The 144,179-nt window shown below is 40.8% G+C and overlaps 5 protein-coding genes across 13 annotated transcripts; 3 read left to right on the top strand and 2 right to left on the bottom strand.

The window, feature by feature from the left end:
- Positions 1-1,795: 1,795 nt before the first annotated feature.
- Positions 1,796-15,928, top strand: CCT8 (chaperonin containing TCP1 subunit 8). Of its 3 annotated transcripts, none has more exons than XM_083611298.1 (16): positions 1,796-3,870; positions 5,879-5,969; positions 6,245-6,324; positions 6,787-6,936; positions 7,312-7,492; positions 8,073-8,134; positions 8,832-8,969; positions 9,921-10,099; positions 11,859-11,925; positions 12,004-12,091; positions 12,197-12,312; positions 13,533-13,604; positions 13,681-13,845; positions 14,383-14,502; positions 14,777-14,875; positions 15,734-15,928. In XM_083611298.1, exons 1-15 carry the CDS (start codon positions 3,811-3,813, stop codon positions 14,867-14,869), a joined length of 1,662 nt encoding a protein of 553 aa, XP_083467424.1. In that variant the 5' UTR covers positions 1,796-3,810; the 3' UTR covers positions 14,870-14,875; positions 15,734-15,928. The 3 variants fall into 3 exon arrangements, with proteins under 3 accessions (XP_083467424.1, XP_083467425.1, XP_083467426.1); XM_083611300.1 differs by lacking the exon at positions 1,796-3,870 and adding an exon at positions 4,614-4,636; XM_083611299.1 differs by lacking the exon at positions 14,777-14,875.
- Positions 15,929-16,825: 897 nt separating this feature from the next.
- On the bottom strand, positions 16,826-34,604 carry USP16 (ubiquitin specific peptidase 16). Of its 2 annotated transcripts, none has more exons than XM_083611289.1 (18): positions 34,457-34,604; positions 30,406-30,508; positions 28,910-29,091; positions 28,613-28,716; positions 27,523-27,626; positions 27,099-27,286; positions 26,570-26,665; positions 25,828-25,958; positions 25,046-25,133; positions 24,521-24,599; positions 23,806-23,897; positions 23,218-23,271; positions 21,599-21,775; positions 19,893-20,553; positions 19,185-19,279; positions 18,859-18,945; positions 17,236-17,392; positions 16,826-17,136 (listed from the first exon to the last, which is right to left on the bottom strand). In XM_083611289.1, exons 2-18 carry the CDS (start codon positions 30,464-30,466, stop codon positions 17,012-17,014), a joined length of 2,481 nt encoding a protein of 826 aa, XP_083467415.1. In that variant the 5' UTR covers positions 30,467-30,508; positions 34,457-34,604; the 3' UTR covers positions 16,826-17,011. The 2 variants fall into 2 exon arrangements, with proteins under 2 accessions (XP_083467415.1, XP_083467416.1); XM_083611290.1 differs by lacking the exon at positions 34,457-34,604 and adding an exon at positions 32,480-32,605.
- A 250-nt stretch (positions 34,605-34,854) lies between these two features.
- Positions 34,855-40,308, top strand: RWDD2B (RWD domain containing 2B). Of its 6 annotated transcripts, none has more exons than XR_014547491.1 (5): positions 34,855-34,980; positions 36,693-36,921; positions 37,004-37,071; positions 37,408-38,775; positions 39,393-40,308. XR_014547491.1 is itself a non-coding variant. In XM_083611320.1 (5 exons), exons 2-5 carry the CDS (start codon positions 36,715-36,717, stop codon positions 40,046-40,048), a joined length of 873 nt encoding a protein of 290 aa, XP_083467446.1. In that variant the 5' UTR covers positions 34,855-34,980; positions 36,693-36,714; the 3' UTR covers positions 40,049-40,308. The 6 variants fall into 6 exon arrangements, 4 of the variants coding, with proteins under 4 accessions (XP_083467446.1, XP_083467448.1, XP_083467447.1 ...); XM_083611320.1 differs by having other exon boundaries at positions 37,408-37,770; positions 39,814-40,308; XM_083611322.1 differs by lacking the exon at positions 34,855-34,980 and adding an exon at positions 35,141-35,267 and having other exon boundaries at positions 37,408-37,770; positions 39,814-40,308.
- Positions 40,309-42,343: 2,035 nt separating this feature from the next.
- Positions 42,344-71,831, top strand: LTN1 (listerin E3 ubiquitin protein ligase 1). Its single transcript, XM_083611221.1, has 30 exons — positions 42,344-42,577; positions 44,950-45,153; positions 46,286-46,384; positions 47,127-47,357; positions 48,385-48,437; positions 49,095-49,275; positions 49,489-49,662; positions 50,541-50,731; positions 51,266-51,413; positions 53,259-54,026; positions 55,403-55,444; positions 55,735-55,927; positions 56,834-57,073; positions 57,937-58,090; positions 58,313-58,463; positions 58,818-59,019; positions 60,585-60,744; positions 60,981-61,085; positions 63,008-63,150; positions 63,570-63,705; positions 64,040-64,181; positions 64,902-65,115; positions 65,819-66,056; positions 67,086-67,160; positions 67,982-68,168; positions 69,017-69,188; positions 69,308-69,528; positions 70,137-70,331; positions 70,956-71,123; positions 71,638-71,831. Exons 1-30 carry the CDS (start codon positions 42,536-42,538, stop codon positions 71,698-71,700), a joined length of 5,292 nt encoding a protein of 1,763 aa, XP_083467347.1. The 5' UTR covers positions 42,344-42,535; the 3' UTR covers positions 71,701-71,831.
- HEMK2 (HemK methyltransferase 2, ETF1 glutamine and histone H4 lysine) lies at positions 71,477-82,130 on the bottom strand. The gene is made up of 6 exons (XM_083611335.1): positions 81,487-82,130; positions 77,745-77,831; positions 76,777-76,867; positions 74,911-74,994; positions 74,276-74,417; positions 71,477-72,313 (listed from the first exon to the last, which is right to left on the bottom strand). Exons 1-6 carry the CDS (start codon positions 81,615-81,617, stop codon positions 72,207-72,209), a joined length of 642 nt encoding a protein of 213 aa, XP_083467461.1. The 5' UTR covers positions 81,618-82,130; the 3' UTR covers positions 71,477-72,206.
- Between the last annotated feature and the right edge of the window lie 62,049 nt (positions 82,131-144,179).

The following is a 144,179-nucleotide window of genomic DNA, read 5'->3' on the forward strand; positions in this document are numbered from 1 at the left end:
TTTGCAAGTGGCTCCCTGCATTTTCATCCCTGCTAATTTTCACTATTACTTTCAGGCACATTTGACAGGGGAGGAAGGGACAATTTTTTTCAAAAATAAAATAAAATACAGAAACAGTTGGAGGAGCAAGTCTACACTGATTATCTGCTCTAACCACCAACACTGTTCATATGAATACTGTGTGCTCAAAGCTGCTTTAGTTTCATAGTCTTGCTCCTCAGAATATGAAAGTATTCACCTGCTGTCTTTCTTTGCTTTTAGTTTTTATTATGTAATGAAAGGGGAAATGAACGTATGTGCAAATATAAAACCAACTCTTAACCTAAAGGATTATCAGGGCTCAACCATGGAGCCTCCATGCGGCCAGTTATTCAGAGTCATTTTTTTGGCTCTCATCCAGCCCACCACTGAGTCCAGGCACCAGTCCATGGCTTGCATAGCCTCCCCTGATTCAGATGTTACAGAGAAATAGAGCTGGATATCACCAGCCGACTTGATGACACCTTGCCCCAAATCTCAGAAAGACCAGCTGAAGCAAGGCTCCAAAACCCAACATATCTCACTCGGTCTGAGACTGTTCTCCCCAACACACGTTTTCCTTGTAGAGTCACTTTTCTGTCATTGACCAGGCTCATTTTCAGGCCATTTCTCTCCCCAAAGATCTTTTCAATCTGCTACTTTCTGGGAGCCCCATTCCCCACCCCTACCACAACAAAAGTAGAAATTGCCAATATTTCAAACAGTTGCACTTCAAGAAGTAGGGGAGGGTTTTTCTGTGGCATAAAAGTAGGAATGGGGAGAAAGGCCTCAGAGTGCTGGGTTGGGAAGTCTGTTTAGAAACAATGTATGATAGGAAAACATGAAGTGTCATCAGAACCCTGGAAAAGCATATATATTTTTTTAAAAAGGAAGTAGGAATGGGGAGAAATTTGGCAACCTTACCTAATTTGCACTTTTCAAAAAACAATACAGGATCCAAAATACAGCTCTACTTTTTATTACTTATTTATTAAATTTGTATACTGCTCTTCATCTGTAGATCTCAGGGTAGTTCACAACATAAAAATACGAGACCTTGTATGTTTCTTTATGGGCACTGGGAAAAAAGAATATGTACAGGTTAAACTTTTTTGCTTAACTTGTACATATTCTTCCCCACCTCTTCTCCTTCCTAAGAGGAAATCATGTTCTCTCCACCACCATTCTTCTGCTCAGATGCAGCCTGCCAAGGTTGCTTCAAGTTTTGTTTTGTCTTTTAATGTAGAAGGAAGAATCATATTCTCATGTAGCATAAACTTCACTCTGGGCTGATCCACACTAATTTCCCTCCACATTTACTAGTCACAGGTCCCTGCTTTTCCAGGAAATCACAGACCTGTGCCTAGAAAGCATGGTGCAAAAGATAAGTGTGAGTCCATTATTTCCTTCTACTGCACTTTATGATGCTGCTGCCCCAACATGGTAATGCAGAAAGGCCTATATACAGTATAAATAAAGGGAAGTTTGCCCCCTTGTGGCTGCTTGAGTATCAATTTATTTTATATTACTGTACCTGTACTGGCAAAAACCTTGGCTGGATGCAGGGTTAAAAAGACACTGGATAATTTAAATGGCAAATTGATCCTTCTATGGTGGCCATTTTTTTATTTTGTTTCGACTACGGCAGACCAACACCTACCTGTAACTAAACCCATCAACTCAGTTCAATGTCCATTTCCTTACTCTATTCTTTCCATGCACCTGGGATGAATCCAGTGCAGTTAGATGGCAATAGTTCCATCAGTGCAAGCTTTTCTTTTCATCTTGCTGGACAAAACAATCTTCGCTCTCATTCCTTTTTCCTCCCCTCATATGCCATACCTTGCAAGGCTGAGGGCAGGGGCCTTCTTAAGTAATGACATCCTGTAAGTTATTCTGATATCCTTTTTGGCTAAAGGACAGTGTATAAATGACATGAAATAAATGATAAAGGGACACAAATTTTTATCTAGTCCCAAGAAGCTACAGGGCTGGATCCCAGCTAACAGTATCTATTTAGAAGTCCCACTGAATTCAATAGCACTTACTTCCAAGTGAACCATTCACAGTGGGATCAGGTGTTAAACAGGGTTGTGTTATTGCCTCAACTCTATTCATTATTTTCATTGCCATGATCCTACACTTTGTTGAAGGGAAACTCCCCACTGGAGTAGAAATCATATATCGAACAGATGGAAAGCTCTTCAATCTGAGCAGGCTGAAAGCAAAGAGTAAGGTTACAATAACTTCCGTCATAGCACTTCAGTATGCTGATGACAATGTAGTGTGCACATGCTCAGAGGATGACCTCCAAATCCTCCTAATTATCTTTGCAGAAGCTTACGAAAAGCTTGGCCTAGCACTCAACATCCCAAAAACCAAAGTGCTGCACCAACAAGTACAAAATAAACCCTCTCAGTGCCACAAATCCAATCCAATGGTGTAACGTTGGAAAATGTTGATCACTTCTCCTACCTAGGCAGTTATCTTTCCACAAGGGCCAACACTGATGCCGAAATCCAGCATCGCCTGAGCTCTGCGAGTGTGGCTTTATCCCGATTGAAGTGCAGAGTGTTTGAAGACCGGGACGTTCACAGGGAAACCAAAATGCTTGTTTACAAAGCTATTGTACTACCAACCTTACTATATGCTTGTGAAACATGGACCACTTATAAACGCCATCTCCAACTCCTTGAAAGATTCCATCAACAGTGTCTCCAAAAAATTTTACACATCACTTGGGAAGACAGGTGAACTAATACCAGTGTACTGGATGAAGCAAAGATCACCAGTGTTGAAGCAATGATTCTTCAACATCAACTTCTTTGGACTGGTCATGTTGTGCGGATGCCTGATGATAGTCTCCCAAAGCAACTACCCTATTCCGAACTTAAAAATGGAAAGTGTAATGCTGGTGGTCAACAAAAGGTTTAAAGACTGTCTCAAGGCAAATCTAAAAAAATGTAGTATAAGCACTGAAAACTGGGAAACACTGGCCTGTGAGCACTCCAGTTAGAGAACAGCCTTTACCAAAGGTGTCAGGGGCTTTGAAGACACTCGAACTCAGGACGCAAGGAAAAAACTTGCTAAGAGGAAGGCACACTTGGCAAATCCACACCGTGATCAACTCCCGCCAGGAAACCAATGTCCCCACTGTAGAATGATATGTGGATCCAAAATTGGCCTCCACAGTCACTTATGGACTCATTGTTAAAACCGTGTTCATGGAAGACAATCTTACTCGGTTACGAGTGATCACCAAAGAAGAGAGAGAAGACGACTTCCAAGTAAGTGGGGTCGGAATTGCAGCCTAAGCCCCACTGAAATCAATGAGAACTAAATCATGACTCATTCCTATTTATTTCATTGGGACATGAGTGCAAGCCACGTAGTTTGGAGTCAAGCCCCCCCCCCCCATCAAATCTGGTTCAGAAACGATTTAAGATTTAAGCGTTTCAGATTAGGGAGCCGAAAACATTCCAAGCGACAAGTCTGGAGTGGAAACGGCAAAGGCAAGGAGGGAGAGGAACAAGCGGGCCTTTGGTGCCGCTCTACGGCAATGCAGGGGGAAAAGCGCCTTCGGAGTCGGGCAGGGAAACCGACGCGAACCTCCGGCTGCGCATGCTCAATCCCTCCCGCCTTCTGCTCCCAGCAGCCATTTCCTTGAGTCTCCTCCCCTCCTTCTTCTGCGCTTGCGTGTGAAGCGGGAGCTGCGCGCGCCGCCACTCTTCCTCGGCGTCTCTCTTCCTTTTCTTGTGTGCACGGCCGCGTGTGGCTCGAGAGCTCGCAGAGATGGCGATGCACGTTCCGAAGGCCCCGGGCTTCGCCCAAATGCTGAAAGACGGAGCGAAGGTGGGTGATTGTATGTATGTGTGAGATAGAGAAGCTCGCGAGCGTGGCGGGGAAAGAACGCGGAAGGTTCCAGAAGCGACGCCTCAGCCCGGCGCTTCCAAGGAGGCGGGGCTACTGGGCCCCATCGCCCGTGGACTGGAAGCCCGTTAGCTTGGCGCGCGCTCACTGGCGGTTAACAGTCGCCTGAAGAATTAACGCGCTTTCCCCTCCAACCCCCGCTTTCCGAAGGGGGGCCAAACGGACACGCCCTAAGATTTCATTCAGGCCCCTTCCATGTCACCTGACGTCTCTCTCGCCGCACCCATTGGCGCGCCCGCTGCCTAGCAACTCGAGGGCTCGCGCGCCGGAGAGGGGTGGGCGACGGTGACGTCTTTTCGCGTTTGCTGACGTCATGGGCACACGCTAAGTTCGCGGTCGGCGGCGGACTTTTTCGTTGAAGGGAGTTGCTAGGTTCCGATTCTGAAGCAGAACCGGCCCAGAGCTAAGGCAGCCGCTGCTTTGCTGCTTGGCTTGCCACTTTCCTTTCAAATTCGTGTCAGGGATGCTTTGTGCCGCTTCCTGTGTTCACTCTTCTGAGCTGGAATGCCCACACGTTGTTCTTCCACCTCCATGGCCGTAGGCTCAGAGTACAACAGGATGCTGCATTTCCTCCTGCCACCCTGAACTTAGCAGCCCTGGTGATGGAGGAGTGGGAATGGTTGGCTTAAGACACCCGTGCAGCTCAACTGTACATAACTGGTGACTGCATGGTCCATGTACTTCCATTGTAGGGCACGTATGTGGAAAGGATCCAGGAGCTTTCACATCCTGTACAGTGGTACCTTGGGTTACAAACGTAACTTGCTCCGGAGGTCCGTTCTTAACCTGAAACAGTTCTTAACCTGAGGCGCGCTTTTGCTAATGGGGCCTCCCGCACTGCAGGCGCACAATTTCCATTCTCATCCTGGGGGAAGTTTGTAACCCGAGATACTACTTTGGGTTAGCAGAGTTTGTAACCTGAACCATCTGTAACCCGAGGTACCACTGTACTTGGTGTTTTACTTGTGTTTATAGTAAGAGTTTTATAGTACAGTATATGAGTTTTATGACTGAGTGAATCTTTGAAGCTGGGGCCTAGTTTGACATGTTGACAGTGACAATGATGTTTCCATCTATTTCTATTTGGAGATGCTTGCACCTATAGTGGGTAGCCACTGGGATTAACTTTGCAATGCTTTTAGATTCACTCTTGACTGCTATAGGGCTAGGTGGCCAAGCTATTCTTTTACCTCCCCTTGATAACAAATGACACTTCAACCAATCAAACAAACAAAAATAAGCCGCCAACTGTACAGTGGCATTCTTGAAATGTTTGACTGTTCAGTTGGCCTGTGTGCCAGTTCAGGATTACAGCTTGGTGGGCAGTAGTTTGTAGGCACAGTGGAGGACTGGCTTAACTCAGTGTTCATTGCCTTTTCTTAAAGATGGCAAGTAACCTTCTGCAAACCTGTATTTGATATAGAACATGGATAGACAAACTAAGGCCCGGGGGCCGGTTCTGGCCCAATCACCTTCTGAATCTGGCCTGCAGACGGTCCAGGAATCAGCATGTTTTTACAGGAGTAGAATATGTGCTTTTATTTAAAATGCACCTCTGGGTTATTTGTAGGGCATAGGAATTCGTTCATCCACCCCCCCAAATATAGTCTGGCTCCCCACAAGTCTAAGGGACAGTGGACCGACCCCCTGCTGAAAAAGTTTGCTGCTGATAAAGAATCATGAGTCTTTGTTTTTATATCTCACTTGTATGATTCTAGACCTGCAATTTTTAAATGCACAGCCAATGTCTGCAAATAGCCCTGGAGTCCTGGGGGCTGTGGCCCTGGCATCTACTCCTTCACATAGTCACCAACATTTTTTACATGGTCATGCAATTATTTTCTATTATGTGCCCATATATTTCTCTCACTACTATATTATACTTATTCATGTACGGTACTTTAATTTAAAATACTTTTTGTGTCTGTAGCATTATTCAGGATTAGAAGAAGCTGTGTTTCGAAATATTCAGGCATGTAAAGAGCTTGCTCAAACAACTCGCACAGCCTATGGACCAAATGGTAAGACTTTTTAAGGTTATAATTTATGAATATTTTAAAAAGAGGAATTTAGGGTGACTATGTAGTATGTATTAAGAAATACAGCTTATGATGCTTTTGTTTGTTGATAAACCCAGGAACAGTGTCATGATTTGTTTGGAGAATTAGATGGAATTAAATCCTGAAACTAATTCACATTTTATAGAAGTATGTTATTATAGACCCTATAATGACCCACACTGTCTAGTTATATTCAATTGTCATTCACATACTTGGTGTTCTTTGTTTTTTTTTAGGGATGAACAAAATGGTTATCAATCATTTGGAGAAGCTTTTTGTTACTAATGATGCTGCTACCATCCTAAGAGAGTTGGAGGTAGATTCCTTCCTTCATTCATAGTCTGCCAGGGATATATTGACTTGTACATGAGGATTATTTATGGAGAAACATTGTGTATGCTATCTGTTATAAGCGAAGCTTTTCTAGGCTTGTGTTGTTTCCCTGTGAAGGGGTCCAAAGACACCTTTGGGGTGGGGTGTATGGGATGGGTAGAAATTTGTGGTACAAGCAGCTGTGTGTACATCAGGGTTGAATTAGAATGATTGTAAGAAATGTGTGTTGCTAAGATTGTTTGAAGAACTTGTTAATTACGCCAAAGTTTTGCTATTTCACATATGTGTTTTAATGACTGTTGCCACATAATAAGATTTAGGTGCACTGAATTAGTTAAATGTTTTGAATTTGTAATGCAGCGTAATACATATTGAAGCATTCTATTAGTTACTGAATATACACAAGTGTGCTTAATAGTGTTCTCTGATATAAAATCTTGAACAGGTTCAACATCCAGCTGCAAAAATGATTGTCTTGGCTTCTCACATGCAAGAGCAAGAAGTTGGTGATGGAACAAATTTTGTTCTTGTGTTTGCTGGAGCCCTCCTAGAACATGCAGAGGAGCTTCTAAGAATGGGACTTTCTGTTTCAGAGGTAATCTTTTATTTTGTTCAGATTATTGCAATTCAAATTAGCATTCTAGGATCTTTGAATAATTGTGTATGAAACTTAGTCTCTTGTTTATCCTCTTAATTTTTCCATTCCTAATTGTGTCCTATTTTGCCTTGTGGAGATTGGGTTGGATCCAGATGTGCCTGTCTAAATAAAATGGCTCTTTTTGTGTGGAATGGAGCTCCAGGGAAAACTGGTCACTTTCCCTGCTTCTGCTAATGGAAGAGTCCAGTTGGCAGAGTTTTATTCCTGGGAAGTCTGAATCCAACCCTTTGTGAGGTTAAGATATCAGACTGACTTTGAACTTCTAACAACTTATGCATTACAGTACAGACATGCTAGTGTCTTTAATTTTAGGTAATTGAAGGCTATGAAAAAGCTTTGAAGAAAGCCTTAGAGATACTTCCTGATCTAGTGTGCTGCTCTGCAAAAAATCTTCGGGATGTTGAAGAAGTGGCATCTTTGCTGCAAACTTCAGTAATGAGTAAACAATGTGGCAGTGAAATATTTCTTACTAAGCTTATTGCTCAGGCATGTGGTAAGTATATGTCATTTTTTAAAATCTAAACATAGTATTTTGCTTTTGCTACCTAAAATATTTTCATGTTAGTTTCAAGCTTGTTATCTGTAGTGAAAGTCACTTGTCTTAATTTCTTGTTGGATGTCGTTTTTCAGTTGAGTACAGTGGTGCCTCTGTTTATGAACTTAATCCGTTCTGGAGGCCCATTTTTAAACCGAAACTGTTCTTAAACTGAGGTACGCTTTCCCTAACGAGGCCTCCCACCGCCGGTGCCCTTCCACCATTAGACCGGGGTAAAGTTCGCAAACCGGGACACTACTTGGGGTTTTGCAGAGTTCATAAACTGAATAGTTCGTAAACAGGGCTGTTCTTAAACCGAGGTACCACTGTATTTTCCTGAGCTGCTCTTGTCAAGCTGCAGCAGTGTCTAAAATAGAGTAACACTTACTTGTTCATCTTATAAAGCATAATATTGTCACTGGCGCCATTCCCACAGATTCTGTGGCATGTAATTAATAAAATAACTAAATTAGATGACTAGCTATCTTAACAATGCTTCCTAAAAACATGTTACTTTTCATTTTTCCCACTCTCACAGTCTCTATTTTCCCCGAGTCGGGTCACTTTAATGTTGACAACATCAGAGTGTGCAAGATCATAGTAAGTCATTCTTTCTTTTCCTTCAGTACTGTAATACTCAACATTGAAGGCACTTCGTTTCACTGGAACTTGCCTTCTGGTCACTATGCTTGAGGGTTGTAGCTTTAGTTATGGTAACCTTGAAGAAAAGCAGTTCTGTCTGAACTTTGGTTGGGGCCAAAAACAGGAGAGGGTGTAAAAAACATACCATCTGTGGATTTTTAGTAGACTGTTCCTATATCGTTTTCCTGGGAGATTAGAGACTTCATATGTAGGTATGTATACATACTGATTCTGAAATTCGAAAGTAGATTTCGCAGAAAAGAAAGAGTTCTGGCTTTCAGTCAATAAGATAATGAATTTCTCTTCAATTAGATAATTAGCATTTCTCTTCAAATATCAGTGGGGAAGATTGGGAAGATCTAGAGTAGGGAATCATTTGCTGTGTTGAAATAGAAACATAAAAATGATAAAACAAATGCTTTAAAATGTAGCAATTTAACTGTTCCTAAGCAGATACAATCAGAGTTCAGGTATGCTTTCACTTTAAATAGCACATTAATTTAATTAAAGTAAAAAATTAGTTGTATTCAGACTTTGCAGTAGGTCTCTTAAAATCAATGAAATCTACTCCCAAGTATGACAGTCTAGATCTAACTCAGTGTGATTTCAGTGGCCTAACTTGGATGGAATGGTAATTATAATCTGTTCTTTTCAGGGTTCTGGCATTTGTGCTTCTACAGTATTGCATGGCATGGTTTTTAAAAAAGAAACTGAAGGTGATGTTACTTCTGTCAAAGATGCCAAAATAGCTGTGTATTCTTGCCCTTTTGATGGTATGATAACAGAAACTAAGGTATGGTTTCCCAACCTTTGGAAGTATTAAATAGGTATGAAGCAGCAGCATGTCTATACATATATAGAGTAGTTGCTTATTTTCTCAAGGTGATACTTTTCGTGTCTGCATTTGCATGGTGAACCAGGCCGAGAGCTACCTTCCTTTGTGCAGTTCTGCTCACAGGGGCCGATATGGCGAAACCTTGGTTAGCACAGAGAGGGACAGTCCTATTATCGTGACTGTAAAAAGTGGTGCTGCAACTAGATAAATAGCTGCAGCCCTTTTAAAAATGCAATCTGTTCTGTGTTAAGGCAGGGATCCACAAAACTGTCAGTGGGAAGCAGTCACAACTTTGCAGTGACTTTTTGCCCCTGGGTGCCCAGCACAATGTGAGGGATCCCTTTCTTGCCTTCCATGGAAAACTTGGGCAAATGGAGGGATCTCTTGTTGCATATTTTCCAGTTATGCCACAAGAATGGTGCATGCGTGTAAGTAAGTTAGTAAAATGACTACAAATTTTTGACTGATTTTATCTGGGCTGGGATTTCAGCAGGCAGTCCTTTCATGGATTGTCTGTCCTATATTTCCATGATTCAGTAAACTTTTGTTCGGTGGTACTAGGGTCTTAAGTGTCTGAAGTCCTTTCATGTTAGGCTCTTTAGATGAACATACCTGACAATGGTTCATTTGGAATGCTCCCCAAAAAACCCTTGTGCAAAAACACCATATCCATGATTCATAAATCACTTTTTCTAGCTTCTTCAGCAGCTCGGTCCTTGTACTTGAAGTTTGCTAAACACTTTAGAAATCCTGGAGACACATGTTGCTGTTGATCTTTATGTGTATTACTTAGAACATGGTTCTATGATAGCTGTCACTTCTGGAATTGCCTGTTTTTCAGGTTATTTGTATTAAAACATACTAGGAATTGAAGATGAGACTGATGGGGAAAATGCTTTATAATTGCAGGGAACTGTACTCATCAAGAATGCCGCTGAGCTGACAAATTTTAGCAGAGGAGAGGAAAACTTACTGGAGTTACAAGTCAAGAGCATTGCTGATGCTGGTGTAAATGTTGTAGTTACAGGAGGAAAAGTGGCAGACATGGCACTTCATTATGCTAACAAATATAATATTATGTTACTCAGGTAAGTTGTGCAAAGATGTAAATTGTTTACATTTCTTGGCTCATTTAACTGAAATACATAGCATATTTGTTTCCTGAAGTGTAAATTAGTACATATGTTTCATCCCCTTATGACTTCAACCAAGATTATCCCTGTGTGTGTGTTTTCCTCTCTTTCTGAACAGCCACAGATGGGGGTGAATGGGTGGAAAGTACTCAGTGCAGGTCAGGATCATGGCACAGAACAGTTCATCATTCTATTTTGTGCTATTTTTGCCCTTAAATTGTCCCCTCTTCAATTTGTGGCAAATTTTCTTTAGAATTATAGAAATGTCACTTTTCTGATGATGGAAGGGATTTCATTTAAGTCCAGTGTGCAGTTAATATGGTTTTGGTTTTCAGGTAGTTTGGATGATGATGATAAGGTGTACATATGTACGATTATTTGTCAATTTTTTTGTCAATAATGAAATGCACTTTAATGCTTCTGTTACCAATCAAGACATGATGGAGGGGCACTGTCCCTGAACCATTACCAGAGTCCCTGCTTGTTCCTAAACAGGACAGTGGTGAGAGGCAGATGGTAAATTGCAGTCTGTTGGTAGACTGCTAGTACCTGCTGGGATATTGCAGACTGCTGGGCTTGGTATACTTTGGTCTCATCCTGCAGGCACTACTTACATTCTTAGGAAAGAATGTGTGTTCTGGATTGCTTAAGAGAGACTGGTGCTTTCAGTGTTTATACAAGACAAATTCCCATTTTCTAGATAGAGAGCTCATCTATTATTATTATTATTAATTATTATTATTATTATTATTATTATTATTATTTATTTAAAAAGGCCCTAGAACAGGGTCTTTGCAGGAAGTAAAATGTTGATAGGGAACATTCCTGGAAAAATTAGTTTGGTACTGTCAGAGCTACCCTAGGTCCCAGCTCACAAAGGACCAACGCTGCTTCGTTGTTAAGTATAAAAGTCTTTATTGAAGTTCAGATTCACTTCCAGAGCCGCAGCGCGCAGCTCCACGTCTTAAGTGTCAGACCACTGATGCTCCGTCTGAGTCTCCTCCCCCTTGACACCAATTTAAGATTCTAGCCTTGCTCCACCTTCTCCGCTGCTCCTTCCTCCTCTGGGTCCGCCTGCCTGCCGGGGTTCCGCCCTTTCTAGCCTCTTCTCCCGCTGATTCCCCTGAGCCTTCTCCCTCCCTCCGGCGGGCTTTAGGAGCTGGTTCCCCATCCGGGTCTCCTGCTGTTCCGCGCGCCTGCACATTTGAACTTGGCGCGCGCGCCCAGCCAGCAGCTTTCCTCCTGACCGTTCCACTGCTGCTGTCACTGCTTCCCCCTTCGGGGGGGCTAGCTGCAACTGACCTCCCCTCCGTTGGAGGCGTGGTCAGCCCTGACTCCCTCTCTGGAGGAGGCACTGCCCCTGACACATGTGACTCTTCCCCCCCACTACGCTCTGGTGGGGAAACTGGTCCCGATCCTCCACTGCTGCTTTGGGGTTCCCCTCTGGCTCCTTGTTTCTGGTGCGTCCCCCCTGGGACCCCCCTTGCCCTGACCATCGGCGCCCCCTTCTGGGAATCTTCTGATTCACTGGAGAAGCTCATGGAATCTCTCGGGCCACTGTCATACTCCCCAACGCTGCCCTCGGATTCTTCCCCTTCGCTCTCCCAATCCTCTCTCCCCAGTGCTCCTGCTCCTGATTCCCTGACAGGTACTAACAAGAATTTCTAGATTATGAAAATTACACCTGAACACTATTTTATCTCCTTTCTTAAAGGCTGAATTCTAAGTGGGATCTCAGGAGACTATGTAAAACTGTTGGTGCCACAGCCCTCCCCAGACTGGTATGTAGCGAGAACAGCAGAGGTTTTTTTTAAAACCTACTCCTTTGCATAGACATAATCTTCCTTTTTCCTTCCCAGACACCACCTAATCTAGAAGAAATTGGTTACTGTGACAGTGTGTGTTTGTCAGAAGTTGGGGAAACACAAGTAGTTGTGTTTAAACATGGTATGTTTATTATTTTAGTCTACTCGTTATCTTTAATACATTGCATATAGAAACTTTGCATTTAGTCAGATTTCACAAGTAAAACATTGATATATTTTCCTGCAGAAAAGGAAGATGGTGCCATTTCTACAATAGTAATTCGTGGCTCTACAGAGAATCTTATGGATGATGTAGAAAGAGCAATTGATGATGGTGTCAACACTTTCAAAGTACTCACACGGGTGAGTAAACTGCTACGCAGAATCATAGAATTGTAGAGTTGGAAGGGACCCCGAGGTTCATATAAGTCCAGCCCACGGCAATGCAGGAATGTAGAGGAGCATTATTTTATTGGCTTGTTAAAATGCGAAGTTAATCATGTGCAGTTGCAGAAATGCTACCATACTGGAATATACAATAGTATATACTACCCCCAGTAGAGCAGAGTGCCACTCTCTGGTTCAGGGTGAGAGAAGTTAAGGTTTTAAGTGATACATGTGTCAGTAAGTCAGGTGGGCCAAATTTGGGGTGGGGATGGTATGTGAAATTGAGTGGCCCAATTGACATGAGAACACCCTTTCCCCCCAAAAGGGGGCAAATAAAGTAGTCATTGTCATCTTCTCTGGCTTGGCAGTTCCCTACCCTGAGCCATTTACCTCCCAACTCTGAGGGAACAATTCCAGGTGTGCAAAGGCAATAGGTGAGGATAATGCCACTCACCAGCTCCTCATCCAGCTGTGCTGTTCATCCCCTCACAAGGTCATTACCATCTGCTACCCTGTAAGAAGGATATGCTAACTTACTATGATGTTACCGTCTTTCCAGGGAGGCTCAATTTTCTAGAAAGGGAGGATATAAATAATAAAATAATGCAATCCGTTGCATCCAGATAACAGTCCATTTTATATAAGCAACCTTTTGAAACAAACTTCTCTAAAGCCTTCATGCTTAACCTAGGCTCAACTGTTAATTTGTCTGTAAGCCTGCCTTCTCCAATATGTATCTACTCAAACTTTAGCTTCCTCTTTGGAGCTCTTGCTCTTAGTGTTGCCAAAAAAATGAAGTGAATTGGGTAACCACCCTGGGAAAGGGCCTTTTTGGTATTGACTCTCTTGCTGTGGAATATCCTGCCCAGTGAGGCTCACCTAGCACCTGCTTGTAGTTCTTTTGGAGCCCAGTAGACCATTCTGTTCACCAGGGCCTTATTTATTCATAAAAAAATATTTATGTACTGCTATAAAAAAGCAGTTTACAATAATTGTTTACTGCTTACTTACAATAAAAATGGGTTGCAATACACTCTTTTTTTTTTTTAGTTTGTTTGGTGCAGTATGTTGTCTCCTCCCCCTGTCTTAGTTGGGACGGGGATATGAGACAGTATACTGATAAAATAAATATAAAGGAAGAGAGTGAGATAAATTTAAAAAAAAAACTTGAAATAGTTGCTTGAACTCTTTTGCAGGATAAGCGTCTTGTTCCAGGTGGTGGTGCAACAGAGATAGAGCTGGCTAAGCAGATAACGTCATATGGAGAGGTAAGCTACAAACTTAATATCTTTACTAAATTTAACTTTCCATATAATGCAACTTAAAATCCAATTCTGTCTTTAGACTTGTCCAGGTCTTGATCAGTATGCTATCAAGAAATTTGCTGAGGCATTTGAAGCTATACCCCGAGCCCTGGCTGAAAATTCTGGAGTTAAGGCTAATGAACTTATTTCTAAGCTCTACGCCGTACATCAAGAAGGCAACAAAAATGTTGGGTTTGATATTGAGGTAAGGCTAATGCCCAGCATAACATGCTTGTGGTGGTAGCAGTGTTAGTGCCCAGGATTTTTTGAGGAGGGAAATGTTCTTTAAAGGCATAGTGTGTATGCAGTTAGAGCATACTCCAGTTTCTTCTGTTTGAATTTGGCTGTGCTGTAGCTTTACCTGTCCTGCACCTGACAAATTAGGTGGATGACTGGCTAGGTTTGGCCAGAACTGCTTCATGGGCCAATTGGGGAGGCTTAAGCGGGGGAAACTCCACTTGTTTTGTTAATCCTTTTACAGTTATTTTAGTGACCTTTCTATTCTAGCTGTTTTGTGATGTAAGGCTTACAGATTTTTTTGAATAGGGAAATACTGTTTTCTTTCAAAGCAAAATACTATGGGCTTGATTATCAATATTAATGCCCGCTAGCTGTCCATTTTGTTCCATGGGCAGATTCTTAGCACCTTTAACTCTTTTACTGACATCAGTGGAACTCTCATTGTAATCCTGTATCTGCTCAGAAAGTTGAGGCGCTGAACTCTTTTTCTAACATTTGACAGGCTGAACCTGCAGCTGTGAAAGACATGTTGGAAGCTGGTGTATTAGACACATACCTTGGGAAGTTCTGGGGGATTAAGCTGGCTACAAATGCTGCAGTAACTGTCCTAAGAGTTGATCAGGTAAGTTGGTGTAATAGGCTTTTTTATTGCTTCAGATATCAGGCTAAATCAATACGGTATGGAAGCTGCTAGAGTATTGTTAGGTTATATATGCTTCATATGATTTGGTTAAAGTTGAAGGTCGATAACTTAATGTGGCAGTGTGTAGTCTTCTGGTAGGCTTCTGTTTTCAAATGATCAGTTTCATACAGTAAAGGATTATGCAGACTCTTACATAAATACTTTTAAAATTGAAACTTGGTGGAATTCTGTGCTTGATGTGAAATTCCTATAGATTATTATGGCAAAAGCAGCAGGTGGTCCAAAAGCCCCTAAAGCTTCAGAACATTGGGACAAGGATGACTGGAAAGATGGACCTGAACAGTAGTGTGAAGTAAGATTGGTATCATGGCTCATGTTGGCAAGGAACGAGACTTTGCATGAATTCCTCTGCCTGGTGCTGCTGAGTGTATTTTTGCTTCCACTTCCACTTATGTGTAGGCTACATCGCAATTTAACAACCTGCTTGAGATAAGGGTGCACAACACTGTTAATATTCCTAAAACATGGTTTGAAGAATTATTCTATAGACTAATATGCATGATTTAGTTTACACTATTAGAAGCATTATTTGTGTGCTAATCTTACATCTTTTGCAAGTTATTGTAGTTGAATTTTTTTACAGAACATTAACACTTTGTCTTGGTTACCACACAATGCACCCAAAACACCCCAAGTTTTGTGTCTCTTTTGTAGGAAATGCATTCTGCGATTTCTATTTTTGGCATTCATGCTAAGCATGTATCTATAGAAATCTAAACTTAAAGCAGACAATCACTGCTTCTTGGAGACAATTCCTCATGACAACAGTGCTATCCCCATTGCTGCTTAGCAGTGTGGGTATAGCAATCTTGTACAACTAACACCTGCAAAGGAGATGGGTGCTTTTTGAGATGCAAGAAGAGCAGCCAAGGGCTACTCACGTGTGCAAGAGGGTTTTGCTTTTCCCTGTTAGGCTGATTGATTTCTACAATTTTAATCAATATTTTATAAAATAGCAAAAACAGTCCTGGAGCTATGGTCAAGACTTATGGGTTGAATGCATTTTTCATTGCATAACCTTTCTGTAATACTAATTATGAAAGTATGTAAGAGATGAGGCAAAAGATACATATCAATACTGTCATACCTTAATTCAGCTGAAGTGTATTCTATGTAAAAATGTAGGTCTAACAACTACTTTTGCTTGCAGATCATCATGGCAAAACCAGCTGGTGGCCCCAAACCACCAATAGGAAAGAAGGAATTGGATGATGACCACAGTGATTGAACACTTTCGGAGTACTACTTAAGGAGTTGTGTATCTTGTCATATATGTTACTCACCTTTAAATTATGAGACTTAGCTTGTCTTGTACCATTTCAATAAAAACTGTTTCAGTAAAAAATTGTTCTGAATGTGGTAATAAATCCTATTCAATATTACAGAAAGATAGGACTGTATCTAATGTTAGTCATACTCAAAGCAGACCCACTGAAATTAATGGACATCACTAACAGGTTTACAGTCCACTCAACAAATGACCACCTCTGCCATTGGCCTGCTATCCAATTAAAACCAGGAAAGATTCTGGAATTGACTTCCTGCAGGAAGTCACCTTCTTTCAATGGAACAGTCTTAGAATACCTTGTCCTAGCAATATGTCACGGTGGATTGTTTGCTGTTCTCATCTATCTAAGCCCAGGTTTTTCCTACTTAGGTTCTGATCCTACGTGGGGTAAATCTATTTTCTGTTACCCATGTGGGGTAATGGGAGACTAGACTGCCAATTAAGCCAACCATTTTTTTCCACAAGGAATTCCTGCAAATTGGTTTATCTTCTAGGCTCCACAAATACTATATACATCCTGCCACCACCCTTCATAGAAAACATATCCATGGCCAGTTATGGTCCTCTCTCCTAGTGGCTATAAGTCATCACGTTTCAACAAGCTGAATAGGTAACTTCATTTGGCACATTCCCAAGTTGCATTAGAAGACATCTGTAGCTCTGTATTGCGGTCTAAGCCTTTAAGGCACAGGTAGGCAAAAAACGTGTTCCCACACCTAGTACAGGGACATTAAGAGCACCTTTTAACTTCCACTGCTCCCGATTCCTCCTTCCACTGCTTCCAACACTGTTGCTGTTGGGAAGTAAATGGGTGCATGTGTATTAATAGCCTTTGTTACATGTGGCCCTCGGCAAAAAGTTGTGCCTACTTTTAAGAGAACAAGAGCCCTACTTCTGCATCCATGTAGCACTAGAATGTTCGTAAAAGAGGTAAAAATGTCATTTAAATTCATGTTAGATAAAACATTTATTTTTTATTTAAAAGCATGTAAGTTCTGTTCAGATGTGGGTAAGACAAAACCAGTGTAGATTATCAGGTTAATTGAACATGGAATATTAAGTTAATTGAACATGATAGCTTTTTTTTTTTTGGTGCAACTTTCCTTGGTTTCAAATCAGCTGTAAAAGAAAATGGCTCATTTACAGTAGTCTTTCATAGAATAGAAGATATGCTTGTGAATTCAGCACTTTGGCTAAAGGGACTGCTTGCACATGTGTATCACTAATATGAAACCATTGTCCTTTGGATGATTCAGTCTCTGAAGCTGAACAGAAAAGAAGAGTTGTGTCATTAAATTCCAGTAATTTGGCAAGAAAGTAATTTTACATTGGTCATCTAGGGTAAAAACACTGGTGCTACTTACTTTGTCCAATCTTGCCATGGAGGACAAGATCAGAAAGTTGGTTGTTAGTAGCTCTCGTCTTCACATAGGCAGTATAGTGACCAGATCTCATAGTACCACTATGTTCAACAATACCATACAAAGAGTACAATACTCTTGAACTGCCCTCTACAACATTCTGTGAAAACAATATATCCAAAATACTTCAAGGTTGATTTTATAATGCATCAGCAAAAATCGTAACGTTTGGTCGTTCTTCCGCTCTAGTATACAATTATCTTTGCGTTATAACTAAGCTCGGCTAATTAAACAGGAAACACTATAAGGGACAGCATTTATCTATTAATAAAAGGAGCATTTCAAACAAAAACATAGAAAAAGGTGAATAATAAAACAACTTGGCTAAGAATGAGATAAAGGATAAAACAGACCAAAACACACAAATCTTATCTAAATAGATCCCACCCCACTAAAATTACAATCAAAGGCCTAGGTGAATAACCCATATTTTTGCCTGGCACCTGAAAAAAGAGTGATGCTAAGCATACCTCCTAGGGCAAAGGAGGCACCACTGCAAAGGCCCATTCATGTGTTATCACCCACAGAGAAAAGAGCCTCAGGTGAGAGCGTAGAGCTCAGGTTGGTTCACGTGGGGAGAGGCAGTCTGATGTAGTACAGCCCTGAGCCCCTTAAGACTTCATAGGTGAAAACCAGCAATTTGAATTAGGCCCAGAAACGAATTGGTAGCCAGTACAGTTAGGCCATGACATGTTTTGTGCTCAGACCCATCTTTCCCTAGTGAGCAACCTGGCTATCAAAAACAGAAAGTGGTGTGGGTGAGCCCTAAGAATGGTCAGTAGCATGTATTTGAACAGGGCAGTGTTTATTTTAGGTTCTGGTGGAAGCCTAGTGGTCCAGGACTGAGGGAATACCAGGGGATCATCTTACCCCAAAAGCAGTGTCTATGGGCTATCTAGTATATGGGGGAACTAGAGTAACTTGTTTTCATAGAGCTCACAATTAAATGAGTCAGATCTAGAACGAAAGAAACAGCATTTCCCAGGACAGCATGATGGCCAGGAGAGAAATATGGTTATTCCAAACCAGTCACCCTCATCACATTAGGCTGCTTACTTTAAGGCCACACTGGGGCACTCAAGGGAAGACAGAAGCCAGAAATTATGAGGGGTGGGTTTCAGAGAAAAGAGGTTGGGTCTTTGATGTACTGAGTTTGAGACAATGATGGCTATTTCCACTGGGATGCTTCAAGAAACAGATGGATATTTGGGATTGGAAGGAGGGAGAAAGTTCTGTAGAAAGGTAGGATGCGATTAATAATAATAATAATAATAATAATTTATTTATTTATATCCCGCCCATCTGGCTGGGCTTCCCCAGCCACTCTGGGCAGTTTCCAAAAAAATTAAAATACTGTAATACTGTAATAATATATGAAAAGCACAGGATGCTATCAGGTTTTGAATGCTCACATACCCATAGTAAGCATCTCTTTACTGGATACACACAAGATTTTATGCACACAAGTTAAACTTGTGTGAGCTGACTTTTTAAAGCTGTTCTTCTGCATGAGAAATAGGCTACTGAAAAATAGTGGAAATTTAAATAGACTTTCTCTTTGCTTACCTTGCACTTAACTGAGCAGAAAGGAGCCAAGTCCATTACTTCAGGAAATTTTATGTGCTTGTTCACTTTTTGGAGATTATATCCTGTCTAGAAGGAGAGCAGAGACAGTGGCAAATAAAATGCATAAAAATTACACAATCTAGTGATTTAAGAACAAAGCTTCTGATCTTCAAGACAAGAATTCTCAAAAATTTAAATTATTTCTTTTATAGCTCAAATATAATTGTAATATGGCAATAAGAATTTTCCCCGTTTCTCTCTCGAGCAATGCTGCTTACAGTGATGAAGCCAAGGACTTAAAACTTATTTTACAGAAACATTTATACCTGTTGAAATCTTTTTAAATGAAGCGTTAGAATTGGAGGAGCGAGAGAAATAAGCATTTGTTTTTTGGCATTAGTGTATACATGTTTCTTGACATCTGCAGAACAAAAGAAAAAAACAAAATAAGATTTATTAGATTTTAAAGAACGCTGTCATGGAATTGTTCTAACGCAATATAACGGATCACATAATTTGAGACTTCAGGCATGCTAAAACTTTGACCGCTTTGACTGAAAAGAGCTCAATTTATGCTACTCCGATTCTGAGCTCATGCTTCATAGAGTTTTTCACAATGACCTTTATAAATTTGTAACATTCAAAATACAAACAAATTAATGTATACCAGCCTTTACCAACTTTGTACCTTGAAGATGTTTTTGACTACAGCTCCCATCAGTCCAAGCTGAAAGCTTGGGAACTGTGGTCCAAAACATCTGGAAAACAACTGTTTTTGAATAAACAAATATCAAAGCTGCTACTCCCATTCAGTTTTGTCACTATGTGATTAGTTTTCAAAAATACAACTTCAGCCAAATTGTATACTCACTCTAAACGACTATCTCCAATTCTCTAGGATTACTTAGGACACTACTACATGCAGTTGTCTATGCCTTTATAACAGCTATACACGCACTTCCAACTTCCCTCCCTGCTCCCTGTGAAGTCATATATGCTAGGCTGACATGGTAAGAAAATATTTAAGAGCATACTTTTTCCAGAGGTCTTTGGTCCACAAACTTGCCTCTGTGTGCATACATCACACAGCAGTTTATTGTTCTCACAAAGTTTCTCATTATGAGTGAACTGATACAAGCAATGAAGCACTGAACCTTCTTCTGTGTTCATAGGTTCTCTGTTTGCAAGGGTACAAAATGCTGTTTCTGGATCCTCATTTACTACTTCATACATTTTTGTCTCAGAATCGTGAAGATCATTCAAGCTTTCTGAATCGTCGCTAGGCTCTTCATCCAAGGATAATTTGTTAAAGCCATTGGTAATATCCTCATCTTCATCAAGACTATCGTGTTTGGCAGGCAGATTGTCATGTTTATTAATACACTGTACAGCAGAAACCAAGCCTTCTGTGGTCACAGCCATTGTGGCTTCATTGTTTGCCTCTTGGTCAGAACTTCCTGTATTTTCATTCTGTACTTCAGTTGTTCCCTCTTGCTCATTCATACTCTCTTTCTGATCCATGCACTGCTCTTCACATGGGTTACATGACTCCTCGTCTTGTTTTAGGCTAGTACCCTCAGAATCATTTCCTACAGTTTCACTGCTGCAATTATGATCACCTTCCGTTTTTTCAGTGGCACAGATCTCTGTTAGTGGGATTACCTTTTCTTGCATTTTTTGCTGGCGGCGTTGGTTCTGTCAAAGGAAATGCAAGAAATTAAGGGTACCGAAAGGACAATTATCCTAATTTGTGCTGCACAGAGATATATAAAACGATACGGCATTTAAGTTTGGTATATACCGAACTTCCAAATTAATTTACATATAGATGCTTTTACGAGGTGTAAGCAGTAAGGCTGTCTTCAAACTTAAGGCCAAACCATGATCTGGTGTAGATGAAATAGTTCGGTAGTTCAGCCAAACGAACAACAGGTAAAAATAAGGGATTTACAACAATTTGTGGGAAGGAAGCACCTAAGACAGGGATGGGAACCTGTGGCTCTACTAATGCTTGGCTACCCCCCCCCCATCATCCTTCATCACTGGCCATTCTGGCCAAGGCTAATGGCAGCTGAACAAGGGTGGTCCTCACTGCTGTTTTAAGAGCACATATTCCACCATTTTACAAATTAGCAATCTCCTTGACAATTTGCTTTGTTGGCTAGAATAATGCCAGTGCTCTCTCAACACTTGGTTAGCAGAGACAGAATGTGGATGGGGATGCCTATCGGAAAGTAATGCAGTACAAATATATGCATTTAGTCACATATGCTCAACTTTAAAAACTGGACTGAGGTGAAAATGAGTCCAGATGAGCAATGAAACAGCCAGTGCAATCTGGCAAGATAGAGCACTGGCCTTAATGTCTGGGCAACAGGGATGCATACCTTCTATTCTATTCAGAATAAGAGCAGTAAGAGGCCTGTGTTCACTATCAGTTATATGGCTACATTGCAGCATAATATGTTTGTTAGGTGATCCGCGATTGTCATGTGATTCTGCAGTGACGAAGTCCTTACAAGTTAAACAGATGCGCAAACAGCGGGAGATGGGAGAAAAACAAAGGCTGTGTAAAACAGGAGTAAGCAACTGCACAAGAGTAGGAGAAGGGGGGGGGGCTTTCTTAACACCCCTACCAAAACCCTACAATGCTCAGTGCAGTACTAGTAGCAACTCTTCAACCAACCGTATTTAAGAGGTAAGTGTACAGAACTGCTTTCTACTTTGATACTCTACTAACCTTTGATTGCTTTTTGGCCATTTTCTTTGCCTTTTTCAGGAGATGCTTACTTGTACCAGGAGTCTCCTCTTTCTCCTTCAAATAACAATCATTCCCTGTGTTGTCTTCATCATCTTCAATCTCTTTTTCTTGCATCTTTCTAACATTATTATTATTATTGGGTTTTTTCTTGCCACCCTTAAAAAGAAAGCGATAAACAGTTCAGAGACATGGTGGGACGTCAACTCCAATATTTGGGTTGATACTGGCACATCAAATGAACAAAGGAAAACAGGATGGGGGGGGGGGGAGGGAATATTCAGCTGGATATTTCTATTGTTCACAACAGTTTGTTGGAAAGTGGGGTTTTCTTTGAATGTTCCTCACCACATTCAAATTTAAGAACAAGGGGTAGGGCTTTCCTTTATATCCTATCTCACTGATGAAGGCAGGAGAACCCAGCATGCCAAGCACTGCTGCCGATGTTGCTGGACTACATTTCTGACCACCAGCTGGGCTTATGGGAGTTGGACAATTTCTTGAGGGGTAAAGGATCCTCGTCCCTGCTGTTTTAGCAGGGAGGAATGGTTTACTCCATTAGCTTTTTAGGAACCCCATATAAGTGATGGGCTTGAGAGCAAGCACCCATAAAATGTAATAAATGGTAGTACACATATAAATTTGTACAGCTGCATGCCTGATTTTGGAAATTCTCTTACTGCAAGCTTCACTGTCCCACCCCCCCCCCCTAAAAAAATGTTCTAAAAAATTTGAAGACTTTCTCGAAGCATGTCCCTTGAGGTACACGGCACCTATGCTGATGGGTAGGGGGAATCAGCAACCCCTCTCCTCATATATGCAGAACTTTCATTCAGTGGATGCCTCTGCTACTGACAGAAGATGGAAATCAATTTCATATTATTCTCTCTTCTGCAATCCTATGCTATCTTCCCCTGGACTGCAAGAAGATCAAACGTATCCATTCTTCAGGAAATCAGCCCTGAGTGCTCACTGGAAGGACAGATCGTGAAGCTGAGGCTCCAGTACTTTGGCCACCTCATGAGAAGAGAAGACTCCCTGGAAAAGACCCTGAAGTTGGGAAAGATTGAGGGCACAAGGAGAAGGGGACGACAGAGGACAAGATGGTTGGACGGTGTTCTCGGAGCTATAAACATGAGTCTGACCAAACTGCGGGAGGCAGTGGAAGACAGGAGTGCCTGGCATGCTCTGGTCCATGGGGTCACGAAGAGTCGGACATGACTAAATGACTAAACAACAACAACATGCTATCTTCCATGCTGTTCTGGAGGGTCTCCTGCTTTTTGGAAATGATTTTCAGGGGATTCTTGGGGCTGGAGGAGGAATTGGCAAAAATTGCTTCCCTTCCTCTTCTTTTAACAAAGACGTCTACTAGATCAAAAGCTCTTCTGTGAGCACAAGGATACCAACTGTAGAATGACTTCTGTTTGCACAATTGAAGTTCTCCTCCCTCTCCTCTCGCTGAACCCCCCACCATCTGCTCTGGAGGGCTGGGAGAGTTGTGGGAGGCATGTAGGGGAAAACAGAGGGAAGAGAAGTTTTGATGCACAAAGTCATTCCATGAGCACAACAGCCTAAAAAAAAGAGCAATCTGATCTTACCTCATTTAAGACAGGCAGTGACAAATCAAGGAATGACTCGTGCACTAATGAAATCTGAAATACACGTTTTATCATAGTATTAGAAAAATCGCCTGAGTTTAAGAACAACCATTATATCTTCTGTTATGTGAAAATACGTTTATTGAAAAATAATCCCCAGCTTCAAGGGGTGGGGGATCCCAGTGCTGTGAGTGAGAGAGAGTGCTCAAATCTAAGATTAGGTGCCAAAGAAGGATAAGAAGTCCCATTCTTGAAAGTAGGAAAGCAAGATACAAAAGCAGACTGGGCTGCTATTATCGCTCTATTCTTTCACCTGAATGTAAATACCAACATTTTTTGGAATTACAAGTAAAAGCCAATAGGTGACTGGAAATCTTCCAGCTTATAAGATTTCCAGTTCTGCAAGAACACTTGTAGAACTATAGGACATACTCATGCACACTTCATTCCCCCATCAAAGGTAGTGTCTGGGATGTAGGTCATTATAGAAATCTCAAGTCAGCAACAGCAAAGAGAGCCCTTGTGTCATTCTGCTTGTCACCAAATTTATAAGCTATTTAGGTTATATCAAAAAGGAAAGCCACTTACAGTTTGGCACTCCTCACACATGATTGTGCTTGTTAATTCTCCACCAAAAATACGGTCCACAAAGCTCAGTGTCACCTTTCCCTTTTCATACTCTGAAATATTAAGAGAAAGCATTAAAACTTTATCTTGATCTGAGGATGTTATTGTATGAAGAGCTACAGTGAGTTGAACAAGATGATACCCCCACTCCCAACCAATAAGAAACATTAAGACATTATAGCTCCTTAGGAAAGGAGAAGTGAAATGGAGTTGAATAATAGTTCCCAATGGTACGGTGAACATTCTATATATTAATTATTGTTTTTCTTTCTCCAGTGAATAGATGGGTTGGAATTGAAAAAGATGCAAAGCATTTGCTCATGTCCACTGGAATTATTAAACACATGAAACAGCCCCACTTCCCCATATCACAACCCACTTTTGAAAGTGCTATCGACTGCCAAGCAATTTTGATGCAACTTTCAGTTATTTATTTATCAGCAAGGATCTGGTGTGAGTGAAAAGCACCTCTGCATGCACATAAGGCAGGAAGAAAATTAATTTCCCCAATAATTTCCCCTGGCACATATCACATCCTTTTCTGGAGAATCCTCAGCAGCCTTTTTTTGTGGTTGTGACAGGGCAGAAATGAGCACATGTTTCATATGCAACTCTTTGGATACCAAAATTAATATAGAAACAATGCCCAAGGTGAGGAACTGATAGAAGTTGTTACCTTTGATCTTCTTTTTTAGTTCTTCATTTTCTTTATCAGTAGAATTATTCAGTGCCTTAAAAATTCCAGCAGAAATACGCTAGAAATAAATAGAATTGTAAATTGTAACAAAGCTAAACATTTTTGTTGTTGTTCATTCTACTAAACATCAAGTTTAATCACCACCTTAACAGTAAAAACAGATAGCTACTCTACATATTCCTGCATTATAAAGCAGGGATTTCCAAGCGTTTGGGGCCTATGGGCACATTTGCCAATACCGAAAGATGTCAGGAAATAAATACTCTCTGTTATAATTAATATACACATATTTTTTCCCATTTCTGATTCTGTGACAGCCCAATTTCATGCATATTTACTCAGAATTAAGTATAGACACCTTTCCCAGCAAGCAGCAGTGGATGGTGCAGTGGGGCTGAACCACCCACTTGACCTTTGTTCTGCCCCACCATTCTCCACAATGCTCTTTGTGCACTAAGAGGACAGGGAGTTCCAGGCTGCAGACATTCTGTACTAGATACTTACTTGGATTTCTTCTGTCCGCATGCCATCTAATAAATAGCGAAGCAGTTCCTGGCTGTCTTGCTGTTGATAACCTTTAAATCGTATAGCTCTGTTAAATATAACAACATAAAGGATAAAGATTTAAATTCAAAATATTACAGTAAGGACATATAAACATTTAAAAAGTGGGGAAATAACTTGGTAGGGAAAAACAAAGGCTCACATCACTTAAGAGCTCTTCTTTTGTTTTTTACATTATTCTAGGAAGTTATAAAAAAGAAACTTCCTTGTTTCATTTTATTGTTCCTTACATAATTTTGGCAGTCATCATAAAGATCAAACATGTTGTTTCTTAAATAAATGTACAGCACAATCCTTTGCATGTCTAATTAGAAATCGATACCACTGGCCTTGGTAATGGTTTACCATGAATGTGGTGATCTTGGTTTCTTTGCGACTCCCAATCATGGGTGGGGGAACAAGCCATGATCCCTGGCTTGGGGTTATGTCCAAACCTGGGGTTGTGATTTGCTTCATTCCCAGCAAACCATAATCTGTAAGCCTTTTATTGGTCACTGTGGCATAAACTAATCAGGACTGAAACTGAGACATGTGGACATGAAGCCTGCTTTCAGCTTCAAGTATTTATAAGACAATGCTAACATCTCATGATGTACAGGAAGAAATACAACCTAAAATGCCTTAACCCAATCAAATTGCTCTATAGACCAACCAATATATGCAATTCACTGTTTTATGTAAGCTTTTTCAATATTAACATTACAACTCAGGCAGATACTCACTTTTTACAGATCTGAGAGAAGAGTTCTTTGGGGGTCACAGTTCCTTTTTTAGTCTCTTGCATTTCTGTCAGAAACTGACACATGGCTAGTGTAAGAGGTCTTGGCTGATCAAGTGTAACTATCATGGGTTCCTGAACACCACACAAAGAGAGCATTTGTATTACATACATTTTAACAAGTAATTTGCCATTCATTCATTTGAAGCGATATAGAAAAACATCTGGACTGCCCTCAACAAAATGTGTATTTTTGTAAATTTTGTAGCCTGTATCCAGTGCAGCATTTGCAAAAGAATTATCACACAATGGGAATTTCTGCCCCTTTCCTTCACACAGCTAGTCATGAGGGTCAGGGAACCATGAGGAAAGAAAATGCCTGGGACATGGGTCAAGGGGTTGAAAAGGAGCTATCATGGGTTTGTTTTCTGAAACTAATTAAGGCTAAACACATCTGTTCAGGCTTGGACATGATGCTCAAGTGTGGTTAGCTAGAAACTGAAATGAAAGCTTCTGATATTTTCGACATTATAACACAGGAGCAGGATGAGGTAGTAAATGAGCCTGGGGCTTATTCATATAGCACTAAGCCATTGTATCTGAAGCAGGCCACGGCGTCAACTGACCTGGCCATCGCCAAAATGCCAGACTGATCAAAGAACCTCCAGACACAGGCTTTTTGGTAAAGCTTGCTTAAATCCACCTCTTAAAAATTTCAACACACCATAAAACAACAGCTAACATACCGTTATTGAGAATTCTGGTGGTTCAAGTGTAACTGCCAAGTCCGGCATTTTAACCTCCTTTAGCAGCTCTCTCAGAACTGGTGTTTGTGATAAGTTCTGCAGGAAATTTTTTTTAGAGTCAATGATTAACACGTTTGGGAACTCACTGTCATACCTAGAAACATTTCCTTATGTTCAAAATCCTTTTGAGACCACAATTTATTCAAATAAAGGCAGCGAACAAGATTGTCAGCAAGAAAAATGACAATCATTTTCCCACAAAAATTTTCCCACTTCTCCACCTCACGCTATTAGCATTCAGGACAAAGCCTACCCTAAGAGGTTTTGTTCCCCAGCAATCAGACAAATGCATTCAGGATAATACATTTCATAATACTGGGTATACAGGGATTTAAAAGATAAGAGCTTGCAACTTGATATTTGTCAAGAAACAGAACTGGTAAGCAATGAAGCTCCTTTTGCTACTTCAGCACAAATGAGGGTGGGGGGAGATCAGGAGTCTAGGAGTTGCTAGGAATCTCCACCATACCTGCAGAACTGCATTAAAGAAACAGGTATTCCCCAGGTTACTGAGGCCCTTCACTGTCACTTCTGCATTGCCATTTAAATGAAGTTTGTTGTCCTTCATCAATATCTCTTTTTTCTCCCTCTCTTCCTCATTTCGGTGGTCTTTTATTTTTTTGTTTTCCAATGGCTTGTTTTCTTCTTCTTTTGATGCTGAAATAAAAACAATTCATTTTGTGTTTCAAAATGCAATAAATCGAGAGATGTTAGGATGCAGCAATTACTAATACTACTCAGAGAAAAGCTAGACCTCCTAAGGTCTATTCATTGCTACACATAACAAAAGTAAATTGACATTTCTAGTACATTCTAGTCTGGAAGGTGACAGTGAACAAAAAACCCATCAATTTCTAAATCAGTAGGCACGTCCCAATGATGTCAGAACTTACCTGTATTCTGCATGTTCACATGTGCTTGTTTTCTAACATAATCCACAAGCTGGCCCAATTGACCATTACTATTGTATGGCACATCGTTGTCACACAAATAGCACCTGCATCCACAAAAAGGAGAAAAGAAGATTAATAAAAAAAACCCAGAAGCCCAGTGCAGCTGGCTTCAAAAGAAAGTGCATATCATGATGTAGATACATTTCAAACTAAATTTGTATTCACATATGATATGAAAGTGGTTATCAGATCCATATATATATATATATATATATATATATATATATATATATATTCAGCTAGAACTTTGCAGTTCTTTACTACAAAATGTCCAGCTATTAAGTTCTCAGAAGCTGTTGTCTATGACAAACAATTTTGCACAGTAGACAAATACAGCAATTTTAAGACTAAACTTGATATATTGTATAAATCAAGGAATCAAATCTATATTAGCAGCAAATTCTAGTAAGTTCACTTAGAAGTCTCACAGAGCCGCAGAGTTCTTGTTTCCTAATAAATCAATACAAGATTAACACAATCTTAGTACTTGATTATTGCTACTAGTTATCATGTATTATTTAATCCTTAATTTCTGATGTATAAGCTTTTGTGTGTGTGCCAGAGATATTTATAAACAATTTACAACACAAATGCTATGACAATATGGGGAAGGGGTTCAGAATCACTATAGCGGTGAGCCTCTCAAGAAAATAGAAAGCATTTATGATAAACCATGTTACTGCCACAGAAAATATGAAAGAATGTTTGTAGTCTGGGATGAATTACAAGGCCCTTAATTAGTATGACAACACAAGAATTTAGGTAGCGATTCCCTTTTTTGTTATATGCTGCACTCCATGTGTGCTGGCACATATTCAGAATAAGAGCTCCATAATGGTTTCTATAGGAAGATGGTGTAAGAGGAATCCCTCATACAGGAGGAAGAGAGAAAACTAAGTATGCAGCCAAAGCATGACAGAAATGGTAAATAAAATAAGTCAGGTACACTGCACAAAAAGTTACATAATAATTCCAATAACGTTTGGGAAAAACCCATGTATCCTTCTAACTGGAATATTGATAAACTCACCACACACTCCAGTTGTCCAAACTGAGAACCAAACAATGAGGTTCTGATCTTGGTGTTTCAAAATGCTTTATGGCATGTTGTTCTTGAGAATTTCTGCCACAGCCCTGGAATAGCAACAGTTGCAAATACAATAAAGGTTGCAAATCAACAGTTACTGAATTAAACTTTTTAAAGTGAAACCTTCAAATAGTTGCAATAAGGAATAGTTCTACTATAAGGAGTACTGTTCAGTGCTAATGAAACAAAGCAATTATACATTTCCCACCCTTGGTATGCATATTATAGGGGAAAAAATACCGTGTGGCCACATTTCAGGCATAACCATATTGTAGGTCCATCTTCTGCTTTCTCTTCAGATTTCTCACGGGTCTCACTGTCTGATGTTCGGCAATCCTGACAGGAGCTCCAGTCCACATTCTGCAACACCTTTTTCAGGCCACCTTGTTCCAATCCTTTGCGAAGGTGCTTGCATATAGGTTCTATTGGGAAGTTTCAACAAGGCAAGGCAAATTTAAAAGGGACATTATTTAGAACGAATGTGGTGTGGGGGTAGAGATACTCCAATCTCTGCTGTACAGTGCAACTCCCCTGGTGGCTTTGGGCAAATTATTGTCCTGCAACCTAACCTACCTCACAGAGTTGTTGTGAGAACAAAAATGATACAATTCTACATCTGCCACAGTGGCCTCCTGGGTGCACAGTGAGACACTGGTGTGATAAATGAACAAAAACCTAAGGCATACAGTGGTACCTCTGGTTATGTACTTAATTCGTTCTGGAGGTACGTTCTTAACCTGAAACTGTTCTTAACCTGAAGCACCAATTTAGCTAATGGGGCCTCCCGCTGCTGCTGCGCTGCCGCCGTGTGATTTCTGTTCTCATCCTGAAGCAAAGTTCTTAACCCGAGGTACTATTTCTGGGTTAGCGGAGTCTGTAACCTGAAGTGTATGTAACCCGAGGTACCACTGTATAGCCAAAGAACTGTGGGAAGAAGTAATAGTTGCTGGTGCTGCTCTACTAAAGCTTCCAGCAGACCTTGTGAATTTTTGTACAAAATGAAAGCTCTATAGCTCTCTGAGCAAGACCTGTTTTATTTGTTCTTAAAACTTTTTTTCTTTAAAAGAATCAGGTGTCTTCCTTTAACTGCATGAACTTATATAACCCAGTATCCCTGCCTTCTTTCTGACATGGTCTTAATGCTGTGCCCTTTCCCAAGCCCCATTCCAATGTCCTATTTTTGTCATATATCTACCAAAAGAGATTTAATAACTGAACAAATGGATATTATTTATTTAAGGATTGGAAATAATGGGATCACAAGCACAACAAACCTGTTTTTACACAGGGAGGTTCAGGCGGGAGAAGAAAAGTAATTATGCCATTTCATACTGAGGATAAAGCTACACTGCTGTTTAATCTTCTCATCATGACTATGATCATAGAGCATCAGGGTTCCAAGCTAATTGTCAGATGTTTTGTCCCAATTCAGATAAAACTAGGCAATGAAGTCAACAGGAGTCGGGCAAACGTAAATGTTAACCCATAAATTTCACTGAGAAGGGCAAACCTTTCCCTGGAGTCAAACGTTCGGCAAGTCCAAGGCCTACTGTAAATTAAATAATGGGATTGCCCCTTAAATATGAATTTAAATACTGTTGTTCTCTACATTATTTGATTTGCACTAGGACAAACACGTTTGAGATATTACATTTCTGCCAAGGAAATAAGAGTATAAACTCTTTCTTCCTCAGAGCTATGAAACTGATTGACAGTATTACAATTACAAAGCATACCTGCTATATCCGGTGAGTCATCTGGTGGCATGTTTTTCCCCTTTGTTCGTCTTCTTCCCATGCTGCTGCTCCAAGGTTTTATTTCACATCAAACATTTATGGCCTAAAAGAGAAAGAAATTTTATCATTCTCAATTTTGAAGGAGACCTAAAAAACTAAAAGCAACTACACTAGAAGACATTCAAGACCCAATTCCTCAAGGTGATGGAGCAAGTGGGGTAGAGTTTGTGTCACCAGTCATATTTTCCTTTCTTGTATCAGTCCTTGGAAATTGAGGTTGAAAGTGGCAAAACTGCAACCAAGCAAGCCCAAAATCCATCTGAAAGATTTGCACAAAGTACGGTGGTACCTCGGGTTAAGAACTTAATTCGTTCTGGAGGTCCGTTCTTAACCTGAAACTATTCTTAACCTGAGGTACCACTTTAGCTAATGGGGCCTCCCACTGCACGATTTCTGTTCTCACCCTGAAACAAAGTTCTTAACCTGAGGTACTATTTCTGAGTTAGTGGAGTCTGTAACCTGAAGCGTCTGTAACCCGAGGTACCACTGTATACAAATTTGTTTAACAGCAGAATGCATTTTTGGAATATATTGGGTATATTCAGATAACCAAATGTCAGCTTCAGAAGCTGAGATATGCATGAGCTTCAGGCACTTGCATGTAGCCACACTGCTCCCCCCACTTCAGGAAACTTCACTTAACCATAGCTTCTCATTACACTTGAACCGAGAAACTATCATTTTTTTGCTTAATTGTATGCCATTTTTTGACATTGGCTTCCATATCCTGGCTTGTTTAGAAGCTGCTAACCAGTTTCAAATCTGGACATAATTGGAAGCTATGGTTAACTGTAGGTTACTTGTCCTGTGAAGAAACAAAGCTGTTACCAGAAAGTTATTTGTATCTTGGCTTATCAAGCCAAGATTTGATCCCTTAAATGTGCCACTGTGTACAGGAAGGCTGCAACTCAATGAGAGTGCTCATGCAGTCTATTATATAACATTGGACTTTTGACTGCAAAGATACTGAGTTCAAATCCATGCTTAACCCTAAAGCTCTCTGGGTGGTCACAGGCAAGTCATTTTTTCTTTGTCACAATAGTGTTGTTGAGAGGATAAAATGGGAGAGCCCCCTGTGTACTGCCCTGAGCTTCTTTGAGGAAAAGTAGGATATAAATGTAATAAATAAAATTACTGACATGCATACAAGTGCGGCAGATAATATTTCAGAGGCTAAATATGAAGTGAAGTATCATGTTCTAGCACAGCAGGTTAAGCTAGTCTGATGGGATATCACATACTAAACTACAAAATGCTACAATATAAGGGTGTGGATTTAGATCAGAGCTTTCCAAACTTTTCAAGTTGGTGACACACTTTTGGGACATGCATCATTTCTCGTCACAGAAATTCAGTTTTACTAGCAAACCAGAGCTTAAACTAACCCTTTGCAGCCCCAGGAGGAGCGCAGGGTGTGTTCAGGTAACGTTCTGCAACAGAAAATATTAGGGAACATATTTATTTGCCAGCACAAACTTCAGTAGTACAGGTTTTGGTGGTCTTGATTTGCTGTTACCTCTACCACATATTCTACATGCTTGTACATATTTTGCTCCTATTGTTGCTGCTTCCCTGGGCAAATGACAGGTTAGCCTGATTATATAGAACTTACATTCTATTTTGGAAATTATCCTGAGAAACACGTGACTTAGCTTCATGTGTCCAATATGGAATAGCCAGGACACAGAGCAAACTTTTGACTATTTAAAAAAAATAATCTGAACAACAAAGATCCACTGGCCATGCCTATAGCAGCTTTCAGATCCTAATCTTGGTTTTTCATTTTTTTTAACACAACAGTAATCAGAAAGGTAAATGCATTTTTGTGTATGTTAACTATGAACAGTTTAGGGCTGTTCATATTCCAATCCCCATAGACTGCCTGCACAGCAGGGATACATGCTGACAAATAAATAGACTTTCTGCAAATACAGTATAACTGTACTGCTGTAGGGATTACTCAAGAATGACTACTGTGACATCTTTACATATGTTTTCAAAATAGTCTACCTACTCTGGCTTCTCCTCCCTACAAAAACAAATTCAGTGTAGGTCAAGTCCCTGGAATACTTTGCTCAACTTTCTGCACTATTACTCACCGCAATCTCTGTGGTAGAAACAGCACCCCTGGAAAAGGGAAGAGCAGTCTTTTACATTGATGTAAGTCCATATTACAAGTCCATATTTCTGCTTCTTTCTCACTTTTAACTCAATTAGTTTCCCAGAATTCTGGAGTTGGAAGGGATCCCAAGGGTAATCTAGTCCAACCCCCTGCAATGCAGGAATCTTTTAACCCAACATGGGGCTTGAAACCACGACCCTGAGATTAAGAGTCTCGTGTTCTGACAGGAGTTAAACACAATTCAGGGCATACAGTTTTAAATTTAAGGCCCTTTCCTATGACATAAAACAAGTAAATGCTCACACAAGCATGGTTATTGAGCAGTTTCGGACACATCCTCATTCCCTTGCATCCACTGAATTATTAACAACTGGGATGCTGTGAGAGGAGGAAAACACCTGTTTCTTCACAAGTGTGTTACTGCTAGCATTTTATGGCATACAAAACGTTAGAAGCAGTATCCTTCAACTCTCTATATTGGACAAACAGGCCAAACCCAATGCCAAAGGATAAATGAACAAAAAACTGACATCAGGAATCACAAGACAGAGAAACCAGTAGGACACCACTTCAATCTCCCAGGACATCCAATACAAGATCTCAAAGCAGCTGCCTTATTACAAAAGAATTTCAGAAATAGACTTGAAAGAGAAGTTGCTGAATTACAACTTATTACCAAACTGAAAACTACGGAGAGACCTCGTCTGAATAGAGACATTGGATTCTTGTCTCATTACACATGCTAAAGCTATTTTTGGTCATCTGCATACTATCCCTTGCTTTTTCCTGTAGGACTAATTGCAGTCATCAACATGTTTACCATACCCATTGAGCCAATCACCCATCCCCTACTACCCTACTGAGAAATACCCCACCCCACCGTCCCACTACATACAGTGGATACTCGGGTTGCGAACGTGATCTGTGTGGGATGCATGTTCGCAACCTGCATCTGCGCATGCACGTGTTGCAATTCGGCGCTTCTGCGAAGACCGAAACCCGGAAGTAACCCATTCCAGTACTATCGGGTTTCGGTGGTCCGCAACCTGAAAAGGCTGTAACCCGAGGTATGACTGTATAAGGGTCTGGTGACTTCTGCTTCAGTGTATCTGAAGAAGTGTGCATGCACACGAAAGCTTATACCAGAACAAACTTAGTTGGTCTATAAGGTGCTACTGGACAATTTAAAAAGACAATTTGAAATATAAAAAAACCACAAATAAAACCAAGTGTTGGGAATACTGTACTGTAAATAGCTAACCTGCCCTGCATGCAGACCTTAAAACCGGTGAGAACATTTCCCTACAACTTCTTTTGACCAAACTGCGGGAGGCAGTGGAAGACAGGAGTGCCTGGCGTGCTCTGGTCCATGGGGTCACGAAGAGTCGGACACGACTAAACAACAACGACTTTTTATCCCCGTGACTTGCTTGGCCAGTGCCATTTCCTTAGCGCACGTTAATGGCAGGGAGCGCGCTCAAATTATTGCGGGGGCCAAATCCTGTCTTTCCCAAAGCCTGCCTTTCCATCTTAAGAAAATAGCCCCCCCCCCCGCGAAACTTCTGCATGTCCTGCTGCCGTTAACAGGCGCAGGACCAAAGACCAGCAAGAGAATTGGCCACTTTCCTTAACCGGACACGGAGTGCTGCACTTCTTGGACCCAGCTCGTGTTCCTGCGCAGTCACACAAAACCTTGTCCTCCCCTCCCTTCATACCCAGGAGTAGAGCCCTTCAGAAGTTGGCAGCCTCAGGTTGGAAGGGCAAAATATTCTGCCTCTCCAAGAAAGCCAAGCCAAGGCAGACCGGGCACTGCCGCCGCCGCCGACTCCTTTGCGACTACATGGGCTTAAGAGGGATGGTACTACTCACCCGCAAGCCGTTAAGCGAAAAGTCTGGTGAAGGAGATACAAATAAAGCCCCGCGACAGCACCCCGCATGCCTGGAGAGACCAACAGTCCCCACTGCTCCGTGGCAGCCTCTGCGGCGCGTCACCGTCTGAGAGTCGAGGGAGAAACACGCAGCTCGCGACTGGCCCAGCTCTCCTCTCTCTCCTTCAGAAAACGAGCTTCGCTGCAATTTCTACTAGAACGCGCCGCAACTTGCCGGGTGGGAGGCAGTCCCCAGCTTTGATTGGTTACGTCACCTTAACCCCGCCTAGTCTGCCCTTACTGACAAAAGCCAGAGCCAATAGGAAAACGGTCCTGCGCTGCGTCACGGAGAAGAAGACGAAAGTAAATGAAGCGGCCGGTGAGGGCAAAGTGGGGCGGGGGGGGGGGAGAGAGCGAGCAACTGCGCAGCATGGGGCGAAGGAGTCCCGAGGTGTCGCCCGCGCTCCTTAGCCGGAAAGAAACGTCCCGGATTTAAACGGTTCGCGACCTATCTCTGCGTCTGAGGTGGATATTTGCGGCGGATATTAACAGTCCTGTAGAGCGGCACAAAAAGGGGGGGGGGAGCAGTTGACGGTTCGCCGAGCATAGATTTCTTACCGCTTTGCTGAGCAGGAACTTCCGGTGCGTTGGCTGCCGGGAAGGGACTCCCTGGGAGGAAGTCTGTGGTCCAGATCTAAAGTGAAGCGAAGGATTAAACAAGCCACACCGAGTCCAGCTTCCGGGTTCGCTGTGAACTTTCCAGGGCAGAAGGGAAGGGTGTTCGTAGGCGGGAACTTTGCTGAGAAATCCAGGTTTTTAGTGTGGTTTTGGCCAGCGTGCTCTCCCCCCCCAGCCCGTCACAAGGTAGCAGCAAAGGCAAGCGGTCACGATATTTTAATTTGGGATCGGGTGGAGCTCGATTTATATTTCCGTGTATTTGTATCTAACAATATGGAAACAGGGTCATTGGAGTCCTACTAACAATAAATCAGTTCATTGCAGTGGTTCTATCCTATCACTAACATGGAATATCAACCCTTAATCAGAAAGAAAGAAATGCCCTGATGACTGTTTGCTTACACAGAAACGAAAGTGCCGAATTTAGGATGACCTGGATAGTTGGAAATATGAAAAAATGTAGGGTTGAAGTGTTTCAACATCCGGGGCTGCAATCCACATACACCGCTATGGAGACTGTATTGCTTCTGAGTAAACATGCATATAATTGCTGTGTGAAAATGTAAATGATCAGCTAGTGCAAAAGGCATATCTATTTAACATTTGATTGGGTGAAGGCTCTGGCTATGTGGTAGATACTTCTGAGTAAACGTGCATAAGAATGTGCCACGTGGCCCATGCTTATGCAATCTTTTTCAGATCTAAATTTTTTCAATGTATACCTCAAATCTTTGTTAACTGTTCTTTGGAAACTCATATAACCTACAAGATGCACTCATCAGTGATCCATAATCCATGAACCTAAGGCTGTAGCCCTGTATCCACTTACTTGGGAGTAAATCTCATATAACTCCATATGACTTGTTGCTGAATATGCATATACAGGATTGCACTGTAAGGCTGCAGTCATATGCAAGTTTATCTGGGAGTATCAGAGTGATCCTCATCCTGGTTAGAGATCAGAAAAGTAGCTGATTGCTCCTTGCATCCCAAATCCTGTTGGCTTGGAACCGACCAGGTCAAAATATGAGAGAGTGTGTGTGTGGTATTTTTCTGTATGAGTTTTGCTATTCTAGCTCCTGGCTGGCATAATTGAGGCATAGTCCACAAGGTTTTGAATCTAGTTTATTCAAAGATGCCTCCTCCCACAGGCAGTAGGGTAACTACTGGCAGCTTTTCACTTGAAACTTGGGTCTTTGCTGCACCCCCCCCTCCACCTGGGGAAACTACTACTTGTTATCTTAAACTTCAGTATTGGGTTGTGTGTAGGAATGCACTGTAAACCACACTTATCACAGCGAACATGCATAGGATTGGGATGCAAATTTACAATCCAATGCAGTCATTTGGAAGTAAATGTGCACATTATTGGGCTGCCAATAAAATAGATGTTGATGGGAATCCGTGTTTCAATTCCTTCAGTGTGGAAAAATGACATAGAAATTAATGGTAATATTCTGGAACCAGTTAAAGATTCCATGTGTTTGTGCCATCAAATATAGCCATATACAGCACCAGAAGCTGCAAATACTAACACTATTTCCCTCTAACTTGTTTAGGAATCACATAAACATATCTAAAATGAGCAACTTGGAAGAGGCTGAACTACAACTTTCTGAATTAGATTTGCTTTCTAGTATGTTCCCCAATGAAGATGAATTTAAAGTGACTGACCAACTGGCTTTAGCAGAACTGAAGGATCACATTGACAGATGCACCTTGGAAGTGCCATCATCAAAAATACAGTTTACATTGAATTTAGAATTAGACACTGCAGATGGAAATAAGGTAAGGCATCATCATTCTGAATGAAGTATGGTATTTGAGACTAGATATTTAGTAATCTCTGTTTCTTTGAATTCCTTTCTAGATTCCACTTTCTTTGTTTTGTGCTTTCCCATTAAAATACCCAGCTGTTCTTCCAGAAATTACTATCAGGTACTACATATTTTGATATAGAGAAAAGTGGCCTAAAGGTTGAAATGCATTGTTTATTCTGTTGTAAACATAAAGTCTGCATTTAACTGTCTTATGCAGTATAATAATTCTAATGACTGCAGTGAGAATTCAGGGATGTATCCTCCCCCCCCCCCAAAGCAAATGGAATATTTAAACTTTATCCCTCACACACAAAGAAAAAAGAAAGGGAAGGAGATTGTGTGAGCCTAAGGTCACCCCAGAGCATTCCCAATAATTAAGGAAAACTAGATTCTTCCATTTTTTTCAATCCTTTCATTTGTATTCTAAACAATGCCATCATTCCTCCCCCTTTAGATCTCCATCTATAAGCCGATCACAGCAGGTACAGCTGAACACAGATCTTATAACCTACTTGAAGACACACTGTGCTGGTGAAGTCTGCATATTAAGTGCAAGAGAATGGATTAAAGAACATGGCACTGCATACATCAGCAGAGATTCCTCATCTTCCAGCATGATGAAATCAAGTATTCAGAAGTCAGATAATGTTTTCACTAGACTATGGATTTACAGTCATCACATTTATAACAAGCACAAAAGAAAGAATATAGTTGATTGGGCTAAGGAACTCTCTCTGTCTGGATTTAGCATGCCTGGGAAACCAGGTATCATTTGTGTAGAGGGCCAGCAGAGCCTGTGTGAGGAGTTTTGGGCAAGGTTTGTTTTTCACTTTATATCTTGCATTCTTGAGTTGCTACCTTTTGGTGGTTTAGTTCAGTCATAAATTCCTGAAACTAATATTTTTCACTGTATATTCAGAATCCTTCCTGTGCTTATTCTGCCAGTTATACTTTACAGCACCATAATTTAGCACTGATTAGGCAGTTGCTTGATCTTTTTTGCCAAGTAAAAATTGGCTCCATATTTCAAAGTCCTGTGTGTGCATACCTCACAGAAGAGGGATGGCATGATGAGATTGTCAGTGACTGTTTCATCACCAAGAAAAATATGATGGAAAGCTCTCTGTTGGCAGAAGAAACTGAGAAAACTTATGAAGTAGAGGCAAGAGATGTAGAGCCGCAAGTGGGTGACCAAGTCATTGAATACAGGTTTTCAAAGGTTTGTAGGAATACGATGGTCACTTAAATTAGGGGTAGCCAACACGGTGCTGTCCAAATGCTGTGGACTGCAGATCCCATCATCCCTGACTGTTGATCATTTTGAATGGGGTTGATGGGAGTTGTAGTCTACAAGATCTGGAGGGTACCGTATTTAAATTCACAAATTTAAAACACATGACTTAAACATGGGAACTGTAGTTTACCACCCAGAGGGTTACAATTCCCAGCACCCTTAACACGCTACAGTTCCCATGATTCCTTGGAGGAAGCCATCTGTTTTAAATGCGCAATGTGGGTGTGACCTTAAATCAGTAACAATATAGGGATTGTATGAATTCCATTTATGTCTTGAGACCAGACATAGTTGCAATCCAAGATCTTAATGTCGGAAGAAACTTTCAAGCCATGGTTCAGGCCACTTTTTGTTGCCAAAATCTTTCTGGTGGCATTGTGAGGAAAGCAGTATAAGTATGCTCAGGAACTACAGTGGTACCTCGGGTTACATACGCTTCAGGTTACATACGCTACGGGTTACAGACTCTGCTAACCCAGAAATAGTACCTCGGGTTAAGAACTTTGCTTCAGGATGAGAACAGAAATTGTGCTCCGGCTGCATGGCAGCAGCAGGAGGCCCCATTCGCTAAAGAGGTGCTTCAGGTTAAGAACAGTTTCAGGTTAAGAACAGACCTCCAGAACGAATTAAGTACTTAACCCGAGGTACCACTGTATAAACTAGTAAATGGCTTCTAGTCTTTACCAGTGACTTCATCCTGTTTCTCACAACCTCTCTCTTTCAAGAGAGAATATTCATCACCTCAACCACTAACATGGAATGTGAATACTGAAAATAGGCTCTTTTCAAATCATAGTCCCCTCAGTGGCAAGGACCATCCACTAGAATCTATTTATTTAGTAAGGGGTTATATATAAATATATTAAAGTTGGTAGAGCATGGTAGAGTTGGTTCAAGCCCCACATTTGGCGAAAGATTCCTGCATTGCAGTAGATTGGGCTAGATAAACCTTGTGGTCTCTTCCAACTCTATAAGTGCCTAGGAGGGTTTCCCCTGTAATTTATATAAGTTTCCCACTTTCATTATAATAGACTATAATAGAAAACAGATTTAGGAGAACAGTGGTACCTTGGGTTAAGTACTTAATTCGTTCCGGAGGTCCGTTCTTAACCTGAAACTGTTCTTAACCTGAAGCACCACTTTAGCTAATGGGGCCTCCTGCTGCTGCCGCGCCGCCAGAGCACAATTTCTGTTCTCATCCTGAAGCAAAGTTCTTAACCTGAAGCACTATTTCTGGGTTAGTGGAGTCTGTAACCTGAAGCGTATGTAACTTGAAGCATATGTAACCTGAGGTACCACTGTATTGTAATGGATACTGTGGTGTAATAAATACAACACTTTGCTTCTAAGAATATATAAAGAAAGGTTTGTCACATTTTTGTAATATTGTTCCTTTTACAGTTTCAGAATATATTAGCCCATGTCTTAAGTTCTATTGAAAACACTAGGATTTAAGTTAATTGTGACTAATGAATTCCATTGGCCTCAACAGAACGATCAGAAGTAATTTTAGTTGGGTAGGGCTTATTGTGTTTTCTGAATTTGTGATTCTCTCATTGAATTTAGAATCAGAAGATTATCATGGCAGAGAATTTTAATACGTCACAGAGAAGACATTTGCTTAGAAGGGACTGAAGCTGAAATGGGAAAACAAAAGAAGTTTTGTGCTTTTGAAGAAAAAATATTTGATGCACATGGTGCCAGAGGAAATCACATGGATTTGGGACAATTGTATCATTTTTTACTTGACAGTGGATGTGGTGATATTTTTCAACTGTACTTTGGAGTTGAAGGACAATAGATCATCAAGAGGTGGAAAAAATCACATGGAACTCTTAAATGAAACTTTAGCAGTCCTCTGTGGGTGACATGCTTCTGTTTATGACAACTGGACTTGTACCTCCTCCCTTCCCCTTTTCATCCCAAATGTGCTGTGGGACCTTCTGGAGCATTTTGGGGAGTGGGCTGGCAGGAGAAAATCCAATCGCATCCACTGGTGTAATGCTGGATCTTGTCCCATGTTTTTACTTTTTTAAAAATAAATAAATACTAAGAACTTTACTCATTTACATCTGATAAATTATGAATGTCCAAACAAGTTTGATTTTAATTTAAGATAACATTTTAATGCTAATGACAAACAATAAAAGCAATGCAGTTGATCTATTCATCTAAATAATTCCCATAATCTCAAATACCTATGCCTAATCCTTTGCAGAATTAAGAAACTCGTTGAAATAAATAGGCTTTGATAAAACTAACTACAGTTAGTTTTGCTACACAGCATTTTTCAGGTATGAACTTCTATCTGTTCTTGTCTGCACATCACAAAATATGATAGCTATTTTTTCACATAACCCACTTGCAAGGTTGACTACATCATCATGTTTCCACTTTAGGGGTATCAAAATTGTGTAGGTAGGTAGGTTGTGCTTGTGTTACTCATAGATAGGCAAAACTTTATGACAGGTCTGCTACACCTCTTACAGCTGACTGTCACTCTTGTGGCAACACATGTCAACCCAATGTGTGGCAGCTATGAAAAAGGTGAATTCCATTTTAGAGATCGTTAATAAAGGGATTGAAAATTACACTGCCAATATTATTATGCATTTATATAATTCTATTGTGTGACCTCAGTTGGCATACTATGTACTGTTTTAGTTGCCACATCTCAGAAAGGATACTGTGGAGCTGAAAAGGTGGAGAAAAGAGCAACCAAAATGATAAGGTGGTTTGGAAAAAAGTGAGTAAGGGGAATATGATAGAGTTGTAAAATGTAAAAGCTTATGTCAAATATATGATGGCTATCCCCAATCCTATAGAAGGTATTTCAGCCATTATGCTTTATATTGCCATGTTCTGTGAAACTTGGAAGTTCCTGAGCATATGCTTATATGTAAAACATCTGTAGGTCAGGAGTCTAAGGCCTCACTGTTGTCATGTGTGAACCTATAGTACAACTTTTAAGCATCCAGTATCCTATAGCGGCATGTTACAGGGAAAATAACTAGCGATGAGCAGGCTTTCAGGAAAAGATCCACCTTACAGATCCTCCATTGAACTAACCCTAATGAGCCCCAGAGTTCTCCAGTACATAAAATGAACACTATTCTAATCCTAAACTGGAAAAAAATCCTCCTGTCAGATTCCATGTATGCTACTAAGATCACTTGTTTTTTAAAAGCCCTATTTATCAGGGCACACATTAGCCTCCCATCAAGTGTCTGAGGCAGGGGTGCCAACTTGAATGAAATGTGGGGGCTGGGCGGGGAGGTAAGCCCCAACCTTCATAATCAATCGCTAGACATGGGACACGCAGTTTGAATGGCAATGTCACATCAACATGGGGTGGGGAGGAAACTGAAGGAACCTTGGCCCCTAGGAGTTGACATCTATGGTCTGAGTGGGGTATCAGAGGAACCTACATGAGACTGAACTCTGCTGCCTGTGGCTGTGAAGATGACTTTTTTTTTTAACAAAAAAAAAAAAGAAAAAAGAACAGCACAATTATTTTTGGTGAGCAGATTGCGGACCAAAAAGTATAAACCCCAAAGTCTTGATTCTGTTGCAGAGCCCAAAGGTACAGGTATGGCCGGATTTAGGTCTGATGAGGCCCTAAGCTACTGAAGGTAATGGGGCATTTTATATGTCCATCTGTCCTATGTCAACAACAAATTGTCATTGTTTTTTGTGTTGAATATATGCTATATGGTAATTTATGGATCTAATAGCTATCTAAAGCCATTTAGCACTGTTGTTATATGTAGGTTTTATTTTATTTGTTTTTTATCTTATATTTTGGAAATGTACATCCAGGTTTTTTTCCCTTTATTTTTTTTTGGGGGGGGCCAAGAGAGTGGGGCCCTAAGCTATGGCTTGTTTAAGCTTATGCGCAAATCAGGCGATTGCATGTTCTCGAAGAAGCTTGCAGTCTAATAATATCGACACGCGGGAAGAACAGAGGAAAGCGGAAGAATAGCCCCGTATTTAGGCTCATAAAAGTGGTTGGGACCTAGAAGGCAAACGGGGCTGAACTCAACCCCCACGAGCCGCGTCTCGAGCTCCCTCGGAAGGCTCCGAAAGCGGTTATGAAAGAGGCGTGATTCGGCGGAAGAGCAAAAATAAGCGAGGGAGGCGCGAGAGGGGAGGAGACTCCGGTCTCCGGGGGCGGCCTCTCCGCCATCGCCCGGAAGCGCCCTCCCTCCTTTCCCCACGTCTGTTGCCCGGGACCAGCTGCTTTGGGCCGGGCTGCCTGCTTGCTTCCGACTTCGCCGCCGCCGCCGCCATGGGAGGCAAGAACAAGCAGCGAACGAAGGGCAACGTGCGGGTGAGTGAGGGGCGCGTGTGTACGTGGGTATGTTGTGTGTTCGCCCCCGCAGGGAACTGTATCAAAACGGCAACAGCTTTCCCCGTCCACCACGGGCCTGCTTTCTACCCTTGGCGTACACGTGTAGGAGAGCCTGTTCCCACAGCCTTCTCTTTCAAGGGCTGCGTGATTCAACGTCTGTCGGGGCAAGGAGGAGCGGGGAAAAGAGGCGGCCTATGCCAACACAAGCATCATAAAACCCTCTCCAAAGGGAGGATGAACTCTTCCTGTCCGGGGCCTTTTAGCGGTTGCAAGTTTGTAAATATTGATTCGAGTGTGATCTGGACACTAAGGAGAGTTGAAAGCACGACAATTCTCAGAGGACAAGTTTTTTTTTTGCTAGGGCTTCTTGATTTTCTTTGGTCACGCCACGTCCATATGATCTTGACTTTGTATTTGACAATTAGTGAGGAAGAACCGCTGTCCTTGGCTCCGTTTTTGAACTTAAAGGAAAAGGTTTCCCTCCCCACTTTGCCATAAACATGTAATGTAAAGAATAGCTCCATGCCTTTCTACTTCAGCCTCTTTCCCTGCTATTACTGTGAGTACAGCTAATCTGTTCAGTTAACACACTTACCTGTGTAATGTGTTCCTGGTATGGTGGATAAGAGTACTGGACATGACTTGTGTTCCAATCTGTGCTTAGCAGTGAAGCTCAGATCACTAGACATAAACACGGGCAGCTGTATACCAAGTTGTAAATTATCAAACTGGTAATCTTGTCATCTGTATTGCCCTGTCAAGTGTTAAGGAGAATTTTAGCACTCTCCTGCTCCCCAAGTTTCTAAGTTAGGTGTTGAAATGTGGTAAAATTATCCTTATCACTTTGTACAACAATACAGATTGACAGTTTTCCAAGCAATTACATGTACCTTATAGTAAAGGTAAAGGTACCCCTGCCCGTTCGGGCCAGTCTTGCCAGACTCTAGGGTTGTGCGCTCATCTCACTCTATAGGCTGGGAGCCAGCGCTGTCCGCAGACACTTCCAGGTCACGTGGCCAGCGTGACAAGCTGCATCTGGCGAGCCAGCGCAGCACACGGAACGCCGTTTACCTTCCCGCTGGTAAGCGGTCCCTATTTATCTACTTGCACCCGGAGGTGCTTTCGAACTGCTAGGTTGGCAGGCGCTGGGACCGAACGACGGGAGCTCACCCCACCGCGGGGATTCGAACCGCCGACCATGTGATCGGCAAGTCCTAGGCGCTGAGGTTTTACCCACAGCGCCACCCGCGTCCCGTACCTTATAGTATGTTGCTGCAATTAAATGGTTATCTGTATTCACATAATCCTTCAGCCCAACCAATTTGCAGGTTTCTTGTGAGGATAAGGTAGCCAGAAGCTCTGCAGAGTCTTGATTTTTAACAGGCTTAAATATAATTAACTGCATAGATTTTTTTGCTTTAATATCACCCTGTATTATCTTCCTGTTTCCCATTCCCCCCTCCCCAATAATGTTCAAGTGTTTATTCCAAGCAGGAAGTAGGGGGTTGGCTTCTTACTGACACTCTACTCCTCCCACCTTTGAACTCCACATTTTTTGGAACTAGTGCAAAAAGTCCACATGTGTACAGTCCCTTATGAATATCCTTGAAAAATAGAATGTGCGGACACTGTGCATAATCTGCTGAATGTGTGGAAATCGGGGATGGGACTTGCTGGTGTGTTCCCAATTCTTGTGCCCGTGTGTTCATTCCTACCTATTATCAGTGTTTGAACAAGGCTTCTGTAGCTTTGTTATATTTGCCTCTTCCTGCTCTCCATTTCTTGTTTTCCCTATTGTTAAAATCACTGTGATCTGTTCTCTGGGAACCTTCACACTCACATGTTCTTGTTAAGCCCTGGTTTGGCTTGTTGTTATGTGCTAACGGGGTCACTGTGTGTATCTGGCAGGAGAGGGATGGACATGAGAGTTCCCCAACAATGCAGTCCAAACTGTTCTAAATGTAAACATAACAAGAATCCTGTAGTAGCTTAAGGACAAATATAATTATTGTGATAATTTTAAGATTCCAGGACTTGTCATTTTTGCTATAACAGACTTGCATGGCTATTCTTTTGGAATTTATTTAAAATGTAGACTTCTAGAGGGAATAGAGTTGTGAGCACAGAAAAAAGTGTTGGGTTAAGACTTGAACAAGCAGCAGTGCAACTAATGAGAATAATGGTATTGGGCCAGTTGGATTAGTTCTTTCAGTCATAAGATAAAGAATTGCAGCTGTTGGGGCACAAAAATATGCCCCAAAATGGTTGTCAGTAAACAGAAATTTTAGAATTGTTCTGTAAAAGTAAGCTCTCTGTTTCTCTCTCTCTCCTTTTCTTTAAAAAAAAAATAGCCCTCTAGCAGTGGTAGAGCAGCGGAACTTCTTGCCAAAGAACGAGGAAGTGTTCCTGGGTTTGTTGGCTTCGGCACATCTTCAAGTGACCTAGGCTATGTCCCTGCGATTCAAGGCGCTGAAGAAATAGATAGCCTTGTGGATGCTGACTTTCGAATGGTGCTGAGAAAACTTTCCAAGAGAGATGTTACAACCAAATTAAAAGTAGGTTTGTTGTACTGCTCTTAAATGCCTAGTACCGTATTTTTCACCCTACAGGACGCACCGGCCCATAGGACGTACCTAGATTTTTTTGGGGGAGAAATAAAGGAAAAAAATTTTATCCCCCCCCCCAGGCGCGGGGCTGGGGCGGGGGAAGCCCAAGCTTCCCCCGACCCCAGCCCCCAGAACGGGTCCCAGAGCGCAGCCTTGGCATTGCTCTGGGAGCTTGCAGGGCTGGGGGGATAGCTTCCTGAAGCCTGGAGAGCGAGAGGGGTCAGTGCGCACCGACCCCTCTCGCTCTCCAGGCTTCAGCGAAAGCCTGCATTCGCCCCATAGGACGCACACACATTTCCCCTTCATTTTTGGAGGGGGAAAAGTGTGTCCTATAGGGCGAAAAATACGGTAATTATTGATATGCTACTTAAAGCAAGTTTAGACAAATAACATGAGGATAGAAATACACCAGAGAAAGAAACAGTTACTTTCAGTTTATTTCTAACAAATGGTTTTTTGCACTATAGGGTGTTGTGTGATTTATTTAGCTGCATATTTTAATGGTTAGGCAAGCCTAGGATTGCAACTTTATTTGGAATTAAGAACTTCTAAACTTGATGGGGCTTTCTTATGTAAACTAAGTATAATATGATGCAAGTCCCATGTATATCAACAAGAGATGTAGCTTGTTTACTCGTATATAAATCCCATTGTAACTCAGTTGAACTTACCCTCAAATAATTGTGGATAGAATTCACCCTTAGTCTTTGGGTTACCAAGTGATTCACAAGGTTCCAGGCTGTATATCCTATACATGTGTATATTCAGAAGTAAGTCCCACTGAGTTGAGTGGGATTTACTCACAGAGAAATGCATATATGCTTGCACTGATAGTAGTTGAAGGGTAGGAATGGAGGATTTCAACAAATACTTGATATCCTTCCTTTTATATGTTGTTTAGGCTTTACATGGTTTTAGCATGTTCTGTAAAATAGTTATCCAGAGCTGATGGAAAGTGATGTGGAAAAGGTTACCCCAGTCTTTAAAGTTGCATCTGTAGAGACAAGTGCGGTCATAAAGGGGAGGATAATAGATTATCAGTCTTTGGAAATCATGCTCATTTTCTCTTTTTTAATTTCAGGCTATGCAAGAATTTGGAACAATGTGTAAGGAGAGAGAAACAGAGATTGTTAAAGGAGTCCTACCTTATTGGCCTAGAATTTATTGTAAAATATCTGTTGTAAGTATTAAACTCTTGGATTATGGCAAATATGGACAGGGTTATATCTCTGACAATTGTCAAAGAAATCAGTGCATGGTTCTGTTGTACTGGGGGTGGGTATGATTAGTTTTGAAGAAAGTTTGTGACTTGGTATAGAACTACTTTGTGCTTTATGAACGACTCATATTTACAAAGGAGTATGGGAAAGCTTGAAATAATATTGTATACCTTGGTTTAGGGACATGGCTAGTGCTGTGGTCTAAGCCACAGAGCCTAGAGCTTGCCGATCAAAAGGTCGGCGGTTTGAATTCCTGCAACGAGGTGAGCTCCCGTTGCTTGGTCCCTGCTCCTGCCAACCTAGCAGTTTGAAAGCACATCAAAGTGCAAGTAGATAAATAGGTACCGCTCCAGCGGGAAGGTAAACGGCATTTCCGTGCGCTGCTCTGGTTCGCCATAAGCGGCTTGGTCATGCTGGCCACATGACCTGGAAGCTGTACGCTGGCTCCCTCGGCCAATAAAGCGAGATGAGTGCCGTAACCCCAGAGTTGTCCGCGACTGGACCTAACGGTCAGGGGTCCCTTTAGCTTTACCTTGGTTTTTAAATGTCAGGATTGATGCCAAGTAGCTTTTAATTTTTTGCCCCAGAGACTGAGAGACTAATATAAATACTGAGCTCTTAAGTGCTACACCTGTACAGTATGCCTGTTTATTTATATATATATATAGTTACCTATAGTTTTCCCCCCAATATTTATTGTAGGATCATGATCGTCGGGTCAGAGAAGCAACACAGCAAGCTTTTGAGCAGCTTATTTTGAAAGTTAAGAAACATTTGGCTCCTCATTTAAGAAGTCTTATGGGACACTGGCTGATAGCTCAGTGTGATACTTACTCTCCTGCAGCGTCAGCAGCTAAAGTTGCATTTGAAAAAGCCTTTCCACCAAGCAAACAGCCTGAAGCCTTAGTATTTTGTAAAGATGAAATTCTGAATGTGAGTTTTCCAATCTGTATGACTATGTTAAAGCTTTATGTTAGTTGTGTTTTGGCTTTTTAAAAGAGTGAAAAGAACCAGGCAGAGGGTCTTCTCTGTAGTGGTGCCCGTCCTGTGGAACACCCTTCCATCAGATGTCAAAGAAATAAACAACTATCTGATGTTCAGAAGACATCTGAAGGCAGCCCTGTTTAGGGAAGCTTTTAATGACTGGTGTTTTAATGTATTTTTAATATTTTGTTGGAAGCCGCCTAGAGTGGCTGGGGAAACCCAGCCAGATGGGCGGGGTATAAATAATAAATTTTGTTGTTGTTGTTGTCACATTAGATATACATCTAGTTTTGAGTTTGATTCTTAATTACATCAAATATATATTCTGTTCTTTTCTTAATTATTTCAGATGTAGTATGGAAAGAGAAAGTTTTGTCTAAAACCAGGATCATTGTTTACACTATAATTAGTTTCAAGACAAACCAATTTCATAACCCATGGTTTGAAGTGGACTTGTTTTGAGACTTAGTATTAAACTACAATCCCCAGTTCAGATGGAAAGGAAGGCTGTTATTTTACTAAAAACAAAAGAAAAGCTTTTACGTATTTTCTTGACCACACAGGAGCGGGAGGCAGGAATGTGTGAATCCAAGACTTGATGCAGCTCATACCCATCATAATACTTCATAATGCATTGTGACGCTCCAATTTAGGCAGTGAATATTAGTGAGAGAGAAAGATGTGTTACAAATGCAAATTCATTTTTACTTGTTGGTCATTTTTACTTGTAGCTGCTGATATTATCAAAATAGAAGCTGTGATGCATAGTTGAGCTTGTTTAATTAAGAAGGAAAAAATACACAAAGTCACACATTTGTTCCTCATTAATTTTGAAGTGATTTGCAGTTAGAAATTCTAAGATGAAAGAAACAAAATGTTGTAATTGTTTTGGTTTATAAAACTTAATATTAACTTTTCTATGAGAACTGCATAATTTTATTTTCCATTTAAGGACATCTAGTTGATTCTTCTCTAGGTACTCCAAGATCACCTTTTGAAAGAAACACCTGATACACTAAGTGATCCACTGTACGTACCTCTGTATAAATATGTTTGTTTTATATTAATACACAATAAATATGTAAAACTTAGAAGCATGTTTCAGATCCATTATATCAAATTATGGGAAGCATTTCTCCCTGTCCAGAATTTTGTGTGCATATATATAAAGGAGACTTCCTCATTCAGAAGCCCTTGCATATGTGGGAGTTTTGTGTGTACCATATATCTATCTTGCTTTCAGAGCACTGCTGGATTAAAGCAATAGTATGTTTAGAACACTGCCTTCTCTTTAATATTTCACAGTCAATGCAGATTGGTCTAGTAGTTTAGTTTGCTTGTGAGAACTTATGCTTGAAAAAAATTGTTATAATTTTGCTTCCTGACAAAGGACATATGATGTCTAGAGTGAATTAGAAGATGGATTTAACTTGGTAGTGCAATATTGGTAGTGATGCTTAGTAAAAAACTTTTCATTATTTCTAAGACTAATGCTGTTTCTCAGACCTCTCAGATTGATATTTTTATGTATATGTACAATGTGGGATATTCAGAGAAGGACTAGCTTTCAGAGTGAGGTTGTGCTATCCTTTTTAGCAAATGATTTAAAATCAAATATGAAAATTATGTTCATGACTGAACTGTAAAACTTTATAGCTTATATATTCAATTCTTTTGTTTTAATAGAACTGTGCCAGAGGAAGAAAGGGAGGCTAAATTCTTCCGAATTCTAACATGTTCTTTGTTAGCTTTAAAGAAATTGATTTGTATGTTACCCAGTAATGAGAATAGTTCATTGGAGGAGAAACTTAAACCTCTGCTGACTCAAAACAAATTTTGGAAATACGGGAAGCACAACTCACCACCGGTATGTTTATCTTTCTGTCCACTTTCTAAAACGGATCTTAAAAAATGGCGTCAGTCATGATTATCTGTTCTGAACCCTTTGCTTTCATTCACTTTTTTTTTTGCCTTTCATATACATTGCTGAATTTTTACATGGATTGCCCTAGATATGGAGGTCATAAACCTAGTGTCTGCTTGAAAATGTTTAAATTTCCCTCTCCTTCCTCTCTTTCAGGTTCGTTCAGCTTTTTTTGAGCTGATTTCTGCTTTTTGTCAGTACATTCCTGAGTCAATGAAAGCCGAAGCTTCAAGAGTTTGCCCAGCAGTTCTTCTCAGCATTGATGACAGTGATGCCATTGTTTGCCCTGCTCTTTGGGAAGCTGCACTTCATGTCCTTACTGCTATTGAGGTAATACAGTGGGCTAAATGGAAGCATTATTTCTCACAATTCTCAGGGACTTGTTTCCAGGGGTCAGCAAACTTTTTCAGCAGGGGGCCGGTCCACTGTCCCTCAGACCTTGTGGGGGGGCCGGACTATATTTTGAAGAAAAATATGAACAAATTCCTATGCCCCACAAATAACCCAGAGATGCATTTTAAATAAAAGGACACATTCTATTCGTGTAAAAACATACTGATTCCTGAACCGTCTGCGGGCCGAATCCGGCCCCGGGGCCTTAGTTTGCCTACCCATGTATGCAGTCCATGCTTCTTTAAAAATAATTGATATTATTCAATGCGTAGGCACAAGCTTAGTCCCACTGCATGCTTCTCTTTAGTTCAGCTAGCACACTCAAAAACCTCTTGACATTTTGACTCTTTCATTAGACTGATAATTCACAGATCAGTTTCAGTAGATCTGTTTATGTAGACCCAGAACCCACAATTATTACAACTTGCAATATGTGAAATGTAGGCTGAGTAGTTCTGCAAAAGTTTGATCACTTGGCTGAATATTAATTTCAAAAACGTGGAAAATTGAGTCCATAAAACTATGTCATTACTTTGATGTAGAAGCAAATATTATATAGGTCCCGACTTCCTGAAAAGAGGTCTAGTTTAAGTTCTGCTTAAATATCACCGCACTTAACATTTATTTTCCTGCTGTCTCTTAGAACGTTCATTAACTTTCAAATTTGTGAGTATGTCAAATTAGCATGCTTCTTTTGCAGTGTGGCCCAGAGGGCTAGGCTACTCCATGAAATAGATTGTGCATTTGTTAGGTTGCTCTTTCCAAGCTAGCTGAGTAGTCTTTAATTTACTTCTGAACCTTGTGTTGTTCTGTAGGATTGTTGGAGTCATGTGAATGCAAAAAAGGGAGTCCTGCCAAAAATATGGGCAGTCCTTCGAGAAGGAGGACGTGGTCTTGCTACAATTATATATCCTAATCTCTTGCCTTTCATTAGCAAGATACCTCATGGTGTTACAGAACCGAAGCTGGACTATTGTAGAACATTTTTCACCACCATAATTCAAGGGTATGAACAACTAGTTCTTTTTTGATTAAAGATCGCCTTATGCGTGTTTGGAAATGAAGGGGAATGTATAGTGGGTAATATCCAAATGGGTCGTATCCAGTGGTGTTGCAGGAAGGGAGACCATTTTCACCTTCGCTCCCCAGATCTACTTCACCTGCTGTGTGACACCATCAAATGCATCCCATAATTTAAACACATTTTACAATTGTAGATGCTGAACAACAGTGCTCTGTATACTTCAATGCACCCATCATAGTAATACATTGATTACTATTTTTAAAATATTGTTCTTTGTTCTTCTAATCTAGTTCTGTGCTTCTGATTTCCCAATCAGTGCACTTTCAGCACAGTGTAAAGCTATAGCATTCATTGGGAAGAATTCAACATAGCGCTAAGGAGACCGTTCTATCAGCACAAGCTGATCTACAGGCATCTACTAGTGGGAACTGTTAGTTAAATCAGGCTCTTTGATTACATTTGAATTCAAAACTATAAATGAAATTTATTATGTTTCTCAATTTTGTGTTTGTCTAGGTTGTTGACTGAAAGGGCTATGGCTAGCCGTTCAGAATGTTCAGCAATCCTTTTGGCTTTCATGGAATGTTTACGATTTACAGTGCTACAGAATATAGGTGAAGAAGAAGAAGAAATTAAAATTCAAGAAATGCTTATAAATGATCAGGTATTTTTTCATGGGAATATATCATTTACTTCTGATAATTTTTAGTAATTTCAGTTTTAGTCAGTTGCCTAAATATCTGTAATGAAATGGCTGAAATACTCTCTGATGCAAGGATTTTGAATAGGAGATAGCCACAAGTGGCCCTCTTCACCACCTTTATGACTGCAAAACTTCCTAGGGCAATACAAATAAATATGTTAGATCACAGGTGGGCAACCCACAGGCTCCAAGTTCACTACCAGCTACCCAGCAGCTTAAATTCCCTCCACCCCACTCCCCTGTTAGCTCACCAAGCATTCCTTACAGCCTGCCTTGAGTTACTCAAGTTACAGGCAAATTCACACCCACCCACAGTTCTCACCTGGGCTCCCCAACTAGTTGTTTGGCAGACTGTGGGGAGCCCAGTTTAGACTGACCGTTGTGCTTCCCTCAGTCTGCTAAACAGCTGTTCGGTGCTGGCAAGTACACTCCCCTCACCCTGTCAATCAACTGGGGAGGGCAGCTCATGTGCATCCCCTCCAGCTCATTGTTGTTAAGGATTGTGCTAACAGTTAGCTAAATGAACTAGGTCTGTGCTAAATACCTTTCAGAATATTTATATTTATCTGTGCCTTTTCACTGCTGCTATAGCTATGCCTAGGGTTGCCATATTTCAAAAAGTAAAATCCAGGACATGTCGAAAGTTGATGAGCTTTTCTTAGGAAGACCCCACAACTGTTGAGCTCTTTTTAGATAAACGCCAAAGCTTTGGGTGTTTACGAAAACACCCCCAAAACGCGACATCTACTAGACACCTTCCAGAAATCCCAGATGTATGGCAGACCTAGCTATACCATTCTCTTCTCTGTCTCACAACCCCCATTTTGTTAAGTTTTCTGTTTGCTGTGACGGTTTTCATTACCTATGGCAACAGCACAGCAAATTACCGTATTTTTTGCTCCATAGGGCGCACCTGACCATAGGGCGCACCTAATTTTCAGAGGGGGAAATCAAGGAAAAAAATATGATCCCCCCCCCCCAGCTCTGGGAGCAGCGGACAGGCTGCAGGCATCCTGTGCGCTTCTCCCAGACCTTCCTGCTTTTACGGGAGGTTGGGGAATTCCCCCACATCCTGCAAAAGCCCACAGTTTGGGGAGAAGGGGACAGAAGCGTGCAGCCTGTGCGCTTCTCCCAGACCTTCTCCCTGCTTTTGCGGGAGGTGAAGGAATTCCCCCACCACCTGCAGAAGCCCGCAGAAGCCGTGCACTCTTTAAAGGGGCTGCGTGGCTTCTGCTGGCTTTTCTAGGAGGTGGGGAAATTCCCCCACCTCCCGCAAAACCGGCAGAAGCCGCACGCTCTTTAAAAGGGCTGCGCGGCTTCTCCTGGCTTTTCTGGGAGGTGGGGGAATTCCTTCACCTCCTGCAGAAGCCCGCAGAAGCCGCACGCTCTTTAAAGGGTGCGTGGCTCCTGTGGGCTTTTCTACGAGGTGGGAGAAGGGACTGATGTGGCCAGTCAGTCCCTTCTCCCTCCTGGGGAAAAGCCCGCAAGAGCGCACGGAGCTTGTGTGCGGCTCTTGGGGGCTTTTCCCGCCTGCTTCTCCCCTGCATTCGCTCCATAGGATGCACACACATTTTCCCTTGCTTTTTAGGAGGGAAAAAGTGTATCCTATAGAGCGAAAAATACGGTAGGTACAGTAGCAGCCTGGACACATCCTACTTCTCCCTCTCCCACCCTGCTTTGCACTATACTTGGGTGTGTGGGTGGAAATCACCAAAAGGAAGGGTCACTTTTTGTAGTGCTCAACATTTTCTACATCATGCCCTAGTTTAATCTCTGCACTAAAATGAATGTATTTTCTCTTTACAGCTAGTTCCCCTCATTGACACAGTGATTAAAGAGCCCAGGTTACAAAATGGACCTTTGTTTTTTGAGGTAGCAGACGCCTTGCGCTTTTGGAACATGCGAGCAGAAATTTCAAGTGGTGATAGAGCTGCTCCCACTTTCCGGAGAATATTGTCGGACTTTTGGGATGGCCTTTCAACTATATGTGTGGGGCACATTGATGTAATAGATGCAGATGAGAAATCTTTGGCTGCTGTGTCCTCTTTGCTACAAATCCTTCAGAACCCAGAAAATAAGATAAAACCAAGCAGAAGAAAAGCTGTGAAGATCAGGTTTGCAGAAGATGATGAAGCTGAAAGCAACACTGAACATGAACATTTAGTTGATATGAGAAGCAGCAATGATCCTGGGACTCTTATTCATGCACAACATCTTTCCCCTCTACAGAAAGAGCCTTTAGAAGATTTAGTTTGTAAACTTGCAGAACTGAGTATTGTGTATACCAATGAACAAAGGTCTGACCGGCACTTAAAGTTCCTCTCTGCTCTCCTCAGTAACTTTGCCTCCAGTAGAGTTTTCCAGGTGCTGTTGGAGAATAGGACCAGTATTCAGGAAGTTGCAAAGCTTCAGTATGAAAATCCTTCTATCCAATTTCTCTATGAAAATCTAATGGGTTGGCTGAAAGAAGACTGGAGAAAAGAGACAGATTTCTTGGTTGATATTTTGTATAGTGTCCTCCATTGCTGCACCAGTGCCCCAGAGAGAGAAAACATTCTAAATGACTTAACAAAGGTACACTTTCTTAAAAATAAGTTTCATAGAAGTGTAGAGTTGGAAGGGACCACAAGGATATTCTAGTCCAGCCCCCTGCAATGCAGGAATCCTTCACCCAGTGAGGGGCTCAGACCCACAGCCCTGAGATTAAAAGTCTCATGCTTTACCTACCGACTGAACTACAGTCATACCTTGGGTTGCGATAGCTGCGGGTTGCACATTTTCGGGTTACGGACACGCCGAGACTCAGAATTACTGGAACGGGTTACTTCCGGTTTTCGGCGCATGCGCAGAAGCACCAAATCACATCATGCACGTGCACAGACACGGGTTGCGAACGTGCCTCCCGCATGGATCACGTTCGCAAACCGAGGTTCTGCTGTATTTGATTTGCTATGATTTGGTAGACTGGTGGTGAGTTTAACAGTTTGGATCAATTTTCTCTTACGTAATTTGAGATTTGGAATGAAACATTTTGGATATTTAGGATTGGAATAGAATAATTGGGTGGCAGTAATATAGTTTCATAAGCAGGTGCTGATCAGTTTTTTAAGAAAAACTTGTCTAATACTAACCTATGCTAATTTAGTCACTTCATATTGAAATTTAGAAAGTTAGGGTTGTATCCAACACAGCACGAGTGGAGATCCACTTATACAACAGGGCTTCCCCTTCCTCTCCTTTTTCCATGCACCCCCAAATTGCCCAGTTTGTTCTCTCTCAACCCCCTGGAGCAGATTTTGAGGATGAGTTAGGGGTTGCACAAAAAAGAAAAGGAGGGGGATATTTAGTGACGCAAGTGGGAGTCTGCTGCACAAGCAGAACAGCAGTGTGGGATACAACTCTGCTTTTCCGCCCAAAGGATCATCAAAAAGTTCAATTAAAAAAATTAACAAACTTTTAGAAATTGAGAGGAGCACACAAGCAAAATCCGTAGCATAATCAGTCACCTGGGGCAGAGGGTTCCACTGTCTGGGTGCTGCAGCTGAGAAGGCTCTGTCCCACATTTCCACCTGCCATGCTTCTGATGACAGTGTGACATGGCTACTTTAAGGGGGGAAATGTGACTTCCCCACAGGCAGAACCACTCGCAAGGAAGCCTCTCAGTTTGGCACTCATGAGAACAGATCTTCTGAAGAAACAGTCCAGTTATACTAAGAAAGGGGAGGAGGGAGTTATCTTGCAGCAGATTTATGTGTACATTTGTAAAAATATTTGTATCCTGCAAGGAGCTCAACTTAGGGAAGATTTGAACCCAGGTCTCCCATGACTTAGTCCAGTACTCTAACCATTATGCTGCATTGGCTATAAATGTTAAACTTTTCACACAAATTGTTTTAAGTTTCTGCTTGTCACATTGTTGATGTTCTCTCTTTTTTCTGTTTTTGTTTCAGATGGATCTGAAATGGAATATTCTTCTTCAGATAATTCAAAAGGTATATTCAAGATTTTTGTTGGTTTTTATACACATACTAGTTTTGTATCCAGAGAAGCATGAATTTAAGATTATTTAAACAGACAGTTTTATTGCACTTTATGTAAATATCTGTCCCATTTTCTGTGTGTGCTTAAGATGAAAAAGCCCTTTCTGTGCTGAATCACTTGCACAATTTGTAATTAACTATAGACACATGTCTATATAATTTATAATAAGTATTACAGTATATTTGGACATTAAATAATTAAACCACTACTAAAATATACATTGGTATTTTTAATGTTTTAGGCATGTTCAAACTCAGAGAAACATTCATTGAGTTCTGCTTGGCTGAAAGGAGATGTGTTAGGAGAAAAGCTTGTAACTCTGGCTGATGACTTGTGCAACACAAGTTTGAAAACGACAGTAGCTTCAGCAGAATCTTTTCATTCAGAAAGATGGACTCTACTAAGCTTGGTGTTATCTCAGCTTATTAAAAGTGGTAGGTGGCTTCAGTTTACTTGAGAAAATAATAAAATGATCTGCAAGAACTGGCAGACAGGCTTGTCACGGGTGGGAAGACAATGGTGGTGTTAAGGTGAATAATATACTGTAATATTGTATTTATTTTTTATAATATTCCAGTAAGAAGCCAAGGTTCAGGGCTTCAGAGATACAGAATGCCAAAAGCAAGTAGCTGATTAACATACACTTGGCAGAGATCTTGCTAGCTAGTTGACCAAGATCAAGTCTATGTCTGAACCGTAGCTAAGGATTTTTGTACATGGGAAAGACTATTTGACTCATATGCTCACTATTCCATAATTTCTTACAATGACCATCCAAAATGCATTAAGTCTGAAGACTAACTATCTGGATCTGATAAACTTAGCTCCACATAGGAACACTTTTGCAGAAATTAGATTTAATATGATGCCCTCTGCTTTTTTGGATGGTCACTGTAAGAAATTAAGCTTCAGACAGCATATTTTGTAAAAACTGTCACAGATATTGTTCATTATATTATTCAGTGCCCACTTTATAAAGATCCCCATGAAAAATATTTGTTGGAGTTTAGTTTCATGGAGAACTTTGTTTCACCTAGTAAATTTGTTTGCTTTTTGCTGTTTGATAAAGGAACACACAAAGTAACATAATTTTCATTATTTGTGTTGGGGACCAGGAAATTGAGAGCTAAATTTATACTCAATGCTACATGTGTTTTTTGTTTTCTATTTTTTTATGGCTTATAGCTAAACAAATACAGTGCAGTATTATCTACCTATTTGCCAAAGGAAGAATCTCAGAGCTGCTGGCCCAGTTTCCTCAGGCTGTAAGCACTGTAATTTCAGCATGCACACATTGATCATGGAGTAGCTTAAAATGTGCCTCTTTTTTTAATCAATAGAGTCCTTGATTGGTGAAGTTTATGTTAAAAGGATTATTGATAAACTTCAAGCAGCTCTGTCTAAAGCAAAGGATCTTTCAGAAGCTGGAAACACAGAACCATCGGTGTCTTTCATCTGTGACATAGCCTCTAACTTTTTCAGCTCAGTTAAAGGATGCTTGTTGATGCCATCATCAGAAGATTTGTTGCTCACCATTTTCCAGTTGTGTGCACAAAGCCAGGATACAACACATTTGTCAGGTATTGCACAATAAATATATGTTGATGATACCATATGCTGGACTATGACTCTCATCTTCCCTGACCATTGACTCTGCTACTAAGACTGATGGGAGTTGGAGTCCAAACAGTATCTTCCAGCTTCTTTCCATTTGCACAATAGAACTCCCATGGGGGAAGGGCTATAGCTCAGTGGTAGAGCATTTGCTTTTACTAGCAGAAGGTCCCTGGCTGAATTCCTAGCATCTCCAAATAGACTGTGGTTTGGGGGAAATGGTCTCCCAAGTCAAATGGGGAGGCCTGGCAGGCCAAATTTAGCCCGTAGACTGGAGGTTTCCCACCCCTGGTGTAGACAATACTAAGTTAGATGGACCAGTAGTCTGATTGAGTATAAGGCAACTTCCTGTGTTGCTATGTTCCTCTTCTGGTGCATTCAGCTGAAGCAAAATATTGCTTCCAGTAATGCCTAAGTGCTGGTGATCATCCCTGAACACTCTGGAAGTGGCAGTTCCAACATTCAAGTGAAGAGAAGCTGGCATGAGGTGAGGGAAGACAGAGGAAAGATTCTAGCCTCTGAAAGTTGTCACTGCTGACAAGTACATTGACTTAAGGCATGGAGCAAGGGAGCTAGCTCAGTTGGGAGCTGCGGCCTCAAGGTGCCAGGACTGCCTTGAGGTGGCACTTCCCAAAGCCTTTGTGAGGCATATGGTGTGCGCGCGTGTGTGTTGTGGATTGCATGTGTGTAGCTTCCATGAGTATGTGAGGGGGTGATCCCATGCTCAAGGATAGGATTCTGCTCTTGCTAATGGATTTAGCAGTATGACTAATGCTTCCCCATTATGCTCAGAAGTTAAAATGTTCAGCCATTTTTTTTATTGATGTAGATTTCCTTGTGAATAAGCTGAAGCACACATGGTTGTGTGGCTTAACTTCACTTGTGCAACATCTTAGCGATATGCATAAAGACAGCACCTTCCTGCAGAGATCTGCATTTTGGGTCAAGAACCAACTTCAGTCTTCAACGCTGGATGTTAAAAGGTAAGCAGTGCGCTGCTTAATTTCTTTGCTGGGGCTACCACAATTTTAACAAGGCTTCGTAAATCAAGATTTGAAAGTGGTTTCAAAACTTAGTTAAAATGAAATTGTTATGAAATTCAGTGGTGCCGTAATAATGGAGGTGTGAGTCTTAACATTCAAGGTATGTCATTGTATGGAAAGATGTGAAATACGTTATTTTTTAATTACCTGGTTTCTTCACAGTTTGCAGGTTTTGATCACAGCAGTTCATGACTTGTTGACTAAACTTTTGGAAGCTGATAAAGTTCCTACTTATACTCTGAAGGATTATTTTGATTGGCTCACTCCAAGTGAGTCTGAATGGGAAAAGATGCGGGGATCTCTATCCAATGAGGTATATAAGTTTCCACAGTGTCATTGCATAGTGAATAGTTACTGTCAGCATTTGCAGTTAACTTTTTGGGACCAATTTTTTGTTGCAATCACAAACATGCGGCTAAAGCAACATGAACGAGCAGGCCACCAGATTCTGCATGAAGAGTGCATGTTATCTATGTGCCGTAAATATGTCTCTTGATAATTAGTTTTATGTGTTAACTTTTAACTATAGTCAATTGTTCCTGTTATTAAAATGTATAATATTAATGCAACATTCCTATTATGTGAACAGTAATGAAAAAATTACAATCTTGTATGACTCCGGTGAAAATTGAAATTCAACTTTTTTACTTCCTATGTGTTGCTGTAGTGGTTAAAGAAACCACTTTTGGAAGGAAGACTGAGTCTGAATTGTGAAATACCTGAAATGGTGAAAGATCAGAAGCTTTGTTTCATGGGAAAACTTCCAAGCCACCTATGTACTGCAGCTCTGTTAAGCAGAATGACACTATTAATACTGGGAAAAGGGGTTGAAAACCATGAAGTGGAAAGAAGCAAAATTGAAAATATCAGTAAGTGACAAAAAAGAAAGAAATCAAACTTTAAAAAATCTTATTGTTTGCGATTTATAATTTATTTTCTTACCAGTCTCTGTAGGGTCCTGTTGTCAAACAGAAGTGTGACATACATTTATTTATGTAAAATATTTTTAAGGGACAACTGATATTTGAAAACTGTGAATTGATAAAGATATGCTAGGATTACAATTGAGTGGCATTTTTCATGCTTTCTGTGTTATGATTTACACTAGGCTTGTGTGTACATAACTTGAAATCACAGTTGGTTTAAAAGTGAATGTGCTGTGTGCTGGTGTATGGGTTGAAAATCACAGCACCATAGCTCCTCCCTCCCTCTTGCTGCTGCCAGGAGCTAAGCGGTGGTTTGTCTTAGCATTATGTTCATTGTTTCCCAGACTCAATGTTTGTCTCCCTCAAACAAGCCACAAGTGGTAAGGCCAGAACAAAGCTTGATTACAACTTGAGGTTTGTATGGAAAAAGGCAAACGAGCCCAGGTTCAAATGCAACTTAAACCAAACCATGCCTTAGCTGCTGGCAGCAGTGTCCACAGTAGGAGCAGAGGAGGAGTGAAGCAGCCATAATTTTTGCTCTGTGCATGCTGTGTGTTTGCCTTTAAACTAGATTTGGGGAACATTTGGCTCTTTAAGATCTTGCTAAAGTAAAACACCCATCATCCCTGGTCATTGGTCATGCTTGCTGGGGCTGCTGGAAGGGGTTGTTCAGCAACATTTGGAGAGCCAATGGTTCTCCACCCCTGCTTTAAACCATAGTTAAATTTAACTATGGTTTACAGTGGCACGTGAAACAGGCTACTGTGGTTTATTGCGCAGAACTCCCATGTGCACAGGCATCCCTATTTATTTTAATTGTAGGGCAGAAAGCTCTTTTGTGTACATGGAGACGCCTCCTCTTTTGAAATGAATAGGAAATACCTTGTATGTGAAAGCTTTCAGTGTCATAAAAGTTCTGATATGAAGAAGGAACTCCTGCCCTGCACAGTCTATTGTGTAGCCTAATAAGTGGAGTGTTGGATTTAGAATTGGGTGACAAACGCATATATCCCCATCTCTGAGCTTCAATTTACCTATCTGTAAAAGGAGATTATAGTTTGAAACATGTATATTAAAAGGCTGATCAATTTTAAAGTGGAATACAAGAAAGGGAGGCGGGTGGAAGTCAGGAAAATAAGGTAATGAATGATAAGAATTTGAAAAGAGGTCTTTTTCTTCTTTTTTTTCTTTTCTTTCTTTTTTTCTTTTTTTTTTGTTAAATTTTTTAATATCCTTTTTCTTTTTAATTGTTAGTATTTGTTGGTGTTTTAATATGTATTGTTCTTTTTTGTATGGTTTTTTCCTTTTTTCTTGTAAAATTTAATAAAATATTATTTAAAAAAATTTAAAAAAATAAAAGGACATTATATAAACAGCTTCCTCTGGTGATTGTTGCAGTATAAATTTTACCATGTTCAATTAAATGTTTAATAACTATTACAAGGTTAGCAACAAATTCATTTGCTGGATTATACTATTCAGATATTGTTCTGTTGTTGTTATTCTAGTCGCAGAACAGCTATATGCCTTACAGTGGATTGAAGAACTAGCAAACCCACCCAGCATTCTTACTGAATTCCTTCACCACCTGCAAGTAATGGATATTTCATGTGAAAAATTATGCATACTCACTAATACAAATGGCCTATTAAGAATATTATTCAATAGGTAGGTATTTTTTATTTTTGAAATCATTGTTTCTCAAAAAATAAACAATTGTTTCTCAAACAGCTTTCATTAGAAAGCAACAAATATCCCAGTTCTTCTTGTTCAGGTATCACTTTTGTTATCTAATCTGAAGTTTGTCTCCTTGTGAATTGTTCACATCAAGAATAAATAATAATGAACATTTATCTTGTCTTTAAAAAAACCAGATTTATCACAGAAACTTTATTATTCCATAGATCAAAAGACTGTGGACGACTTTGGGCCTTAACCATGGCTAAATTGATAAAAACTGAGAATATTGCATCCTGTGAGATAAAAGGACTATTCAGTACATCAGAAAGGTATGATAGTAGGCTTGTAGTTTTTCTTAGACTGTGATCACATCTACTGCTACCCCATTGATTAAAGTAGGAAATGGGAGGAAAGGCCCACATTGTGTCTCACATTATAAAGAGAGAGGATATGTCCAGCAATGCTCTGGTCCAAAATCAGATGGCAGTGATAAAAGTGCATATTAGTGATCATATAACTGGCTGTTTGGATTTTCAAGCTTTGCTCCAAATTGGAGCCACTCTATGATAAAGACCTTCCCCCTCTTCAAGAGAAGCACATGTGTCACATGAGTATGAGGTGGAAATGATGTTTCACTGCACCTGGTCCCTAAACAACATAGACAATAAACAACAATAGCTCTGAATTTGGATGGAATTAATTCACCTATAACATATATCATGCATCATGACTAGGATGAAATATGGTTGTTGGGTCATAATTTGTTGGCTACAAGTAGCGCAAAACAGTAAAAATATTCTATGTTCTTGATACGTACTTAGATATTTGGTGGCGCACTTAGATATTTGGTTGGCGCCAAAAGGGGGTGGAATGGGGCGGAACAGACTGATGCACATCCCGCTGACATGCGCGGCGGCCAGGAACGCAACCCTCGTGCGAGTGGGAAGTTGTCTGTAAGGTCTTTCAGGCCATAACACCTTAAGGTGGCTCACATAATAAAACATTTAAAATCCATATTTTTTCTTTCCCCCCATCCCCAACAACAGTGCCATATACCCTCCTGCCCCTGTATAGTGATAAAATAGAAAATATAATAGTAAAATACTGACAAATTATATTACATAAACCCAGACCAGCCTCAAATCTAGCATTTAAAAGTGTGGTTAAAAGCTAGGTATTTAGAGCCGAGCCTTTAAACAATCAACAGGAGAGCCAACTGCTCTTTCCATGTGAAGGAGTTCCATAATGATGGGGATAGCACTGAAAATGCCATGTCTTCTGTAACCACCAGCCTTATTGATGTTGCTCGCGGTTCTGCAAGCAGAGCTTTTATAGCTGATCTTAAGGCACATGTGGGAGTCATAAAGCCTTAGCAGAGGCTTGTAAAATTGCAGGGGCCCCCTGACCTCGTGACCAGCACTCCAAGCTTTACAATGTATTGGAATGTATTGACTTTAAATGGAGTTGTGTTTCCTCTGGGCAGTGATGACCCTATTTGGCGATGGGTGGGTAAAAGCCATGACCGGATGTAGGTAACGTGAGACATTGGCAAACGGCCATGCGACAGGAGAGAGGAGAGAACAAAGGATAATAAAAGATACCGGACAGGAGAGAAGGAGTTCGAATGAGCTGCCCTCCATCCATGAAAATATTGCTGGCTCTCTGTGTCTTTATTTTATGCTAAACAGCGCCATTTGTGACGGCTGGCTCCGACAGGCACAGTCATATGGGAGCAGGCGATCTATCAGATAGCCCAAGTCATTTAGAGATTTAAAGGTAACCAGCACTTTGCCACGGCTCTTCTGGGCCCAAGTCCATCAGTTCAGCTGGTACAGAGTTGGAGTTACATGCTCTCTCCTGACATCTGTTCACTATTTCTACAGCTTCCCTAAGCCTAGTAGGTGTAAATGATGAGTGGCAGAGCTGTTAAAGACACTTTAGCCTGATAATCTTGGTTACTTCATATAGATGTTAAATAGCATGAGAAACAGAAATGGAACATCCTTAGCATTCCTGATTCCCCGACCCCCTCTGTTCTTATATGCTTTACTTCGCTTTGGTGGAGAGTCCTGTCTGTTTCAAATAAATGCTCTGGGGGTCCTGGTTTGTGGTTGTGCAAATCCTATTTCTTCATAAAATTCTGCAACAAAACATTTCCTGTTTCATGGCCTTTCTGAATTACTTTGCATTTTATCTGTGGACATCATACTGATTTCCAGATTGTCTGCTGATGTGTCATTTTCTTGGACAGGTTTTTTCCATTAATGGAAGGCAACTTGCATACGCTTCAGAATCTGTCTCCATTTCTACTTCAGGAAGACAAGGAAGAGCTTGTTATTCAGTGCACTGCTAAACTAATGACCTGCAATGAAAGTGGACTTTACAGTACTGATGGTCAGTGCTTTAGATATTATCTCCAATGTTTCATTAGCTTGTAGGAGTCAGATTTTTAATGCACTAATTTAATTAGATGTTTGCTTGCCTTTGAGAATTGCTTCTGTTCTTCAAGAGAGAGGAAAAGGCTCTTGACGAATCAGTGTATTGTTAAGTGCTTTTTCCAAGGTGCATATTAAGCGTACTCATTAGATAAATGGTAAATCTAAGTTTCTTTTAGACAAGTTCTGATTTATTACAGATTGAAGAAAATGTAATATGGATGCTGAACGTTAGGAATTATTTAACCTACCTTTTTCTGATCTTGCATCCAACCACCAGTGTCCACATCTTGTTCTGCTTCTAATTTACTGCTTTTCTTGTTGTTTTCAATAACATTTAATGTGATATTTTAAATCTAGCATTTGACTCTGTTTTAGGAGCTTTTGGATATCTTGCTATTTTAAATTCCTGCTTGAATTGTGGAAGCGTTGATTATGGAGATCTAATGCCTGGAATATTAAAAATCATCATAGCCTGGCGAAATGACTATGAGGACAGCTTTCTTTTTAGCTGGTGGGTAGCTTTATTACAGTTTTATTATGACTGGTCTGTGTTGCACGGTTGAAATGGTTATATTTATAATAGGGCTGCAATTCAATTAAATAACTGTTTGAAATTTGTGTAAGTGTAAACAATATTTCTGTAGCAAGAAGCATATTTTTCTTTTTAGAGGATCCCCCTTTGACTTAATAGACATTATCTTAGCAGAGGTATTCCTCCTGTGTGTGAGAGAAGGGGAAATTCCTCTTTGCTTTCTGCAGTGTTCACAAATATTGGGAAAAAAATACTTTACAAAATCTGCTGCCTGTTAATTTTCTTTTTTGTAATTTTCCTCCCTGCCCCCCAGCAATCTACGGGAAGGAAGCCCACAGGTGCTTGGCTTGAACATAGAGATGATCCGATTTATTTCTTTGTTGCTGAATGATCCTTCCTCTTTACTGGAGAGTGAGTGGGATTTTGTCATGTGTTCCATGCTGGCCTGGTTAGAGGTAAGAAGCAAACTTAAATGTAGGGAATGATATTAAGGCCTCTGCATGAAGTCTTGAGAGTGCAGATATTTTTCTTTGTGAATCCACTGGGTGGCAGTTCTTGCCTTTGAGAAATCTAAAATATGCGGCAGCAGCCTGTCATGTAAACTTAAGAAATATTATTGTATGGTTTTACTGTAAAATTGGCTACAGTAAATGTTTTGAACTTTTATGAAGCAAAATTTTCAGAACACATCTGAGCTCAATCTATTCCCATGCACCAGTTCCACAACATGTTCAACAAAACATAACTGGTAGTTTATTTTGCTAAAATATGCTTAACTGATAAATAAAGAGGTATGGATAGAAATGTGGAACAAGAATCATGTCAAAATGAGGGTAAAAGAAATGTAGAACATAGAATCGTAGAATTGTAGAGTTGGAAGAAGGGACCACAAGGCTCCAAACCCCTGCAATCTCTTACCATACTCTTACCAGCAGATAGATCCTGCCATTCTCTTTATCATTAGAGAGAGAAAAGACTATTGTAATCTATTTTCATACTTAAAGAAATTGCTTTGATTTGTTATAGTAGGGTTTGTTGTCATTGAACTTTTAAGAAAATGTGTAACTTTTAGATTAAAATTATTCTTTGAATGGGTGTTAATGAAATTCCTCAGGTTGTTTTTTTTAAAAAAAGGAAAAATAAAGCCCATCCTGATGTTCTTCTTTCTTTTCCAGACAACAAGTGACAGCCAGGCAGTCTTTCCTGTTGCCCTTGTGCAAGTGTTTGCCTGTGTCAGCTGCGACTTGAGTGCTGCCTCGAGTGCTTTTTTCCAGGCAGCAACTCCTGAAATCACTGAAAAACTTCCACCAAACCTCATGGCTGAATGGCAGGAATTCTTTTCTGAAGGCATTCATAGTTTACTTTTATCTTTGCTGGTAAAAATTACAAGTAAGTCTGGCAAATGATAAGTATACAATATAATATGGAAAAGTAACTAATATTTTGGACACTCTGCTTTACTGCATCTTAAGATTGCAGTTTTATTTAACAGTCTTAGAAATACAGAACTTTTCAGTGTCCAACACTGTTCTGTTTGTGTACTATGATGGTCTGTTCACCTGGTTAGGCTGTTAAGCTCATTGATAAAAAATGAGACTTTCAGCAATGCTCTGGAAATACTTCACTTTTTCCAATCCATTCAGGAAAGCATGTAAATTTAGTGTCCTCGGTGCTTCCAGACTGGCACTATTTTTCTGGAGGGATTCAAGGGCATACTGGAAATTTAGGTTTATACAGTTAAAGTAGATTAAAACATTCTGCCACAAGGAATCAATTTTTTAATATATATATTTTGGTTAGGAAATTGAATGGGAAAAATACTGAACATTATGGGATGAACAAATTCTTAATGGAAAGATGTTAGCAAGGAAATCAGGATGAATGCTCAGTTAAGACCAAACGTAGTCTAACTACCACATAAGCTTTATGTGTGCAAATCAAGATGAGTTGTCAATAAATCGGAGGAGTCCTTTAAGAGTACAATATCACATTTGTATGTTACATTTTTGAATCGTTTTCCAGGAGAACTAATAATTCTATAATGTAAACTTGCTAAGATGAATTAAAATTGTGAATTCTCTTTTCTGAACAGGAAAAGAAAAAGATGCATTGGAAACATCATTTCAGAATTTCATGTTGAAATCTTTGGGGAAAGCTTTAATGTACATTTCAAAGGATCAGTTATTGAACCACAAACTTCCTGCCAAATTTGTTGCTGGTCAGAAGACAAATCTCCCTGATAAACTGCAAACCTTGTTAAATACTTTTTCTCCAATGCTGCTCTTCAGAGCTAGACCTGTTCAAATCACAGTCTACCACATGTTAAATAAGTAAGTTATCCCCTCCACACATACACTTTGATCTTGTTATAGCATAGAATATGTATTTAGAAATAGACCAGGGAACAAATTAACATAACCAATTGCCCGTTCATTACTGGGCTTAGTTCAAGGTGCTCACATTAGTTTGAAAGGTGCAGTCTTTCCAAACCGGAGCCTATGTAGGGCTTCTTGATCTCTAGGTCTGCCTTGAAGATGAAAAGCACACTGACTAACTACTGTTTCCACATCAAGTCCACCAGGGAGCTCCTACACTAAATGGTATTGGCCTCCTCTCAGAGGGATTGGTGACCACTATTGTCCTGTAGGCATCTGCTAGATCGCTCTACTGATTCCGAATAAGGAGACTTACCACGGGGGCAAAGGGATGAATGCAGAGTCTCTTTCACCCCTCTGCCCTTCCATCTTCTCCAGTTTTGAACTATTGCGTCCCTTATATATATATTTTCAGGCACTAAATATAATAAGGGTTAATACTGAGGATGAGGGTAACGATGCAAGCTATTTCTGGGTAGCACCTCTGTAAACGGATGATTCCACTACATAATAGTGTGCTATAGTAAAGGTATAGGACCATTAGGTCCAGTCATGGCCGACTCTGGGGTTGCGGCGCTCATCTCGCTTTATTGGCCGAGGGATCCGGCGTACAGCTTCTGGGTCCTGTGGCCAGCATGACTAAGCTGCTTCTGGCGAACCAGAGCAGCGCACGGAAACGCCATTTATCTTCCCGCCGGAGTGGTACCTATTTATCTACTTGCACTTTGACGTGCTTTCGAACTGCTAGGTTGGCAGGAGCAGGGACCGAGCAACGGGAGCTCACCCCGTGGCGGGGATTCGAACCGCCAACCTTCTGATCGGCAAGTCCTAGGCTCTGTGGTTTAACCCACAGCACCACCCGCGCCCGTAATAGTGTGCTTACTTGCTAGTAATATCTGATGTTGAAATCCTTTTCAGAACAGATAATGTTGGGCCTTAAAAATATGGATAAAAACACTGTTTTTTAATTTTTCTAAATCCCAGGTTAATGTCTGACTTGCCTAAATTTGACAACGAGGATCTCAAATCCTATGGTGATGAAGAGGAGGAGCTATCATTGTACGTTTCATTTTATTTATATAATGAACGAAGCAATTGCCTATCATAGTAGAATGTTAAAATGTTCCAACCACTTGCCAGTCTTGGACTTTCAAGGCTTAAGTGGGAAGATACACCTGTGATCCTCAATATTGTGTTTGTGTGTATACACGTGCCTCAGGAGCTGTCACATAGTTGCAGAAGGTACACCCCAAAGAACTGGGAAAGAGTAATGTTCCATGTTCTCTTCTTCCTGATGTCTTCACAGTTAGGGACATAAGAACCTTGTTGGATCAGACCAGTCTCATCTGGTCCAGCATCCCATCTCTCATATCCAACCAGATGCCTATGGGGAGCCTACAAACACAATGTGAGGGCGATAACTGTCTCCTGCCATTGAACCTCTGTGTTGAGGACTCACAGACCTCCACTCCTGGGGGTGGTATATAGCTATCATGGCATTCTAAGTAGGGCAAGCTAGCCTTTAAAGTGGGTAACTAATTCACAATTTTAAGCAGCGATTCTGCCTTGGGAGTAGCCAATTGTTTGATTTCTGTCTAGATCTTTTTGCTCCTTGCTGTGGGCTTGTTCAGTAGGGCTGGTTTAACTCCGAAGTCATATATTTAGATCTGGAAGAAGTTCTTTGTCACCTTGGTAGCACCTGGTAGCACATTCTAGGTGTTGGCATCAAGGAAATGAAAATAAAATGAAATTCTCCTGGAGAAAAAGTCCTCCATTGAGGTGCTTGAGATAACATGGCATTGATTAATGTGCTTACATGTTTGGTACAATGGAAACTGGTCTGAGTGTAATAAATAACACCTTTGCTGCCCTGACTTTAGGTCCCCACCGGCAGCTCTTATGACTGTGCTTGCCACTCAGGAGGAGTTACTGGAAAACATCCTAGAAGGCATTCCAGTTGGAGAGTTTGCAGTTATTCAACCACTAAGTGATGAGTTTTGCCTTGTTTTGGGATACCTCCTCACCTGGAAATTAATACTAACTTTTTTCAAGGCAGCATCTTCTCAGGTGAATTAAAGGGTTTATCTTTATCTCCTCACCCTGTGACACACATATACACATGTACTTCTCCACATCCTTCTACTTGATTTGAATTAATTTTATAATGAATGATTTTAGAGTGTTGTGTTGTGTTGTACTTTTGTACTGTTTTATTGTTGTTAGCTGCCCTGAGCCCGGCTTCGGCTGGGGAGGGCGGGATATAAATAAAATTTATTATTATTATTATTATTATTATTATTATTATTATTATTATTATTATTACTGACAAATGAATTCAGCTGTGTTCAGTTATTCCTAATCCACAGCAGTAGGAAATAATCAAGCCTTTTGCTTGAAAACCATTGGAACAAATAAAAGCATTTCAAATCCTTTTGCCCAGAACTTGGAGCTTCAAAATAGCGGATGGTGTTCCACTATCCATTTTACTAGTATTCCCAAGTCATTTTTGTCAGTGAGGAAAAAGTACTTTCATATATCTGAACAAGGGTTATGGTTGTTTTCATGCCAGTTTGGATAAATGATATTGTCTTGTAGCATCTGGCTGTAAGAAGGAAACCTGGCAACATGAAACCCAAGGCAATCTTACCAGCATACGTCATATTGACATTGCTAAATTGCTCCATAGAAATATGTATTTGTGATGTTGTATCTTATTTTTTTCAATAGTTTGACCAATGCATTACCATTAATTTCCTTGCAAGTGCGTATTAAGGCTTTGTATAAAAACAGTCTTGTCTAATCTGCTGTGAATCCCACAAAGCCTTTTCATACTCTCATTGTATACATTCCTTCAGTTTTAATGCTTCTGAGAACAGATTTTATTGGGAATAATTTTTGTATGCTTTCACCACCAGCTGCGAGCTCTTTATTCACAATATCTCCGAAGAACTAAGAGTTTGAATAAACTATTGTATCACCTGTTCAGGCTTATGCCAGAAAATCCAGCCTTTCCAGGATCAACAGCTGAACTCCCAAGTAAGGATGTAAAAACGTACTTTACTGAGGAGCTGGACTTAGACGTCAAAGGTCAGTCCAAATAGTTTTAGCTTTAATTGACATTGAATTTCTTTCATTGTGCGAAACAACTGTGGAGATGTAATTTAACTGTTCTTATTTACAAACCACTTCCCCCATTTGTTATCCAGACACCTCATCGCTGTCTTCCCACATCCCTCATTTGGCATGTTCTGTTTACTGTATGACATTAAAAGATTTGCCAGCCATGGTTCGTCTTTGGTGGAATAGCTGCGAGAAACGAGTCTTCAACACTGTAGATAAATTTACAAGCAAATATGTCAGCAGTGTACTTTCTTTACAAGAAATATCTTCAGTGCAGACCAGTACACAGTTGTTTAATGGAATGATGGTTAGTATGATCTTATCTACATAAATTTATTTCATTGTTTGGCAAGTTTGATACTGTAGAAAGTAAATTACCATCGAGTGTTCAATCAGAAGCACACACTTTATCTAAGGTTGTTTCTGGAAAACAGGTTTGTGCATATATAGAGCTCTGAATTAGGGCAGTGATCATCTGCAGTCTATGTATTATTCTGTAATTTAGAGATTGTATGAGATACTCCAGTTAATATCAATCCCTCAACAAATTAATGTCTGGAAATGCCTTGTGATATTCGTAGGAGCATACAGAACTATTCCAGGATTGTTACTTCTGCTTATTAAATAGAAAAAGAATATTTGCGCTCATAAATAGAAAAAGATATTTGCGTTCATAAATGTTGCAGATATTGTGCTGTCATTTCCGGGACAGATCTCTTCTATAAGCAGCCATTTTCAGTGTCTCTGTTCTTGCCAGCCACAGTTAAAAACATTGCACATATTTCGGTGAGGGGAGGAATAGAAGTATATTGCAAGTACACTTTACAAGTGCATATATTTTAGGTGCATTCCAAATTATCTGCTATATGCCTTTTTGACAAGTATTCTGCCTGCTGTGGATTTGTTTTTCCACAGGTAAAAGCTCGATCTGCTACACGAGAAGTCATTGCTACCTACTCAGTTGATGATATATTCATTGAACTGATAATACAGCTTCCTCCAAATTACCCCCTGGGCTCCATAACTGTTGAGAGTGGAAAGAGAGTTGGTGTAGCAGTGCAGCAATGGCGCAATTGGATGCTACAGTTGAGCACATATCTCACTCATCAGGTATGTGTCACTTAAAAGTACCATGATGGTTCAGTCCTTACCATGTATTATTATCCACGGGTTAGGTCTGCTCTGAACAGCAGGTGGGTGCAGAATAGCAGGGCAGCTGCTCACCATTGGACAGCTGTCTAGCTCAATATAACCTTCAGTCTGAAAGCCATCTGCATGGGTACCAAAATTGCCCCCTCCTGAATTTGCACTTGCAAAAAATGTCCAGTCCCTAACTGAGCAGGGAGAGAGAAGTACTTTCCAAGCATGGATCCAGTCAGATCTGCACTCCCAAAAGCTCTTGCCATTGAAATGGCAGCTACTTCAGTCAAAATTCCTGTTCTTTTTTAGAAAAAAGAGAGTTGTGTAGTATAGCTATTAAGTAAAATGTATGCTTGGCAGATTCTGATCTATGGAAAACAACTCTTGCTAAAACCAGATACAGTGGAGTGCTTTATTATGTAGTAGACAGCATTAATGGTGGGACACCATGCTTTAAAAAAACTTTCAAGATATGGTATAACTTCCTTGTAAAATAGTTGAAAGGACTGTGAACCAGTATGAGAAGTGAAATACTCTAAAGACAAACTTGAAATAATGAATTATTGATTCCTGAGACACCTTATTTTCTTTTAGAATGGAAGTATAATGGAAGGCTTAGCATTATGGAAAAACAATGTGGATAAACGCTTTGAGGGTGTTGAAGACTGTATGATCTGTTTCTCAGTCATACACGGCTCTAACTACTCTCTCCCTAAAAAAGCTTGCAGAACATGCAAGAAAAAGTTCCATTCAGCCTGTCTGGTAAGTACATGGAACAGACAAATTCTGAACCAAGTTTTAAATAAAAGAAGACACAGAAAGCTTCAGTGGCTTTAGGAGTAGTCAAATCCACAAAACTAGTTGAGTTTCAGTAAAATTGAGAGGATAAATCCTCCTGTAATGAGTAGCAAGTTTTTCACTTAAGAAAATACTGCATTGTAAACTAATTATCAGTCTTGGGAAATTATGCAGCCGACATTCTTGAAAACTGAAAGACTGGGACATATTAGTGTAGTATGCTCATATAGGAAAGCTATCTGCCCATGGTAGTAAGCCTTAGAATATGACAATTAAGTCCTTAAGCACCCAAATGGGCAAAAAACTTCGTTGAATAATAGGTTTCAGAAATGGCTTTCATTTTAATTTTCACAGAAGTCACACATGTGATAGTTACTTAACTATTTAAGACATAAATAAAACTTGTTCATCTAGCAACCTTACATTTAACGTAAAATGTATGTCAAATCTGCTTTTAATACTTTTTTAATTCTTTCAGTACAAATGGTTTACATCTAGTAACAAATCCACCTGTCCGCTTTGTCGGGAGACCTTCTTCTGAAATGACTTCTCTGCTTCAATTAACTTCTCAAAGAAAATCAACAGCCACAGTTGGATTTAGCTGTGAAACGCTAATTTTAGCTTTATTTACAAATAAAAATCTTAAGTTGTTTGATCAGGGTATCATACAAATTGTATATGGCTTTTATATTAATAATTATTTATTATTACTATATATATTAAAGCAAGGCATTCTGACATCTCAGGCAAAAACTGATGGTATATAAAGCCTCAGCTTCTGTGCTTTGGTTAATTCCAATGCTGTGCATACTAGGGGTGCCATATTTTGAAGAGCAAAAAAAGAGGACATGGAGCCCCCTCGCCTTCCATGGTGTACGTGCACTGTGGACGTGCACACCATACCCTCCAATATTTCTGTTCAAGAAATTCAGTCCTGATCAAAAGAACTTCTGTCTTCGTTGTGAGAAAAATAATAATACAGGATCAAGTATTACTGTCTTTTGTGCAACCTTTATTCCAGAGTAGTTTTTGTTTAACAGGTAGTCTTCAGGACTTGCAAAATTTAAGTACCGAGAGATTTTCTCTTCCTGCTTGTCTGGAAAGTACTCTGGTGCCTTTTAAGCCACATTTTTGCAATATTTTGATAATTTCATCTGCAATTACAAATGAGAAATCACAGCTCAGTTTAAAGCAACAGATGGGTCCTAGCCTTCTTAAACAACTATCAGCCAAAATTATCTTCAAATTTCTTTCATCATTAATTTTGCAAAAAAACCCATACACAAACACAATCCACCCAGCTAGATTTCCTGCCTATTGGCAAAGAGAAAAACCTGTAGAAAGCTGATACTAGCACTGCCGTGAGAACAGGTATAGAACAAAACTAAGCAAGGTTCTTAACTCCTTATTCCTGACCAGTGTAAGGCTATTAAAAAAATGAATAATAATTGTTCACTGCCAACCTAGTCTCAGTTTGGCTCTCAACCGAAAAATCTGTTCCTTTGCTACTCTATGATTCACATTTACTTAACATTCAATTATAGCAGCCTCTGACTCGCCTGTATGCCACCTGTAAATAGATGTAGAAACTCTGGGCAAAAATGGATCACTAATCCATTCTACAGCAAGCATTACATGACTAAGCAGTAATAGGCATGTGATGAGTCACAAGGAAGTGTTGCAGCCCCTAACATAGGCACCCCCAAGCTTGACCCTCCAGATGTTTTGGGACTACAACTCCCATCATCCCTAGCTAACAGGACCAGTGGTCAGGGATGGTGGGAATTGCAGTCCCAAGAAAGCTGGAGGGCTGAGATTGGGGGTGCCTGCCTTAACAGAAATATTGCTGTTTACAGCTACAGCTTGAAACAGATTAATCTCTATTTGGAGCTCAGAGTGCAACTGGGGTGGGTGACTTTTTAGAATCAGAAATGGAAATTGTATGACCCTTTTTTCTTCCCTATCTTCCTGTCACCTTGTGTCGACTTTACTATATGGTGTTAAAGGATTTAGGTTGGGGGCTAGCTAGCCCTAAACTCAAGTGTCCTATGCATTGATGGAAGCACGGGAGGTTTTGGAAGAATGGGAAAGAGTACGTGTGACCTTTTTATTTCTCTTCCTGAAAAATCTTGGTAAAGTGCAAAAAAGGAAGCGTAACCTCATGGCACAGGTCCCTCTGGTGACCCAAATCCTCCAGAATACCTACTGCAAGATGTTGGGGGAGGCATGTGGCCTTCCAGTTGTTCTTGGTCTCCAACAGTCCCAGCTAGGATGGTCAATGGTCAGGAATTCTGGGAGCTGGAAGACTGACAACAACTAAAGAGCCACAGGTCCGCCTTGCCTATGTTAAAGCCCCAAGTAGGTTTTTTTTCTTTCCTTCCCCCACTGTTGCCCTCAACATTCTTTAGACATATTTGGGACTTAATTTTTTTTAGTTTTAATTTACATATTTCTGCATACCAAAGGAGCCCCCCCTTAATATGTAAAAGTGTCTACCTTATTTTTAGGTAGTCCCATTTAGCATCCAAGCCTGAGGCTAAATGGCTTTTAGAGGAAATATGATTGTCATTCTAGCCCCCTGCAGGTGAAGAAAGTTCATGTGATGAAAGGGAAGTTGTATCCTCAATGTTCTGTGCTGGGCCAGCCTCAGAATCTACACATTGAGTGTGGATCTATGCATGAGATATACATTTGCAGCGATCCACATTAAATACATAAGCATCAGGGGGTGAGGCTGGCCCACCACAGAACACCTGGGATGGGGTCCCATTTTCCCTTCATCATATGGAATTCATTCATGTGAATATGGTATGAAGGGGGATTCTGTGTTCTCCACAAGGGCTTTCACTAGCAGTAGCTGAATACTAGACAGACCATACAAGATATATACAGCTCATATAAGCCATCATAGGAGTGGCTGAATCCAGTTTGGCATAAAATTGTCTCCAATACTCATTCAAATTAATTACAAAATTATTCTAAAGCATGCCTCTCTCTGAAAAGATTTAATGCAAAATGTAAAGACTAGCCAAACTGTTTTTAGGATATTTGCCAAGTGTTTCAGTGTAAACGCCTTAAGTTTAAGAGGTGGGGGAAAGAACAGAAGTATTACTAACCTGGATCATTTTCTTTAATTGCAACTAAGTAAAATAATCCTCTAGCTGAAAGCAAGTCTGACACCAGTGGAAAGAGCCTGTCCATAACTTCTCTGCCATTTTTACCTCCAGCCCATGCTGCCTCTATTCCATGACTGTGAATCTAGAATAAATGAAAAGGGAAAATGGCACTTTGATATACCATGCAGCATTTTAGACAAAATAAAAACAAGATGACCTTTGCAATGAGTGAAGTCAAACATATTTGAATTCAATCAGTTATCTAAGTCACACATACTTGTTTAGCTTTTTAATCAGTTTTTTAAAGCAAGATGGCCTTACTGTCTATTATTACTGCAGAATCATCAGGATATAAAATCTGCAAACCTAAGCAGAGCTCCATTCAACACAAGGGTGACTGAGATAAGATCAGGCTGCAAGTATCCAGAAAATGCATGTGCAAATTTCTTAACAGTAGTAATAATGGAAGACAGAAATACTTGACAAGATTAGCTAGTTAATATTGAAAACAGATTTAGGAAATGCTGCAGTTGAATTAAAATTTTCAGACAAGTGAAATTTAACATATTCAGTGGGTTACAACTGCTACCCAACTGCAACAGGTTGATAAACTATTTTCTCAAATGCATACGTACCTCAGCAGAAGGGGTTACTACATAAGGTGGGTTAAATAGCAGTACATCCACTTTCCCATGCAATCGTGGCAACAATGCTGTTACCTAGACATAAATTGCCGTAAAATAAATTAACACAACTTTTATTCTCCAACAAACTTCTCCAAGCCGGCTTGTGTAAAATACGATTTAGTAAAGAATTTGGGGCAGGGGCAAAGTTACAGCTATTCCAGTTTGCTTCAACTTTAGCACATGACCTTCAGTTAGGTCACAGAGGACTAACATCTTAATAAAAGACTGGTTATCAATCTAAAAGCTGTCTCATTGCCTTTATGCTCCAAGAAAAGGTCAAAACCAAAAAACAATGTTGTTTTCAATTAACTTACCAAATTACTGCTACAATTATTTTCCAAAGGAAGTGAAAAAAGGTACCTCTGTATTAAAAGGATTAACATTTTATAACTTGATCTGATTTAATATTTGTGTTCTGCTTTTCAAGCAACAATGTTGAGATGGAAGTAGCTCACAATAATAATAGTACCATTAAAATTTACAAACATCAGTCACTAGTAAAAAACAATAGCATATAAATACTGCAAAAAAGCTAATTTATTGAACAATATAAACTCAAAGGGTCTTGAGGGGCTGGGAGCTGGGGGCACCGTCATACAGTGGTTCCGCTCCTTTCTCCTGGGCCGTGTTCAGAAAGTGGTGGTGGGGGATGAGTGTTCAGACCCCTGGGCTCTCACTTGTGGGGTGCCTCAGGGTTCTGTCCTCTCCCCCATGCTTTTCAACATTTACATGCAGCCACTGGGAGAGATCATCAGGAGGTTTGGGCTGGGTGTTCATCAGTATGCGGATGATACCCAGCTCTACCTCTCTTTCAAATCAGAACCAGTGAAGGCGGTTAAGGTCCTGTGTGAGTGCCTGGAGGCGGTTGGAGGTTGGATGGCGGCTAACAGATTGAGGTTGAATCCTGACAAGACAGAAGTACTGTTCTTGGGGGACAGGAGGCAGGCAGGTTTGGAGTTACCCCTGGTCCTGAATGGGGTAACTGTGCCCCTGAAGGACCAGGTGCGCAGCCTGGGAGTCATTTTGGACTCGCAGCTGTCCATGGAGGCACAGGTTAAATCTGTGTCCAGAGCAGCTGTTTACCAGCTCCATCTGGTACGCAGGCTGAGACCCTATCTGCCTGCGGACTGTCTTGCCAGAGTGGTGCATGCTCTGGTTATCTCCCGCTTGGACTACTGCAATGCGCTCTACGTGGGGCTACCTTTGAAGGTGACCCGGAAACTACAACTAATCCAGAACGCGGCAGCTAGACTGGTGACTGGGAGCGGCCGCCGAGACCACATAACACCGGTCTTAAAAGACCTACATTGGCTCCCAGTATGTTTCCGAGCACAATTCAAAGTGTTGGTGCTGACCTTTAAAGCCCTAAATGGCCTCGGCCCAGTATACCTAAAGGAGCGTCTCCACCCCCATCGTTCTGCCCGGACACTGAGATCCAGCGCCGAGGGCCTTCTGGCGGTTCCCTCACTGCAAGAAGCCAAGTTACAGGGAACCAGGCAGAGGGCCTTCTCGGTAGTGGCTCCCACCCTGTGGTACGCCCTCCCACCAGATGTCAAAGAGAACAACAACTATCAGACTTTTAGAAGACATCTGAAGGCAGCCCTATTTAGGGAAGCTTTTAATGTTTGATGTATTAGAGGATTTTAATATTTTTTTGGAAGCCGCCCAGAGTGGCTGGGGAAGCCCAGCCAGATGGGCGGGGTACAAATAATAAATTATTATTATTATCAAAGTGCTATATCAGCACATCACAGTGAAGTGTTTGGTATTATGAAAGTTTGGTATCAAAAGGATGAGTTATAATTTGAATCTCACCAGATCGGTAATTATGGGCTGAATGTCAACATTATTATGTATGGCTGTTTCCACAGTGCACAGACCTGCCAGAGGGTTGATATCGGTACACCTATAAGCAAATGAGCAGTATTTCAGTTAAAACAAGCAATGTTTTGTCAACCAAGGTAACTGGACATTAAATATCATTTAGATAAGGTGATATTAAAACTGTCACAATGTGATACAAATAAATACCCACAGGTTGCAGTTCCTTATAAGAGTATTCTCTTGTAGTTGGCAACAATTAAGATACCATGTTAGGCATAACAATTCAAATATCCCTATCTGCTCTGACTGCAGGGATTTTTGCGCCACCCAAGCTTTGAAAGAAAGGATACTGGTAACTTTTATTAAACCAAGATTAACCATGGACTTCCATGCAACATACTGGCTCAGTTCACTATGGTGAATGAAGTTTATGATTTGGCACAGTATGTAAACATCTCCAGGCACGGCTGCACCAGAAATACAGAAATAAGTCTTTGAAGCCAAGTCCTGGAAGGATGGAATACTAAAGCAGATAAAGAGGTCTAAAGCATAGTTTGCTTCTAATGCATTTGGAAACTCAATGGTTTAGGTTCTAAAATACTGCTAAAATGAACCCTGATTTGGTGTGATATCTGAACCAAGTAATTAGCTGCATAGAGTTGGGAGATGTATAGTATTAGCTTCAACCTGTGCATCTTTCACCCAACTGGTCTACTGTAGGAAGGATCCACTGGCATCAAATATACATTCCCATGACTTTAATTACACTTCACATATTTATGCCCAAAGGTTTTTTTTAAAAAAACCACCATAGTATACAACCTAATTAAAAGGCCACTGAAGTGCAATTCATGGTAATATTTTTGTGATCTAGGGGTGTGGGGTACATTTAAATAATCATATGCACCCTGCCTTTACTTATCCTACAATACAATTTAAAATAACATATAAATACTTACAAGTATAACGCTTTGGGTCCAGCAATTGAAGCCAAAAATGTTGAAACTACTCCAGATCCAGATCCTACTTCAAGGCAGATCTCAATGCTAAACATTTTAGACATAAAAATAAGGGTGCAATGAGATTAACGAGGGCTGTGCCGCTATAAACTATTCAGACAGTGACTACATATCTTAAAAATATCTGGATACAATGTATTTTTCTGCAGAAAAAAATAGAGATTAATATTATCCACTGTAAGCTTTACTTTAAATGGAATGACTATACCCACTAAGAAGCTTAAGTTCTATTTTTATAAATTAATAAGCTTGATTTTTAAAGAGATTAAATTCATTTTCCATGTAGTTTTCAACTTCTGATTTTTTAAACTAGTAAATCCTATTTGAAATGCACTTATCCAGTCTAATGATGGCCTTTCAAAAAATCTGTAAGCCGAAGTTCTTTATATATTTTCCATCTGTAAATGCCAGTACGTATTCTAGTTTTGCCTCAAAACCAGTGGGTCATCCTGCAGATGAATGTTTGCTCTAGACACACTTAAGCACAGTTAACTGTCATAACTATAGGACAAGTATATCCCAGATATCAAGCTGGACTACAGCCATAGTTCTAACAGAGCATATTCTGTGTATATAAGGTTTCAGATTCATCCCTTGGCAACACTACTTTAAAAAGGGAGTCTCAAGTACTACTACTGAGAAAGATCTTGCCACAAGGCTGGTTGAACTCCTTTCAGTAGAAACTGTTCACAATCCTTACTGCAACTAAAGCCAATATGTTGGAACAAAACACTATAGAGTATGACACAACCAGCTTTGGCAAGGCCCTACAAGGAAATAAAGTAAGGTGGTATGTTTTTGGGTGCTATTAGAAGCGGCAGTGTGAGAGACAGGCACATCGGATCCATGGGGCACAAGTCATCAATGAATTCTACTTTCAAGGCTCCTTAAAATAGCAGCAATGCTCTTGAGGCTCAGGGGTCCTTGGTGGCACGGAGTGCCTTCCATCAGCTTCAGCTGGTGACCCAGCTGCTCCCCTATCTGGACACATATAACCTAACTTCTACCATCTATCCTCTGGTAACTTCTAGGTTAGATTACTGTAATGTGTTATATGTGGGGCTGCCTCTGAAGAGTGTTTGGAAACTTCAGTTGGTGCAGAATTCAGCGGCCAGGTTGCTCACAAGGGCAAAACAGTTTGAGCAGTGTTAGAAACTGAAATATGAAAGTCAGGGACTAAATGGCACCTTGAACTTAGGTTACGGGCGCAACAACGGAATGTTTTTATAACAAAAATACAAAGCTGAAAATAAGAACTGCAGATAAAATATTATATTCATTTTTCATATGGTCTAGTCCTCTTCTGAAGACTGCAAAAAACGCCGCCATGTGTCCCCTGCCCACCCCCCTAATATTCTTAAGAGGGTCTCCTCTCCAGTATTCAGAAAGTGGCTGGAAGTGGGGAGGCACGAAGAGATCTTCCTTTCCTTCCACTCTGCAGTTTTAATCTGAAATCTTAGGCGCAGTACTGTGCCCAGAGCTCAGAAACTACTCGTGCAAATGCAATTCCTTGTCACAAAACGTGCCTAGAACAATGGGAGTTTTGAATGCTGGGTTTGAGCATAGGATGCCAATTCTGGCCTGACTGCACTAGTTTCCAGGCCCAGTTCAAAGTGCTGGTTTTGACCTATAAAGCCTTAAATGGCTCAGGATCCCAAAACCTGTGGGACCACATTTCCCCATTATGAATCCCCCCAGACCCTGCAATCACCATCTGAGGCCCTTCTTCCTCCACAAGAGGTCCAGAGGGTAGCAATACGAGAACGAGCCTTTTCTGCAATGGCTCCTCGCTTATGAATGCTATCCTGAGAGCCTCCCCTGGCACCTTCATTACATATCTTTAGGCACTAGGCAAAACATTTATCTACTGCCAATCCTTTGGCTAATTAAACTACCTAAGATCTTTTAAACTGTGTGGGGAAGTTATTGTTTTTGTTTGTTACTATGTTATGCATTTTTGTATTTTAATATTCCAAACCACCTTGTGGACCTCAGATGAAGAATGCTATACAAATTTAATAAATTAAAAAAAATATTTTTTTCCAGTGGGACTTTCTAGTGCATTGTGGCATGTTGATCAGTGGGAGGGCTGCCATTTAAACTTTCTGCTTCAGGCACCAAAACAGGCCAGAGTCCTGGTTTGGGTTTTTTTGCTACACTTCTTTCACACCCTTCCTCCAAGGAGCTCAGGTTGTACTATTCTCACAACTCTGAGAGAAAAAAATTAGCTGAAGCTTGCAAATCTTACAAATAAACATGTGCAGGTTCCCAAAGATGAGATCGTAACTGCCTTGCTCCTTGTGGGGGGAAGCATATCCTGATCCTATCTGTCCAGCTTCAAGATTGTGCCAGCTGTGTGAGAAATAAAGAAAGGGTGAATGTTGTCCTGTTTCTTGTAAGTTGCCTTGAGAATGTGTGATCCAAGGGTGGGGCATAAATCTTTAAAAATAACCAACTCATCTGCCACTGCATGCACCCGGATGATGCCTGTGGTTCCATATACATTTGTTGTGTGCACATTATTTTACACATGAACCTTAAAAAAGCGTGTTGAGTGCTTTTAAGGAATCTGCTTTTTTTTCACGCCATGGTGGAGGAATGGGTATTGTGATCTGGGTTCAATGCCCTCCTTACCATCATTAGGCTAAGGTTACCAGACGTCCCCGTTTCCCGGGGACAGTCCCCAGATTTACAAATCAGTCCCCTGACAAAACCCATCTATTTAGCAGGAAGTTGAAAAGTGTCCCCGGATTCATTGAAACAAATCTGGTAACCTTACATTAGGCACACACACACATTTCTTTTCTTTGTTTTCAGACTTCAAAGAACTCCAAATGCATGGATATACACTTTTAGTTTGTTGTTGCTTAGTCGTGTCCGACTCTTCGTGACCCCGTGGACCAGAGCACTCCAAGCACTCCTGTCTTTCACTGCCTCTAGCAGTTTGGTCAAACTCATGCTGGTAGCTTCGAAGACACTATCCAACCATCTTGTCCTCTGTCGTCCCCTTCTCCTTGTGCCCTCCATCTTTCCCAACATCAGGGTCTTTTCCAGGGAGTCTTCTCTTCCCATGAGGTGGCCGAAGTATTGGAGCCTCAGCTTCACGATCTGTCCTTCCAGTGAGCACTCAGGGCTGATTTCCTTCAGAATGGATAGGTTTGATCTTCTTGCAGTCCATGGGACTCTCAAGAGTCTCCTCCAGCACCATAATTCAAAAGCATCAATTCTTCGGCGATCAGCCTTCTTTATGGTCCAGCTCTCACTTCCATACATCACTACTGGGAAAACCATAGCTTTTACTATACGGACCTTTGTTGGCAAGACTTTTAGCTTAACTGCGCACAATTTGAGGTTTGAGTGGGTTCGGTTTGATGTTTAGCTCTGCTATAGTGGTCTGCACTTTTTCCGTAGGTCGACGCCGCTTTCTTAAAACGTCCTTGGAACGTAACCCACCTGCAGCACCTTCAATATAAATTCACGCGAAGCCAACCAGTTCAGTTTTTGCCAAGAGGCCAGAGCTGCGAGACCTGAGCTGCGCCACCAGCACGCGGGGTGAAGGCTCCTGACAGGAACTTGGGGCGGCCGTACAAATGACCGGCACCGCCGCCGTTTGCGTGCGCGCGCATCCTCTCCCCCCCCCCGCGTCCTTTCCCCGCCTCCCTCCTGCCATTGGCTCCCTCACCTGCCGCTCCTCAGCTCCTCCGCGTCCCTCTCCAGAGCGTCCAGCAGCAGGAAAGTGTCTTCGGCGGGCTCGTAGACCTCGCTGAAGGGGCCCTGCGGCCCCACGTGCCGGTGCCACGGAGTGGGAATCATCGTGGGGCACCGCCAAGGGTTAAACAAACGGCTTCCCGCCTAAGAAGATGAGAGTAACGGCCGGTCAGGCGACGGGGGGGGGAACTGCGCAGCCGCAAAAAAAGTCCCGGATGTAAACGGTTCATTACACATCCCTTCGTCTGAGGTGGTGGATATTTACAGTCTTGTAGAGAGGCACAGAAAGACCAAAGAAAAAGCTGCCGGCTGCCCAATGAGCAGAGGTTTCTTGCCGTAGAAGGGCTGCTTTGCTGGGCAGGAACTTCCGGTGCGTTGCCTGCTGGGAAGGGACCCTCTGGGAAGGAAGTCTGTGGTCCGGATTTATAAACAACTCGCATTGAGCCCAAATTCCGGGTTCAGTGTGAACGTTCCAGGGCAGAAGTGAAGGCGGGAACCAGCAGAGAAATCCAGATTTTTAGCGTGGCTTTGGCCAGCGGCGTGCCATACTCCCAAACAAGGCAGCAGCGAAGGCAGGCGGTCACGATCTTTTAATTTTAGAGAGGGTGTTGTATTATGTTGTATTTATGTTTTGGCATTAATTATAAGGAAGCATGGGGAGATAGCCAACGAAATCATTCATTTTTTTCCAACACCTTCCAGCTAAGATTTCACTTCATGCGTCTGATAAAGTGGGCTTAAATCTACAGAAGCTTATGATAAGTTTTACTCTTTCAGTTTTGATCGTGGTTAGGGTGTTTTAACTAGGTTCAATTTTCCACTTGGATGTGAAGCTCACCAGGTGACTCTCAATCTAAACTACCTCAGAGTTGTTGTGGGGATTAACTGGGGAGGGGGAGAACAATGTATGCTATATTGAACTTCTTGGATAAAATATGCATATGAATGCAATAAATAAAATAAGGTACCACAAGACTGATTTTTCTGTATGTGCTCCTGTATGCAACACACTGATTGCCTTCATTCCCTTCTGCCTGCCCTGTGCCCCCTTTGTTAGCCTCCCCCCACCCCAGGCCATCCTAAGACATTTTGCTATCTGAGCCAAAAGACAAGTTGGTGCCCCAATCCCATTCTTGTGGGTGGAGTAGCAGTTGATTCTTCAGTACAAGCACAGGGTACCTCTTCAGCTGCACCTAGGGCAACAAGCTAGTTGAGAGTACAGGACAGATCACGAGGCACACATAACTGCCCTACGACAAAGTGCAATAGTAGAGTGGGGGCATTCAGGAGGAACAGCTGGGAGCTGCATGGATGTGTGCTTCTGTGAGCGGAACTAGTTAGTTAAATCCAGCCCGTGGACTACCATACCACCCTCTTTGTGGGGAAGACGTAGAGGAGGAAAGTATATTTCTGCCTGTAACCTACTAGGTGATTTTTCCAGGTCAAACTATTCAGGTGTCATCACAGGTTGCAACTCAGTTGTACACACTTCAGCCAACTTTGCTGGTGTAGCCCAGATGGTCTATGTGAGCCTACCCACATTCAGTGTTATTTTTCTAGAAAAAGTGGTGCCAGAACTTGGCACAAACTCCTCCTTTGTTCTTTTATAATGGCAATGGCGTCCACCTGAGAGGTACCGAAAAAGCACTGCCCACATTTAACCCAGAGTTCTACATGTTGAACTATGCCTTCCTTTATTTGAGTTGTACCTCATGGGATCTGCCCTACACACAGATAATGCCTATGTAGTTGTGTGGTTTTTTGCCTACACCCAGGCTGGGGAACATGTTGTCCTCCAGATTTTGGACTCCCCACATCCATCAGCTGTAGTAGGCATAGCCAATATTCAAATATTATGTAAATTGTGGTCCAGCAACATCTGGAGGGCTGCAAGTGTCCCACCACTGAATACACTGAAACAGGCAAGCCTGTTTTTTCTGGCATTAGAAGCAGCAGCTCTTACAAAGAAATGTACAGCAGCCATTTTCTGCTTTTGCCTTTCCATTTTTCATTCTCTCACTTTTTTGAGAAGTGTACAGTTATTTCAAAGCATGGTAATGAATGGGAGTCTCTTCCAATCCCTCTTCAAAACCCTTTTTGTGTGAAGCCTTTGACATGGTCCTAGGTCCTATTGTAGCTAAGCATAATTACACATTCTTTTCATTATTATCCCTGTTTCCATTTCCATCACCCTCCTCTATTGTCTCCCTGTATCTGATTATTGATTGCAGATCCTTCGGATAGGGACCTGTCCTATTGTACTCTGTAAAGCACTATGCACATTTATGTATTTACAAGCAACCTCATGCTCCATAGTTTGGGAATTCTAACAAATAAAATCAGTGCAGTTTTCAAAGGTACAGTCTGCCATCTTGATTCAAAATGGCACCCATTTGTATCCAAACATAAATAAAAACCTACCCCTTGATCTCGGGAACCATAATGCAAAATTTGGTTCCTGTATCTTAAGAGGTATCCACATGCATAATGAACAATTTTTCAAAATACATAATTGATTTTAAAGCATGTTACCCCAGCTTCAGCTAAAAGACTGCTAGAGCAACTTATATAAGGTCAATTAAAACAAGTAAATCCCTGGCCCACAGCTTGCAATTTGAAAGAAAACAAAAGGTATGAAGAAGGGAGATTGCAAACTCTGGCACAAACTCTTCAAGTTACATAGTAGGTCTTCTAATGAGCAGATGGAAGGAAAACAGTTCAGGAAGATGAGCCAAAGGGTGTTGATAAAAAGAGATGATGGAATGCCCCTGCTTATCACCTTGCTTTCTGTTGCAGCCATGTGATAGCCTTTGGAGGGAGTGGCCCTGCTTTCCACCTTTCCCTCAGCCAGGTGACACTTAATGGAGGGAGGAGGAACCTGATAGTGTGGTCCTGTTTCCTATCACCCCCTCTGCTTCAGCCTAATAAAATTGCTGCTGATGGTGCTATATACATAACAACAAATAAATGAATAGATTATGCAACATCCACAAGATACACTTTCAGAATGTACACAGAACAGACTGTTTCTTGTAACACCATAACAACCAATGCTGCCGAATAACTTGGTGGGCCAATATAATGTTGTTGCCAAGGCTGAAGATCAAGTCCAATTCTTCAGTTTGCTTTTGGGTGGCCAGGAAAAATTAGTTTCAGCAAAGGCTCATGCATGCTGATTTAAAATGAATCCAGGTCTGCTACAAAGAACATTGGAAAATTGCAGCGGCCAAGAACAGACTTGTATTTGTGAAGTTTTATAGGCTTGTGATTTTGCATGAAGCCTGAGGTCTTGTGCTAGGCACTAAAAATACTCAATTAGCAGATTATGACTAATAGAATAGGATAGTTCTGCTTGCACGAGACAAAGTAATATACAGCAATATTGAGCTCTTTCAATAGTACAATGTCAAGCTGTGCTGGGTAGATGGAATAACAGTTGTACAACATATTCCTATGCTTGTCTACTCAGAAGTACTGTGTTTAATGTGCATTCCCCCAATAAGTGTGCAGCGTCAAACACATGTTCTTTATAGTAAAGGTAAAGGTACCCCTGCCCGTACGGGCCAGTCTTGACAGACTCTAGGGTTGTGCGCTCATCTCACTCTAGAGGCCGGGAGCCAGCGCTGTCCGCAGACACTTCCGGGTCACGTGGCCAGTGTGACGAAACTGCTCTGGCGAACCGGCACCAGAGCAGCACACGGAAACGCCGTTTACCTTCCCGCTATAAAGGTATTACCTATTTATCTACTTGCACTTAAGGGTGCTTTCGAACTGCTAGGTGGGCAGGAGCTGGGACCGAAAGACGGGAGCTCACCCTGCCGCGGGGATTCGAACCGCCGACCATGCAATCGGCAAGTCCTAGGCACTGAGGTTTTACCCACAGCGCTACCCGCGTCCCTTTATAGTACTTTATAAGTACTATAAAGAGTTCTTTATAGTACTTGTGCATAAAGTAGTGCATATCTTCTGTGACAGGTGCATATACTTGGTTTCTTTTGAAGTGGATTCTGGGATCTGATGGAACCTTAAGGTACTTTCAGCCCAAGTTGTTTAGGGTTTTGCAAATTAACACACAGACTTTGAACCTAGCCTGGTAGCGATTTGATAACCAATACATATTGCCAGCAGTCTGCTACTGTGAGAGAGTAGCTGCTGCATTCTGCACCAGCGGCATCTTTTAGACCAGACACAATCGCAGTCCCACATAAAGTGTGTTACCATAATTGTGTTTTGAGGCTACCAATGCATGTATGGACCATGCCACCCTAAACCAGGAATAGTTGCAGCTGGCGTACCAGCCAAAGTTGCTAGAAGGCCACAAGTCACTTGGAGCCTCTAATGACGAAGATCAATCAAAGAATATCTATAAATCTGCTCCTTCAGAAGGAGTGCAGCCCCATCTCAAACAGGCAACTAATCTATCTTCCAGATATGGAGCCATCTACCCATGAGGCCTCTACCTTTCTAGGATATCAGCCCAGCTTACTGGCTCACATCCAGTCCACCACTGCATTCAGACTCTGGTCCAGGGCTTCTACAGCTTTTCCTAACTCAGATGTAATGGAGAAATACAGCTGGGTATCATCAGAATATTGATGGTTCTTCGTTCCAAAATTCCTAATGATTGTTCCCAACAGTGCCCTCTGGCACTCCATAGTGTAAACACCAGAGGGCTGAGGAGCACTCTCCCAGAGTTACTCTTTGGACATGGCCCTATAGGTAGGAATGGAGCCACTGCAGCACAATGCCACCACTAACGATGCCATTGATGCCCAGCCTGCAGTTTTGCCGCAGAAGTATACAATGGCCAATGGTATCATAAGCCACTGAAAGCTTGAGAAGAAGGAGCAGGGTTGCACTCCTCCTGTCCTCTCTACAAAGGGCAACCAAACCCAGGCTGGCATGGATTCAGATAATCATTCTCATCCAGGAACGTCCAGTTGCTCCATCACAAACCTCTCCGCCACCTTCCCTAAAAACAGGGCATTTGCAACTGGGTGATAGTTGTGAGAATTGATTGGATCAAAGCCTCGCTTTTTCGGTAGTAGCTGTTCAACCGCCTCGTCTAAGGTGGCAGACGCCATCCCCTCACACTGTGAAGCAACCACTTTCAACCAGTCACTAGTCTTTCACACCCTCCCTGAGTTTGATTTCACCAGCCATGATGAAATTAGAATGAATTAGATTTCTGTACTTCACTCTTCAAGGCTTCACCTGTCATCAAAACTAGACCACTACTGTATAAAATAAGTAAACAACACATTAAATCTTATTATTCCAATAATCTAGAGTTGTATTAGATCTGATAATTTTGATTTACCAATATTAAGCTAATCCACGTTGTAGATTTTAAAAGATCTTTATAGAGGACTAGATTTTGAAGTTTAATACAAGAACCAACATTGTATTCAGCTGTGGTAAATGTTGGCTTTGGCTGCCTAAATGCTTGTGAAGTCTGTTGTTGTTGCTGTTGTTAGTAGCAGCAAAAGTAGTGGGTTTTTTACACACTTTTAAACCTTTCTTGGTAAATTTTGTTCACCATCTATTTTTAGCCTTTACATAACTAAATATGATTATTTTCCTTCAGAGAAGACAGGCTGTTGTTGCCAAAAAGAGAGACAGATCTGTTTCATTTTTTTAAAAAAACTACTTGCAAGTTAATAATATTTTTGTTTTGACGGTATCTCTGTCATGTAATTAAAGTCTATATTACAGCAGTTAAACATTTTCTTCTTGATGGATATCATCACCTGCAAAATACATAGCTTAATTGCCTTTAGCATTTGGAGACATTGTTTAGCTGAGGGACATGTAACCCAGCCATACTTGGAGCTTTTCCACAAAAAAACTTCAGCTTCTTTTTAGTGCAACGAGGACAGGAACTTTTTATCACATAATGGACATGAAGAGGACAGAATTGCTGCAATGAAGCCAAATAGGTGTGTTCCAGGATACCAGAGGCAAAGTGCACAGCTTTCAAAGAGCAGCAGTAAAAAATAAAATAGTGTAAAGAAAAAGGAGAAACATTTTTTATACGATCGAACATTATTTTGTGCATAGCTGGGGGTGATGAAGTCGTAGCTTTGGTGATGTTGGCCACGTACTGACAGGACAACAGTTTTATTTCTAGGCTAGGTTTGTACTGCACATGAATGGAGTAGTAATATTAAACAAGGAGCAATGGAGGATTGCTATCATGGCAACAGGTTTCACCTGACTGTTGGGCAGCAAGCTGCTAAATTCCTGTGTCCCTTAGCTCTTCAACTACCATAATGCTAAATTTTCCTTTCTGTTCAGAAATGGGCTTTTCATAAGTTTTGGACTCTGCAAATTACAGCAGTCTCTGTTCTTCAACTATCATCCCTAGAGTGGCTTACAACAAGATGGAATAAAAACACATAGGACCAGAACCAATTAACCCAGTGGGAGGCAGCACAAGGGCTCCTGCTAGTGCAATGGGGCCATCCCTACTCTCTTTCCCCTGCGTGCCCCCGCGTCCTCCAAATCCACTCCAGAGGGTCAGGAGAATCTGCAAAAAAAGTTGTGTGGGGGGGGAATCATTCGTTCTAGCAAGAAGAAATGTTTGCACTGACAGAACGATCAAAAGTTTGTGATGTTACTAATCTCATATTGTGTTGAATCCTTCCTAACATAAGTCGATTGAACTTAGGCCATATTGAAATCACTAAGATGAGTTAGTCATGACTGACTTTAGCTTCCAATGAAATCAATTGGTCTTAAGGTATTTTGTAGGTCTTAAGACAAAATAAAATCAATGACTTTTATCCAACCTCCAGAGATTGACTTAAAATATACAGTGTGCTTTTTAATAGCCTTTCAAAAGGGATAAACAAAATAATTGAAAAGTTCCCTAGCCACATTTAAATTTCAGTGAAATGTTTCCTGGAAAAGTTTTTGCAGACTGAGGCATAGACCCTCAACTTTGTGGGGTGTTTGTTTTTTAAGCATTGATGGAAAAGTTAATAACCAAAAGAGCAGTGTTTTTAAGATGAATTGTCCTCAACTTCTTTGCCAAATTGCTCTCTAAGGATTAAGGTGTTTATCATCAGTATGTTTTATTGTCAGTTCATATGTCTGAGTAAAATCTGTTCTCTCAAATAACCATAGTCGAATTAATCATTTTGTAGACAAACTTCTAGGAGGAGTTAACTGGGTTTTGCAGCTGTCAAAATACAATTAAGTGTGATATGGTAACGGCTTGAATTTCACTGTTTTGAATGGATGGATGCCTTTCACAGAACTGTAAAAAAAAATAATGATTAGAATTTGAAGATAGCTTGGGGATCTGACAATCAGCACTGGAAAAACAGGGTATAGAATTGATTTAATTAAAGGAGCTCCATCAAACTGCACTTTCTAGAATGTATTTCTAGGTGTTTAATACAAACATAGATTTAAGTTACAATGGGAATACAAATGATATCTGTGAGAATATTATATGGGCTTGATGACTGGGTCTTACTTTTTATCTATGGAAGTTCATTCTTTTGGAGGTTAAGTTAGCCTCTGCTGTGGTGCTCGTCTTTTAGACTGATGGGGTAGGACTTGCCTTTCTTATTGCATTGTCAAAGGAATTTTATATGTCATTTTTAAACTTGACTTTTAACTGATTTCCCCCCTATTGTTCAGTTGACTCAAAACCTTTTTTCACATAAAACACCTAACAAATGCAATAAATCATAATAATATTGGCATTTTTTAGATACTGTAAGTGTTAAATGCTCCTGCTGCTATTGCTACTACTAATTGTCCAGCGGTCAAGTTGCTAAGCACATTTTTATTAGGGAAATCACAAGTAAATTGGCTACAGTGACGTAAGAACCAATTAGGGATCTGATGTGGATTTGCTGTTGGAGTGGTTAAACAACACTGACCCAGTAGCAGCGAGCATGTTGGGGAGCTGCCAAACTGCCCTGATGACACTGCGGTGATGCCAGCATACCTGGATAGGAATGAGGCGGGCAGGGCAGTTGCTGTGTCAACTCACCAGAGCCAAATTGGCTTTGCCAGTGTGTCCTCACAGCCCTGAACTCACCACCACTCTGCCCTGTCTACATAAACGGCAGTGATACTGGTCTCAGGAGGGCAGCTCCAAACACTGGCTGCTACTGGCTACAGCAGGGGTCAGCAAACTTTGTCAGCAGGGGGCCAGTCCACTGTCCCTCAGACCTTGTGGGGGGCCGGACTATATTTTTTTGGGGTGTGTGTGGAAAGAATGAATTCCTATGCCCCACAAATAACCTAGAGATGCATTTTATCCCGGACCGTCTGCAGGCCGGATTTAGAAGGCGATTGGGTCGGATCTCGCCCCCGGGCCTTAGTCTGCCTATCCATGGGCTATAGGGAAGTTACCCATGCTGTTTGTTCAATTATCACAGCATGAAACAAGAAGTGAAGGGGAGATTATTGCTGGAGCTTTGCTGAAAACCATAGCTGCACAGGAACGAAATGTTTTGTGTATTGAACTGCAGCATATATATATATATTAATGGCACCTTTGATTTACAAGATGATTTCCTCAGTGCTGGTATCTGTTCCTGCACGATACAATTGTGGCATCCACATACAGACCTCCCTGTACTAATCCTATTCCCACCTTTTGTATCTTATTCACTGCCCTGTTCTACACTAGCCGTTTATAACATACACTTTTGGAGGATTCTCACTCTCAATAAGACGGCAAGCAAAATGTTGTTCCCTCGCTTGAGAGCTGCATTTCAAGAGAAATGTGGCAAATGGGAGTTTTGCCAATTCCCCTTGAGTTAATGATGAAAGAAGCCATGGGGCAATGTTGGTGGCAGGACCATAGTGCAGTGGTAATGCTTTTATTAAAAAGGCATTGGCTGAAATCCAGGAGAATTGTTGTTAGTAAGATTGGACAAGACAGGCCAATAGATGGAATTTGATCATGTTTATATATATTTCCCCATTAAATATTTCCTTGTTTCTAAGTACTTGAAGGAACAGGAGTTCTGCCCAGGGTAGAATTTTAAAACTCTAGGCAACACATCATGGCTAAAAATAGAGCAATATCTATCTTCTTGCTGTAGTTTGACCCAACATTCTTCTTGAGTAATTCCTGGCTTGGCTCCTTTCATCTGCAGACCCGGCAAGGGAAGGGACAGTCGCCCCAAGAGAAGCAAAAGCAGCAAACATGCAACTAAGATTGTTATTGTACAGAAACACTGATTGGGAATTGGAAGAAAAAAGAAGACTCTGCTCTCCCTGTGCTGTTTGTTATTGAAGAAAGTTTTTCTTGGCCAAATGTAAAAACTTTGCAAAGTGCCCACCCAGTTAGTGTTCATCTTTGGGATTATTTTTCAGCAAACATGGTCTCTATCTACAGTGTGAAGAACGGATCCTTAACTCTTTGGTGATTGTTAGATTTCATTAATAAGAAATAATTCCAATAAACCTATTTTCCAGCTGTGTTCCTTGCTACAATTTGTTAACATTTATTTAGAGCCATTTAACCTGGCACTTTGCAAAGCATGGACATGTCGTTGTCCAAAGCACACAAGGGAAGAGTCTGTTGTCAATGTGATCTATCCTCTTACATTCTGAACAGATTTTATTATACAGAAAATCTATTATGTTCTGCATCTATCTATATCTATATTTTAAAAAAACCAAGTGTTTCCCCTATGAATCAGAAAAATAAACCATCTATCCCTTTCTGAGCTCAATTAGTCAATATGTGGGTGATGAAGGATGGAAACTTGGCTCATTTGTGGAGGTTAGGCTGTTCACTGTCAAACTCTCTGAAATATAGGCACTTGTGGAAGGGACATACCTCTCCTGAAGGTCAGCAACAAACAGCTTCTCTTGGCTAAAGAGGGCTGTGGAATCAATGTGAGTTCTGGGTTATACAGTTCTCCTTCTCATTTTATATAGTGCTCAAAAACAGTGCTTGCGAGTAACTTCATGTTGTTGGCATCCATCTGTCTTGAGATACAATGGAGTGCATCCCCAGGGATGAAAGCATACTGCTGTGTTAGCAACACTAATGTGACCTCCCTGGGACGCAAGCCTGGGCAGTGTGTATGGAAGTCCTGGGCTGCCCAGATAACAAGTCTTGCTGATGTGGTCCAAAGGAAAGCAGAGCAAGACATTTGGTACCAGATTGGCTGCAGGATTTGCCAGAAGGAAGCATAAAAGGCACCATCCAACTGTCTTAGGGACTCTAATTCAGATTTGTGTAAGGTTTGCTCCGTAGCCTTTTCTTCTCCCGATGATGTCCTGCAAGGTAGCTGGTATGGATTTTTCCTTGGGATTTACTCCTGAAGCTTTTCTCACAGATGGGTATAGCTGCAAAGCAGCGGAGGTTTAGGATCAGTTTTCTTTTTCCTAGATGGTCTGCCTTCCCAGGTTGATGAACCCCATCTGCCCCTCACTTCCTTCTACAGCATGTGCAGAAACTGCCTTCTTGACTGTCAGATCCACTACTGGTCTCATCTGCTTAACCCACTGGAGGCTGTCTTCACATGCAGGCAAAGTCCCTAACTCAACAAGGGTTTGAGACCCATTGGCTACTCTTACCTGATTTTAGATGTCCAGTCAAAGCTATTTCCTAGAGTATGGCTGCTGTCACATGCTGATAGCTTCTACAAGCCACAGGTGAGAGCTGAATGCAAGGTGGGGACCAGAGGAAGCAGCATAAGGAATTAAAATCTTGACTGGAGGAATGCCTGGCTGGATTGTTGTTCCACTTAATCTCATGGAGTGGAGACACTGTGACATTGTTGTGCGTGTTGCAATAGAGAGACGTGGGCCCTAATAATCATGAATTCATCAACTCTTTTCATGTGTGAGCAGCATGCAGGCCCTGTTGCCTATGCAGTCTTTGGTGGGCTTTTGGTGGGTCTCTGTGTGTGCCTTGTCAGGGTTTTCTGAATGGTGTGTGTCCCCCTCCCATCTTGGTCTGAAAATGTAGAGATACACACGATGAAGATATTTTTATATCTTCACTCTGAGTTCACAAGATGGCAACTGAGCAGCACTGAGATGCACTCAAATGCATTATGTCGCTATTTCGTTAACTGTCAGCAGGTAGAACTGTTTGAGCTCAGTCTGATGTTTGGAATGTCCTTGATAAGGAACTACTAATGAAACAGCAGTTCTGATAGAAGCCCCTGGTAAAATGAGGATGGGAGCTAGGCATTTGCTCAGGAATGTCTCATGGTTAATTGGACCCTGAACAAGGAGAAAAGCCTTTTTTGTTAAGTGCACAGCCAAGGGGTATTAGATTTCACCAACTCTGCTTTTGCAGCAATAATACAATTAGGTTTTCTTCCAGAAAATTATAGTGGTTAGTTTATATACTTAAAAGAATCCAGCAATTTTGCTTTGTTGAGTGAAATATTCCAGATGGTGACCATCAGAAATTTTACAGCACTATTGATAGAGGAACTTGACAATTAAGCCCATAAGCACACATATATACAATATTTATATGTATATATTTTGATGATAACTGGTTTTATTGTGTGGTTCATTTTAAGTAAATAAATAATCACTTTTCATATATATATATATATATTAATTCCACAAAGCACTATAAATTGCTTGTTATATCCGGAGTTTCTTACAAAACATTTTGTCAGCAGTGGAAACCAATGTTATTAAAGTAAATTGCTGCTCCAATGGAGCAGTGCTCCATGTTGTTTGCAGTTGCCTTAATATATAGGACTTAAAGGATATGGCTTAAATAAAAATCGCAATCTCTATAAAAGTCAGTTTATTTTAGCACAATTTTGCCAAACTTTCTTGGATTCCTTTGAATAGATTTACAGCCCAATTGAGGGAGCAATACTTACTACTATTTCACCTGTCCCTTGTGGCTAAATCCATCAAATGGTTCCAGGTCTTGTTTCAAATCACAACTGAATTAATTACTCATGAGTGCAATTGGCTTAGTTGTAATTATTTTATATGATCCAGGCACATTCTTAGGGGGAAAATATGTCAAACAGGGGGGAAATATGTCAAACAGCAATGCAGTGCTAAGTCATCAAAAGTAATTTATAGTTACTTCTTGTGTTCCTATATTAAAAGGTAAAGATACCCCTGACCGTTAGGTCCAGTCGTGGACAACTCGGGTTGCGCACTCATCTCACTTTACTGGCCGAGGGAGCCGGTGTTGGTTCACAGACAGCTTTCCAAGTTATGTGGCCAGCATGACTAAGCCACTTCTGGCAAACCAGAGCAGCGCACAGAAATGCCGTTTACCTTCCTGCCAGGGTGGTACCTATTTATCTACTTGCACTTTGACGTCCTTTCAAACTGCTAGGTGGGCAGGAGCTGGGACCGTACAACGGGAGCTTACCCCGTCGCGGGGATTTGAACCGCCAACCTTCTGATTGGCAAGCCCTAGGCTTTGTGGTTTAGACCACAGCACACCCACGTCCCTGTTTCTATATTAGGGGCACATTAATGGCAGTTTGTACAAAATGATTAGCCATAGATATATGGCATAGTAATGTATGGCACATTAAGATGTAACAGTCGAGGACATAACAGTCCTAGATGGCTCTGAGAGAGTCTGCCAGAGGGCACCTCGTTCAAGGCTGCCTCAAACCTGACACATCCACGAAGGCACACCTGGAAGAATCTTCAGTGAAGATTCACTGCCATATAAACATTGCTCACAGTTGACACTAGCAATACAGATTTAATAATGTTAGCAGCAGGAGGTGCTCTTGTAGTAGCAAAAAGCTAGAGATGATCTCATTTGGCAGCTGGAATTGAAATGCAATCACTTAGCTCGCATCTTCTATTTCAGGATAAGAGAACACATTATACAAACTTCTTAATTTAATCAGGCAACCTCAGTTCTAATTAAAATCAAGGGCGTCTCTAGATGTCAAACTTTCTCAGTTAATTTATTGAGCAACAGTAACTGAAACATTTTTAAATTATATGGATTTTTTTTTTAAAAAATGTAGACTGCTGGCAAATAAAATTTTGAACATATTTTTGGGATGGATCTGAAGGAAAAACAAGGAGAAGTAAAATTGACTGTTGCAAAAGGACAAACACTTGATATGTTTAGCATAAATGATGCTATTTTTAAAAATCCAATGAAATATTAATGGATGCTTAAGTTTCAGAAATGGAATTTTTAAAAGAATATTATCATATTGTTGGAAATGGCACATGTATCTGTATTTCAAATAGTTTAACTGAGAGCACCACTTCAGTAATTTAGGTTGTGCTTTTGGACAGACTGCATGTGGCACAGGAGATTTTAAAAAGTTCTGTTTTATGTTCTTGTATGTGTTTCTTAGGTAGGGGGAGTGCCATCAGACAAACATTGCGCCCCTGCAAGATGTTTGGCTGTTTTTGCCTTATGCAGTGGAGACTATTCCACAAGGGCTCTTGCCATGCATTGCAAATATGTTCTGCCATGTTCTGACGTGCCTTGGTTCAAATTACAGTGGTACCTCGGGTTACATATGCTTCAGGTTACATACGCTTCAGGTTACAGACTCCGCTAACCCGGAAATAGTGCTTCAGGTTAAGAACTTTGCTTCAGGATAAGAACAGAAATCGTGCTCCGGCGGCGCGGCAGCAGCAGGAGGCCCCATTAGCTAAAGTGGTGCTTCAGATTAAGAACAGTTTCAGGTTAAGAACGGACCTCCGGAATGAATTAAGTACTTAACCCGAGGTACCACTGTAACTGGTTGTCTGTTTGGTATGCTTTGTTCTTTTGAGAAAAATGTATTTTGGATAATGAAAAATTAAGTTGATTTTTTTGGGGGAGGGGGGACAGTCCACTATTTGAAAGTGGTTCCCTAGTATATAATAAAATTGCAAGTATGTTGTCACTTCAGTTTGCATAGTTGCCAATTAGAGCTTAATCCTAGTCTGTTAGGCATTTTGTAAACCATTTAGCTTCAGTTTTTAACTGCTACAAACTGCTTCTCTCTAAATGTAATCTCCTCTAGTGTTTTGTGGGCAATTGGGCTGAAAATTGAAGGCACAAGAGAAGTGTCTCTGGGCAAAAAACCTGCCAAATGACACGCTAATAGGTCCAGGGGTCTTTGTGAAAGGCACAAAATTGATTTTAAAGTTTCTGAATAAAATAAAACGAAGTTGATTTTAAACTTTCTGAATGAAATCTTTGTCACTCAGCCACAATGGAGCTCTCCAATTTCTCTTTCCCTACTTCATATTTTTTTTCTCCCTTTTTCAATCACTGCACCCTATATGGTGATTATTCCTTGTATGGTAAGCTTATAGATGTTACTTTCTATTATTTTTAGCAATTCTACTTTGATTTGTGTCACCTCATATGGATCCTGCTTTGCCTCTGAGAAGCCCCATATCACCCCCCCCCCCCCGGCATCTTGCTTTTCTTTAGGATATGGGATTTGTCCTAATCTGATACACATCCCTACAGAATACCTCTTCTTGATGTTTGTTCCTTTATAACAATTTGCCTCCTTTCATGAATTAAAATACACATGAATGAATACAATTCTGAATTGCCACTTTAGTACCCTCCACTTTAAGTTTTACAGCACTGTGCGCAAAAATGCAGTACTCCCATCAACATTTCAGTAACCACATTTCAGTAACAAAGCATTCAGTACAATCATGACAATAACATTTTTTCCGTAATCATGGTTCTGCATTACAATAACATTTAATCATGATCTTTTCATTTTGACAATTATACAGATTTGTATACCAAAATCCACAAAATAAGTGAAACACTGACTTCTCAAGCTTTTGGCATATTTTTGGCAACCCACTGTTTCATTCCATGGTGTTAATTTTCATTTGTACTCCTTCAGAACACATTTTTAAAATATGGGTTCCTTAAATCTTTCATTCCAGATTCTCACTTATTCCCAGGGCCGGATTTAGATGAAGAGAGACCCTAGGCTGCTCCACTTGTGAGGCAACTTATTCTTAGATAGGTATTTGATAAGTAAGTTAAATAATTAAAAATAAATAAATAAATAAATATCCACATACAATTACAGTGGTACCTTGGGTTAAGTACTTAATTCGTTCTGGAGGTCTGTTCTTAACCTGAAACTGTTCTTAACCTGAGGTACCACTTTAGCTAATGGGGCCTCCCGCTGCCGCTGCACGATTTCTGTTCTTATCCTGAAGCAAAGTTCTTAACCCAAGGTACTATTTCTGGGTTAGCAGAGTCTGTAACCTTAAGTGTATGTAACCTGAAGCGTATGTAACCCGAGGTACCACTGTACTATCATATTTCCAAAGCAAAGTTTTCCAAAGGTTTTAATAGACATGTTATGTAGGCAGTATTGGTATAGTATGGTAATGTAACTTGTGGTTAGTTCCAGTTTTGCCACTACCTTTGTAAAAAGAGTGCTGTTAGTGACAGCAGTGGACCCAAGTCCCAGTTTTGTGTCTTCACTAGTAAACCCATTCAACCCATTCAACTGAAGCCAGAATGCTATTCAAACCACCATTCTATGTTACAAGTACCCAAATGGCAACCAATGCCACCCACATTGAATTATGGTTTGAGAAGACTGTGCCAACAACTCTCTCATCAGGCAAACTTCAAACTGAAATGAGAACCTCGATGGAAAACTCAGTGGGAGAGATGAGAAATAGGGTGCGTTCCATGAGCTCTGTTTGCTGCTGCTTCTCTTCATATAACAACTAGTTCACTGGGTGAAATTAGTGAGGGTTCATGCTGGTTTCCATGTTCTACAATCACTCCAGTGGATTCCTGTACATTTTATGTTTGCTAAAGGTGCAGGAGTGGGCCTAGGTGGCTTTTTAGGTCAATTGGCAAGTCTTAAAAGTTGCAATAGAAAAATGGGAAATTCAGCAAATTAAGCACACTCAAGCCCCGTAAATCTCCTTCCTCCCTTTTTTCTGAAGCCTCTACTCTACTTTCAAAAGCTGCTCACCAGAATCCAGCTAATTTGCACCTCAGGTATATTGCCTCCTTTCCTTCATGCCCTTCAAACTATTCTTACTCATCTCCCATGATTTCATCTCCCTGTCTTCCTTCACACCTAACTTCTATCCTCTTGAACCACCCAAACTGTAAACACTTCAAGGCTGAGGCCTGGCCTGCCCCCACAAAATTCCTGTCCTTCACACAGATAAACCTTTTTATATTCCTCTGGCTGTCACTTATTCCCATTCTTCCTTTCTCACATTTAACGTTCTCTCACAGCGGGCTCACACTTAGCATGTGTGGAGAACACCCTAATGAGCTCTCATTGAGTAACATTGACTACAAAATTGCCTTTAAAATAAATAAATCTACAAACAGGTCACACAATTCATGGGTGATGGCACACACCAGGCATTCCCCTTGACCTAACACAGCAAGCATTTTTCCAAAAGATGCAGTGCAAATGCAGAAATATTTTCCCCAAACACTCCAGCAAAGTCTGAAAAGAAACCCACCCACACCACTTGTTGACTTCTGAAGTTGCTCATCACATATTTAACTCATTGCCAATTGCCATTTTCTAATCCTTTCTATGCCAAATTTGACATAGACTATCCTCAAACTTACCAAATTTCAAATAATTCAATTGAACTGTTTTCTAACTATATGCTGTAGGACCTCCTCCCTCCTGATATCTTATTATAATGTTAGAACACAATCTTTAACACAGGGCCATGACTGTGGCTTCAAATACTCTTTTGAACAAGTCTGCCCTTCCAAATCCAAAGAATCAGTTATAACGGGTAATTCCACATGTTGTTGAACTCCAACTGCCATCCGCCCCTGCCAGCATGATGAATAGTGAAGGATGATGGGAGCTGTAGTCCAGTGACATCCAAAGGGACATGGGTTCCCGACCCCAGTATAAAGGTATCTATTCAAAACTCAGCCTTTGGTGTCTGGAGCTAGTTTACACTATAGCACCATCAACACTTACTGTGAACAACTTGGAAATCATTCCACAGAGTTGTCATGGCCTAAGGCCATCATTTATAAAACATTATTTTCAATCAGTGACTGTGTCTTGTTCTATGAGGTCAACACATTTTCATTTGGCTTGTAGAGTGTTACTAAATTTTGTATACCATTCATTTCCTTGTTTCATTTCTTTCCACTTCCAAATAAAAATCAGTCTTGGCATGAAAAGCAGATACCACTATGAGTGCTTCCAACTATATGCTTATATAAGCCCCTAGTGCTGGAAAGCTATGTGACCCCCCTCCTCCTGAATGGAGTCCTTGAGTGTTATGTGTTCAGCACATGTTAAATGGCAAAATAAACTGTTCTGTTAAAAATGCAGTTCTTGAAGAATCAACTCAAATCCCTTTCTCCTTCTCCCTCTTCCAGAAACTTGGAAATGCCTATAAACATGCACATATATTTTCAGGTTGTGGTAAATAGTCAGCCCTCTCTGTTGTTGTTTGGAAAGTTGCTCAGAAAAACAAAATGGATGGTTTGTCTTCATAGTAATATTGCAATGTTTTAAAATCTGTTTTGGTGCAAATTATGCATATTATTTTCTGTTGTAATTTGTTCTTCACTGCCTTCATGATCTTTTAGACAAGACAGCAGAACATAAGTGGTTTATTTATTTATGCTGTTTTCTAGTTATTTTTATTCCATTGATCTTTTGTGGAAATGTGTTATAGCAAATATCAAAATAAAGCTGGAAAATTATTAAGAGGAAAGATTCAAATCACAAGGCTTAAGCTTGGTGGCCAGTTGGTGCCCATACACAATATTAGCTGTTCATTTTAAACTAACGCACAGCCTAGTGTCTTTTATTAGACAAGCAGGTCTCCACTGTGGCTAATACCATATGGCTGGCTCATATCCTTCACCATTTGCTTAGTACAACAATCTTACCTATTTTCTGACTTTGACTCTAGAGCTTTTAAAAGTATCTCATAGGTCCCCATAGATTTCCTGTTCCTCTGTTCATGTCTAATTATCGCATATACTTGTTGGACCTCATTAGCACTTGTGAGTACTTAAAGTAATTGTGGAAAACATGGGAACATCCTGACCCAGGAGTCTAATTCCTTTTTCTCATTGCGTTGGTATGGCAATAATATGAATGCCAATGACCCTTTTGGTCCCTTCCAACTCTACAATTCTATGATTCTATGTCTTTTCAGTAAATGCCTGTGCATAAAACAATCAGTTATCAGAAGTGATGTTGCAATAGTGTTAGCAGCCAGCATTGGCTTGAAGAGCAAGGCATTGACTGAAATGTTTCTGCTTTCCCCAGCGAGGCACTCTGAGAAGGCTACTTTGTAGTAGATTGTGTAGTAGATGGACTATATTACCTCCCCTTTCAGTTCATATGATGAAAAATGAAGCATGCTTTTTTGAGGTTACTTTCGGATATATTCTCTGTTTAGGAAGTTTAGGAAGTGAGGATTAAAGCGTTCACAATAGGACTTCATAGCCCAACAGTTGACAAATTTCCCTAGGGATAAGTGGTGACATTAAAGGGCATCCGAAAAGTTTTGCAATTGCAATTGCACCAGATCTTCTGACTCACAATTAGCACTGACTTTGACTGCTCTTTAAAGACCCACTTTAGAGACAGCCTTACTTGTGCACCAATCTCAGCCATTAGTGTCAGCAGAGTTACCTGCAATGTCATCATCAAAATGTCACAAAAATGCAGCAAGCTGAAAGGCTGGGCTGAAAGATAATGCGATATTACATAATCAAGATTCCTTAGTGTGTGGTAAGAAAAAACCCTGCTTCCTTCTCTGTTAGCTTACTGGAACCTATTTGATTTTGGAATTGAGGCCAGGAATATCAAGAAGCTAGAACTGTTTGTTCAAGTTGGCTGGGTTTTCCCTCTGTTTAACCATCCATCATTCAGTGGGGCAAACTAAGACGTTGGGGCAGGAGTAGGAGACCAGCACATGGCCATAGACATAATAAATAGCTTACCAAGAATATGAGTCATGGGCCTATGCCACTGGTTATTTTTCTTTAAGATGCGCAGTTAAGAACATGCTTAAGTAAATTTGCCAAAGTGATTTGTATGACATAGTGAAATGTTCACAAAACTACCAAATTAGTCCAGCAGTTATGAAAAGAAAAATGATTATTCTTAGAGTGGTAATGAGTACTGAACAAAACATACTAAAGTGAAAAACAGCATCAAGTATTTGGCTTGAAAAGATTTGCTATCAAGAATATTTTAACAGCCAATTTAAATATTTTCCCCTTTGCGATAGTGTGATTTGGCATTAATTATGGAAATGTTCCTGAGCTCAAACAAATGTTTTCCTCAAATGCTGTTTTGGCCGCTAAAAGCAAAACTAGAAAATGCATATGTTCTATTCTGTTTAAATTTATCTTATGATTAATTGGTTTTGTTATTAAAGTATAACAAAACACTGAAATTTCTGGTCTCAGTACACCAAGAGCTGCTTTTCTTGTTATTCAAATGAGAGAAAAAAATCTGGCAAAATTATTTGCCAGTATTCTTTGTACCAGTTACACCAGTAAATAAACTACCTTGCTGGTTGGGGTTGGAAACCAAAATCTATGAATTATTGCTTTACAGTTCAGTATGAGACTTATTTTTGTGTTGATCTGATTGAAAGAATTGCACAAATAACTCCATATGCCTGAGACACTTTGGACTTTTGTTTCTCAAACAGCAGCCCCTGATGCTGCTTGGTAAATGCCATTTTGAAAGCTATTCAAAATGCTATTGGACCTCCAGGGAGGAATGATGGTGGACTAGTCATGATTGCTGGCTCTCCCCTTGGCAGATATAGTTATGCAATGATTAAAGGCAATCAGGGTATAAATCTTGGTTACCAAACTCCCTTTTGAGTTAAGGGAGGTTGGGGATCAGCCTCATAGGCTCACTGGTGACATTAATCACCAGTGCTGTTTTTCTAGAAAAAGAGGTGCTGGAGCTCACCATGAACTTCTTCCTTGTTCTCTTAGAATGGCAATAGCACCCACCTGAGAGGTGTCAGAGCTGAGCTCTGGTGAACTCTGGCTGGAAAAAAAAAGCCCTGTTTGCATGGCGAGTTCCCGACCCCCCCCCCGGTAGAAATAATGACACATGACACAATTATTAAGGTTAATGAGCTAAAAAAGGCCACAACTTTATTGGTTACAGGTGATGAGTGGTATTGGTTTAGGTATTGGAGCTAACCAACTATATTTGACTCCAGCCCATCCGCTGGAAGTCCGGGAAGGGTTAACCACCAGTAGGGGGAGTCTTGCTGATGCACATCAACTAGGGGCTCCCCCAGGGTCACCGATAGGAGGCGTGCCTTAGGCTCTAACCTCCCTAGGCTTCAGACAGGGCCACGCCTCCTGGAATCCTTGAATGGACTACCCTATATGCGGGGCAGGTGATGGCTCTACCTCTCCTCTTTCTATCTACAGAACTATTCCAATGCCTAACCACCAATACCCAGAAAGTTGTGACGATTTGCTACAAGGTAGGCGAAAAACCAAGTGGCTGGTGCCAATTTGCCAAGTGGAAAAATTCCTACCAGGCCCCTCAATGGTGACCAACCAAAGTCCATAGCAAGGTCAAAGAAATAAAACCTTAAAGGGCGGGAGGGTGGGAAAACTGAAGCAGGTGGAGGTGGGAGATCCCCGGCTGTGTCCTGCCTTTATGGGGCAGGCCACACCCCCGGACTGACTCGATTGGCCGGCTAGGGGGGTGACGCAGCTGGAAATCCCCCAGTCGCACAGGGCTGGCCTCCCACCCTCTGCACACGTGGAGGAGCCATGAAGCCCACAACCCCACTTCCTCCTCAAGGCAGAAGTGGCTTAATCACACCAGACAAAGACATTTGAGGGGTGTAGGAATGTCTCAAGCGAGGAACTTTCACTGGGCTCTGATTGGCTGTTTTAAATTTGAAATTTGAATGGGAAGTCCCTAAAGACCCTGCAACCAGCTGAGGCTGAAGACGCCACTGGCGGTCATACAACAGCCGATTCCTGTCCCTAGGCTTCTCCGCAGATGCACCAGGCAGCAACTGTCATTGCTGGGAATACAGTAAATGGTCTTTCTTGAAACAATGATGCCAGACGCATCAATGATGTCAGATGCATCAATCATTCATTGATAGTCACAGCAGACACACATGGACAAATTAATTCTGTTTATTTCAATAGTTCTGTTCTGAGTATGAGTAACATTGGATATCATCCATTGATTTAGTTTAGGTATATGTTAGCATATCCTCCAAATGGGTGTCAAGATGCTCATGAACATGTGACATGGCCCAGCACCATGAAGACATCCCATGTGCTGCATAAGTCTTCTGAAATACAGAACGTTTTTTATGCACAAAATGTGATTCAGAAGAGGGCACTGTCTGTGTATGATGCCCACCTTGAATATCAAATTGTGTGTGTGTGTGTGTCTATGCAAAAGAAAGAGAAAAAGAACAATTTCTGGAGTAGCCTCAAATTATAAACCGGCGTGACCAGTGAATTGAAAATACACAACCCAAACTGTAGTATGCTGATGTAATTGAAATATAAGATTGCTGTTACATTGTGCTACATTGTGGTTTCAAAAAACAAGTTCTGAAGTTCTGAATCGCCCTGTAAACACACAAATACTTTCCAATACAGCTAAGAAAGAACATCAGTTTTTCTTGCCTCAGGCTCCTCTATCCTTTCTCCCCCCACAACCCCGTAAGATTTGATTTTCATATTTTAAGGGACAATTAGGGTAGTATCATACTTTTTTTTGGAGAACATAGCTGCCTGGTTTTGGGAATCTTATTAGTGTCATTTTGAAAATACTAATATATGAAGCCCAAGCCTGGCAGCTTGTCATTGTGAAATCATGGGTCTAACAAGAATATTTTTGGCTTGATCTTCGTTGTAATCAAGTCCCTGAGAGATGTTCCACAGATAGCAGTGAAAACAGACATGGAAATTTTCGTTATAGAACTTGCAGTGCAATAATTTCATTTATATAAAATGTACTGCAGTTGCCAGTTATTTGCTAGGCACTCGCATAAAATAGACACAATATGGTGGCACACAGATTCACATGACTTGGATTCCTAAGGGATTAGGATAGACAAAGCAAATGTTAAATGACTATATATGGATGCCTTCTTTTGAAATGATGCTACATGTGTCATCATGAACTTTATGGCAGGTCACTGTGTGCTTGAGATGTTATGGCTTTATCAGCAAGTCCACTATCTATTTGGAATGTTGTTAGCAGGCACAAAGTAAGAACACAAGTATTGATAATAGAATATTTTTTTTTAACTGACTAGTCAAGAGGAAGCAGATTCTTGGTTCCTACCATGAGCTACAGAGCAGTAATAGAGGGTCACATGTGCACACAAAAGGTAATTTATATGGCATATTTGCTATCACAGCCAGATCAAAAAGTACATTAGTCTTCTTGATAGAGATACCAAGTTTAAGATATTGTTTGCTACCAGAGAAAAAGAGTGCTTCTTGGTGTGAAATGAACTTCTGCCTGTTCAGAGAGGTTGTAAAAGGACAGTGAAATTGTACCTTCTTTGGAATCCATTTTCAACATTTTATGTGGTTCAGTTATAGATTTCATTCTTAGTTCTGTTGGATCAATTAATAACTGAAGATAAAAGGAATAGACGCATCCATGCATGGACTGCCCATCTTCTATTAGGTTGCAATCAGGGGACAAATACAAATCCCAGAGGTCATTATGTAGGGTTGCCATGTTTCAAAAGGTGAAGATCTGGACACAAAAGTTGGCAAAATTTGGAAGTTTTGGGGCTATTCGCCAAAAACTTCAAAACCGACGTGGGACAATACAATGCATGGTATCTCTAGGAAATGAATTTCCTTGTCAGATGCAAACATTTGTAAGAACCTGCTGTTTTGTTCATAAGCTAAATCTTCTCAGGAAAACTGTTTATTGCATTCAGTGCTTTTTTTTCTAGAAAAGTAAGTGCTGATACTTACCATGAAATTGTTACAGTAAGTGCCATACTTTTTAACAACAAAAAAGAGGTGCTGGTACTGCATACCCTTGAGTACCCCCTGAAAAAGCACTGATTGTATTGCATTGTGTATTCTTCAAAAAGCAGCCGATTTTGTTTTCAGACCCATCAGCCCAATATTTTAATATCTGTGCAACCCTTCTGACTGCTCTCTGGCAGCAAGAAAGGCTAGGTATTGATAACTATTGGTGAGATGCTCTTTCTAAACAAAGCCCTTTCCTAAGATGTGGGGAAAGGATAAAACTGCAACTGCAACTTGGTATTGCAAGTCAGTTATACACACAGAGTTAAAGACTAGCACAATTGTCCAGGACACTTGTCAGAGTCAAGGTGGATATGTCCTTTTGGTCTCAAGGCCAACTTACAACAATTCTTACATCCTGTGGGTACTGAATGTGTGCATGGGCTTTTGAAAATGTTTTGGGGTAGCCCTGCTTACAGAAGCCAAGGCTTGAACAAAGCAATATATACATGTCATGTTTTGTTCCCTTCATAGGAATGGGAAGCCTGATTGACCAGGACTTCTTGTTTCCTTGAAGGAAGTTCTGGGAATATACTTCCATACTCTGATATGCCACCTTCAAACTGATCATGCATTGGAAAGGGGCACAAATGGCACATGCAATGCCATCTAGGGGGTGGGGCTAGCTTGCATGTTCCAGACCCTCCAAGTGTCCTTATTTTCCAGAGACGTCCCTGATTTTGAGAAGCCATCCTGGTTTCTGATTTGATCCCAGAATATCCCACTTTTCCTTATTTTCATTGGAGAAATGTTTGAGGGTATGGAGTTATCTGCCCCCTGAGCCATCTGAAGGCAATCCTGTATAGGGAAGTTTTTTTTAATGTTTAATGTTTTTTTTATTATTTTTTAATAAATATTGGAAGCTGCCCAGAGTGGCTGGGGCAACCTAGTAAGATGTGTGGGGTAAAAATAGTAAATTTATCATTATGGAATGGGACGTCCCTATTTTCATTGGAGAAATATTAGAGGGTATGCTGTTCTTATTAAACATTTCTTATCTTACATATTTAGAGAAGTTTGCCTTTGTTGTGTACTATCTGCCTATAACATGTGATTTTATAACCTTGTTATAACTGGCTTGTAATGGCAGTTGGACCTTGACTTTGGGGTTGGTGGTTGTTACTGAAGTGAGTCTTAAGGCTTGGCCTAAACATTAGCAACTGTACTTCTGCATGGCCCAGTTGCTGCAATCTACTTTGCTGATGCTAAACATGGTGCTGTGGCTCTTTACCAGATTTCATACTCTGGATTCCCACCTGGTCCAGCTCCTTGGAAAAGAAGGGCTATTGTACTAAATTCCAGAAAGGTTAGCCTGTTGCACCAAAATTAGAAGATCTTGTGGAACTTTTAAAAAGACAGATTGATTGATTGATAAAACTTACGACACAATAAACGAGATACAAAATTCACAATGTAATAATTGAATTACAATACAAACATACACCCAGAAGTAAGCCCTACTGATTCCTGCCTTAATCATTAAAGTGCTACAGTGTCAAAGTTAGCACATTATTGTGTCAAAGTTTGCACATTAGAGCAAATTCAAAGATATATGTGGAATCAATTTCCCGTGGAAACTTTCCATCTGTGACAAAAGTGGTTAAATGCATACTGCACATCCATATCTGTTTTTGCTAACCCTAAAGTCATTTCCCACAAGAACAGCTTCCATTTCCCACATAAACCACATGATGGCAGCCTGGCTACATTAAAAGTCTAACATCACCCTGGATTTTGATGCACGGAGTAAAGGTTTAACTTGTAACCACCAAGTCAGATTAGCAGCCCACCATGTATTCAGCAACACCCTATGTCCACTACTTGACTGGAGCTGTAAAAACATGGCGTATCAGGCTCCAGGCAGACTACAATACATGGATATTGGTAGCCTATGGTGAGCTTGATTGCTGTGGGACAGCCATGATTTGTTCTTTCACTTTTATGGGGAAACTGCAAGACAAACTGATCAAACCACCCTATCTTCTATTTTCACTGTTCAGCCTCCATTTTTGTCCCCAGACCTCAGAAAATCTGACTTTTTAAAATATCCAAAGGAATAGCAGCAAAATTTCCTTAGGTATAGATGATTCATAACAAGGGATAAAATTTTCTGAAAATTTTGCTGTCGAGCTTATCCACACAGATTTTTTTCTAATACTCATCTCGCTCCTTAGTCTCAAGTGAGACTCTCCAACCCAGTTCTGCTTAAAATACTCAGCTAAATTTTATTCAGAGTAGGATCACTGAAATCAAAGGGATCTAACTTAGTCATGCCCATTAATTTCAATGGGTCTACAATGAACTGCAGGGTATGCTACAATACATGTGTGTGACTGCAATCCTAACCATGTCTACTCACAAGTAAGTCCCATTGAATTCAATGAGGTTTACTCCCAGGTAAATGGTGTTAGGATTGCAGCCTAGTCTTAGTGCCGCTGGAGACTTCAGGCTGCCATTGAACTTAGTGGAACTTACAGGTAAACATGCATAGGATTGTGCTGTGTGTTATTTTTATTGTTGAAAAGAATGAAGGTATTTTAAATTATTGCACCCATAAAAATCTTTTGCAGGCATCATAATGGAACTTTCAGCAACAGGCACATTTCCTTAATACTGATGTGTGGCATCCATCACCAATACTACAGTAAGCATTTGGCCAAAATGTTGACTATGCAGATTGTTTTTAATGAGCTATTTATAAGTTTTAACCGCCAGGCTTGTTTAGTTGGATATCAGTCAATGAGCAACTTTCAGTGTCCATATGCTTTGATTATTGAAGAGATTCAAATGGGCAGAGACTTTCTATCAACTGAAAAGAGTGGTAATATTCAGGAAGTCCCACTTCTAATATCCTGAGCTACAACTTCAGTAGGGATACTAAAAGCTGATGCATTCGTTGCCACCACAAAGTTCCAGAAGTGTCCAATTTATACTTTTACAGCAGCAATATTTCAGCACATTGCTGTGGAATTCTATAAAATGTTTTACAAGCTTCTGAAACCATGTATATAATAAAAGGTAATGTGGAGGTGCTCACGACGAGAGGTAAAAAAAGTTTCTCCATTTATAGTGACACCCATTAACACACTCTTCGCTTGAGTGACTAATATGCCTCCCTGGGCTTGGGAGAAGTATGTTGAACCCTTCGTAATAAAATTGCTGGATTCTTGGTAATGACCAGAAATACATTCCTCATATATTAAACCCTTTTTGGAATTTTGCCTGTCAACACTCCTTTAATAACTATGGATCTCTCACAGGAATAATAATATTCTGGATTCTAGAATCCATCAGGGTCCTTTAGCAAAACCTGCTTTCACTCTTTCCTTGCCTTTTCTTTTAATTCATCAACATTTTTTTTTCTCTTTGGGGAAAGGATGTCTGAGGTATTTTACAGAGTGGTCCACACATACCTCATCTGGCAGTGACATTGGCTTTGGAGACCTCACAGTACGTTGATTCCAGTCCATGACCGCTCTTGCATGACAGAAGGAGACAGGATATTTTACAGTACACTTGAGTATCAAAATACCAATTAAACGTCAGCAATACATTCGGGCTCCACTGTTCCATTAGATTTAAAAAACAAAAAACAAAACAAAACAAAAAACTCTATATACTTAACACCTCAATTCCAAACATGCTTATTCATAATTTGTATCTTTCTAGCAGAACTTAGTTTACTAAGTCTGCAGGATTTCAGCTATGCATGAGAATTCGTATTATTTTTTTAAAAAAAGTTTTCTATGTGTGTGTACTGATTTTCATAACTATTACACTGAATGACTGTCATCACAAAATATATTACAACATTCTAGTACAAATTCTTACATCATTTCTCATTTAGGTGCCTGATTTTCGAACAACACAATAAATTGTCAGGATCACTGGGTCCTTCATCTCACGTTTCATATTTTGTTTTACACTTGTGCCTCAGTTACTAGCCTACCTCCACATACCTTGTGCATTCCAGATGTTTTGGACCACAACTTTCATTCACCTCAGCTGTCATGGCCCATGGACTAGGATATAGTAGTCCAAAACATCTGGAGAGTACCAGGTTGGGGAATGTTGTTGAGCTTTTTTTAGAGAGGGGGAAAGCCCCTTTTTTGGGTGCAGGGCAAAAATGTTCAGCTTTTTTTAGGGGGAACCACAGTTTTCCAGGGGAGCAAAAGTTGCTTCTTTGAGAGGAGCCAGTGATCTACCACAGACGTCCAGTGATCTACCGATAGATCATGCTCTACCTGTTGGACATGCCTGCTGTACTACATCAGTCTTCATCTTAGCCTTCTGCTCAAAGCTAGACTGACCACCAGGCATGCAAATAGAAAGTTAGTAGGAAAGTCCAGAGTGGCTGGGGAAACCCAGCCAAATGGGCAGGGTATAAATAATAAAATTATTATTAGCTCAGTGCAGCATACTTCTAATAGCTTGTCCACACCACAGCAAAATGTGGCTCTGCACCAGCCTGAGTCCACATGTCATCCTCAACATCCCACTGTTGTCCCAGAACTTTCCCCTTTAAATGTGTGGGGGTTTTTTAATTCTTAGAAAGCCCAAACATGAAAAACCCCACATTTAACGTTAGAAAGGTCTGAGATAACATTAGGATAGGGTCCACATTTTCTTCTGGTGTGGAGAATCCCAAAGTATTTAGGAGTTGAATCTCTGAGCAGAGCATTACCAACTAAAATTTTACTACTCCTTCTCTGTAAAGGGAAAATATTTTCTCACCAAATTTAGGACCATTGGAATTTGTTTTATCCTAAGTCAGACCACTGGTCCATTTAAGCTCAGGACTCTTAACACAGTCTGACAGTGGCTTTCCAGAGTTTCAGAAAGAGGACATTCTTAGCTCTACCAGTCAGTCTAAGACCTCTTCAGAAAGGATTGGTAAGATGCAGCATGGGTTTCTCAAAAACAAGTCATGCCAGAGAAATCTCTCCCTCTTTTTAATGGAGTTACAAGCTTGGTGGATCAGGGGAATGCTGTGGATATAGTGTATTTTGATTTCAGTAAGGCTTTTGGCAAAGTCCCTCATGATATTCTTGTGAGGAAGCTGGTAAAATATGGGTGGAACGCGGTAACTGTTAGGTGGGTTTTTAGCTGGTTGGCTGACGAAACCCAAAGAGTGCTCATCAATGGTTCCTTATCATCCTGCAAAAATGTGACAAAGTAGAGTTCTGTCCTGGGCCCTTTGTTGTTCAACATCTTTATAAATGACTTGGATGAAGGAATTGAGGGAATGCTCATCAAATTTGCAGATGCTGGGAGGGGTATCCAATGCCACAGAAGACAGAATCAAAATTCAAAATGATTAAACCTGGTACCTTGTGCATACAAAGCATTTGCTCTACAATCTTTACAGTTTCTGCATATCTGATGGCTGTTGAAAGATCAGTGGCAGCCCTTGTGCCCAACCTGATCCATATACCAAGATGCTTTAATATCCCTCCCAGTTTACAATAGGAACCATGTTCATAGCTGGGATGAAAGCTAATTACTTGTCAGCTTGAAGACCCTGTTGCACACACTCTGTGGAAGCTGCTCTGGGAAGCCTTTGTAAGCAAGAGGACTAGGCTTTAAATATATTACAGTGGTACCTCTGGATGCGAACGGGATCCGTTCCGGAGCCCCGTTCACATCCAGAAGCGAACGCAACCCGCGTCTGTGCGTGTGCGGGTCGTGATTTGCTGCTTCTGCGCATGCGCGTGACGTCATTTTGACCACCTGCGCATGCGTGAGCAGCAAAACCCAGAAGTAACGCGCTCTGTTACTTCCTGGTTGCCGCAGTGCACAACCCGAAAATACTTATCCCGAAGCTACTTCAACCCAAGGTATGATTGTAAATGAATGAATTAAAACAGCATCCCACAAAATAACTTTAAAAACATAGCTTGCATCTTAAAGGCACTGATTCTTTTTAAACAATATTTGATTTTATTGCCTTTTCTGCACTAGCATGACACAACACAGCATCCAAGATCAGAGGGAGACAAGCTGACCCAGAGCTTTCTTGTTGCGTATTTCAAATTTAAAATCCCTTTCAGAGTACATGTCAGCCACAGTACACAATATTGTAATTTGAAAAGGAGTGAAGAGCAGGTGGGGTGCTGCCAATCAAAGGACCCCTTAATAAGGAAGGTATTTTGCTTCAACCCCAGTAATTCCAAATCTCATGCAGTAATATTCTGAAACAGAATGTATCCCGTTCTCGAGGTTGCTAATGTCTCCACAGCAGTTTTCATGCTGAAGGTGGCAGTATAACACTGAGAAACAATTTATTTTTGAAAATGAGATGGAAAATCAATTTTACCTTAGTTTCTGCATCACAAGGATAACCATTTCCCTTCCAAAATCTGTTAAGTTTCCTGGAACTTTAAATTTTTATTGTCACATGATAAAACGTCAAAATATTATCAAAGGCTTTTGTTTTTGTATGTTCACACCACTGCTTCTGTCACCATGTTACCTTTCCTTGGAAGAAGTCCGCACCTAAAACCCATCCAAGAAAAACAATCCTCTCTTTGCTGATCTCACTTTTTGTTTCTGGAAGCTTTTGTTCATGTTATATCAAAGGTATCAATTACTTTTGAATATCCAATTCCTTTAGCTTTTTCTTGCTAACATCTCTCTCAGATTGCAGAGGTGTAAATTAGCTGTTCTCAACCCTCTAAAGGTAGAAACGTGTTTTAAAATGATCTCCTCCAGAAACACATAATATACTCCTTGGGTGGTATTCAACTAAGTGGTACTCACAGTAGACCAACTGCAATCATTGGACTTGAGTTAGTAATGATTAATTGGTCCATTGATTTCAATGGGTCAACTCACTCCGGTGGACTAGAGATCTCTTTCAGTTCTTCAAGGCTGAGCATCTGCAACGGTGAATCCCGACTTGGAAGTAAATTCTACTGAAATCAATGGAACATGGTAAGGATCAGGTTGCTAGTAGTGCTACGGAGCAAATTAATGTGCTTCCTGTTGTAAAAGTGGTATAGAGGTATTTTCTAGCCCCCACCACAAGACAGACACCAGATCCTTATGAGAAAAGCTGTTTATTTTTGGATGTTTAAAGCAACTGAGACCAGACCCTCTAACAACCGTAACTGCAGTTGCCTTGCTAACCAACCAACCAACCAACCAACCAACCAACCACAAGGGGCTTCTTTACCCACAGGAAGGCTGATGGCCCTCCACTCAATTCTGTCAATTCACCAACACTCCTGGTTGCATATTCATTATCCCATCTGTATTTCTGAGCCTGGAGATTTAATGACAGCTTCACTTCTGAGATTTTTTCTGACCATTTGACAACCACTAAGATTCCTCTGAGGGCTGTGGTTTGTCTGTGCATCCATCACTGAACCAGCCATTGAACTAACCCTATCATCACTTGATTGCAGAGAAGTCTCTGCGTGCTCAAAATGCTACACCAAGCTCTTGGGAAACACAATCTTCTCCCAAATCCATTTATTGTGGTTGGTTTGCAGTGAGGATGAAGGCTGCTTTAGTAGTCTAAGTGCTTTTTAAACAGTGCCAATAATATCACTGTGGAATGGACCACAAGTTCCTTCCTTTTCTACTCCTGCCATCTAGAGGGCCATTAGCCAATTTTAAATCCCCTTCCTTCCCCCCTCCAGCCTCATTTGCCATGCTTGAGCATGGGCTCCTACAATACAGAAGCCTGCATAATGTAAAAACATAAGAAAAGCCTGCTGGATCATATAGTACAGCATCCTGGTCTCACCGTGGCCGACCAGATGCCTGTCCCATTATCTGAAGACTGATATTGTGAGATAATGGCTGGTGCTGAAGATTAAGAGAAAGCAGCATTACTGCCACAGGAAAAGATCTTTGTATGAGCCTCTGCCATTTTTCTTTTAACGACTACACCATATAATGTAGTTATGCAAAGCCTCTACTTAAATGGAACGTCCATAATCAGGCAGTAGACCTCTGGTCACCAGGTGCAATTACCTGATTTGATGAGGCCCTAAGCTATTGAAGGTAATGGGGCCCTTTATATGTCCAGCTGTCAACAACAAATTGTCACTGTTTTGTGCATTGAATATATGCTATATGATAATTTATGGACCTAGTAAGTATCTAAAGCCATTTGCACATAACAAAATATGCATTTTATCAAAGTAATTATTGAACTGAAATACAATTAAGAAGTATATTAATAGTGAAATAATTATTAAGCTCTAACTTAAAATGATTTTTTTATTCATAACAAACTTAATAATTCAATGGTATTTGGCAATAACAAAAGTTCCTTTAGAAATGAGCAAACCAGTGATATTTTAGGGAGCAGGCTAGCAAGCGGGGCCCATTACTTACATATTAGGAGCCTACACAACACAAAGCACTGTTGCTGTATGTAGGGTTGTTTGTTTGTTTGTTTGTTTTTTAAATCATATATTTTGGAAATGTACATCCAGTTTTTTTCCTTTAAACTTTTTTGGGGACCCCCAAGAGAGTGGGGCCCTAAGCTATAACTTGTTTAGCTTATATGTAAATCCGGCACTGATTACAGGCGATCATCTGGGCCTGCAGAGAGGTTCCTGGTAGTAGCTGGCTGATAAGAGGAATACATAGCACTGGGATAGATAGATCTTTGCTGCAATGCAGCAAAGACATTTCATTTAAAAAGATGTATACAATGTGGTCTTATGCTCATGTTTTAATCATTCCACATAAAAACAAGCAGCTTCCCCCTTCCCCCACTTACACTTTTACCCAGGTTACTAATGTATTTGCCATATAGAATGGACATAGAGATCTGGCATAATGCACAAGGAAAAAGAGTCAGCTGAGAGCTATCATCCAGCTCCAAACGGAAAGAATACCTGTAGGAGGAGGATAACACACCCTGCAGAAGCTTTGGAAGACAAACCATGTGTGTGCGTCTTTTTAAAAAAGCAGCTGCTACAGAGATTAGCAACACAGAGATTTCCTTGGGTTTGCTCATTAATGTGTGGGCTAGACGTGGGTGGAAATTTCGGATGTGTTGACACACTTAGGACAGCTGTTGTCTTGTCAACATCTGCTATCTCCAGTCCAAAATAAGATACCTTAATCTGTATCTCTTTCTCAGTGCTTATACTCTGTTGTTACATCATATTCTGCTCTCTCTTTTCACTGAGCAGCATATTAAAAATTCTTATGAGAAACAGATCCAACACTATTCGGGGCCAAATATTCAAATATGGAAGAAACCACAGCTTGACAAAACAGCTCACAGAAGGCATTTTGCTGTCTTATTCCCCACCCCCAACTGGAATTTATATTGTACAAGTTCCTTGGTAGAGAGAATTCTTGCAGTTTTAGCATCTGCCATAGTTCGGAGATACTCTGTTCACCCCCCACCTCAAAAGAGACTTGGTGACTTTAATACCTACATGGCAAGCAGAGTATCAAAATATCATTTCCCCCTACAACATAGAGCTACAATAGGAAAGTTTGCACCTGTTTAACCTTTTGCTGTCATACAACTGTTCAAGGCACATAGCTTCTTCAGGGGGGAGTCTTCCTAAACATCTACCAGGGTTGAAAGGAATGTATTAGGAAGCCACATTCTACCTTGGAAGACAGGTGGTGCTTTTCGTTACTCAGTCTCTGATAGCTTGAACGATGGTTGCCAGCTTTTGAACTTGGACACTTAGTTTTGCTTCTAGCAGCTGTATGTTAAAGTTCATCCCTATGAAAATCTTCATCAGTTAATTGCTGCATATTGTGCTCATCTTCCACTCAGCTTTTGGTGACACTAGAAAGGTTGGTGAAGTTGGCTGTTGTTTTGTTTGCTTCCAGTTCAACAGTAACTAAAAGACCAGTTGAAGCACTTTCTGAAAAGATGGATGAGTAGGAAAGAGGAGACCACAGATAGTTAGCTACCTGCTCCTTCTGTACTCACAACTGAATGTCACTTAAGTGATGCTGAAGTTTTCCACCCTTCTACTTTCAAGTGATGGATGGATGAATACACCTGAATAGATAAATTTTGGGAACAACCTATATATGGGTCATCCCAAATAAACGTGATGGACAATCCCAGGGAAACCACTCCAACTCATCCTCAAACATAGGGTTACTATCTTTTATACTAACACCTTCTCTTTGCCTCCCAAGTTTACATCCTCACTCCTATGCTGTATGTATGTGACTTTGGAAGTTTGCACCCACATTGCAATGCAGATATAGGGGACCTGTAACCCTTGATAGACTCCAGTTCCCATCAGCCCATCCTTGTGCTAATGGTATGTCTTCATCAGCCCCTTTCATGTGAAGAACTGTATTTTTGCAAACTCTCCTTATGCATAGTAACTCCCTACATTTTTCTGTTCCAGCACTGTAGATGCTTTATTGTCTTCAGCTGTTTCATTATGACTTTTGTAAGCTGTACTTTTTTCAAAAAAATAAAATAAAGGTAGCACGTGATAAATAACCATTTTAATTTTTTTTAATCACATGGCTCCTTCTCTTCCTTTGTCATCAGAAGGTAACACCAGAGAATGTCCTCACACTTTTACCACCACGAATGGGTTGTTGTTGTTTAGCTTCTAGCTTTTCTGACACTTGTAGCACTGAAAAAGCCAGAACCATTTCCAGATTTGTATATTGTGAGGGGTTAAGGTATTCCTACCATTAAATTAGAAGAGAGAGACTGTGAAACTCCCAACTGATAATGGTTGCAAGATGCTTAATCTTAGAGCTTGTCAAAAAGTCACACAGAGCTGGCTTGGTTATGAATAAATGGCAAGCAGCTTGATATAGGGTCCCTCTCCTGCAACAGAGATTCTTGAGTGTTGAATGAGCTCTTCCCCCTTACAGAACCTCGTCCCCTGAAATTCAGCCATCTGTACAAGAGCTCAAGAGGCAATGACCACATGTGTTTTGAATGTTTGCATTTTTCACTATGAAGGGGAAAAACCCATTCTGGATTTGGACCAGAACAGAAGTATGCTTTCTTCATCATTTTCCCAGTTGGGGCATCTTATATATATTGGTAGGGCCGTCAACTTACAAAAAGCAAACAGAGAGCTTTCCCTTCAGAAATACTTTTGGAAAATGTGGGTGGCAAGATATAGGTGGTCTTTATACAGCTGAGAGTTTACATTGAAAATATATGCTCTGGGTCAGAGAGAAATGAGTTTATATAGACGTATAAAATATACATAGCAGATGTAAAACAGGGAAGATTGATGAAAGAAACTATAGTACAAGGAGCTTGTTTGTAGATTCAAAAGTTCCAATTGGGACCACTTAAAACGGCGGCAGGTGACATCAATTGTCATAATCTGTACTGCAAAATGGTTGAAATTAGCAGGTGAAATTGGAAAGAAAGTGAAAACAGATTCCACTTATTTGTTATAAAAACATCTTATTTTCCCTGCAGGTGCAAATTGAATAATTTTCCATTTGTACCATCTCATGGAAGTGTTAGGACACTGCAGACACTAGAACTGGTGGTACAGGCTAAGCCCACTCATACAGTGGCTCTGCTTCAAAGGAACAATAAACAGTTTGTGGTACTGCCCCACCCAATGCAGTGAATGGAGCCATTGTGCTCACACTGAGGGTAGGTTCTTTCATGAGCTGATTTGATGTCACCAGAAAACATAGAACCTAGAATCTGGCTATTTGGTTACAGGTCTATTTTCCACACAAATAATTCTTCTTTTTTACTTATGGGAAACCTATCCCTAAAACGAAAACCTCTGTGGCATACAGGGTATATTCCAAGACAATTAAATGCAAAAAAACAAAGAAGGTGAAAGTTGGGCAACTTGTGCTTCAATAGCTGTGTAGGATAGTCACCAGTTAATAAAAGAGCTAGTAGTCCAATGTAAGATAATGACTGTGAAACCTGTAACTGAACTACAAAGTCCATGTTTCAAATCTCGATCAAATAACATAATAGATTAAAAATGATGTTTTCCTCCACAAAACTATTAAATACATGGCTTTCAGCTTGGTTCAATATACCTGTTCTAATTTCACATTTCCATATCTGGCATAGCTGTTTAGTAGGATCTCAGTTCTTTTTGCTTGCGCCCAAGCATCCATTGACACTTCTAACATAGAAACACAGCCAGCCAACAAGGAGTTCAAGGTCTGTAAAGAAGGTGTGTCTGGAGAAAATGGGTAAAATGCCTCCCTTCCTAATTTCTCTGTCCACAAATTGGGTGGAGAATTATGAGAGGGCATTTGTGCACAACTCTAAAGCCCACATTTCCCATGAATGCTTTGACACAATCCCACAGCCCTGATACCTTCCTGAAACTGACCATGTTTCAGTTGAACTAAACATATATTCTTCATCTGTTTACTTTCAGCGCCACCATCCTTCCTACCCTCTTATTACTTCTGCTTTGTTGAACTGTTAGGTGGCAAACATTTTGGGGTGTGGATCTGGGCGAAATCCAGTGCTGCTGTTTTCATTGTGGAATGGCTTTTGTTCCAGTGGAGGCATAAGAGAATTTTCACCAATTCTCCCTTTTCCCTGCTCCCCGTGAGTGACTATCTGTGTCACTTACCATGCGGTTCTGAAGCATCCTTCAGATTTCTGGAACACATTTTCAACTGCAGCTAAAAGGCGAAAATCCTTCACCCCTTTACAGTAGCAGACCTAACCTATGGTTAGCTCCAGCTGAATATAAGAGTTGAAATAAACATGCAAAATAAATGTGTCATTTAGAAATAGAAATGACAAAGGTAATGCTTGCTTGTTGTGGGACAGAGAAATAATCTATGTAAATACCAAGCTTCCTGCAACCAAGTTTAACAGATTTCATTTGAAAATCTGCTTCTTTTGAAACCTGCCAAGACTATTAAAAATATTAACAAATAAAAGAACTGAAGGAAATCTCATCTTAATTACTTGAAGGTCTTAACAATGAGAACAACACAGACCACCAGTATTTTAGGCAGGGAGGATTATTTTAGCACCGTAGCCACGTATTGCATCTCCAGTGTGTGTGGGGGGGGGGGGAGGAGGGGGAACCCTGAAAGGATTATCATGGAGTGAGAATTTAAAACATTCTCTGATATAGTTTTATTTACATTAATAGAATGTATTTCAAAGTTGCACTCTGATTTTCACATCTCTATAGCACAATTTTTTTTTGCTTTCCTCAGACAATTATCCAGAAGAACTATAACATGTTAGGGTATGTTGTGAAACTACCAGGGTAATTTAGCTATCTCTATTCCCTCATCTCTTCAAAGACAACAATGCCCCACTAAGGGTCATTTGAGAGATCAGTGGAAAGAAATTGCTTCCTGTTAGCCTGCTGTATGTCTCAGGGATGCCTGAGGCAACCACCTCAGGGTGGTCTGAGGCAGCTGCTTCTGGCAGCAGATGCTGGATGAGGGGCAGCAGCAGGCCTTGAGTGTTCTTTCTGAGCACTCCAGTCATTCTCTCCTGTGGCCACACAATGCCTTCCTCTATTTGCACATGGCCCAATCTTGCCTGCTGCCTCAGGTGCCTTCTGTCCTTCACTTCAGGCAACAAAATGTCTTAAGCGGATCTTGGTTCTACTTCTCAGCAGCAAAAACACACTTGGAGGAGGTGCTTGGAAAACACAGGATGAAACACTGGTTTTCCAGTAATGTGTTTCTCCTGCAAATGTCACATCAGCATAGAAACCGACAGCGTTCAGATCCTGAAGTTCATTGCATTATTACCTGTAGAATAAATACAATAGCAGAATGTTTTCCCCTTTCTTGCTTTTCTGGATGTTAGGCAGAGCCCTGTGAATCTCAGCTGTACTCGTGAGGAATCAGCCGCTTGTGTTACCTCTGGCCAGTCCTGTTTCAAGAATCTAGCTTTATGCACCACCCTCTAATACTATGATGATCTTCTAGCTTTAAATTAAAGATTCTTGCCTGACATTAGAACTTTCCCTACACAGCAATGCAAGGGTGGGCAGCCTTTTTTCTGTCAAGGGCTACATTCCCTCATGACTTATCTGTTAGGGGCCCATATACTGGCAAGCTAATGGGGGATGGGCCTGAGCCAAAAGTGAGGGAGACTCTCTTTTCTCTGTCATCCCATTTCTCTCTCTTCTTGCCATCCACTTCTCTCTCTGTTTTCCCCTGCCCGGCACTCCACTTCTCTCTTCCCTGCCCACAAACTATCCAAGCAGTGGGCTGTCAGAGAAGGTTTTGCCCAGAGCTGCCCCCCCCCCCGCAGGCAGAATACTTAGTTTTGGCACCTCTCAGGTAAACGCCATTGCCATTATAAGAGAACAAGGGAGGCGTTCATGGTGAGTTCTGGCACCTCTTTTTCTAGAAAAATGGCACTGGTTTTGCCACTCCTGGCCCAATATTTGCAGATTTGGCCTGCTTTGCAAACAAAAGTAGAATGCTAACATAAGCATGAATTAATTCCACCCCTATATAATAAATAAATGTTGACTATATCTTGACCTATTGAAGTCACCCAATGCTTTGTTAAAATCCAATGATTTGTTCCATTATTTCCTGTTCAAGCTGCTCTTCTTACTCATTAATTCCAAGAATGTCACAAACCAAATTATTGTTTTAGGACAACAGTTTAGGCTGGGAAGAGGCAGATTCTATGCCACAATATAACTCTATTCACATCCAAATAAAAATGATGAAATTATGGAAATATGTGACTGTGGGCTTGAAACACTCTTGTTTTAAAAAACCGCATAGAACTGCATTTCCAAAATGCAGCTAATTATATATGAATTTTTTCTGCTTAATAGCAAGCTGGTGATTTACATTTTGTGCCTGTGGAAAATATGCCTAATAAGGTCAGGTATGCATTATGACAGTTTATAATAGGTTCAAGGGGTGTCATTTAAAACACATGTAGTTGCAGGGAATTTTCTGCTGTGTGACAGAGAAAGATGTGGATGGGAACTCAGGACATATATTTTGATAGCGCCCAAGGCTTCTCCACCATGGATTTGCTACATGCCCACCAAATTACAGAGACACAATTTCCTCTCCCCCAAGCCTACATAATGATGATGAAAACGACAATCATATGTTGATCATTCATTATCAGCAATGCTGAAAGATGCTTACAGCTGTCCTGTACAGAACAAGATAGAAAGGCAATGACAATAAAGTATACTTCAAAATCACAGCAGAAACCAAGAAACAAAAAACCAAATTAAAAGCCAGCATTTGCAGTTTAGAGAAGGAAATGAAACAGTCAAGGTAGTTCTCCAAATGTTTTTCTAAACAACAGGGCATTCCACTGTTTCTTGAATGAGTTCAGATGTTTTCTTTGGGGTGGGTGGGACAGCATTTTAAAGGCTTGCTCCTTCTGTTGGCAGATCTAACCACTGTTCTAAAGCAAGACTTTAGATCTGAGAAGAGCTGCCCTGGTAATCTCAATTGACATGAAAATGATGTTTCCTAAGGTATTCTGGGCCCAGAACAATACTTTTCCTGTGCCCCTATTCTTTTGTTTTGGTGTGTTCTGCAACATGTTCCTCACACAACAAGAGAACTTTGCAGGAGCAAAGTTAATTAGCAATATAATATCATTTGACCAAATCAGTGTAGGGCTGTTGGATCAGATACTACTTCCTTCATTAGGTTGTGCTGACAAGAAGATGCTCTGAGTGGAACATTTAAAAAATGTGAACTAGGCCTTAGAGTCATAATGTCTGCTCTCAGGTGACCAAAGTTGAAAACAGAGAAATGAAGTCTGGGAGTTGCATGTGACCAAAAGTATCTATGTTTGGCACTTCTGCAGCAAGTCATCCATCTAGTGATTTATTCAACATTTACTTAAGGAAAATAATACATGTATAATTGTACCCTTCCTCCAAGATCCAAACTTAAGAGACTGTTTAGTGATGCCCAGAGTAACCTAAGAACTTGCATTAGAGGCTGCAATTGGGTGACATCTGATCCTTAAATATATTGAAGCAACAATTCTTATTGAAAGCAGCACTTTTAGCAAAGCACAGTGGAATGAAAAAAAAAAAAGAATGGCAGACTGCATCTGGTTTAAATATTGCTGAATAACATACTGGTATGATTCTATGACTGGATTAACAAGTGGAGAGAAGGTGCTCATATTCCTTGAAAGATGATAAAATAAATGGTATTTGGTCATTGATTCTGGAGCTTTAAGGCTGTTGAAATATTATGCTAAAAGTGCCATTTCATTCACACACAAAGGGTGAGAGCTAATGTAGTACATGCAGGCATCCATTGTACAACAGGGTTTATTCACACATGCCCCAAATTTGCAGATTTTGGTTGCTACAAAGAAGAGACAAAGGAGAAGCTCCTTTGCTCATGCAGAGGTCCATTGTTTAAGCAAGTGGACATCACATGATGTCTCACACAGAAAATTCAATGTGTCAAGCTCCTTATTCCTTACTTTAATAGAAACATTTCACCCTTGTATAGCCAGGGTGACCCGAGTATGGAAACCAGTTTTGGAACATGAATACCACCCAAGCTAAAGGTGATCTCTTTCTCTTTCGCTCTCTAACTTGCGTCCAGTAACTGGAGATGTATGCATGGTATGCCTTGCTGGACTGGAACATTTCAGGAGAAGCCATTATCATCTAGTAATAAATAACATTATTTGCACTCAGAAGGTCCCATGTTCAAATCCTGACACCTCCAGTTAAGAGGACCAGGTAGGAGTTGATGGAAAAGACCTCAGCTAGACACCCTGGATAGCTGCTGCCAGAAAGATGAAAGAATACAGAGGAAGATGGACCAATGATATCATTCAGGGTAAGGTGGTTTCACATGTTGTGCCTAGTAAATAGCAAATCCGGCACTGAAAAATAGTACTGAAGATCTGTTTGGTTGGAGAGGGAAATGGGTTGTTCTCCTTTTCCCACAGATAGCTGACAACTTGAGCCATATAGGGCATAGCTGTCAACGTTTCCCCTTTTTAAGGGAAATTCCCTTATTCCAAATAAGATTCCTCGCAAGAAAAGGGAAAAGTTGACAGCTATGATTTAGGGTTAGGGCTGGGTAATCCTGACACTAAGCAGCAAGCATCATCAGCAGCAAACATGCATGCAAAGACATCTGGATAGGGGCCAATTCTTCTCCCTTTCTGTGCTGATTCACTTGGGACCAAACCAGTAAAAAAGGTCACCGAATTACGCCTTAGAGTGGAACTAGCATACGTCAAAACTGACCCAGTTTCACTGTTCTGTTATTGTTAGTGCAGCATTTGAATTTGGTTTACAGAATGGCTTGCTGAGGTTTATGAAATATTTGACTTTGGCTTTTTGAGAGAACCAAGGCTAATTTTTGGTTTTTACACGGAAACCTCAAGGGAGCAAATCTGCTGAAGTTTCTCCCAGAACTTGCCTAAAAGGGACAGTGGGACACTATTAATCACTTTGTCCCCATTCTCTCTGTATGTATACATAGGAGAAGAATATCTGAAATGCTGCACGCTCCTTACTGAATGGATTCTTCTCACATTCCACCTCATGAAAATTGACTGAGTTTGTATTAAAATGATATGGTTGTTGCTTAAATAAGTAAGACTTTATGCAAAGTCCCATATGATCTAGGTTTATATGCTCATAAATGACAGAGCTGACATATATCAAGGGTGGTGAACTACTAGCCTGTAGGCCAGCCCACCAGCTCCCTCGCCATATTTTTTTGGTGGCAGCTGCTAACATTGTAGAGGATCAGTCAAAACACACTTTCCCCCTTGTGTTATGGTTTCCCTCATACAGATCACAAATTGAACAATATGCACTTTACCTGTCATCCAATCAGTACGGCTGGGGAGGGGAGGAGATAATGTTGCAGAAGAAGGCAAAGACCCGCTGCTGCTCCCTTAAAAAAAAGAGAGAGAGGTCCTTGCTGAGCAATAGGAACAGAGCAGCTCATTGTCACTGTCATTGAAAGAAGGAGGTGAAGGCTGCTATGGCAGGTGTGCGGCTCAGGCAAGTCAGGTGGCTCTAAAGAACTACAAAGTCATGAGAGAGGGCAAGGGGTCTTGGACCTGTACTGAATAGAACCACAGAATCTATTGCTGCAAGATGTAGTGATGGCCGCCAACTTGAATAGCTTTAAAAGAAGGGTAGACAACCTCAGGGAGGATAAGGCTCTGCCTTATACTGAGTCAGAGTATTGGTCTATTTAGCTCAGTATTCCCTACACTAACTGGGAGTGGCTCTCCAGGGTTTGAGGCAGAAGTCTCTCCCAACTCTACCTGGAGATGCCAGGGATGGGCCTTCTGCATGCAAGACAGATGTTCTGTCACTGAGCTATGGCTTAGCCAATCCATGACAGGGAATCACATTGGCAGGCCATAGTGGCTTGGTGACTTGGGATGGTCCAGCAGCAAAACAGCTATTTGGGCTTAAAATGTCTTGATTCCCAGCGACAATACTATGGCAACAGCATTGAAAATTATTGTCGCCATCTGCTCAGCACATTATTGACTTTCGTGGATTTAATCATGTTTAACTGTGCTGGATTGTGGCCATTGTCTGGAGAAGCCTCAAACTTCTAAGCTGTATCCAGTGAACCAGTTGCATTGCCTCTAGGTAATAGGATCTGCCAACCACAATTACTCAGACATATCTAGATGTCATATACCCACACCCAGTCCTGAACTATAGCCAGAAAAATAGAGCCTATAAAACTGTGATGAGATAAAAACAGAGAGATACGGTAAGTTATCAAAAGTTATACCCAAAGGGCCATTTAAAGGATGTGAACATGCAATTTCCCCCCTCACTGTGTTGGCTGCAGCAACTATAGGAGTGCTGATGCAGTCATGGAGAGGAATACTGTGAAACATTTGCACAGACATTTTGCCACACAGTCTGTTCCATAGGAGAGCTCACAGGAGGTGAGAACTGCATCTTCATCTACAGGCAAAATGGTGCAGGAACTTCACATCCATGTTGAACAGAAGGGACGTTTCAACATTTATACACAAACATGAAAGTTGTTCCTCACCCATAGCACCATTCATAAAAAAACCTCACTGGGAATTGCTTCAGAACATTTGTCATCAAATCATACCTTAACAAGCCACACCTTACTCTCTTTGCTGCCTTAGATTCTCTGAAGAATTAGAATACTAGCCCAAGTCCTGCACACCCATCTCAACTAATGGTGCACTGATAACCAAGTGAGATTTGAACCACTCAAATGGTTCCATGGCTCAAAGTCTTTAAAACTAAACATCTCAGGAAATAGGAGGGTCAGCAGGTTATGCCACTAAATACATGGACCTAATGCTTCTGCAGTCATATACCATGGAGCCCTATGAATGGCAATTGCTGTCCTCGCTGAGAAAAAAATGCATCTTCCAAGCAACAAAAATACTGCCGTTTCACTCTGACATATTCACAAGCAATAAAAACGCTTCCTCAATGAAAGGTTTCTGGGTCTCCTGAGTAACAATGGTATATTTATGGCACTATAACAGATTGTCTGGAAATGTCCTTAAACCAGGAACGGGGAATTTATGACTCTATAGATGCCATCGTACTACAACTCCCATTATCTTTAGCCACTGGCCATGCTGGCTGGGGGTGATGAGAGTTGTAGTCCAATGACAGCTGGGGAGTTCCCCATTCCTGCAAGAATGCTTTGGGTGCGAATGCTTTTTAAGGCAATATTTTGGCTATATTAGAATCCTGAATTTTTCACTAATATGTCTCATCTCTGTGGGATAAAATTTCCATTGGTCTTTTGTTTTAAGAAAAGAAAGAAGAAAAAAAGAAAATGAGGACAGTCTGCACTGGACAAATCGGCTCACTGCCCATTCCACCCATCTCTGACAGTGATTAATTTTGGATTCATCATAGGAAATATATGCAGGAACTCAAGGCCCCTAAGAAGTGATATTAAAATTGAAGTAGAAACAAAATTTAATCCCAAAGGGAAGTTCTGGCCAAATATGAGACTGAAAGATTCACAAATATTTTGCCAATATTTCTTTTGTCCCCTTCATATCATTGGATGAATTACCGACCGTGTGTTCTTGGTGAAAAAGAAGAGGCAAGGTTAAAGTGGAATGCAAAATTAGGCTTTTTAAAATAGTTCCTTTTCTCCAAGTGATAACTAAAACCTCATAGAGGATACATTGTGTGGTTTAATAACAAAAGAACCAAAGAGAAAGGGAGGGGGAAAAGGGGGCTGGCAAAGGAAAGGAAGTTTATTATTTGTGAAATATGCACTTTCTGTTTCTCCTTGCCTGACTGTTTTAAAGGCTGTACTTATTAAGGAGAGGAATGCAGAGTTTATTGTCAGTGCGAGAGTTATGTGTGTGGTAATGAGCCTCTCGAGGCTGTTTTATTTTAAGTACATGAAATGTAGGAAAAGCAAGTAGTTATAAATTTTTATCATGGAATGTAAGGGGCATTAACAGCCCACTCAAGAAGAATTTTGCAGCATCCACATCTCAGCATCTCTCTGTATTGCGAGTGGAGCAGCGGAGGACAAGCTTGGAAGTATATTTCATCATACATTACCATCCATTTCTGCAAACTTATTTAATTGCAAATTTCCATTCAAGTGCTCAAACAGCCATCTAAAAATGCATCAGATAAGGGAATGGTATGCTGTCCGATACTGACGTTTGCAGCTTATTTGGTCAAAACACCACATTTTGCTGTGTTTACCAGTGGCTGCTGTCAGGATTTTTCCATGACTTTTTTTCCTGGACCTGCTTTCTTTTTCAGTTCTGTATTTTCTTTGCCAGGAATTCTAACTGTGTAGAATTCAAGTGCACTTGAAATTCTGACAAAGCATCAAGCCTTTTAAAGAGCGATTTGGCCAGTTTGCAGCTTGCTTGTGTGCACATGGAGAAGATATCACCTCATGGGATCTTGCAAAAGCTTTGCTAATTTGGTCCTTCATGCAATGCCTAATTGACGCAGGCCTTGGAACTGATTTTTAAACTCAGTTATTTAAAAGTACGTAAAAGGAACTTACAATATTAACCCTGCAAGGACACAGACTTTACAGGGCTCATCCAGACTGGTGTTTGGGTGGGTGTTTTTTTTTTGGGGGGGGGTATTTTTTCAGGTTTATTGGAAACATGTGATTGATGCAATAATGGCGTAATAGTAGTGGATTTATATGGGACCATCCACACAGTCTGCATTTTTAGTTGCTCTGATTCTTCCCCAATGCTATTGCATTATTGCCAGCCAGAGGGGCATTCTCGCACTGTGGTGTAACAAACAAACAGACCTGGAACATTTGTAGTATAAAAAGTTACAGGATGTCAAAAAGAAGTACATTCACTGACTGGAAGTAAAACCATATGACTGCCCTGAAAGTTTTGCAATGCCAACAGCTTTGAAAGCTGTATTACGTATTACCATCCCATGCCCTTCAGGACCACAAAACACCATGAATGCAGGATACAAAGGAAATCTGGAGGAGAACTTAATCTAGTAGATAAATTGTTTCTTATCTGCTTTCCCACAAGACACAGGAATCTGGATATTATGACCCAGATTCAACTAAATAGCTGCACTAGTGGGAGTCAGTGCAATAAGTCTTGCTAGTGCAATGGGGCTTTCCCCCTTCCTGCCCCCCAAATCTGCTCAGAGGGGCGTTGGGAGGAAAGCTTCTTGATAGTACATGGGGGAGAAAAGTGGAGATTGTTCTGTCTGGGAAGCATACATGTTTGCTCTGCTGAAACTATTGTACTAGCACAACATTGAATTCCACTCAATATTTTTAAAGCATTAGTTGAAAAAATATATCATTTGGTGGTGGCACTGCTTGATGCCTTCCGTCACTATTTCCTGCACAAACTTCGAAGTCGAACTGGAATTCCTGTTAGGCATTTTATGAACTTGAAGATTCCAGTCACACAATGCAGGATATTCCTCTACCGACCAATGAGTTGAACATGTTGAGCTCATAAGATGGCTGCTCCTTTAACTTCCTTTTTCACATTTTCCTAATGATAAACATAGAATTTAACTTCCAAAGACCTGACATAGGATGTCAATGCATCATTAGCTTAAGAAACCAGGAGATCCCACTATGTAGACCTTATATTATTGGCTGCTGTTTGCGAGAGCTTCCAGACATTCCGAATGGCTGGTGGTTTACACATTCTGGCAAACATGAGATAGCTTAACAAAATATACCTTCCTTCATTCTGATTGTTGGCATGAGGTCTACCCTAACCCCATGTAATATCAGGCATCACACTAATACCCAGGAAGCCAGTGCTAATTATTCATGGTACAGGCATTTCCCCCACTTATGTGTGTTCTACTCGCACACAACTGCATAAAGGCATAACTCTGGGAAATAAATACCTTATTTTTTGCTCTATAAGACTCACTTTTTCCCTCCTAAAAAATAAGGGGAAATGTGTGTGCATCTTATGGAGCGAATGCAGGCTGCGCAGCTATCCCAGAAGCCAGAACAGCAAGAGAGATTGCTGCTTTCACTGCACACCGATCCCTCTTGCTGTTCTGGCTTCTGAGATTCAGAATATATTTTTTCTTCTTTTCCTCCTCCAAAAACTAGGTGCGTCTTGTGGTCTGGTGCGTCTAATAGAGCGAAAAATACGGTAAATAGAATCATGCCAAGAAACGGTGGGAGACAGCTGGAGAGTCCTTGTGCCATCTGAGATATTTTCCCCCTACGCCGGAGCTCAAAGAGGACGTTAGTGAGGGTGGCGGAAGCCCAAAAGAGCCTAGAGCAGGGGTAGGCAACCTAAGGCCTCAAGCGCCCCACAGGGGTTGTTTAACCAGCCCACAAGCCACCCCCGAACCGAGCCGCCCACTCGGTGAGTCCCCATGCGCTGCGCTAAACCGGCACAGCACGGCACGGGGACTCGCTTCCGCAGTGCCAGAAATCGTGTCTGCACAGACGCAGACGCCGGAAATTGCGGACGTGCGCATGCGCACACGCACGCGAGCAATCCAACCCACAGAGAGATCTTTGCTGGAGTGAACCAGCCCAGGCGAGGTAAACCTTGCCGACTCCTGGTCTAGAGGCACAGTGGGGCTTTGTTTAGGCTGCTCAGTCACCATGCCTAACAGCTGATGGGCAGGGTAGTGCAGCAGTAGCCGTTGCTTTTCCTCATGTCCTTCAGCCACCTGCCTTCAACCCTAGATATTTTGGTCTGGATTGGAGAGAGAGCTGGAGAACAGGGAAAAATAGCTATTTAGAGGCTTTTTAGAGGGAGCTCCCCACTTTACGCAATTTCACTTATGTGTGTTGGGGCCCAGAACGTAACCCCTGTGTAAATTGGGGTTAAATGTGTAAATCTTACTTAGATTTCTAGAACTTGCAAAGGACTGACTAAAGTGTGTTTATTATTTACTGGCCATTTCCTTCCTTATTATTTTGAGAGTAAGAAGAAATTGCCGGAGCATATGCGCACACTCAGAGCCACTGGATCATGAGACATATTCCTCATAATATTATACAGTCTGAAATCTACAGTATTGGCACAGTTGAGTATGTATGTGTGCGGAGAACAAGAAATACACACAACTCTTTTATTTCAGTTGAATATTTGGAAGGAAGAAAATAGAGTTCACTTGCATAACAGCTACAGTTAAATAGGATTGCATAGCATTTATCAACAGAAAACAAAGCACATTGTGTTCAATGTAGATATTGAGTTGAATCAGGAATAATTAATGTGTTCTGCATTATATAACTGTTTCTTTGGACGAGAGTCTGGAAATGTTTATTTTGAAGCAAACTATAGTCATAAGTATAATATGTTAAAAATCCCTAATATGTTTTTAAAAACCCTAATTTCATGGCCTTTATGTTTGCTTGTGTTGTGGAAAAATACAGTTCAGGTCATTCATTTTAAAAACACAAGGAAGGGTGGTTGCACAATGAACAACAGCACATGGCAGTCGACTACAGAGCATAGAGTCAGTGTTTATTACATATGGTTTTAATCATGAAATGCCCACCTTCTGGACTGTGGTAATGCATGAGAGTGGATGCTTCAGAAAACAGCAGAGTAACTTAACAAATAACCTAGTATTATTATTGTGACTTTTCTAAGTAAATAACCTGTGCTGTTAGTATTCTGAAGGCATATTCTTTCTTATTTTCCCCTTCTTCCTAAGGTCAGTTTCGAAAACAATATGCAAGCACACGCATTGCCAGAAACCAAGGGAAATAAAAATATATATGCACATTTCTTAAATAACAGAGAAAAAGAGAGAATTCAGACTGAATTGTATTTGTCACAGGAGGTGTTCAGGACAACACAGCAGATGAAAAATTGCTCTTTTGCCACAACCCCTAGAACTTTTACTGAAAGTACATTCCATAGAAATAATAGGGAGTTGATTCTGAACCCATGTGTTTAGTAAATACATAGAATTGTTGTTAATTAAATTACCCAGTGGTGGTGGTTGTCCCTTGGGACTTGGAGTAGGGCAGAAGGTTGAGAGGTCAACAGTAGGCAGACTCCTAGTTATGACAGGCAGAACCAAGAGATTTAGTTCTGTCGCTGTAATCTTCTATGCTGAGTTCTACAGGGGCAAAACTTGAGACCTGAAGAGGAGGAAGTTGACAAGCCTTGGATTGCTTGTAAGAATGTAGACAAGTGGGCGCTGACCAAGGTTCATTTCCCCTAGTGAACCAGCCTTATTGCCCATAATGTATTATGCAACATGTCGGTCTGGGTGGAGTATTGTGCCAACCTCTGAAATGGGCCCCAACCAAGTATGGCAACTTGGGTTTACATTAGGATCTGGAATTAACACTCCAAGATCTAATCACTTCATCTCACCTTGATAAAGTATCTAGAGGATAATTCTTTTGCTCCTTTGAGGATCGTGCTTCTGCAATTTAAGTTTGTGTGTGTTCGTATCCAAGGGGCAGATCAAATGGGCTGCAGTCTCAATGAAAGAGAGGATTCCTATGAAAAATATTTGGTTCTTTCCATTCAAATCTGACACTAAAGAAATAGTGATATGCTGGTTTGGGATTTATCTCATAGGAAATAAATGTGAGCCAGCACTTGGCCATGTCACAAGGATCATTGTTTCTCCAGCTTTCCACTTACTGTCTGCTCTGGAATCTGCTGCATTTAGTCTCCTGCTTGAGCTTTTTGGCACATTGATCCGTCATGGTGTTGGGCTGATGGCGACTTACTTTACAATGTTTAATTAATGCCAGCTTTTAAAAGCCCTGAATTTGAAGGAATGTATAAGCAAAGAGAAAAAGAAAGAAGGGAAAGGGGAGATTCATTAGCTACAGTGCCATTATTCTAAAGGGAGTTGTGTTCTGCGAATATGAGTATTTGATATTCTAATTACCCCAGAAGTGCCTCGCTGGATGGGGCAGAACCATTAAGCTAGTTTCCTGGCAGGTGGGTAGCTGTTTAGTGGGTTGGCTCCACCGGCTAACCTTCCTGCTGCTCCACTGCTTCCCTCCCCTTCTCCAATGAAGCTAGCATAGTGCCTTTGCCACATCCAGGGAACCACTACCCTAAGTTATGCTGAACAAATATATTGATTATTATAATATCCTTTATATTGCAGGGATAGGAAACCTCAGGTCTGAGCCTCCAGGGCTCTATTTGGCCCTCACGATTCTCCCCAGCCTGCACTTCTTTCTCAGGCACATCTCCAGCCTACCTTAGCACCCTTGTGTGTGTTTTTTCCTGGCTGGAATGTGTCTTTGAATTATAATAAAACCTCGTTTGCCAGAATGGAGAGAGACATGAGACCAGGTATGAAACTAGCCTACTTGACAAAATCAATATCATATTGTTCTGTCAACTTTTGTCTCTGGTTCTCCTACAGCTGGCATGTGGACCCTGGAAGGTTGCTCAAAAAGGTTTGGAAAAGGTTCCCCATCCCCTGCTTTATATGAGATACAGTTAACTGCTAAATGTTGGATAATCTGAATCTTATTCTGGTAGGATCAGGGACAAAGTTCCATTTGGAAGCTATTTCTCTAAGGTTATGTACAGAAAGAAAATCTTACATCTCTAGTCAATCCTACAAGAAATAATGGATTCCACACTCCTGATAATTGTGAAATAGAATTTTTCCTCAATGATGCACCCATTTTTACATTTTAAAAAAGCATGAATTTGTTCAACACTTTTAATAGCCTTTCTGGAATGAAATATGGCACACGTGGAATAAATTTCCTGAGTGTCTTCAGAATATCTAACAGCATGATAGATTCAATGGATATTTTATGTTCACTTTGTTTAGCAGGATTCCTATTTATTTATTTAAATAAAATAGGAGACAACTTATTTAACTTAGTTACTAAAATTAAATGGTTCCTAGGATGCCCTTTCTGTGTGACAATATAATTTATTGCATTGTCAATATGGCACATGATACTACATAGATATAAATATATAATGCTCCATATACATACATTTGCTGTTTGGATATAGCCTTTTGCAGTGTTAAAAACTCATAGAAAGGAGTAGCAACAGAGGGAGCATAATTCTGTATATTTGAACCAGTCCATCGGCTTCTTACATGTGCTGGAGTTCTGGTGCACCTATGGCACTCCTCAATACATGACGACTTTCTTGTCTAATACTGTGTTGGAGACCTGCCCACATCCATTGCTTGTCTGAAGATGCTACTAGCGTTGCAGTGAGAAGATAATATTGTATATGTGATATTGCATGTGTAAAGCAGGTTACAGAGCAGGTTGCAGTTAGAGGGTAACATCTAATAATGTCCACCCTCTTGTCGAATGGAAGTCCTCTTGCGTAATGAGACTTCTGGTTTCGTTTCTCCCCACTTTAACCCTTGTACACTCTCAAAATTTGCTCATGGGGGAGGGGTGTCCCTCAGCTATATGGAGACAAGTTGCAGGAAGGGAGCTGAAGAAGAGGAAGGGGAAGCCCCCTTCTGCAAGTAGACACCTACTCACATGTTGCCAATGCTTGGCCATAAAATATGAACAGAATTATTGTAAATCAGATTTGCAAAACTTAGTTGCTTTTGTTTTATGGGCTACTGAAGTGATGCTTAAGTTACCTGAAGAAAGAAGAACGGCTATTCCTAAATACCCTTTTGCTCAGATGCAAAGGACCCCAGTGCTCCACATGTGTGTTTTTGTATTGGGAGGGGGGGTTTATATGGCATGTATGAGCTACTTGAGATTCCTGCTTTGCAGGGGTTGGACTGCATGACCCTTGGGCCTCGGGGTCCCTTTCAATTCTGCAATTCTATGATTCAACAAAGCTTGAGCAATAAAAGTCTGTACCATGTTTCAGTGGTACTGGTGCACAAAAACCCTCACAAATGATAGTTGTTATAAGATTGTAAAATTGTTTAGCCTCATTAGCTATATACTCGTGGTAAGTAATGCCATTTGACATGCTATAAAATATTTGGAACCAGATAAAAGAAACATCAAACCTGATGTGAAACCAGAATTAGAAGACCCAATTGAAACCAGATTCTGTAGCACATTATCAATACATGGTGAGTTTGAATAGATGCAAAGTATAAGCAATTAAGGCAGCTCATATTCTTTTTTGTTTAGTTGTGAAAAAACTGAAACCATATGTTAATTAATTTATTATTTTTCCCTTCGGCTAACTGAAAATAATATGAAAACCCAGGTCCATGGAATTCAATTGTATTTTCCCATTGAATTTGTCACGTATCAGATAGCTATATTTATTGTCTCAGTAAAAAGCATTCAATACTTCAGATTTTTGAAGATCTGTTCAGATATGGAAGTTACTGTTGAGGTTGTAATACAGTGGTACCATGGGTTACATACGCTTCAGGTTACACACTCTGCTAACCCAGAAATAGTGCTTCAGGTTAAGAACTTTGCTTCAGGATAAGAACAGAAATCGGGCTCCGGCGGCACGGCAGCAGCAGGAGGCCCCATTAGCTAAAGTGGTGCTTCAGGTTAAGAACGAACGCATTAAGTACTTAACCTGAGGTTTGTTGTTGTTGTTTAGTCATTTAGTCATGTCCGACTCTTCGTGACCCCATGGACCAGAGCACGCCAGGCACTTCTGTCTTCCACTGCTTCCCGCAGTTTGGTTAAACTCATGCTGGTAGCTTTAAGAACACTATCCAACCATCTCGTCCTCTGTCGTCCCCTTCTCCTTGTGCCCTTCATCTTTCCCAACATCAAGGTCTTTTCCAGGGAGTCTTCTCTTCTCATGAGGTGGCCAAAGTACTGGAGCCTCAGTTTCACGATCTGTCCTTCCAGTGAGCACTCAGGGCTGATTTCCTTAAGAATGGATAGGTTTGATCTTCTTGCAGTCCATGGGACTCTTAAGAGTCTCCTCCAGCACCATAATTCAAAAGCATCAATTCTTCGGCGATCAGCCTTCTTTATGATCCAGCTTTCACTTCCATACATCACTACTGGGAAAACCATAGCTTTTACTATACGGACCTTTGTTGGCAAAGTGATGTCTCTACTTTTTAAGATGCTGTCTCTCACTGCCTCAATTTCTTCCCCTTCTATTTGCCAGGAGGTGATGGGACCAGTGGCCACGATCTTCGTTTTTTTGATGTTGAGCTTCAGACCATATTTTGCGCTTTCCTCTTTCACCCTCAATAAAAGGTTCTTTAATTCCTCCTCACTTTCTGCCATCAAGGTTGTGTCATCTGCATATCCTTGTAGAATTTTAAGCATGACCTTGCTAGCGTGTGAAATGAGTGCAATTGTGCGGTAGTTGGAGCATTCTTTGGCACTGCCCTTCTTTGGGATTGGGATGTAGACTGATCTTCTCCAATCTTCTGGCCACTGCTGAGTTTTCCAAACTTGCTGGCATATTGAGTGTAGCACCTTAACAGCATCATCTTTTAAAATTTTAAATAGTTCAGCTGGAATACCATCACTTCCACTGGCCTTGTTATTTGCAGTGCTTTCTAAGGTCAGCAACCACACTACCTGGGTTGTACGAGCCACCCATATCTTTCTGGTATAATTCCTCTGTGTATTCTTGCCACCTCTTCTTGATGTCTTCTGCTTCTGTTAGGTCCTTACCACTTTTGTCCTTTATTATGGTAATCTTTGTATGAAATGTTCCTTTCATATCTCCAATTTTCTTGAACAGGTCTCTGGTTCTTCCCATTCTGTTGTTTTCCTCTATTTCTTTACATTGCTCGTTTAAGAAGGCCTTCTTGTCTCTCCTTGCTATTTTTTGGAAATCTGCATTCAATTTCCTGTATCTTTCACTATCTCCCTCGCATTTTGCTTGTCTTCTCTTCCTCGCTATTTGTAAGGCCTCGTTGGACAGCCACTTTGCTTTCTTGCATTTCCTTTTCATTGGGATGGTTTTTGCTGCTGCCTCCTGTATAATGTTGCGAGCCTCCATCCATAGTTCTTCAAGCACTCTGTCCAGCAAATCTAAATCCTTAAACCTGTCCCTCACTTCCACTGTGTATTCATAAGGGATTTGGTTTAGATTGTATCTTACCGGCCCAGTGGTTTTTCCTGCTTTCTTCAGTTTAAGCTTAACCTGAGGTACCACTGTACTAATGTATCAAGCACAACACTGGACTGTTTTCCTGATATACAAGTAGTATGCTTTTACCATGCTATTGTGTTTACTTTCTGTGGCTCAGAGGAAAATGATAAAGTGAGATTTGTTACAATGTGTACATCTGACTGCACCTATATGTCCACCACATATATAGACCCAACATTATTCAGACGACTAAAACCTACCTTCCGTATGGTATCAGGACATGTGTCTGTTAACAATGAGTATATATCTTTAACCCTTAGGTGTAATAAAGAGCTTTACACCAAGAAGTTCAGCAGGCTTCCTCTCATAGATTCCAACCATGTACACAGGATCACAGGTTTGGAAGGAGCTCACTGGTATCAGCCAGACTAACTTCCCAAACCTGTAAAAATTGAAAATCACCTATATCAGTACACAGTAGTGGCTTAAAACACAGCTTTATGAACACACCAGAGAGCTGGCAGGGGTATCGTCACCAGGTGTGCATTACCTGATTTGTTTTCCTGCCCCAAACTCCTATTCAATGATGCTATTCATCTGTGCGTGCATTGTCACCTGTGCATACACAATGGCTGTCCAAATGGACACACCTCAGCCTAACCACAGCTTGCATTTTCAAAATGGATGGAAGCTGGTTTGAGGGAAAATGCATTAGATGGCAGTATTTCTCAAGTAACTACGCGGTACATATGGATTGTGGCTAATGTTGTGTGTACCCAGCTTCAAACACCAGGGGTGGGAACACACTGGAGGCAGAGTAAACAGTAATGTGTACACAGTCTAGGAATTAAGGACAATAAATCACTAGAGGTAAATTGGTCCTGGGACATTTAGGTCTGGGTGTTGTGACCTTATACAATAAATACAAAACCACAGACTGTAGGAAATCTGCGGTGAAGTTAAAAAAAGAAAAGGAGATGAATTTATGCTAATTCTGAAATACTGTTTATCCCTATATGGTGATGAGTAGCTGGTACCAAGATGGTTATCTGTAGTCTTATATCTTCATTTTAAATGGTTAACCAAATGTCTTCCTTTCAAACTTGAAGGTTTAGCTTTCCAGATGCACTCTATGCTGCCCTTGTACTGTGACATGATAAGACTGTCACCATAACAGATGGAGCCAACCACTTGAAGGCAACAAGATGCCCAGGGTTTTGTGTATATAAGAAATATTGTTTTACTGAGCCCCGATCATATTAATATCAAATGCTAGTACATGGAATCATTTGGTTTAAAGAGTAATAATGCCATTCGACATGCTTTTAAAAGTTTGGAACCAAATAAAAGAAAAATCAAACTTCACCCATAACCAGAATTAGAAGTCTCCATTGAAACCAGATTCTGTAGCACATTATTTGAAAGGAACTTTCCACCAAGAGAAATGGCTTCATCTGGAAATCAAAAACACTTTGCATGCTGAATCTTAGATCCAGGCTTTCATCTGGTATAACATGACATTGTTCTGTTTCAGTTAATGGAATGCCAAGGAACTAGTTCAGAATTTTTGTACTTTACACTTTGACTTAGTCTGAAGTAATCCTTTCCTCCGCATTAATACATGTCCATAAATACTAGTACATGGTCTTCTTCTGAAACCACAGAGGGATGTTCCAGATCCTTTCCTTATTAATTGTGTGAAACAACTACGTTGGAGCAATGCATATGTGTTGTTTGCATGTAGACATCGGTCTAAAAAATTACTAACTGTATACCGATGTATGCCACCTCAAAATTAAACACCATTTAGTTCAATGGGACTTTCTCCTAATTAAGGAGGGCTGTATGGGGCTGTAGACTTAGAGGGCTAGAAGCCCTACTTCTTGACCAGAGAGGTACCTGGCTTGTAGCCTGTTTCTTTCTTTTTCTTTTTACATGGCTGTATTGTTCTGGTATCAGCCACACATAAGATCTCCACAATTATTTGATTTGTCTTGCATTGTAGCTGGCAATAACTGAAATAGATCAGGAGAGTGAAACTTTTGAAAATGATAAACGGCAACTAATATTGCACAGGTTAAGTTTTGTGAATATAATTGTGGGTATACTCTACCTATATTTGCTCTGATCCAGGTAAATTTAGTTGTGGCTAAGTCCTTTTGAAGTCAATGGGACATTGGGACAAGTTAGTAATCCCTATTAATTGTTCCACTGATTTGAGTGTAGCTTTAGCTGGATTGTCATGATGCAAAGTATCTTACATACTTTATCTACATTTATTGTATTGCTTCTTTTATCTTGATGTTAATGAATAAAGTTTGGATAATAATACTAATACTACTACTAATAATAATAACTTCACCCATATCCAGAATTAGAAGGCGTTATTGAGACTTTTCTTACATTTAAAAAGTGCTTTTTTCCGGGACGACGCAGGGGTACGCACACCCTTAAACATTTTGTGACTCTTTGTACTTTTGTCCATTTACTGCATTTATCTTTCCCGATTTGAACTATAAAATGGTGAGTATTCAAAATGAGAGTATCCCTAAACATTTTTTTAAAAGAAAAAAAGCACTGCATTTAAATATTTGACAAGCTGCTTCCTTCCCTCCAGACCCTCTGGGATGTCAAGATCAGCAAAGGAATAGATCACCTTTTTCATTCCACTGTTTTCTGTTTGATGTGACAAGTTTTCAGTGTTATTTTTTTATACAGCAGCTTCGAAATGCCCACTGGAAAGAGATTTAACGATGTAACGAGGGGCTAGAAAAAAAATGGCTGCCTAATACACGTGGTGTTTAAGTAAACAGCTTCCCACAATATTAAAGTGGAAAATGTGAACATGTGTTTAGATAGCAGTTTTAGCCATGGGACTCCCTCAGGAATGGTGTTACTCACAAAATGCTGATGCTTCCATTTTCCACCATGCTTTTAACTCAATAATTTCACTGTGGTCCATTAAAGACTCTAGGAACAATTTAGACATATTTAAAAGATTCCAATCTCTGTGATGGTTTAGTGCTTTGACCAGAGCTGGTTTCTGAAACATGTGTTAAATTAGAGGAGGAAAGCAATTTACCTTTTAGTAGGACCTGCAGAAGATCAAAAACCTTTTAGGACAAAAGAAACAAAGTCATCTCCAGGTCCTATCTAGTTCCATATGCCCGTACCTACCCAGATTCCACATTTGCTTAACTTGGCAGACTCCTTTCCTCTTCATTGATGAAAACATCCCCCCCCCCTTTTTTTTAAGAATTGGAGAGAGACTTCCAGAGTCAATTCCTAAACACATCTGCCATACTCGCATTGCACACGTCCCACTCTATAACTTTATTTTTTAAAATTAAAATAACTCCATTGTTTGAATGCCATTGTTTATACTATTCAGTGATAGTGTGGATATTTTCAGCTTTAAAGGTAGATCAGACCAATTTATGGAGAGTAAGTTCATTGGCCTTGAACATTAATCAGAACATTCATGTTCAGAGGCAGCATATCACTGATTACCATGGGCACAAACAAGCCCTGCTTATGGGCTCCTTAGAGGTATCTAGTTGGCTACTATGAGAGGCAGGATCATGGACAAGATGAACCCTTAGTCTGATCCAGCAGGGTTCTTATTATTTTCTTCCTGTATTCTTTCTTTCTTTTTTTTTTTGCATAGTTTATAGTTTCATATGCTGAGAAACGGCAAACACATTACAATGTTTCTTTACTGGAAAGCGTCTCTGAAATTATTTATTTCCACAACATAACCCTCTGAAGGATACTACTAGGGGGGTGCCCTTTTATTCTCCCCCCCAACTAACATTTTAATAGAAGAATTACAAAAGTGCATGGAACATGATTTAATGTGTCCTGCAGGCAAACTCCCTTACAGTGCCAGTGTTCTTTAGAGACAGGGCGTACAGGAATGCAAAGTACGTGCAGAACTTTCATTGGCATACGCATCAAGGTTGCTGATTTTTATTATTATTAAAAAAGGAGAGCTATAGGAGGAATGATGATGTCATTGTCAAACCTACTTGAAAGCAACAAGTTCAATTAATTTCTTTTCAGGATAATCAGGAGCGAAAGTTATATACTGAATGTTCAAGCTGTGCTACTGCTCTTGAGCAATATTTAATTTAACACATAAATCATTCCATGCAATTCATTTTTGTCACCATAATCTTCAAATTACATAAAGAGACTAATTCATGACTGAACCAGAAGAAAATCCATGGGAGATAAGAATGGGTAGGAAAATAACAGAAGGCTGTTGGATCCAGACCAACCACGAACTGACTTCTACTCATGGGCGGGAGCAGGAATTTTTTGCAATTCCTCCTTCCCCTAGATAGAAGTTACCTGTGGCACCTGGAAAGCTGAGCACAGGAGGATGTAAGGAGACTGTGATTAGCAGATAGAATCTCCTCTCTATCTCTAATGGGAGCCTCTGCTGCATCTCAGTCGCTCCTGTTCTCAGAAGAGCGTGTCAGAATCCAACACAGAAAAAGTGTAACTATGTCAACAATGGGCGTGGACAAGTTCAGAATAGCATGACATGAAAATTCAAGGGGAGAGGGGAGCGGTTCTTTTGTTTGTTTGTTTTCAGGAAAATGGCAGTGAGTTTAGATTGAACCACGAAGCAGCTTTGATAAAGAAACAGATTCATAAGTTTGGGCAACTTTTAAACTACAGTGGTACCTCGGGTTAAGAACTTAATTCGTTCTGGAGGTCTGTTCTTAACCTGAAACTGTTCTTAACCTGATGTACCACTTTAGCTAATGGGGCCTCCCGCTGCTACATGATTTCTGTTCTTATCCTGAAGCAAAGTTCTTAACCCGAGGTACTATTTCTGGGTTAGCAGAGTCTGTAACCTGAAGCTTCTGTAACCTAAAGTGTCTGTAACCTGAGGCACCACTGTAGAGAGTTCTCTCAATAAAAATGGTCAGGGATGACCAATGTTCCACTGTCATAATAGAGATGGTGCATGTATGACCACATAGAGAGCATTTTAGTGTTTTTGCTGTCTACAATAAATAAGCTTCCCATGCATAAAACCTTACCTTGTGGTGCAAGTCTGCAAACTGATGTTTATGTCTGATTGACTCCAGGCAGGATTTTGGAAGCAACCCTTATCTCATTTGGGAGTGGCAGGGCTGAACAAATTGGGGGAGCAACTGCTATATCTGGCCAGGAGAGAGGTGGGGTGGTGGTTTTCCCTGCCTCCCCCCCCCATGCCAACTCTAGACTGGTGCTATAGAAATGCCCAGATTGGTCTCACTGCCATTAGCTGGACTGGCTTAGGATCTGGGCAACTCCTTGATTATCCCAGATCTGTCATTTTGTGGGTTTCCGTAGCTACCACAAGCAGGAATACGGCTGCAGCAGTACTTTGACAGGTGCTGTGGGGACCTCTTCCACCATTGGAGCCTAGCAGCATCAAGCACCGTTGCCTCTCTGCCATATCCAAAACTGCTTCAGTGTGGTGGATCGGGGATGTTAATCGCTCTGTTAAGTTAAGCACCCTGTGTGGTGCCTTAAAGCCCCAGTGATTTCAGTAAGATTTAAATGCATATAACTCTGCACTGGATCACCTCATCATCAACTTTTTTGTGTTGGATATTTATTCATTTACTTAATGTGTTAACAGTTGGGTAGATGAAGGTTTTAGCATTATTGTACCTTGGCACTTCACGTTCAGCCCACCCTCCCTTTTAAAACAACAAAAACAACAATGCTAGGATTTACCTTTTAAAATTAAAATGGGATTTATGGTTATGCCACACAGGAAAAGAAAGAAAGAAAGAAAGAGATTAGTGCTTTGTCAATTCATACTTCCTTTTTTCATTGTGGTCCAAACTAATATACAGGGGAAATTAATCTAGGATTAAGCCTGGGCGATATATCAATAACCTTGTTTTCAAACAGAAATTAAACATTGCTCTGACTCTCTCTGGCTTCCCAGTCTGCAGTTTTTCTTCTAGCTTCTAACTCACATGACTCAACTCTCTGCTCTCCAATCTGCCTCCTTTGTCCTTCTAACTACTCATTAGAATATGGAATAGAGCCCTTTCTTTTGTTCCCCTTAATGGCCCATCACCCAGGCTATCACCTCACCAGGAAGCTAGCCTGACTATTCTAATAATTAGAAGAGAGCCCAGGCACTCAACCTAATCCCCTCCAAAACTCAAAATTGCATCATAAACATGAAGTTCAAAAAATGATCGAACTGATCAGTGATCCACGGCCAGTGTGGGCCTGCTTTTACTAACTTGCCACATCATGCCTATTCAGAAATGGGTATTGTGTTCTGTTATATTGAATGACATTCTCTGGATATAAATGATGTAATAAAAACATTACAGAAACAGTGTAAGCACGTTTTAAGCAAAAGAACCATAATGTTGGCAATCATGAGAGAACATTGAATTCTCATCACTAACTCCTTATTATTCAATTTTAAAGTTAAAGCTTCAACTAAAATAATTCCTACAGCTTTAAAAAATGTACTACTGTTCATTTTTCATGGGCAACACATCGTAACTGCTACTTCCTAAGTAATTATCAAGTTACTGTGTAAGTCGGTGGTTTTCAACCAGTGTGCCGTGGCACCCTGGGGTGCCTTGAATGAATCACATCCACACCACAATGATCATCAGGAGTGCCACAGGCGATGCTGCCCTCTACCCCTCCATGTCCTAACACCTGGCTGAAGCTATTGAAGGAACATTCTTACCAGTGTGCCTATCATCCCAGATATAAACAGCATGAATCAGTAGAAGGATCCTCATTATCATCCTGAAGGATACAGCATCATTTGCCTCCAAGCTCTGAAATGTGATGTGATGACGTCAGTGTTGTGCACCAAAGCATAGGCACCTGATCTGGACCAAGTTTGGAGTCCAGAGTGGTATTGGGAAATCAATACAGCCCCTCTGCAATTTTTTTCTGGAGTGGGTATATGTGTTCATTCTCAATGAGAAATGCTGAAACCAGAAATCCAGGAGTAAATACTGAGCATTTTTCACAACTCCAAATCACAGTAGAGGATTTAGAGGGCAGTCAGTCAGACATGCTTCATTTTCTTGCTTCACCCAACACTGGTTAGGTTTCAAATTTCTGCTCCAGCCTTCTGTAGTCATTCAACTGATTTTAGATTTTCCTTCAGACGAAGGTATACTTTGGTAAAGAAAAGAGTTGTGACTGGCCTAGAGTAAGGAAAGAGGCAGACTTTTGAAAAAAATAATAATCAATGCACCAGTCCTTTCCCACTCTCTAATGTTATTCTTGAATAATCATAACCCAAGCTTGTTGCTTTTGTTATTGCCATTCAAATTGGAAATCATTGGGCATTTTAAAACATGTGATAGGTGACAGCAGACTTTAACACTTCAATAGGTTTGGAATTAGATAGTTTTATTATAGTACATTCCAGTTTAATACTGCCCCATTAGTATAATGCAGCTGTGCTGATTTAGATCACACTGAAGAGCCAGCCTTCTTTTATTTTTTCATCTGCCTTGTTTAGCTTTCCAATTTACTTTAAACAGACTTTCACTGGGACTGTTAGCTCTGTGTCAATTTCCTCCTATTCTCATTAATGTAACATTCCATTCTGGCTGTAGACATCAGAAATATTTCATTCAAAATTTTATACATTGCTATTTAAGGTTTTTTTAAAAAACAAAAAACAAAAAACACCCTAAACCTTGCTTTCTGAGCTAAAAGCAATATGGCACATGACACTCCATAATAATTTGGATCAGAAGCATCCTTCTCTTTGTGTCCACAATGTGATGTTCTACTATACAGTGTATAATAAAGAAACCTAAGAATGTCACTCAGTATGCCTGCATGGTTGTAAAAACATCTATAATTCAAAATGGCAAGCACTCATTTTGAGTTGAAGAATATAATTGTCTGTGATGGGCCTTTTGCTACTTTCCTCCTAGAAGATGTCTGGCCCTGATATAATCTTAGAGACAGGATATGGTAGTAGATGGGCCATTAGTCTTATCTAGGATGACTATTCTTTGAGTCTATTCTCCCCACAAAAATGTCTGAGCAGGGCTGTTCATTTTGTTTCATTATATGTTCTCACTGACCTTAGCAGTGGCACCAGTGTTATCATTAAACTTGCATAATTGGTACTTTTACTGCTGTTGCTAGTAAAAAAGGGAGAGATTGCATCAGTTGTCTCATTGCTTTTGTATTCAGAGAAGCAGATGGATCGTTTTATAGAATAAATATGAGTGAATAGTACTTATAATACTTCTAATGTTGCCGTTGTGGTTCTTGATTATCTTTGCCATAAGTAATATTGGGAACATGGTAATGAATCTGACAAGGCCTGCAGGGTTCCCCATCCTGGCCTCCTTGCGAGCACCTTCCCTTCGAACTTACTGGTAAATAGCGAGAGTGGTGATGACAACTACGAAAAGAGGCACAGCAGTGGTCTTCTGTAGACTACAACAGCATTGTGGGTGCCAAGATCCAAGGGATGGCGAGAAGGGCTGTAATAGCACTTTGGAGAGCTTGGGCTTTGTATATAATTACTTTGTACGTTCCAAAATGAGAAAGTGTTATTTCAGACTCCCCATTTCTCAACTTTGGCTGCACTGGTGTTAATGTCAATTAATTTTTCCACTCCCAATAGAAAAACACACTGTCACTATACCCATTGCACCTTGCAAATAGATGTCATGACTGCTCAGGTAATTGAAAAAAAATCACATGACAAATTTGAAGTGGGTTGAACAGTAATAATAATAATAATAATAAATTATTTGTACCCCGCCCATCTGGCTGGGCTTCCCCAGCCACTCTGGGCGGCTTCCAACAAAGATTAAAATACATTAAAAAGGTCCACATTAAAAACTTCCCTAAACAGGGCTGCCTTCAAGTGTCTTCTAAATGTCAGGTAGTTGTTTATCTCTTTGACATCTGATGGGAGGGCGTTCCACAGGGCGGGTTCCACTACCGAGAAGGCCCTCTGCCTGGTTCCCTGTAGCTTTGCTTCTCGCAACGAGGGAACCGCCAGAAGGCCCTTGGAGCTGGACCTCAGTGTCCAGGCAGAATGATGGGGGTGGAGACACTCCTTCAGGTATACTGGACCGAGGCCGTTTAGTGATAGCCCATTTCATCATTACTGTTTTAAAGGCTTTTTGTGGACCTATGGGTTTCACCATGTCACTCTAGCCTCAAATATCCTTTATCTTAAGGCCTTGCCAAAATTATGAAAATATCCCAGCGGGAAATATAATCAAAAGAGGTAGGCACTGACCTTATTGTTGCCAAATTATAGGACATTGCCCGTGAAAGGAGAAAAAGTTACTGCTCAGCTTTGAAGATGGTCACTTTGCTTATTACCTGCTGAAGGAGTCAGAAAGTGAGAGGTGCGTTTACAGAAAGACCAAGTGGAATGCAAAGAAAAGAGATTATGACAAGCGATGAAGGAAGCAGAACCATTGCAGCCCAATGACCAGATGCATATATATGAAAGTGCAGCATAGATACGTAGTAGCAACTTTTGATACAGAAGTAACAGAAGGTATATTTATAATAATAATAATAATAATAATAATAATAATAATAATAATAATAATTTATTTGTACCCCGCCCATCTGGCTGGGTTTCCCCAGCCACTCTGGGCAGCTTCCAACAAAGATGAACGATACACTAAAATGTCACATATTAAAAACTTCCCTGAACAGGGCTGCCTTCAGATGTCTTCTGAATGTCAGGTAGATGTTTATCGCTTTGACATCTGATGGGAGGGCGTTCCACAGGGCGGGCGCCACTACCGAGAAGGCCTTCTGCCTGGTTCCCTGTAACTTGGCCTCTCGCAGTGAGGGAACTGCCAGAAGGCCCTCGGAGCTGGACCTCAGTGTCCGGGTAGAATGATGGGGGAAGAGACGCTCCTTCAGATATACTGGACCGAGGCCGTTTAGGGCTTTAAAGGTCAGCACCAACACTTTGAATTGTGCTCGGAAACGTACTGGGAGCCAATGTAGGTCTTTCAAGACCGGTGTTATATGGTCTCGGCGGCCACTCCCAGTCACCAGTCTAGCTGCCGCATTCTGGATTAGTTGTAGTTTCCGGGTCACCTTCAAAGGTAGCCCCACGTAGAGCGCATTGCAATAGTCCAAGCGGGAGATAACCAGAGCATGTACCACTCTGGCGAGACAGTCCGCAGGCAGATAGGGTCTCAGCCTACGTACCAGATGGAGCTGGTAAACAGCTGCCCTGGATACAGATTTGACCTGTGCCTCCATGGAGAGCTGTGAGTCCAAAATGACTCCCAGGCTGCGCACCTGGTCC

Source organism: Podarcis filfolensis, assembly GCF_964270895.1.
Source record: "Podarcis filfolensis genome assembly, chromosome: 4".
Lineage (NCBI taxonomy): Eukaryota > Metazoa > Chordata > Lepidosauria > Squamata > Lacertidae > Podarcis > Podarcis filfolensis.

Bases quoted from the DNA above. Each gene is read 5' to 3' on its own strand.
- CCT8 (XM_083611298.1), top strand. From the start codon at position 3,811: ATGGCGATGCACGTTCCGAAGGCCCCGGGCTTCGCCCAAATGCTGAAA. The intron at 5,970-6,244 runs GTAAGACTTTTT...GTTTTTTTTTAG, and splicing joins CACAGCCTATGGACCAAATG to GGATGAACAAAATGGTTATC. The intron at 6,937-7,311 runs GTAATCTTTTAT...CTTTAATTTTAG, and splicing joins TGGGACTTTCTGTTTCAGAG to GTAATTGAAGGCTATGAAAA.
- USP16 (XM_083611289.1), bottom strand. From the start codon at position 30,466: ATGGGAAGAAGACGAACAAAGGGGAAAAACATGCCACCAGATGACTCA. The intron at 25,134-25,827 runs GTGAGTATCTGC...TATATTTAACAG, and splicing joins TTCTCTCAGATCTGTAAAAA to AGCTATACGATTTAAAGGTT. The intron at 23,272-23,805 runs GTAAGTGGCTTT...CGTGTATTTCAG, and splicing joins TGTGTGAGGAGTGCCAAACT to ATTTCATTAGTGCACGAGTC.
- RWDD2B (XM_083611319.1), top strand. The intron at 36,922-37,003 runs GTAAGGCATCAT...ATTCCTTTCTAG, and splicing joins ACACTGCAGATGGAAATAAG to ATTCCACTTTCTTTGTTTTG. The intron at 37,072-37,407 runs GTACTACATATT...CTCCCCCTTTAG, and splicing joins CTTCCAGAAATTACTATCAG to ATCTCCATCTATAAGCCGAT.
- LTN1 (XM_083611221.1), top strand. From the start codon at position 42,536: ATGGGAGGCAAGAACAAGCAGCGAACGAAGGGCAACGTGCGG. The intron at 63,706-64,039 runs GTGGGTAGCTTT...CCTGCCCCCCAG, and splicing joins GACAGCTTTCTTTTTAGCTG to CAATCTACGGGAAGGAAGCC. The intron at 67,161-67,981 runs GTACGTTTCATT...CCCTGACTTTAG, and splicing joins GAAGAGGAGGAGCTATCATT to GTCCCCACCGGCAGCTCTTA.
- HEMK2 (XM_083611335.1), bottom strand. From the start codon at position 81,617: ATGATTCCCACTCCGTGGCACCGGCACGTGGGGCCGCAGGGCCCCTTC. The intron at 74,995-76,776 runs GTGAGATTCAAA...ATTTATGTCTAG, and splicing joins AGCCCATAATTACCGATCTG to GTAACAGCATTGTTGCCACG. The intron at 74,418-74,910 runs GTACGTATGCAT...CATTTATTCTAG, and splicing joins TAGTAACCCCTTCTGCTGAG to ATTCACAGTCATGGAATAGA.